This window comes from Bufo bufo, chromosome 5, assembly GCF_905171765.1.
Source record: "Bufo bufo chromosome 5, aBufBuf1.1, whole genome shotgun sequence".
NCBI classification, from domain to species: Eukaryota; Metazoa; Chordata; class Amphibia; order Anura; family Bufonidae; genus Bufo; species Bufo bufo.
Genome location: NC_053393.1, coordinates 230,118,752 through 230,262,930, shown reverse-complemented (window position 1 = coordinate 230,262,930; position 144,179 = coordinate 230,118,752). Strand labels below are relative to the sequence as shown.

Sequence of the window (144,179 nt, the reverse complement as noted above, 5' to 3'; positions counted from 1 at the left end):
ATATGTTGTCCTATGTCCCAGTCTTCATTCTGGTCCTCTGGGGGCGTGAACGATTGGTTGCTGTAGTTACATTGTATGTGTTGTTAATTACTGATTGGGCAGTACTATGTTTTTGGTTTGTGAATAAAAGAGGCTGTACGTGAAGTACAGTCAGTTCCTGTTTCACCTTCAACATAGAGCCTCGTCTCATGTGTGTGGGGATTGCTATACGTGTATACTCCCCTGGCTATAACTACTAGCTCTTTTAAGGGCTGTTCCTGATCTCTGGTTTTAGGAGAGGTCCACCCACTGGAGACTGGAGCCTTGTCGTAGGTCCAGGGTGGGTAGGAGACGGTGAGACCTCAACCAAGCTTCGGCAGTTCGTGGGGTCTGCAGTGCGTACGGTGTCAAGTGGAGTGCTTGGAGTCCTCGGAAAGCACTAGGAGCATTCATTCAACGGAGGTACCCGGTCGGTGTACCAGGTGATCCGTTACAATTGTGTTAGAGTAATTTATTGTGTTACCCTAAACATATAAATTACACTTTTAATTTCATTAGCAGATGAATTCAATAAGTATTATGCATTTTTTGTACTTCCCGCCTATTATGAAAATTAACATAAAAGAGTCATATCTTACTTGTGTGACCAGAGAAGAGTAATATTTTCAAGCTCTGACTCATCTAAGGTTAATTTGCATATGTATCAAATCGTTTTTTTTTACATAATAAAAGCACACAGAGCTATGGGGACTGGGTATTGCGGATGTGCTAGCGGACATCTAGCAACCCATGTCCTCAGCTCTATACCTAAAATACAGGTGACAGGTTCCCTTTAAGAAAAAGCAGTCAATGGATTTCTTAAATGAACTAATATTTTTTTATATTTCTAAACCAGTCACATTAAGCAGGATATTTCAGGATCTCATCAATAGAGAGGTAATGGTTATGAGAATAGGTTTAAGTATTGGCTAGAAATAAGTCTATTGAGGACAGACATATTGGTAATGGTTTTGGCCTGGATAAGGATAATATTTAGTTTTTCCCATTAAAGTTAGCTAAATAAAAGTTCTGATTAATTATAAGACAATGTATGGTATACATAAGTATATACAGAGGAATGTGCTACTTATTGTAAGATCAGCACATTGTAGGATAAACCATGTATTTAGATTATGGTTCCATCCTCTCTTTTCTATTTTTGTACAAGGACATGTAGAGTTTGAGCATGCCTGGTATAGGAGACAGAAGCTATAATTGTAAAAGTAACAGGATCCTATTCTCATATGTCTTGAGTCTAGAGACATTTCTCTCTAAACCATAGGAGGTCAGAGAATAGAAGAATAAGATTTTTGTATATTCTTTATACAGATAATTTTGCTAGGAAATATATTTTCTGTTGTATTTAATATTTTCCATTTTTAGATTTTCTCCAGTAGAAAATTTCTTATGAAGCAGCATTTGACCGAAATGAGTAAAATCTTCCTTCCATAGCAATTTTCTCCACATTACTAAATAAGTTTCATAATTGCATAGACAGAGGCGGCTTTAGACTTTGTGAGGCCTTAGGCAAAACTCGAACATGAGGCCCCTACGAAGATTGCCCCGACTCAGTGATCAAGAAATAAGCTGTGTCAACCACCGCACGGAGCGGTGGTGTGGTCAACACTCCCCCTCCATGTATCTTTATGGAAGACTCGGAGATACACAAATGCTGTATCTGCGGCTCTCCCATAGATACATGGAGGGGGAGTGTTGACCATCGATCCGGGCACAAGGAGATCCGGAGTAACATACAGGAGATCGTGGGGGATCCCAATGGCCAGACCCCCCTGATCAGACACTTATCTCCTATCCTTTGGATAGGAGATTTATTTTCCTATCCCGGAGTACCCCTTTAATATGCAGTGACATCACAGTAAAGGGTTAATATGCACAGTGACAACACAGTACAGGACTTATATTCACAGTGCATATTAACACTTTGCATTAACCCTGGCCCAGTTCTCTAAATCGACCCTCCCCCCACACACCGCATTTTGCTGTATTTGTCATAAAGCAGCACATACCTGTCACATCCAGGGCCTCCAGGTGACGTCTCCTCGGATGTAGATCTTCTCTGTCATCATCTTCTCCATTAAGTCCAGACACTTCCCTCGGTAGGACTATGAGCCGCCTCGTCTCTGCAGAGTGTGAGACACAGATATCTTAGCTTCCTCACATTTCTATCATCATCCCCCAACCTGGAGTCCCCCCAGTGTTATCCTGCTGCTTGCTGTGCTCCCCAATACCCCCAAATACTATCCTGAAGAAATATTAGTGCCCCCCATAGTAATAGTACTCCTCATAGTTCTACCAATAGTAATTCCCTTCTAGAATGCTCTCATTAGTAATACTGCCCTCCACACTGCCCCCCATTAAGTAATTTGCCCCCACACTGCCCCCCATTAAGTAATTTGCCCCCACACTGCCCTCATTAAGTAATTTGTCCGCCACACTGCCCCCATTATTTAATTTGCCCCCACACTGCCCCCATTAAGTAATTTGTCCGCCACACTGCCCCATTAAGTAATTTGTCCGCCACACTGCCCCCATTAAGTAATTTGTCCGCCACACTGCCCCATTAAGTAATTTGTCCGCCACACTGCCCCATTAAGTAATTTGTCTGCCACACTGCCCCATTAAGTAATTTGCCCCCACACTGCCCTCATTAAGTAATTTGTCCGCCACACTGCCCCCATTAAGTAATATATCCGCCACACTGCCCCATTAAGTAATTTGTCCGCCACACTGCCCCAATTAAGTAATTTGTCCGCCACACTGCCCCATTAAGTAATTTGTACACCACACTTCCCTCATTAAGTAATTTGTACACCACACTTCCCTCATTAAGTAATTTGTCCCCCCACACTGCCTCACAAATTTGCCCACACACTGCTTCATATCATGAAATTTCCCCCCCACCTTGTACTTGTCCGCTGATCTGCTAAGCTGCTGCGCGGGCATGAGTTCAACTTCAGTCACTTGAGAGCGCAACCCCATCCTGCGGCGCGTAATCCCGCGAGACCCGTGACCTCCCGCGGGATTACGCACCGCACGACTGGGTTGCGCTCTCAAGTGACTGAATTCATGACCGCGCGGCGCACCACATTACAAAATATACATACGTATGGGTTCTATTACATCATTTTATTAATTTACGTTAATTGGCTATATGAGCATGTGATGATGTAAGAGTGATGTGAGCAGCTGCTGTGTTATGTGAGTAGGTGCATGTGAGTATGCATGAATGCTATTCTATGACTGAACATAAAATATGAGTTAGAAATGAATAAATTATTAGTTAAAAGATGGTCATATTATTTATAATGACTTGTCAGATAAATTGAAGGATTATAAAACATATTTCATTATTTGTGTTGACAATTATATTTTGTCAGCCAACACTCACCCTCTCACTCAGGTACTAGGGTAGGAGTAGGGGTAGACCCCACATCTTCTTACACCTTGTCCTCCTCCATTTTCCAGCAGAAATATACCCCACCATGCAAGCTTTATATATCTATGGTGTACTTGTGGAAGAAGAAAAAAACTGCTTGCCGGCACGCAAGCACGCGCCCTTTCGGCGTGTGATGTAATCAAAGCGCACTCAGCGCTGCGTCCCACATGACGCATTGTGCTGCGTTCCACATGACGCTCTGCGCTTTGCCATCTTGCTACCGTTGCTCAGGCCCCGAAGCTCCAATCCTCCCTACCAAGAATCCTCCGCTCAGCCTTCCACACACGCCGCGTCTATCCCCCAAAGCCCAAGGAGCTCCCTCTGGAGGCTTGCGGCATCTCTGCAGAGGAACCCCCCGGCTCATCAGTGATTCCACCCGCCATCGGCCTGGGGACTGCAGGTATGCCCAAGGGCAAGGGGCCTGGATAAGGGGAGCAAAAATAAAGAAGAGTTCCTTTTCTTGCATGTAGGCTTCCCCTCAGAGACAGGAAACACACTGAAGTGGAGGAGAGTCTCCGCCTTTTTTATTGTGCAGGTCTCCTGTCTTTGGGGGCGGGTCCTCTCTCTCACCGTGCTGTCACGGATGAAAGGGAAAAATGTAATTTTATTTTTTTAGTGAAATAGGAAAAGACCACGGCACTCGTTTAACCCCTGAAGGACTCGGCCCTATTTCACCTTACGGACGTGGCGATTTTTTGCAACTCTGACCAGTGTCATTTTAAGTGCTGATAACTTTAAAACGCTTTGACTTATCCACGCCATTCTGAGATTGTTTTTTCGTCACATATTGCACTTCATGACACTGGTAAAATGAAGTAAAAAAAAAAAACATTTTTATTTATAAAAAAATACCAAATTTACCAAAAATTTGTACAAAATTGCAAATTTCCAAGTTTCAATTTCTCTACTTCTATAATACATAGTAATACCTCCAAAAATAGTTATTACTTTACATTCCCCATATGTCTACCGTATATACTCGAGTATAAGCCGACCCGAGTATAAGCCGAGCCCCTAATTTTACCCCAAAAAAATGGGAAAAATTATTGACTTGAGTATAAGACTAGGGTGGGAAATGCAGCTATAATGCAGAGTGTATGTGTATATAATGCACACACTCTACATTATATACACACATCTGCAAGAGAGTGACTCCCTGTATTTAATGCAGAGTGTGTGCATTATATACACACACACTCTGCATTAAATACAGGGAGCCATCCACAGATCTCCCCCCTAAACAGTGCCATCCACAGATCCCCCCTAAACAGTGCCATCCACAGATCCCCCCTCCCCTAAACAGTGCCATGATGGCACTGTTTAGGGGAGGGGGTATCTGTGGATGGCACTGTAGGGGGATCTGTGGATGGAACTGCCATCCACAGATCCCCCTACAGTGCCATCCACAGATCCCCCTACAGTGCCATCCACAGATCCCGCTACAGTGCCATCCACAGATCCCCCTACAGTGCCATCCACAGATCTCCCTACAGTGCCATCCACAGATCCCCCTACAGTGCCATCCACAGATCCCCCTACAGTGCCATCCACAGATCCCCCTACAGTGCCATCCACAGATCCCCCTACAGTGCCATGCACAGATCTCCCTACAGTGCCATCCACAGATCCCCCTACAGTGCCATCCACAGATCCCCCTACAGTGCCATCCACAGATCCCCCTACAGTGCCATGCACAGATCTCCCTACAGTGCCATCCACAGATCCCCCTCCCCGACACGCACAGCAGAATTCTTACTTTGTCTTTGCTCCGGTAATACAGGCAGTGCGGGGAGCGGCGCTCACTCACTGACGTCACGCGCCTTCTCCCACTAGGCGGCGCAGGCGCGTGACATCAGTGATTGAGCGCCGCCCCCCGCACTGCCTGTATTACCGGAGCTAGACTAGACTCGAGTATAAGACGAGGAGGCTTTTTGAGCACAAAAATATGTGCCAAAAAACTCGTCTTATACTCGAGTATATACGGTACTTCATGTTTGGATCATTTTGGGAATGATATTTTATTTTTTGGGGATGTTACAAGGCTTAGAAGTTTAGAAGCAAATTTTTCTGAAATTTTCAAAAACCCAATTTTTAAGGACCAGTTCAGGTCTGAAGTCACTTTGCAAGGCTTACACAATAGAAACCACCCAAAAATGACCCATTCTATAAACTACCCCCTCAAGGTATTCAAAACTGATTTTACAAACTTTGTTAACCCTTTAGGTGTTCCACAAGAATTAATGGAAAATAGAGATACAATTTCAGAATTTAAATTTTTTGGCAATTTTTCCATTTTAATCCATTTTTCCCAGTAACAAAGCAAGGGTTAACAGCCAAACAAAACTTAATATTTATGGCCCTGATTCTGTCGTTTACATAAACACCCCATAAGTGGTCGTAAACAGCTGTACCGGCACACGGCAGGGCGCAGAAGGAAAGGAATGCCATATGGTTTTTGGAAGGCAGATTTTGCTGGACTGTTTTTTTTTTTACACCATGTCCCATTTGAAGGCCCCCTGATGCACCCCTAGAGTAGAAACTCCAAAAAAGTGGCCACATTTTAGAAACTACGGGATAGAGTGGCAGTATTGTTGGTACTAGTTTAGGGTATATATGATTTTTGGTTGCTCTATATTACACTTTTTGTGAGGCAAGATAACAAATAATAGCTATTTTGGCACCGTTTTTATTTTTTGTTATTTACAACATTCATCTGACAGGTTAGATCACGTGATATTTTTATAGACCAGGTTGTCACGGATGCGGCGATACCTAATATGTATACTTTTTTTTATTTATGTTTCCATAGTCTGAGACCCATAATTTTTTCAGTTTTTGGGCGATTACCTTGGGTAGGGTATGATTTTTGCGGGATGAGATGACGGTTTCATTGGCACTATTTTGGGGTGCGTGTGACTTTTTGATCGCTTGCTATTACACTTTTTGTGATGTAAGGTGACAAAAAATGGTTTATTTAGCACAGTTTTTATTTTTTATTTTTTATGGTGTTCATCCGAGGGGTTAGGTCATGTGATATTTTAATAGATCCGGTCGATACGGACGCGGCGATACCTAATATGTATACTTTTTTTTTTATTTATGTAAGTTTTACACAATGATTTCATTTTTGAAGCAAAGAAAATCATGTTTTAGTGTTTCCATAGTCTGAGAGCCATAATTTTTTCAGTTTTTGGGCGATTACCTTGGGTAGGGTATGATTTTTGCGAGCTGAGATGACTGTTTGGCACTATTTTGGGGTGCGTGTGACTTTTTGATCGCTTGCTATTACACTTTTTGTAATGTAAGGTGACAAAAAATGGTTTATTTAGCACAGTTTTTTTTTTTTTTTTTCATGGTGTTCATCCGAGGGGTTAGGTCATGTGATATTTTAATAGATCCGGTCGATACGGACGCGGCGATACCTAATATGTATACTTTTTTTTATTTATGTAAGTTTTACACAATAATATCATTTTTGAAACAAAAAAAAAATCATGTTTTAGTGTCTCCATATTCTGAGAGCTATAGTTTTTACAGTTTTTGGGCGATTATCTTAGGTAGGGTCTCATTTTTTGCGGGATGAGATGACAGTTTGATTGGCACTATTTTGGGGTGCATATGACTTTTTGATCGCTTGCTATTACACTTTTTGTGATGTAAGGTGACAAAAAATGGTTTATTTAGCACGGTTTTTATTTTTTATTTTTTACGGTGTTCATCTGAGGGGTTAGATCATGTGATATTTTTATAGAGTCGGTCGATACGAACGCGGCGATACCAAATATGTATACTTTTTTTGTAAGTTTTACACAATAACAGCTTTTTTAAAACGAAAAAAATGATGTTTTAGTGTCTCCATATTCTGAGTCATAATTTTTTTTATTTTTGGGGACATTGTCTCAGGTAGGGGCTCATTTTTTGCGGGATGAGGTGACGAGTAGATTGGTACTATTTTGGTGGGCAAACGCCTTTTTGATCGCTTGCTGTTGTACTTTTTGTGATGTAAGGTGACAAAAAAATGGTTTATTTAGCACAGTTTTTATTTTTTATTTTTTACGGTGTTCATCTGAGGGGTTAGGTCATGTGATATGTTTATAGAGCCGGTCGATTCGGACGTGGCGATACCTAATATGTATACTTTTTTTTTCCCCTATTTTTTTTTTTTACTTTATTTGGGGAAAATGACATTTTTGTTTATTTTTACTTAAAACTTTTAATTTTTTGGGGGGAAAACTTTATTTTTTAAACTTTTTTTTTCACTTTATTTTTTGTCCCACTTTGGGACTTGAACTTTTGGGGGTCTAATCCTTTACAATGCATTCCAATACTTCTGTATTGGAATGCATTGGCTGTATGAGTAATACTGTGTGTATTACTCATACAGCTTCCGGCCTCTGAGATCCAGGGGGCTGGATCTCACAGGCTCGTTACCGAAAGGCAGCGCGATGCCTTCCTTAGACATCGCGCTGCCTTCCATGCCATCGGGTCCCCCCCACAGCCGCATGGGGACCCGATGGCACCGCCCGCCGCCGCAACCGCAGGTAAAAGCCGCAAACCGCAGGTCTGAATTGACCTGCGGTTTGCGGCGATCGCCGATACGGGGGGATACATGACCCCCCGGCGCTGTGACAGGATGCCCGCTAAATGATTTCAGCGGGCATCCTGTTCCTATTAACCCCCGCTGCGCCGCAATCTACTTTTAAACTTAGGACGTACCGATACGTCCTGAGTCCTTAAGGACTCGGCAAACATGGCGTACCGGTATGTCCTAAGTCCCTAAGGGGTTAAAGTAATCAGAAATGGTTCATTTATTGTCCTTTCCAAAATTGGATCTTATGACAATGGCCAACGTTTCGGTCCACCAGGACCATGTTCACGGCCTTAGTATTGTAGATCTGGAGGCATAGGGCATACGCCTCCAGATCTACAATACTAAGGCCGTGAACAAGGTCCTGGTGGACCGAAACGTTGGCCATTGTCATAAGATCCAATTTTAGGATGGACAATAAATGAAACATTTCTGATTAATTTAAACGAGTGCCGTGGTCTTTTCCTATTTCATATTGATCACTACCACTGAGCACCGACAGTTATACAAGGAGTGCCATCCACTATAATTATTTTATTTTTTTAGGACGTTAGAAGGCTTAGGATTTTAGAAGCAAAGGAACATTTTAATGGCTGTCAAGACAGGAGTGCACCTGTCTAAACGCCGATAAAAGGGCCTTTCATGGGTTAAAATAAAGAAAATACTCATAGGAAGCAGCAGGAAATGACCTGTACTCCCAGCGTGATGACGTCATCACGCTGGGAGCACAGGTCCTGCTGTCTCCAGTGAAGGGGCACTCACTTTTCACTGTATGTAGCAGGAAAGGTCCTGCGCTCCCAGCGTGACATCATCCCACAAAAAAGCTCTTAAAATTGAAAGGTGGAATATGATTGGTTGCTATGGGCAACTAAGCCAGTTTTCCTTTACAACAGTTTTGATAAATCTCCCTGTTTTTCATGGCGTTTTTATTTTTTTGCTTTACTTTTTTTTACATACTGTAGTGTAGAGATGAGCTACTAGAAAGCCAGTACAGGTGTTTTACCAGTGAAATGGCCATGTTGATTGGTTTAATTTTCCAATCACGTGAACCAGATATCAGCAGTGGCTGAAGCACTGTATGTTGAATCTAGTTTTAAGTTATGATGACCCAGAAAGACCATATATGTTGAAAATATTGTATCATGAGGGCATTGTAAATAAAAATGACAGTCCATCATTAATTTTAGACAAAAAGGTCAATCAGTCCTGAAAATTTCAATAACTTTGAAGGTATCCTCAAGTGCAGTCATAAAACCTTTTAAATGCCATGATGAAACTGGCTCTCATGAGGACCTCTCCAGGAAAGGAAGACCTAGAATTACCTCTGCTGCAGAAGATAAGGTCGTAAGAGTTAGGATGTGACCACACAGGTGTGGTCGTGTTGTGGTTGCAAGCTGCAGCAGGTTCTAATTAAATTAATTAGGACCACACCGTTTAGTCGGTCTGTATTGTTAATGGCTACCACAACACTGCACAGCCATTAACAGTCCAGACCAACTATACGATGCTGTCCTAATTAGCGTCATTGCGATACAACTGTGCCGTGTAGTCATAGCCTTACCACCCTCAGAAACCACAAATTAACATTAGCTCAGGTTAAAGCCTACATTCATGCTTTACAGAGACCAAGTACCAGAACAACAACTGTTCAGAGGAGACTGCAAAAATCAGGCCTTTATGGTCAATTTGCTGCAAAGAATCCACTACTGAGGAACAACAATAAAAAGAAATTGTACTCTGTTGTAGTGGTGGCTCACTCCCTATTACCTATGGTATGGTGCTACCAACCCAATAGAGAGGACATCCTACCTCTCAAAAGAGGAGAAAGCTAAAGTAAAAATGTGTTGGGCGAGCACTCTAACATCAAACACACATTTATTATATAAATATAATGATATCAGACACTATAAAATCAATATAAAATCAATTAAATCAAATAAATCACAATGTCCACAAAGGGGGCAACTAGTGTGCACCACTATGAGAGTCCGTAATAAAAATAAAGATCTCTTTTACCATACAAGTGCATATATTGCTCTTTGTTTCCTTATGGAGCCTGGAAAGTTGATGTTATGTCGACAAAAATAATCGCAAAGGATGCAAGTAGTGTTGTTACTTTCGGGTAAGTTTTGATACAATCCGAAGGGTAATAGTATCAGTAGTGATCATATATGATTTAGTCAGATTGTGACAGATGGTAGTGTCGGCTATTCAGGCGCTTACCTCCTTCCTTCAGGAGTTATTCATGGCGTCTCCACTGGTGTTGCCGAGGGGCGAGCGGTGCGGGAAAGCTCCGGCGTCTCGCGTCGCACTCCTCGAATAGATGTTATCGAGGTCTGTATTGACAAACTCTCGCGGGATCACACTTATGGGATTTCTGTCTCGTCCAGAACTAACGTCTCTAGTATATAGAGTCAAAGCCCAGTTTTTCAAATTCTTTTATAATGATGTCGGCATGGCCATGCGACTGGAAGTATTTCGACAGGTGTGCGGCGTTACCAGACACGTTTCGGGATATGTCACTACCCCTTCCTCAAAAAAGGGAAGGTACTCTGTGTGCATTCCATTTCCGTATTTCCGTTCCGTAAAAAAATAGAACATGTCCAATAATTGTCCGCATTATAGACAAGGATAGTACTGTTCTATGAAGGGCCAGCTGTTCCGTTCCGCAAAATACGAAATGCAAACGGAAGTCATCCGTATTTTTTGCCGACCACAAAATACATACGGTCATATGCAAGAGGCCTAAGACTGGCCGTGCAACTAAATATTATTGCACGAGTAGTTAAAAAAGGGGACTTGTGACCATCTTACGTCTAAAATACTCGTAAGTCCCTTAGTAAATGTGCCCCAATGACCCCAAAACACCTCCAAGTTATGTAGTAAGACTATATCTGTCCGAGAACAAGGGTGATTGAGTGTTGTGTCTGATGACCTATCTTTGACAATTACCTCCCCAATTGATATAATTTGGGATGAGTTGGATCTCAGAGTGAAGGAAAAGCAGAACCTCTGGGAACTTCTTCAAGACTGTTGTAAAACCTTTCCAGTTTACTACTCATGAAACTGATTGGGAGAATGCCAAGAGAGTACAAAGGTGCCATCAAACTGGGCTACTTCTAATAATTCTGGTTTGTTTAACACTTTTTTGTTTACTGTTTAATTCAATGTGTTCTTTCATCATTTTCATGTCTTGAATATGAATGTAGAAAATAAAAAGAAAGAGAAAAACCATGTAATGAAAAGGTGTGACCAAACTTTTGACTTGTACTGTAAAGGCGTCCACCCTCTTTTCCTGTCTTCACAGTGTTTCCCCACAGGGAAGCTCCTTTCCTCCGCCCGCCTAATCTTAGCTTTTTCTGTAGTGAACTCAACAGCCATAGCAATAAATCATTAATTTATGACAGACTTCCTAGGCCGCTCTCTAGCCTGGCTCCACGGAGCTTCTTTCTATGGGTTTACCGTGGTCCACAGAAGCCATATCCTCAAGCCACTGGACCAGGTCTGCTTAGGCTCCTCTGTGATGTACTAGAACCTTCTCTGATGTTGGATTGACTCTGCTACCATAGGAATATTCTCAACAACCCTTCTGGCAGGAACACTTTTTATTGGTTCAAAATTTCTTGTAGTTAGTGTTGTGGCGCACTTACCGCACAGTCTATGTGTAATGTCACAACATATCTCCCCCAACAATGAGGACCCTGCATGACAGCCTCCAGCAACATGGCAGTCAAGGTGACAATTACCTGCCACCATGTGGCCTTTATCGCTAAATAGAGTTGAGCGAACACCTGGATGTTCGGGTTCGAGAAGTTCGGCCGAACTTCCAGGAAATGTTCGGGTTCGGGATCCGAACCCGACCCGAACTTCGTCCCGAACCCGAACCCCATTGAAGTCAATGGGGACCCGAACTTTTCGGCACTAAAAAGGCTGTAAAACAGCCCAGGAAAGGGCTAGAGGGCTGCAAAAGGCAGCAAAATGTAGTTAAATCCCCTGCAAACAAATGTGGATAGGGAAATGAATAAAAATAAAATAAATAAAAATTAACCAATATCAATTGGAGAGAGGTCCCATAGCAGAGAATCAGGCTTCATGTCAGCAGAGAATCAGTATTCATGTCATAGCAGAGAATCAGGCTTCACGTCACCCAAAACTGGAACAGTCCATTGTCATATATTTAGGCCCCGGCACCCAGACAGAGGAGAGAGGTCCCATAACAGAGATTCAGGCTTCATGTCAGCAGAGAATCAGTCTTCATGTCATAGCAGAGAATCAGGCTTCATGTCATAGCAGAGAATCAGGCTTCACGTCACCCACCACTGGAACAGTCCATTGTCAGATATTTAGGCCCAGGCGCCCAGGCAGAGGAGAGAGGTCCCATAGCAGAGAATCTGGCTTCATGTCAGCAGAGAATCAGTCTTCATGTCATAGCAGAGAATCAGGCTTCACGTCACCCACCACTGGAACAGTCCATTGTCAGATATTTAGGCCCAGGCACCCAGGTAGAGGAGAGAGGTCCCATAGCAGAGATTCAGGCTTCATGTCAGCAGAGAATCAGTCTTCATGTCATAGCAGAGAATCATGCTTCACGTCACCCAACATTGGAACAGTCCATTGTCATATAATTTAGGCCCAGGCACCCAGACAGAGGAGAGAGGTCCCATAACATAGAATCTGGCTTCATGTCAGCAGAGAATCAGTCTTCATGTCATAGCAGAGAATCAGGCTTCATGTCACCCACCACTGGAACAGGCCACTGTCAGATATTTTTAGGCCCCGGCACCCAGACAGAGGAGAGGTTCATTCAACTTTGGGTTGCCCCGCAATATACAGGGAGTGCAGAATTATTAGGCAAGTTGTATTTTTGAGGATTAATTTTATTATTGAACAACAACCATGTTCTCAATGAACCCAAAAAACTCATTAATATCAAAGCTGAATATTTTTGGAAGTAGTTTTTAGTTTGTTTTTAGTTTTAGCTATTTTAGGGGGATATCTGTGTGTGCAGGTGACTATTACTGTGCATCATTATTAGGCAACTTAACAAAAAACAAATATATACCCATTTCAATTATTTATTTTTACCAGTGAAACCAATATAACATCTCAACATTCACAAATATACATTTCTGACATTCAAAAACAAAACAAAAACAAATCAGTGACCAATATAGCCACCTTTCTTTGCAAGGACACTCAAAAGCCTGCCATCCATGGATTCTGTCAGTGTTTTGATCTGTTCACCATCAACATTGCGTGCAGCAGCAACCACAGCCTCCCAGACACTGTTCAGAGAGGTGTACTGTTTTCCCTCCTTGTAAATCTCACATTTGATGATGGACCACAGGTTCTCAATGGGGTTCAGATCAGGTGAACAAGGAGGCCATGTCATTAGATTTTCTTCTTTTATACCCTTTCTTGCCAGCCACGCTGTGGAGTACTTGGACGCGTGTGATGGAGCATTGTCCTGCATGAAAATCATGTTTTTCTTGAAGGATGCAGACTTCTTCCTGTACCACTGCTTGAAGAAGGTGTCTTCCAGAAACTGGCAGTAGGACTGGGAGTTGATCTTGACTCCATCCTCAACCCGAAAAGGCCCCACAAGCTCATCTTTGATGATACCAGCCCAAACCAGTACTCCACCTCCACCTTGCTGGCGTCTGAGTCGGACTGGAGCTCTCTTTCCTTTACCAATCCAGCCACGGGCCCATCCATCTGGCCCATCCAGACTCACTCTCATTTCATCAGTCCATAAAACCTTAGAAAAATCAGTCTTGAGATATTTCTTGGCCCAGTCTTGACGTTTCAGCTTGTGTGTCTTGTTCAGTGGTGGTCGTCTTTCAGCCTTTCTTACCTTGGCCATGTCTCTGAGTATTGCACACCTTGTGCTTTTGGGCACTCCAGTGATGTTGCAGCTCTGAAATATGGCCAAACTGGTGGCAAGTGGCATCTTGGCAGCTGCGCGCTTGACTTTTCTCAGTTCATGGGCAGTTATTTTGCGCCTTGGTTTTTCCACACGCTTCTTGCGACCCTGTTGACTATTTTGAATGAAACGCCTGATTGTTCAATGATCACGCTTCAGAAGCTTTGCAATTTTAAGAGTGCTGCATCCCTCTGCAAGATATCTCACTATTTTTGACTTTTCTGAGCCTGTCAAGTCCTTCTTTTGACCCATTTTGCCAAAGGAAAGGAAGTTGCCTAATAATTATGCACACCTAATATAGGGTGTTGATGTCATTAGACCACATCCCTTCTCATTACAGAGATGCACATCACCTAATATGCTTAATTGGTAGTAGGCTTTCGAGCCTATACAGCTTGGAGTAAGACAACATGCATAAAGAGGATGATGTGGTCAAAATACTCATTTGCCTAATAATTCTGCACGCAGTGTAATGGTAAAATGAAAATAAAAATAGGATTGAATGAGGAAGTGCCCTGGAGTACAATAATATATGGTTAAGGGGAGGTAGTTAATGTCTAATCTGCACAAGGGATGGACAGGTCCTGTGGGATCCATGCCTGGTTCATTTTTATGAACGTCAGCTTGTCCACATTGGCTGTAGACAGGCGGCTGCGTTTGTCTGTAATGACGCCCCCTGCCGTGCTGAATACACGTTCAGACAAAACGCTGGCCGCCGGGCAGGCCAGCACCTCCAAGGCATAAAAGGCTAGCTCTGGCCACGTGGACAATTTGGAGACCCAGAAGTTGAATGGGGCCGAACCATCAGTCAGTACGTGGAGGGGTGTGCACAGGTACTGTTCCACCATGTTAGTGAAATGTTGCTACGTTCCGTATCAGGTGGTGGTGCAGTTAGCTGTGGCGTGGTGACAAAGCTTTTCCACATCTCTGCTATGCTAACCCTGCCCTCAGAGGAGCTGACCGTGACACAGCTGCGTTGGCGACCTCTTGCTCCTCCTCTGCCTTCGCCTTGGGCTTCCACTTGTTCCCCTGTGACATTTGGGAATGCTCTCAGTAGCGCGTCTACCAACGTGCGCTTGTACTCGCGCATCTTCCTATCACGCTCCAGTGCAGGAAGTAAGGTGGGCACATTGTCTTTGTACCGTGGATCCAGCAGGGTGGCAACCCAGTAGTCCGCACACTTTAAAATGTGGGCAACTCTGCTGTCGTTGCGCAGGCACTGCAGCATGTAGTCGCTCATGTGTGCCAGGCTGCCCAGAGGTAAAGACAAGCTGTCCTCTGTGGGAGGCGTATCGTCATCGTCCTGCGTTTCCCCCCAGCCACGCACCAGTGATGGGCCCGAGCTGCGTTGGGTGCCAACCCGCTGTGAACATGCTTCATCCTCATCCTCCTCCACCTCCTCCTCATCCTCGTCCTACTGCAGTGGGCCCTGTCTAGCCACATTTGTACCTGGCCTCTGTTGTTGCAAAAAACCTCCCTCTGAGTCACTTCGAAGAGACTGGCCTGAAAGTGCTAAAAATGACCCCTCTTCCTCCTCCTCCTCCTCCTCCTGGGCCACCTCCTCTTCCATCATCGCCCTAAGTGTTTTCTCAAGGAGACATAGAAGTGGTATTGTAACGCTGATAACGGCGTCATCGCCACTGGCCATGTTGGTGGAGTACTCGAAACAGCGCAACAGGGCACACAGGTCTCGCATGGAGGCCCAGTCATTGGTGGTGAAGTGGTGCTGTTCCGCAGTGCGACTGACCCGTGCGTGCTGCAACTGAAACTCCACTATGGCCTGCTGCTGCTGCTCGCACAGTCTGTCCAGCATGTGCAAGGTGGAGTTCCACCTGGTGGGCACGTCGCATATGAGACGGTGAGCGGGAAGGCCGAAGTTACGCTGTAGCGCAGACAGGCGAGCAGCTGCAGGATGTGAACGCGGAAGCCCGAACAGACGGCCCGCACTTTATGCAGCAGCTCTGAGATGTTGGGGTAGTTGCGAATGTACTTCTGCACCACCAAATTCAGCACATGCGCCAGGCAAGAGATGTGCGTCAAATCGGCTAGTCCCAGAGCTGCAACGATTATCGCAAACCACCAGGCCGGGCTTGAGGCTCACCGGCAGCAACCACTCGTCGGTCTGTTGTTCTATACCCCGCCACAACTCCTGTGCGGTGTGGGGCCTGTCTCCCAAACATATGAGTTTCAGAACGGCCTGCTGACGTTTACCCCGGGCTGTGCTGAAGTTGGTGGTGAAGGTGTGTGGCTGACTGGATGAGCAGGTGGAAGAAGAGGAGGAGGAAGCTGAGTAGGAGGAGGAGACAGGAGGCAAAGAATGTTGCCCTGCGATCCTTGGCGGTGGAAGGACGTGCGCCAAACAGCTCTTCGCCTGGGGCCCAGCCGCCACTACATTTACCCAGTGTGCAGTTAGGGAGATATAGCGTCCCTGGCCGTGCTTACTGGTCCACGTATCTGTGGTTAGGTGGACCTTGCCACAGATGGCGTTGCGCAGTGCACACTTGATTTTATCGGATACTTGGTTGTGCAGGGAAGGCACGCCTCTCTTGGAGAAGTAGTGCCGGCTGGGAACAACATACTGTGGGACAGCAAGCGACATGAGCTGTTTGAAGCTGTCTGTGTCCACCAGCCTAAATGACAGCATTTCATAGGCCAGTAGTTTAGAAATGCTGGCATTCAGGGCCAGGGATCGAGGGTGGCTAGGTGGGAATTTACGCTTTCTCTCAAATGTTTGTGAGATGGAGAGCTGAACACTGCCGTGTGACATGGTTGAGATGCTTGGTGACGCAGGTGGTGGTGTTGGTGGTACATCCCATGTTTGCTGGGCGGCAGGTGCCAACGTTCCTCCAGAGGCAGAGGAAGAGGCCGAGGCGGCGGCAGCAGCAGAAGAGGCCGAGGCGGCAGCAGCAGAAGAGGTAGCAGGGGGAGCCTGAGTGACTTCCTTGTTTTTAAGGTGTTTACTCCACTGCAGTTCATGCTTTGCATGCAGGTGCCTGGTCATGCAGGTTGTGCTAAGGTTCAGAACGTTAATGCCTCGCTTCAGGTTCTGATGGAAAAGCGTGCAAACCACTCGGGTCTTGTCGTCAGCACATTGTTTGAAGAAGTGCCATGCCAGGGAACTCCTTGAAGCTGCCTTTGGGGTGCTCGGTCCCAGATGGCGGCGGTCAGTAGCAGGCGGAGTCTCTTGGCGGCGGGTGTTCTGCTTTTGCCCACTGCTCCCTCTTTGTCTTTTGCTACGCTGTTGGCTCGGTCTCACCACTGCCTCTTCCTCCGAACTGTGAAAGTCAGTGGCACGACCTTCATTCCATGTGGGGTCTAGGACCTCATCGTCCGCTGAATCGTCTTCCACCCAGTCTTGATCCCTGATCTCCTGTTCAGTCTGCACACTGCAGAAAGACGCAGCAGTTGGCACCTGTGTTTCGTCATCATCAGAGACGTGCTGAGGTGGTATTCCCATGTCCTCATCATCAGGAAACATAAGTGGTTGTGCGTTAGTGCATTCTATCTCTTCCACCCCTGGGGAAGGGCTAGGTGGATGCCCTTGGGAAACCCTGCCAGCAGAGTCTTCAAACAGCATAAGAGACTTCTGCATAACTTGAGGCTCAGACAGTCTCCCTGATATGCATGGGGGTGATGTGACAGACTGATGGGCTTGGTTTTCATGCGCCATCTGTGCGCTTTCTGCAGAAGACTGGGTGGGAGATAATGTGAACGTGCTGGATGCACTGTCGGCCACCCAATTGACTAATGCCTGTACCTGCTCAGGCCTTACCATCCTTAGAACGGCATTGGGCCCCACCAAATATCCCTGTAAATTCTGGCGGCTACTGGGACCTGAGGTAGTTGGTACACTAGGACGTGTGGCTGTGGCAGAACGGCCACGTCCTCTCCCAGCACCAGAGGGTCCACTAACAGCACCACGACCATGTCCGCGTCCGTGTCCCTTACTAGATGTTTTCCTCATTGTTACCGTTCACCACAATAAGAAAAATATTATACGGGCCAATGTATTGAATTCAAATTCAGGCCTTTTTTTACAGACACCTAACACTATCTGGCTATCTATTTAGGTACCGTATTACACTAATACAGGCACACCAGTAATGACAGATTTAGCTGAATATAAATTTGAGGCCTATTATTTAGGCGCTGGGTGACAGGTATACGTTTACGGACAGAATTAGACTTGGATCTGCACAGTAGCGTGTGTGTGAAGTTATTGAGAATTACCCTATCAGCACCTTGAATCTAATATACCCTTTTAGGGATAGATTTAAAGTAGGCCTGATACAGCAGAAACCACTAATTTAGAGAATTGCAAAATTGGGAATTGTATTTCAACCCAGAACAAAAACTGTGCTTTGACGGACACTAAATAACTTGACCAGCTAAAGCAGTAATGACAGATTTGGATGAATATAAATGTGAGGCCTATTTTTTAGGCGCTGGGTGACAGGTATACGTTTATTCACAGAATTAGACTTGGATCTGCACTGTAGCGTGTGTGTGAAGTTATTGAGAACTACCCTATCAGCACCTTGAATCTAATATACCCGTTTAGGGATAGATTTAAAGTAGGCCTGATACAGCAGAAACCACTAATTTAGAGAATTGCAAAATTGGGAATTGTATTTCAACCCAGAACAAAAACTGTGCTTTGACGGACACTAAATAACTTGACCAGCTAAAGCAGTAATGACAGATTTGGATGAATATAAATGTGAGGCCTATTTTTTAGGCGCTGGGTGACAGGTATACGTTTAATCACAGAATTAGACTTGGATCTGCACTGTAGCGTGTGTGTGAAGTTATTGAGAATAACTTTGTGACAGGCTCAGCTTGACCCTGATGTAGGATATAGCCAAAAAATAACCACACTATTGATGGTTAAATGCACTTGGGTGACAGGCTCAGCTTGCCCCTGATGTAGTATATGGCCAAAAAATAACCACACTATTGATGGTTAAATGCACTTGATGACAGCTTGACCCTGATGTAGGATATAGCAAAAAAGAACCACACTATTGATGGTTAAATGTACTTGGTGGCAGCTTGTGCTGGCGCACCACAAGCCACAAAATGGCCGCCGATCACCCCAGAAAAAAGTGACTGAAAAACGCTCTGGGCAGCCTAAAAACAGTGAGCAATTGAATAGCAGCAGTTCAATGATCCACAGCTGTAGATCGATCACTGAATGAAGTCTTTTGGAGGAGTTAATCACTGCCTAATCTCGCCCTAACGTCGCAGCTGCAACCTCTCCCTACACTTGTATCAGCAGAGTGACGTGCAGCGCTACGTGACCCAAGCTTATATAGAGGCTGGGTCACATGCTGCACTGGCCAATCACAGCCATGCCAATAGTAGGCATGGCTATGATGGCCTCTTGGGGCAAGTAGTATGATGCTTGTTGATTGGCTGCTTTGCAGCCTTTCAAAAAGCGCCAAGAAAGCGCCGAACACCGAACCCGAACCGGGACTTTTACGAAAATGTACAGTTCGGGTTCGCTCATCCCTAGTAATAAACCAAAGTGCTAAAGTACACGCTACCCAAAGAAAAAAAGGAACACAAAGCACAGGGACCAAAGTACAGTGGGTGAACTCTTGGGTAACTCTGACAACCTTGGACAGACTTGGAATAAAAACATTGGTGGTCTCTAAGCACACTCCGTATATATGGAGGCAATTAGGAGCTCTGTACCAGGAAAAAAAAACAACTGCAAAATAGATAAATTCAGGAATTAAAGTATATCTAAACTTTCAAAAAATATTTTTAAATGGTTAGAAACACCCTATTATTTTTTGTAATATACCTTATAGATTTTATAAGTTTACAAGCAAAAGTGGTCCCATAAGTTTGGGCTTTCCCAAAGGACTTTTCACTGCAGTGCATACAGAATGCATACACTATAGCCATATATACAGTACAATATACACTGCAGTGAGTGCTGTACTGGCAGGAACACACCTAGCTGATCCTGCCTGTGCCCTCCGCTGAAATCTCTGTATAGAACAATGGTGTAGGATACTCTGCCCCAATGTGCTGCGGCCAGCTTTAATGGAGCCAAGCCAGCACAGTAAGAGCTCGCATCACTGCTCCTCCCCGTCCTCGCTCAGACAGGCAGGGTTATTATTATTAGGACATTAAAAAAAAACGCACATCTTATGGTGCCTGATGCATTTCGATCGTAACGTCTATGAGTAAGAAACTCATCAGACACAGTGCAAGATGTGTGTTTTTTTTTACTGTGAATAAGTTTCAATAAAGAAGACATTATTTTACGCTCGCTGGAATCACCTCCTTCCTTTTCCAAGTATATACAGGGTGTGGACACACCTCGGGATCCATGCTCAGAGTCAGTGGTTATCTCATGGGAGCTGAACATCCTCTATATGCAAGTTTACACTTTAAATTAGCAGTGAGTTCTATAATTAAAACGAGTGTTAAAAAGTGTTGTACACTTCACATACAGTATCTTGGTATATGGTACCCAAAATGCAACTTCTCTCTCACAAGTGCATGAGAATTTACAGTTTTACAACTTACATTATCAAATGTATTGAGTAATTTTATCTTGTATGGATCCTCCTGAGTTAAAGGGCTATACCCTTTAAGCTGGATTTACACTGTCCAGTGTTTGGTACGATTATCAGGAACAAAACCCCAGTGCCGGTTCCAGGTTCATTTGGGCCCTTGGGCGATAAAGTCTCAGTGGGCGCCCTTGTGACATTTGGTATGACACTTGCAGCAATGAAACTGCATGTATTATAGATGTTGCCAAATCCCTTACACAGAGCATATATATGTGAATCAGTCCTTATGTGCCTACTTTTTGTCAGAGTGGTGCAGGGTGGCCTACAGTCTCTGTAGATGTTATATACACGTGTCACAGTGTTCCTACCTGAATATCCATGGATCCCAGACGTGATGTGGTCCAAAGCAGTGCAAAAAGGGGTAGTTGAACTTGGATGGTGTAGAACATAGTTGAGTCCAGAATTGGTAAACAGTTGCTTTTACTTTGCATAAACGGTATTCCATACAGTTTCCAGACTTTATCTTGGTCATCAATAGGTTTCAGCAGGCAAATGGCAGGTGAATACTTCTCTCTGCAACAAACTTCTCTCTGCTGTATCCTCTCTGGAGCTCTCTCAGTAGTCAGTTTCTTACTGTAGATAATCCTAGGAACTTCTTGTCCTGGCTTAGAATACCTCAAGCTTGCTTATGCTTGGTGTTGCACAACTTCTAGTGATAAGGCTGGCGTAGGACTAACAGAACCTGTCCAGACAGGACCAGGCCTGCTGTCTTCCCCTAGCAGGGGTTAAGTGAGACAAGACTCCTCACACAACCTCTCCCCACGAGGGGGTAGGTTAGACTACTCTCCTTAACACTAAACTCCTCCCTCTCCTTCTCCATCTAGAGGGAGAGAGAGAATGGACAATCCAGTCCATTCCCTGCAACTAGCACTGCCAAGTGTTGCCGCCACCTAGTGATAGACCAGGTAATTACATGAACATAACAGTTTTACATGAATAAATATGCATGGTGAAGATAAATACACTACTGCATTAGATGACACTTTATATTAGCCTAATGGAAGTGGTAGCAAGGAGTGGTAATGGCACTCCGGGACATTACATCTTCAGAACAATTGTATATGGCAGTGTATGGAGAGGTGGCTCAACATGTGTGGCTGCTTCCATTTACTTTTATGGGAGAATGGGACCCATGGTATCGGAATCTATCAGACTCCTGTTGATATTCCATAAAAGTCTTATCCGAGTACAAATAATGTAGTATCTGTCACCTGCAGTCCTATGTAACGCCACAAATAACAGTGATAGCTCTCTGAATACAGATAATGTAGTAGATGGTCATACCTTTCAACTTTTAAGGCCTCTAACCCCATTTTGGGCCCAACAAAATTGAATTCCCCCTCACTGTAGTGCCGGCCCCTAAATTGTTTATAAAATAAAACACACAGAACACACATAACGGCACCACTGCACTCAGCTGTCTCTGCATCCTAAAAATGCAGAGACAGGTAAGATCAAGACATGCCACAGTCCTCCCAGGAAGGCAGGACAGCCACTGAACTCTGAGACTGTCCTGCCAGATCGGGGACAGTACAAGTACAGATACTGTTGTTGATATAATCTGCAGTCCTATGTAAAACCACATATAACACTAGTGCTGATAATGTTTTAGTGTTACCTGCAGTCCCATGCAGGGCCGGCTCAAGGTTCATGTGGGCCCTTGGGCGATAAAGTCTCAATGGACCCCTTTGTGGCATTTTGCACGGCGCTTACAGCAATGAAACTGCATGTATTATAGATTAAATACCTTACACAGAGCATGTGTAATACCCCAGAGTGGCATTACCACCTCTTTTGTTTTCATTGGTGTATCTTGTGTCATCTTACATATATTTATTTCCATTTCCTGCAATATGTGTATGTATTTCCTTGCAAATGTTGTGTTGACATGTAATGTGCCTGGTTCACCAGCAGATGGCGGCAATCTGTGCAGAGCTAGTGTCTCTGGAGAGGAACCTCCTAGTTCCATTCCAGCGCTCTCTAGTGAGGGAAGAGTTAGTTAGTTAGAGGTCACTCTAGTATACCCCTTCCTAAGGGAAGGTTGTGTGTCGGCCAGCAGAGATCTGTCTGCTCTGTTGGGCCTACAGGCCCTGCCTGCAAGTTCTACATGGTTGCATGTCCCCTCCTGGGTTCGCATTGCCTATACCAAGCTAAGTATGCTTGAAGCCAGGAAGAAGTTCCTAGGATTAAAGATAAATATTACATTAAGAGACAGACTACAGACAGCTAAGTAAAGTTCCAGCAGAAGAGGAAAGGTTCCTGTTTAACCCAGCTAACATAGCAGAGCTGAGAAAGCTACAGTATAGTACGGCTGAGATTGTTGCAGAAGTGTTTGCCTGCCAGAAGTTAAGCCAATACCTGCTGATGACCAAGATAAAGTCTGGAAACTGTTTGAATTACTGTTTATGCCAAGTAAAGTTGTGTTCAATGCTAATACAAAGTGTGGACGCCATTTATTCTACTTCCTTCATCATCCAAGTTAATCACCCCTTTTTGCAATTGCTTTGGACCACAACGCCTGGGATCCAAGAATATCCAGGTAGGAGCACCGTGACACGTGTATACAACATCTTCAGATACATTATAGGCCACTCTGGCAATCCTACACCTGGGTACCCCCACTACCATCTACAAAGGGGACTCCATGTCCTCATTGCTTAACTGCAACTGGCGTCACGACTACTTGCTCTATAAGAGGGACATATTTCGTAGAAACCTCTACCTAAGTGGCAAGGGATACCCCAGACGCCTGACAGTGGGGCGCTGCACATGCTACAGAGCGGATATATGTGAATCAGTCCTTATGTGCCTACTTTTATTTTCTACCCAGTGTTTCAGTCCCTCAGGTCTACTCACAGATATGTGCCCACTCACAGTAAATATGCCAAGATATGCCCCCTTCATAGTAGATATGCCAAGATATGTGCCCCCTCACAGTAGACATGCCAAGATTTGTGCCCCCCTCACAGTAGATATGCCAAGATATGTACCCCCTTCACAGTTGATATGCCAAGATATGTGCCCCCTCACAGTACATATGCCAAGATATGTGGCCCCTCACAGTGCATATCCCAAAATATGTGCCCCCTTCACAGTAGATATGCCAAGATTTGTGCCCTCTTATGGTGGATATGCCAAGATATGTGCCCAGTGCCCCCTTCACAGTGGTTATGCCCAGATGTGCCCCCTTCACAGGAAGTGGAAAAAAAAAAAAAAAAAAACAATACATACTCCTCGCCTCAATCACCTGGCTCCCCCCCATGATCTGCGTTTCTCTGCTGTGTAGGAGGAGCAGAGGCAGATTCCCAGCCTGCCAAGCTCTTCCTCCTACACAGATCAACAGGACGATGTGTGAGGACATTGTGCTGCTGCGGAGCGCTGGCACCCTTCCCCCTCCAATACTTAAAAAAAAAAAATTACCCCCTCACAGTAGTATTGCCCTCATTGTACAACCTTCACAGTAGTTTTGTACAGATGTGTGCCCCCTCACAGTAGTTATATCCTCTCTCTGCCCCCTTCACAGTAATAATGCCCACTGTGCCCCTTCATTGTAGTAATGCCCTCTGGCTCTGTGCACCCTCCATAGCAGAAATGCCCATTGTGCCCCCTTCACATTAGTAATGCCCTCTGTGCCCCCTCCAGAGTAGTAATGCCTTCTGCGACCCCTCTGTACTAAAAACAAAATTACACAGTAAGGGTCCATTCACACGTCCGTTGTTTCTTTCCTGATCTGTTCCGTTTTTTGCTGAACAGATCTGGACCCATTAATTTTCAATGGGTCCTGGAAAAAAATGGACAGCTCAATGTCTGATTTTTTTCAGGACCCATTGAAAATGAATGGGTCCAGATCTGTTCAGCAAAAAACGGAACAGATCAGGAAAGAAACAACGGACGTGTGAATGGACCCTAAGGCTCTATTCACACGTCCGTGATGTGTTGCGGACCCGCAAATTGCGGGTCCGCAACACACCAGCCCGTCACCCCCATTGAAATGCCTATTCTTGTCCGCAAGCTGCGGACAAGAATAGGACATGCTCTATCTTTTTGCGGAGCTGCGTACCCAAAATCGGGGGCGCGCTCCGCAATTGCGGCTGCAGACAGCACACTGTGTGCTGTCCGCATCCATTCCGTCCCCATAGAGAATGAATGGGTCCGCACACTTTCCGCAAAATTGCGGAAAGGATGCGGACCCATTTTGCGGACGTGTGAATGGAGCCTAACTCTCACCTTGTCCTGTTCCTGAAGCTCACAAGTCCTCTCTTCCCTGCATGCACAGATAGCTCTGTAGCAGTGTGGGCGGAGCTTATGCAGATTACCAGGCTTCAGGCTCCGCCCACACATGCCAGCAGCGTGATCCGTGTCTGCAGGCTGAATGGTGGAGTGGGGAGAAGTCTTCCTGCTTCACCATTCAGAGCGTGGCTAACCTGAAGGAGGGGAGGAGCCAGGGTAGCTGAGCGGTGAGTGACAGGAACGCAGCTCCCAGCAATGAGCGCTTCCATCTGTATTGATGGAAGCGCTCATTGCTTCTGGCCTCTGTGCTGTAGGTCCCCGGCACTTGCCAGGTGACTATGCTGGCGGCGGTGCCTCCTCTTCCTCCTTTTTTCCCACGCACAGAATGTCCTAATGCAGTTGCATCAAGACATAGGATAGGAATACTGTGGGCATGGTGATGGTGACACACACAGGGACAAATACACACAAGGACAGCCACATACAGCTAGGCCTCAGCACATTCCAGCCAGACTCCTCTCCGTACAGGAACATAGCTCTCTGCTCCCCCCCCCCCTCCTCCCATTGGTCACATGACATCAGGAAGGTCCTTTAGCCCACTAGGAAACACCGTCTACACTGTTCTGAGTCCTGGGGCTGCCCACCCCAGCAGTGCACTCGGCAAAAATTGTCTGCATTGCTGGGGTAAGCAAACCTAGAATTCAGAAAAGCCAGTTTGATAAAGTATAGGAAGCGGCTGCACGGGTGAGCACTGTGGGCACCAGCACTTGACCGGGTATGGCAGGTGATGACGCCGGCCCCGAGTCTTCCCACCTAAAGGTGCTGCAGATCACCTGATGAACAAGCAAAACACTCATTCATCAGCTGAATTCATGGGAGGTGCAGACTCCTCACTCATCGTTCCCAGGCAGCAAATTGTGCGGTCTAACCAGCATTGTGCTGCCCAGGCACAATGATTTTGTATGGGGACGAGCAATAGTAGCAGCTATTGCTTGCTCTCATACTGTGGAGGTGATCGCAAAATGTAAATGCCGGGCTTCACTTCCACTTAATGAGCAGCCGATTGTAGGGAAGGATGGCCTTATGGCAGCTCCATGGTCCATAGACAACGGACAGGAGGGGACCCTAGGCCTGTTTTACACTGGCGTTAATGGTTCCGGTAGGCTGTTCCAGCAGGGGGAACAGCCTGCCGGATCCGTAACTACCAGGTGCAGCCATGCTCTGCTAGAAGTCAGTCTGGCCCCATTCACTATAATGAGGACCGGTGGAAATCCAGCCGCAGCACAGCAAATATGCCAAGCCGGCTGGACAAAAAAAACAAAAAACGGTGTGCAGCAGTATTTGTCTGGCTGCCACTTGGCATATTTGCCGTTCTGCCAACGGATCTCCACCAGTCCCCATTATAGTGAATGGGGCCAGACGGACTTCTGGCAGAGCATGGCTGCACCTGGTAGTTATGAGCCATTAACTCCAGTGTGAAACAGGCCTCACATCCAGTGTTATCAGTGGTATCTTGTTCGAATCTCTAATTAATGCCCTCCTTGCTTGGTCTGTGAGTTTTGGCAAGCAGTCCATTTGTTCCAATTTGTTTTAGTGGATCAATGGTACACCATGGGGTGTTTAACGTCTGGAATATATAGTGTCTCTGGCTCAGTTAAATAGATCCTTGTTCTCCGTGTTGCCTAGTACTGTTGCAGACTCAAGGGACTTTCAGAACCAGTGTATTCAAACACCCGTGACATTTTGCACAGAGGGAGCTCATTTAACAATTATGTGACTTTTGAAGGAACACGCAACTTTTTAGTTTTATTTATATATATTTTTTTAATTAAAGTATCTTATCATTCCACTGTAACAATTTGTAATATTTTGTTAGGTCCAGTAAATAAAATCTAAATTTAAATAAATGTCAATTCCAGGTCGTGTGGGAAGAAAACAGGAAAAACACAGGGGAGAGGGGAGGTGATCAAGTTTAGTAGACGGCCATTTCTCCCAACACTCTCCCCCCTCAAATCACACACATGTACGCTATTTTCTGCTCAATATGCGTTAATAAGGAGAGGGGAATAAACCATTGCCAGACACTTTCTAGAACAAAAGGGTAGGGCTGAAATCCAACAAGCCCATCCCTTCCCTCCCTGAAACGTCTTCCATTGGGGAGAGACAGGACATTCACCTAACATGTATGGCTTGGTCACCTTCAAACACAGAACTTTACTATGGCTGCATAAATAGAAAATTTGTCGAGAACAGAACATATATATGTCGCAATATGAAATTACGTGATATGTTCTCATTTCTCCTTTTGGACTGGAGATGCAGTAAACCTGCTCCGGAAACTACACAACGGACAGAGCAGTCTCCTTCCGGTGCTGTCCGCTATATAGTCCGCTATGTCGTAGGTGGCTGCCTGGAAAAGCTAGCTGTGGGAGTGTCAGACCTCAACCGATCTGATATTGATAACCTATCCAAAAGATAACCTTTAAAATTTAAATGGGGGAAAAAAATAATATAATGTACAAGAGTAAAACTTGTTTAATACATATATACAAAGTTTATTTTGCAATGACAAAATAGTCATAAATCTTTTTACATTTGAAGAGAAAGACACAAAAAGTGAGACAAAAATATACAAAAAACAGACACCACATTGAAATGTGTATGTGCGGGAAGGATTCATAGAAAGGCTGTTAGTGTCCACCCATGCGTTAATACAAAGCAGGATTCTATAAAAATGGTATAAATCTAACATGAATGCAACAATTCAAAAGTACACAAAATAGTGATCAAATATGAACATCCAAACTTTTTCACCAAGACAGTGACAGAGAACATACAGGTTCAATACTTTTTTTTATAATACTAATATACTAAACTTTTTTGGACGTATGGCCTCACTGTTCCTGAAAACTAATTTTTTTAATAGTAACAAAAGTTATGATTTACAGCAGGGATGTCAAACTTGTGGCACTCCCAGCTGTTGCAAAACTACAACTCCCATCATGCCTGGACATCAATCAGCTAGCGGGGCATGCTAGAACAGTGTTTCCCAACCAGTGTGCCTCCAGCTGCTGCAAAACTACACCTCCCAGCATGCCCGCACAGCCAAAGGCTGTCCGGGCATGCTGGGAGTTGTAGTTTTGCAACAGCTGGAGGCACACTGGTTGGGAAACACTGTTCTAGAAATTGTAGTTGTTGTAGCTGGGAGGGCCATGAGTTTGACATCCATGATTTACAGCAAACATTGCTTCAAGTCCAGAAAAATTGTGACATTAAGCTGAGATACTGGCAGTTAGCAATCTCTGGCTAAGCAGCCATGGATAGTGTGACTCGTATGAGCTGAAGTATGTGTGAAATTACATTTTTCTATTCGTTCTCCACGTGAAGTCTAAGGGCCCGGTCACGCTGTCTATTTTTAAGAGGTGAATTCTGGAGTGGACACGGACGCCAAAGTTTTGTCAGCAGCCTGTGGTTTCTGCCTCCCATTCATTTCAATGAGGCAACGCTGAAGATTGTGGTGAAAAGATGGTGCGGCCGCAAACCGCCACTCTGAAATCTGAAACATCGCCAATAGCTAAATTCAGCCACAGGTGTCCGCTCCCAAATTCAGTCTACATAAAATGCCGTATGAACGGGCCCTTAATGACGTCAGCTTGTCCTTTGCTTCTACTGTTGGTAACTTATCTCAGTACATTAACTGCTGTTTAAAACAGCTCTTCGATCTACAAATGTTTCCTAAACACGTATTCCCTATATGAATAAAATATTTAACTAGTAAAGTACGTAGCTGGCAATCCAGCAGCTTTATAAAATCACACGACTAAAATATTGCAGATCCCATTTGTTTCACTTGCTCCCTAAGCTTACAATTACAATACAACTTGTTTAGTCGACAAAGAAAAAAAAACCAAAAAAACCTTAAAATCAACTCTGGCATTTGTTAGCGGATGTCCCCAAGCCCTATAGATGGCAAATAATCCATACAACATATTAGCACAGCACAACACAATCAGTTTGGTTACAATTAGATAGATGCAGATGGAATCAAGTACCACGTATCAGAAAAATATGTTGTAAAGGAAAAAGGCAAGGCTTCCATCTTAAGAAACAAAACGTTGGGTCATAGAGAGCAAGGCGAGTGTTTACAAGGGTTAAAAACCAGCGCAACGTGGCGTGACCCACTTTTATAAAGAGGACAGCAGTTTTGCAATATTGAAAGCAAACATTTATATTAAAACTGTGCTCATCATCGAGGTCCCAACACTGGGTTTTATATTGCACATAATATAGCAGAAAGTTAAAGCTCTCCCAAAAGGCACAATCCCATTACCAACCCAATCCAATAAAAAAAGACTAAAAACAGATCTAAGAACATAAGCTAAAGCAATCGCATTGTATAACCACCCCCTACGCATGGGTTCTCCTATCAAAAAGTGGTCAAGTGTAAATCAATGAGGTCAATGAAAAAGAATAAATACATTTTCTTTGCAGCCAGTGACTTCACATATATATGTGTATAATACGCCTGCAGTAAAGTAGAAGACACGGGAAAAGGAACGTGCTGTACAATGAATGGCACTTTAGTAAACTCCCACCATTTCTAAGCCTTGGTAGCTGGCCTATAACAGGCATCTGGCTGCCACATGCGCAGATCCAAAACAACTTGGTTTACTTTTTGCATCCAAAGGTTCCGCTCATCCTTAGTGTCTGCCGACAGCCAGTTCCTGGACAGAAAGGAGAAAGACATGATGAGCAAGCACTATAAGATGGGAAAGGTGTGCATTCAGTATTAAAGCTACACTATGGAGAAATCTTTTAACTCAGGGGTCAGCAACCTTGGTTGGGAAACGACAACTTCCAGCATGCACACTTGCTCGGCTGTTCTTGGAACTCCCATTGAAGTGAAAGTAGGATTCTGGGAGTTGTAGTCTCAGAAAGGATGGAGTGCTGTAGGTTGTTGATGCCTGGTTTAAATGTTCTGTTGTGTGTGGGAACACGTGACTGCGCTGTGACTCTCCGAAAGATGCAGCATCTTCACTGTGGACCAGAGGCTATTCTATGGATATCCATTCGGTTCTCAGTGAGAATGTAAAAGAAATACTGTTCAGAGTGAAGACACAGAATCGGTCAGTCACAGTGTGGTTACGCGGAATTGACCCGAGGATGATACATTCGGAAAGACAGAACTTGGTAGGGAGATTAAATGCACAGCCATTTACCCAATGCTCTTCACAAATAAGGGGGAAGGGGGGGGGGGGAATAAGAAAAAGATAGAAGATTTTCCTAGAATGGTGTTCCTGGTTCCATGTCTAACCAGTGAGCTATAGCGATAACTTTGTGTCTGCTGTCCCAGTCATATACAATATGAAGGAGATAACGCTACATGCCTACAGGGTCTGTTCACACCTTGCGTCTTGTCTTTATGTGCATACTGGCACATACACTGAATGTATCTATAAGCCCCTTGCACTCAGCGTGTGGTAAAACCGTATACCTATATAGTGGCATGTCGGAGGTATAGGAGGGGGAATAATTCCCACACACTTGAATGGAAAGAGCACCAAATGCTCACCGATCATGCATTTATGACATACTGTGGATATGCCATATATTTCCCAGATGGGAATACCCTTTTAAAATGTAGGTCCACCTTTAATATAAATGACAAAGTATTATATGTAAGCGTTATAAAATTAAAGGACTGGGAGGTGAGCATATTTTCATGAAAGAACCCAGGCCGTGAACATCAGCCTTTTTTTATGAGGTGCTGTAAAAAAGGCACCCTATAATGCAGTCATATAATAGCCAGCAGACACAGACTTTAGTTCCCGGTCTGACTAATTCTGCCCACTCTGACTTTTCCTCTCCATTTTCTTAAACAGGTGAAGTATCTTTTTTAATAACTGTATGTTTCTATGTGCGTCTTTCCTCGGTTATTCCAACTATAAATCTAGGAGTAGATTGACAACTGGGTGTATCCCTGCACAGTCTGCTCCTACCAGCACTGATTGGACATTGGCAGACAATGCAGGGAAACATCGCCAACTAGTAACACCCAGCTGGGTAATATACCAGGGAGATGTAAAAGCAGGCAAGCAGAGTTACTAACAAGGTTCAAGATACATATACAGTATACCATGGAGATTGATGTTACGCAGGGGTAAAACAGGCAAGCCGAGTTACTAACAAGGCTTACAATGCGTATATACCATCCAGAAGTGATGTGGTGCAGGGACAAAGCAGGCAAGCAGAGTTACTAACAAGTTTGAAGATAAATATATACCATGACGATTTTATGTTATGCAGGGATAAATCAGACAAGCACAGTTACTAACATGGTTCAAAATGAAAATTTACTATGGAGATGTTATGCAGGAAAAACGCAGGCAAGCAGAGTTAGTAACAGTTCAGGATACATATATACCATAGAGATGTCATGTTGTGCAGGGATAAAACAGGCAATAAGAGTTACTGACAGCTGTAAATGTATTCCTAAACTTCTACTGTGAATAACAGAGGAACTGGCACCATATAGAGTCAAAAGAAGAGACGCTCCAGAATGGCGATTTCATGCAATACACAATTAATTTAATAAAACCGATAAATCAGGAGTGATTACATTCACAGTCTATATATAAAGATATAGAATTCTTCAGACAATCTCCAGTGCTGCCATGAGGGCTCATTCAGACGACAGTATGCGTTTTGGGGTTCGCAAAACACAGATACTTGCTGTGAGCTTTCCTCATTTTGCGGACTGCACATGGCCGTCCCTATGATAGAAATGCTTATTTTTGTCCACAATTGCGGACAACAATAGGACAAGCTGAAGTAGAACAGAAGTACGGATGCAGACAGCACACGGTGTGCTGTCCGCATCTTTTGTGGCCCCATTGTAATGAATGGGTTCTCATCCGTTCCGCAAAATTGCCGAACGGATGTGGACACACGAATACAGTTCTTTGAATGAGCCCTAAATGTGACAGGACAATGAACACCTAATTTCTACTAATTGGTCTATATGTGCATTAAGGGATACAAAAAGGATGCAGATTTTTATGAACGCCACACGTGATACTTACTTAGTGACACAGAGTGTATCTCTGCATTGGCTGACCAGTGTTTCTCTATCGCCCTCTCTTTGTGGACGGACTGTAATCAATTCAAAAGTATTGGGCCTTGCACAGAACTCCCGATTGGCTGGCTCTATTTTTTTGCTTGTGCAGTTTGCAAGATTTAGTCTTCCAATAGGATTCTAGAAAGCAGTAAAAAGAAAAGTGAACATAACAAGCATATAAAATAATCCCTCTGGGGTCTGACTAACCTTTCTCTGCTGTAAACTAGACCCCCTATTGAAGCTGACGTCTTACAGGCACTTAGTCTGCGTTCACATAGAATTCAGTTATGTGCGGTCAACAGTGGGGGGGAATGTTTCAAAGCTGTACGCCACTTTTATAGAAAAGTGGCTATTTTTTGCGCGAGTGGATTGTGTGCAACAATTTGCAACTTTAAGATTTTCCACCATTCATGCTTCTGGATTTTTTTAAATTTTTTTTTAGAAAATCACGTGGCTTAGTGGAAGGGAACAGCCACCATCATCTATGCTAAAAATCTGGCGCCCCGTGTCTTCTCTAACACTAGAGAGATATTGTAGTACACTCATTGTGATTTAAAGCTTTCAGTATGAAACAAATTCACATGAAATAAGAAAAAAAAAAAGATTTTTTTTAACGTAAATGTCTATTCTTAAAAGGGTTTTCTGAGATTTGAATACTGATGACCTATCCAATGGATAGGTCATCGGTATCTGATCAGTGTGGCTCCGACACCCGGGACCCCTGCCAATCAGCTGTTTGAGAAGGCACCGGCACTCCTGTGCGCTGCACTACCTTCTCTCAGCTTACCAAGCACAGCGCTGTACATTGTATAGCGGCTGTACTTGGCATCACGCTCAGCTCCATTCACTTCTATGGCGCTGAGCTGTGCCTACGTCATTTGACCGATGAACGTTTTGTCACTGGCCTAGGGAAAGCAGAGAGGAGCCTATGGTACTCACAGGACCATCGGTGCCTTCCCAAACAGCGCACACACCAGTGAACTACAGATTTGTAAGCTGTAAAGTGGATTTTGTGTACAAAGTGGATCTGGCTAAATAAATCGCTTAGACACATTATATAAGTCAAACTCTTGGGGGTCTGGTAGATGGCACACACTCCAACCTCAAGGCCACATATGCAATGCCAAATGGACACACACACAAATATGGTATTTCAGAGACTAACCTTTCTTCTTTCATCATCTGGGTATGTCCAGTATGAAATGCAGTAGCCAGACAACACACACCAACGCCGATGCCAGGCCCCAAAGCCACTTACATCTTCAAACATAGTCTGGAACACAAACAAGGTAAGTGCTACCATCTTTTTGCATTTCCAATATGAAATCTCCTGCTCCCTTGGTAAAGTAATGTGAAGCCTTTAGTAAGCTCCTTCTACAAATATACACCATGTATAGCTTTTAAAACTGTATTTGATGCCAATGATAGCAGGAAACACAGTATCCTCCCTGCAGTGGGGTCATGTGTAGAAGACGGCGCTTTAAGCTTTATGTGCTGCTACAAAATCCATCTGTTAAATAAAAATCATTTGCAGAACAGATTTGCTTTTCATCGCCAATGGAGTCAACCTATGCCAATGGAACAGATTTCTGGGGGAATTATTTGAATAGCACAGAAGATAGGTTACACTCATTTTAAGGGATTAGGTGTGATATGAAAATTGCAAACCTCTAACAAGCTGCCAGTATTTGTTTTGGCTTATGGAAAGCACAGCCGGAATTTGCCCTACATTCAATATAAAAAGCTTTATCTCGCCGTGCAGTATTTAGCTGCACAGATAACAGAGCACACGTTAAAGCTCCATTCACACATCCGTAATAATGGGTCCGCATCCTTTCCGCAAATTGCGGACCCATTCATTCTCTATGGGAATGGAATGGATGCGGAGAGCACACTATGTGCTCTCCGCATCCGCATTTCCAGAGTGCGCCGCCAATCTTCTGGTCCGCGGCTGCCGAAAAAAATAGAACCTGTAATATTCTGGTCCGCAATTGCGGACAAGAATAGGCATTTCTATGGGGGTGCCGGCCGGGTGTATTGCGGATCCGCAATGAACTACGGATGTGTAAACTACCTTCTGCTGCCGCCAGCGCTCACTGCCAAAGATCGACTGCAGAATGACGTGGTGTGCACGGAAATTAACTGCTGTGGCTGTAAAGAGGAGGTCAGCGCTACAGGACCGGAAATGGAAGCAGTGGAAAAGACTGGCAAATATTACTTCATTTGGTATTTTATCACAATTACTGCTGCTGGGGACTTATTTATTTAAAGCGAACCTGTCACCATGATTTTGCACACAGAGCTGGGGACATGGGCACTGCAGATGTGCTAGTGGCCATCTAGCAGCCCATGTCCCCAGCTCTATGCGCAAAATCATGGTGACAGGTTCGCTTTAACTTGAAAAACCCTGTACACATATACAACCAAACAACTATAATAAAAAGTCACAGCAAAAACGGTTTAGTATCTAAACAAAATCATGTAGCTCCCATAGGTTTAAAGAGGTAGTCCGGCTGTTAATATTAATGACCTATCCTCAGGACAGGCATCAATATCTGATCAGCAGGGGCCCGACACCAGGCTCCCCCGAGAGACAAGGAGGCGGTGTTCCATGTGTGCGCCACTTCCTGGTCTTCACACTACGTTTCGTCTCCCCTGTAGCGGTGGCGTAGTGTAATTACAAGCACTTGCGCCATTTACTTGAATGGAGCAAGTACGTGTATTACACTGCACTTCTGAGATGAAGTGCAGTGTAATGAACAGGAAGCAGCACTCACATGGAGCCTCCTCTTCAAAAAGCTGATCAGGAGGGTGCTGGGTAACAGACCCCCGCCGATCAGATATTGATGACCTATCCTGAACATACAGTCGTGGCCAAAAGTTTTGAGAATTACATAAATATTGGAAAAGTTGCTACTTAAGTTTTTATAATAGCAATTTGCATATACTCCAGAATGTTATGAAGAGTGATCAGATGAATTGCATAGTCCTTCTTTGCCATGAAAATTAACTTAACCCCAAAAAAAAACCTTTCCACTGCATTTCATTGCTGTCATTAAAGGACCTGCTGAGATCATTTCTGTAATCGTCTTGTTAACTCAGGTGAGAATGTTGACGAGCACAAGGCTGGAGATCATTATGTCAGGCTGATTGGGTTAAAATGGCAGACTTGACATGTTAAAAGGAGGGTGATGCTTGAAATCATTGTTCTTCCATTGTTAACCATGGTGACCTGCAAAGAAACGTGTGCAGCCATCATTGCATTGCATAAAAATGGCTTCACAGGCAAGGATATTGTGGCTACTAAGATTGCACCTCAATCAACAATTTATAGGATCATCAAGAACTTCAAGGAAAGAGGTTCAATTCTTGTTAAGGCTTCAGGGCGTCCAAGAAAGTCCAGCAAGCGCCAGGATCGTCTCCTAAAGAGGATTCAGCTGCGGGATCGGAGTGCCACCAGTGCAGAGCTTGCTCAGGAGTGGCAGCAGGCAGGTGTGAGCGCATCTGCACGCACAGTGAGGCGAAGACTTTTGGAAGATGGCCTGGTGTCAAGAAGGGCAGCAAAGAAGCCACTTCTCTCCAAAAAAAACATCAGGGACAGATTGATCTTCTGCAGAAAGTATGGTGAATGGACTGCTGAGGACTGGGGCAAAGTCATATTCTCCGATGAAGCCTCTTTCCGATTGTTTGGGGCATCTGGAAAAAGGCTTGTCCGGAGAAGAAAAGGTGAGCGCTACCATCAGTCCTGTGTCATGCCAACAGTAAAGCATTCTGAGACCATTCATGTGTGGGGTTGCTTCTCATCCAAGGGAGTGGGCTCACTCACAATTTTGCCCAAAAACACAGCCATGAATAAAGAATGGTACCAAAACACCCTCCAACAGCAACTTCTTCCAACAATGAAACAGTTTGGTGAAGAACAATGCATTTTCCAGCACGATGGAGCACCGTGCCATAAGGCAAAAGTGATAACTAAGTGGCTCGGGGACCAAAACGTTGACATTTTGGGTCCATGGCCTGGAAACTCCCCAGATCTTAATCCCATTGAGAACTTGTGGTCAATCCTCAAGAGGCGGGTGGACAAACAAAAACCCACTAATTCTGACAAAATCCAACAAGTGATTATGAAAGAATGGGTTGCTATCAGTCAGGAATTGGCCCAGAAGTTGATTGAGAGCATGCCCAGTCGAATTGCAGAGGTCCTGAAAAAGAAGGGCCAACACTGCAAATACTGACTCTTTGCATAAATGTCATGTAATTGTCGATAAAAGCCTTTGAAACGTATGAAGTGCGTGTAATTATATTTCACTACATCACAGAAACAGCTGAAACAAAGATCTAAAAGCAGTTTAGCAGCAAACTTTGTGAAAACTAATATTTGTGTCATTCTCAAAACTTTTGGCCACGACTGTAGGTCATTAATATTAACATCTGCAGACCCCCTTTAATGTTGCAGACAAGGTCCCAAGTTTTTTTTGCAAGCACCCACAGATCCAGTGCTGCCGACCCATCCTCTAACAGGCTGCAGCAGGGATGACATGCCGTATAATGCACGTAACCATCGCAGCCAATCACTAACCTCAGAGGTGTACACAACGTGAGACTGCTAAAGCCAGTGATTGGCTGCATAGAGAACAAAGTCCCGGCTGCAGCCCGGAAGAGAGGATGGGGGGCAGCTCTGGATCATAAGGGGCTCAGGGAAGGGAGTTAATCAGTTTGTCCATATAAAAACTGAACTCTGACAACTCTTTTAAATAATAATGAATTACTACTGTATAAATATTAGGATCTTGTGATGAATTTAACATATGTAACATAGAGAACACTCACCAAGAAGCCTCTTTCTTCCACAGATGAATTTACTTGGCATTTAAGTTTTAGACAAATGTGACCTTCTAAAGGAGACAAAAATGGAACCTATATGGGGAAAGAAAGGCGTTATTGTAGTATATGAATGGAACTATGAAACATCACGCTTTAGCCGGCAAACTTTCTGAGGCTGTATTATGCCAAACTGGAACAATCATGATCCCTCTTCCAGGGGACCAGGGCTACAGATACTTCTACCAGGGCTTTCAGGCTCAAGACTCTGCAGCACCACATTGGAAATACGATTCAATGCAGAGGGTTATTTTATCCGTGCAAATCAAGTTCCCTGACCACAAGCAATGCCTCTGATCCAGATGTGTACATGTTGTGAGCCGTATGTAAGTTAATGTAAACCTTACGGATGACAATATGCTTAACTGCAGGTAGACACAGAAAGGGAATATACCACCCAAACAGTAGGAAGGGTATGAACACCTAAAGGGGTTTTCCCCCCACCAAACTTATACTCTTTCCACAGGATTTGGGATAAATGTCCGATTGAGGTCGTCGGACTGCTGGGACCCCCACCAATCATGAGAACAAGTGGTGCTGAGTGTGCCTGTCTGAATGGAGCTGTGGGAGTACTCTGTTATCTCCGGCAGTCCCATAGAGTTGAATGGAGCAGCATTGGACATGGGTGTCTTTGGACATTTGCCACTGACATGCATCTACAATCACAGACATTTAAATATTGAGTTATTACCTTATCTAAAAGAAATTTGTTGCTTCCAACTGAAGCTAAAGAAAGCTTATGGCTCCCAACAAGAACAAAGTTACTGGTACGGACAGCACTTGGCCCTCCTGGGCTAGATAAAGCTGTGAGAAGACAGAGTTAGTTGGTATGCATTAGCCAGACAATATTATATTGGTTTCCACAGTTAGAAGATTTTATACAAGCCGCTCACCTGGTGTATGAATGTTGCTCTTCTACAATAAAAGAAGAAGAATTAGCAATGTAAACATTGTAGTATATACAGCATGAGAATACATATCACATTACACTGAGCAGTGTTAGGACGGATCCGTTTGGCTCAGTTTCGTCAGACGGACACCAAAACGCTGCAAGCAGCATTTTGGTGTCCGCCTCCAAAGCGGAATGGAGACTGAACTGATGCAAACTGATGGATTCTGAGCGGATCCTTATCCATTCAAAACGCATTAAGGGCAAAACTGAACGGATCTCACAAACAGAAACCAAAATGCCAATGTGAAATTAGCCTAAAGACAAAAGAGAGAACTCAGGGCAGAATCTACAGGGAAAGGGGGGAAAATCACCCACATAGACAGCATCAGTCAATGTATACACAGTAAAGGGGAGATTATACAGGGGCATTATAAGAAGGAGTACAGAACTGAAGCAGTGCTAGTACATAAAGGCTAGTGAAGGCAGCAGCATCTCGGACACACAGGCCCCACATCAAGCATATATTACTAAGAGGGGCATGCCCACACAGCCAAAAGTTTAAAACTAGAAGCAGGCTGCAAACTACATATCAGGGGTCAGAGACTGAATAAAAGGATGACAACTGCAGACAGACTTTGTGCAACTTTTAGAAGGTAACTATTTTTGACACAAATGTGTCTATGGCCTTTGAAGGAATGTTATCTGGTCTATCCTGTCCTACCCATAAAGACATTTTGGGACATTTATTAAAGTACCACTTAGGAGAACAGATGTCCTTTGGTGAAAATTGTGCAATACCAGTGACAGACTGCCTACAAAAGCTTTAAAACTGTATTTTACCCATTTACAGACTAATGAGGGCAGCGCCAGACCATTGGAGCATACAGTATCATAGCCTTATGTACTCTATTGCGGGCAGAGTTTAAGTCCTTATGCTCAATGAGATCATTTCCCACCCTACAAACGACTAGCCTCCCTAAGGGTGGTACCCTCAAAAGGAGAGGTGGATTTTGTACATGCCTGTAAGGAACTGTAACTCAGAAGTTATCAGCAAGCTCACGGTAGGCACGTACTGATGAAAGGATCTGCAAGTGCTAATCAGCGTTTGCCTGACAAACTTGATAGAAGAGGTGGAGAATGAGGGGAGGTCACAGAGAGAAAGCTGGGACATCAGTACGCACAAAAAGATGATTTCAACAGGAGTGGCATGACTTGGCGCTTGCTTGAAGCGCGCAAGCTAACTGTGGGAGTACTGTAAATTATGTAACACCGAGGCATGGTGCTGGGTTCCTTTTTTTGGCCCAAAGTAAACCAACCAATAAGTGTCTAACTGCCAGCAAAATGCACTGAATTTATAATACACTGCATGACTACACTGTCTAAATATTAGTAGTAAATCTGCCCATCGTACTCACAGTGATTGAAGTCAAAAGCCTCTTTGGAGTAATTGCCTAAAATCAGAAAGAACAATAAGTAAATACAGTCCATCTGAAGTATGACTACATATGAAATAGTATGCATTGACTAAGATTCCCTTTAATGGAACTTCCTCATTATGCATTTATATTCAGTATTCCCAAATATATCTCCATCACAGAAAAAACACCATAATGTGCCCTTTCAACCACCATGTGGAAAGTGCAAGAAAATCTGTGCAGCCCCAAGAGCTAAAGAATAAGTTGCATCGTGTGCAGCACCCTATACATGCTTTGGTTCAATTGTATTGGTTTAGCTATTCATTACATATTCTCTGAAATCTTTATACACAATGTGGGCAACATTTATTTTCTTTAGATACGGTACTCTGTACATTGTGTAGATATTGGCCTTTCTATATCTTTCTAAACATGTACTTTATATATGATGAAAAGCATGAAAAGAGAATGAAAGAATTTAGACCTAAAATAACACTGCAGGAAAGGCCATCCGACCACCAGGTCCACCACTGATCAGCAGAGAGATGGGGGCCCCTTCGTTGTTTATCCAGGCATATCAATGTACCTACACATTCAACTCAAGTAAACATGGCTGAGCTGCAGTACCAGGCACGGCCACATTATATATATTACAATTCTTGGATACTGATCACGGGGGTCCAAGACGATACATTGATTTTGTATTTTAAGGATTAACCATCAAATCGAAAATCAGAGAAAGCCCCTTTAAGTAATGCCTGGTTAAAGGGGTTCTGCAGTTTGTTTAAACTGATGATCTATCCTCTGGATAAATAATCAGCATCTGATCGGCGGGGGTCCGACACCCGGGACCCCCGCCGTTCAGCTGTTTGAGAAGGCAGCGGTGCTCCAGGAGCGCCGCGGCCTTCTGACTGTTTACCGCAGGACCAGTGACGTCACAACTAGTATCAATGGCCTGGGCGCGGCCAAGTTCCATTCAAGTAAACGGAGCTTAGCCCCACCCAGGCCAGTGATACTACGTGTTCTCAATCAGTGGGGGTCCCAGATGTCTGACCTTGACCGATCAGATGGTTATGCTCTATCCTATGGATAGAGGATAACTTTAGAAATTAAACCCTTTAACCCTAATCTTAGTGAAGAAACAAAAGCACATTTCGTATTTTCATAGCAAGGTGTATTCATTGCTCAGTGTGAAGGTAGGAAAATACTAGAGGCTAATCTGGTAAGAGACCAAACAGGTTTCATTGCATTTCAACAAAAACTAAAAGTGAGGAAAGCCCTGCACTGACTGATGAAAAGGACATCCAGGTCTAAAATCTTTAAATAAAACGTTGGCACAAATGTTATATTACACTAATTGTTAAACACCCTGCACAATATAGAGTACTGTCACACCAACAAAGCAGGCTGTGAACACCAGGAGACATGAAGAATCATACCAAATACAGAAGAAGTGTTTGCATGAGATGAAAAGCAGAACCATGCCGAGTTCTGTGTGGAGCCTGGACAAAGAAGTAGCATTTTATACCACATCATTTAAGGGCAGTACAACTTTTATATGTAATAAAGCTTCATCACTAGAGATGGGAGCAGCATCCTAGAGATATGCCATCAATGGGAATACCCCTTTAACTCGCACAGCATACTCTAGCCTGGGTACAACTGTATCCACTTCTCAGCTCACAGCAGGGTAAGCGATGTACATGTTTGATGCATCTGATTAAGTGCTCTCATTCAACGAAAAGCAAATATTTTTAAGGCTATTGAAACACGCTGATGGAGCAACCCCTTTAATCGCTCTAAGTTAAAATTTTATTATGCTAGCCTGCTGTGGGGCTGGTAAAGTAATACATCTCGCCTTCATCTGCCCCTCCGATCCAGCGCTGCTGCTCCTTTCATCTTCTCCAGATCGCAGCCAGTGAGATATTGCAGTTGTGGCAGTGACGTCCCGTATACTGCTGCATCCAATAAGTGGCCTCAACAGTGTACAGTCCAAGACCTCTGATAGGCTGCAGCGGTAAACAGGACTTCACCACTGTTGCCGCAACAATATCTCATTGTCTGCAGTAGGCGGAAGAGGAAGGAGCAGCAGCAATGGATCAAAGGGGCTGGTGAAGATAAGGTATTTTTATTATTTTACCAGCCCCACAGCAGATCAGTATAATGAAATATTTAAAGAGGACCTCTCACCTCTCCTGACATGACAGTTTTAGTAACTACTTGCATTCCCCATGTAATACCAATTCTGGAGGATCCATTTTTATGACTATGATTTTCCATTCCTGTATCATTCCTGCTAGAAGTTTACAAATAAATTGCCAGCAGTCTGCAGTAAAGGTACTGCTGGGTGTTACCAGTAGCGGGTGTGTCTGACTCTGCCCAATCAGTGCTGCAGGTGTCAGACTGTACAGGGACACACCTTCATCTGTACCTTTACTGGAACGTCATAGAGCAGTTAGGGTACTATCACACTAGCGTTTATCTTTTCAGGTATTGAGTTCCGTCCTAGGGAGAGCAATCCGTTCAGGATGCATCAGTTCAGTCCCTCTTACGTTTTTTCGCCTGAGAAAATACAGCAGCATGCTGTATTTTTCTCTCCGGCCAAAAATCCAGAACACTTGCCTGAATGCTGGATCTGGCATTAATTTCCATTGTAATGTTGCTGCATTCACGGATCCGTTCTTCCAGTCCGCGCATGCGCAGACATTTAAACATGTGAAAATAAAAAATACCGAATTCGTTTTTCCGGATGACAACTGGAAAGACGGATCCAGCATTGCAATGCATTTGTCAGACGGATCCATCTCACAAATGCATCCGTTTGCGTACGGATTGCCGGAATACTCTGCCGCAAGTGTGAAAGTAGCCCTAGAATAGATGCTCCAGAATCATTATTTCATGGGGAATGCAAGTAGATACTAAATAAGACATATCAGGAGAGGCGACAGGTCCTCTGTAACTCTGACAATCCCTTTAAGCAATATCTTCATAAAACTGGAAAACCCCTTTCGATATGCCCAATTATGATGCATGGATGTTACAGATAAAGTGGCCCTCAAACAGTGGTTGCATGCCATAGGAGCCCTCACTTATGGTCATATGCACTGGTAACATTTAAATATCCTAACCCCATAATGGTGTGAACAAACCTTTTAAAGAGATTGTTTTACCATAACAAACTTACCACTGATCCACAGGAAAGGTGATAAGTATCTGATCAGTGGTGGCTGTTTGCTAGTACCCACACCAATAACAAAAACGAGGGTCTGATCATTCGGACCACCATCAACTAGGAGAATAGGGTTTCCAGAGTCAACTCTATGGGACTGATGGAGATAGCCAAGCACTATGCTTGGCTATTTCCCTCAGTCCTGTAGAGATGAATGGAGCGGCAGTGTGAGACCCTAGCTCCATTCAATCATGGACCCTTATTTTCATGATCCTATGGATAGGCGATACGCTATTATGGTGAAACAAATGCTTTAGCCTACCAAGGCTGTTATAGGATGCTTTTTCTTGCTTATGATTAGCAACACTAAACTCTAACCTTAACCAACTCATGTTGATTGTTCAGAGGATTTCACAGCCATTAGGATTCCTGGTAGACATACAGCTATAGAGTATTAATGATAATCACAATAATAAAACCATAATAATAGTAACATTGCCATTATAAGGCAAATGTATAGCATCTACTGACAAGTGGCAGCATTAGAGAGCTATGCGGGAAGCTAATCCATGAGAAAAGTACCAATTCATGGCTCTTAAATGGATTAGCAAATGATCGGAATGAAAACATTTAGAAACTGTGATTAGTTACCTTTGACTTCACTGCCTTTTTCCTCTTATCAGTGGAGGGAACTTCTTTTCTTTGTGCCTAAAATATGCAGTATAAGATAAGCTTCGCTCATAATGAACAGATTTAAATATGTTACTACAAAAATGAGCTCGAGACTGCACACTTACCAAGCTGTAGACATCTATGTAGACTGCAAAGTTATTAGAGACATCTTCACTAAAAAAAACAATTATTCAAAATCAGAAATATCTACCAAAAATCTGACCACACACAACATTAGAGATTGCAAATGGCACCAGTTACTTACAGACTAAATATAGTTGGGAAGGCTAACGCGTCCCCTTTCATTGAACTGGAAATACTAGACAGAGGAGTGGCCACCATGTTTTCTGCTCCTGCTCTGATAATTATGAAAAAGTAGTAATTTGCAGACTCTGTGAAAGGCAAAATGTACAATTTAATTTAGTGTGCAGAGACGAGAAAGTACCATCTTTATATTCAGTTCTTTACCATTAGTCTAGCAGATACTATTACTTGGTCAGAAACGTCTCAAAAGGATCTGATAAGTCAGATTCAGTAAGTCCTTGAGGCTCGCACAGCATGACAATTCAGGAGCACAATTTCTTACAACTCATTGGGCATAACTGCTATTTAAATGTGCCAGAATCTTGACGCAATTTGCCATGTGCCTACTTTAGGCTCCATTCACACGTCCGTGGTGTGTTGCGGATCCGCAACACACCCGCCCGGCACCCCTATAGAAATGCCTATTCTTGTCCGCAAGCTGCGGACAAGAATAGGACATGTTCTATCTTTTGCGGAGCTGAAGATCTGGGCCGCGCTCCGTAAATGAGGATGCTGACAGCACACTGTGTGCGGTCCGCATCCATTCCGTCCCCATAGAAAATGAATGGGTCCGCACCCGTTCCGCAAAATTGCGGAACGGATGCGGACCCATTTGCGGACGTGTGAATGGAGCTGTTTTATTCACTTTTCATTCCAAGAAGGTATGGCTCCGCAGAAAAGTGGGGGCGATTTTACTGCACAGGGGCATGGCTTTAATGCAACATCAAGCGCAAACAATTTGGGGCATAGTAAGCCAACATATGAAAAGACAGACTAGACAGTCTAAAGAGGTACCAGATTAAGCATCCAAAACATTAGCCACTGATAAATCAGGTGCTGCTTAAAGGGGTATTCCTATCTGGGACATTTATGGTCTGATAGGCCCGGATCCAAGCCCTACCTATAGGACTCACTTATCTCAAGAACCAGGCACTTAAAGGGGTTGGCCACTTTATAATACAAGCTGCACATGTGCAGCTAGTAATAATCATTATTAAACTAACGGCCATCAATATAACAGGACCTTCATACCCCTTTAAGAAACATTCATGTGCTTCTATTCCTTTTAGTCTGCACAGTATCTGAACGATTAGGGCATGTTACCATGGAACAGAAATGTCAGCACCAAAATGCAAATCAAACTGAGCCAGAATTCTAGCACTCTGTGTGCCACCTTTCTAAAGGGAATTCATCACCAATTTTATGCTGCCCTACCTGAGCAAAGTGCTAGGTCTTATAATTGTACTGACCCAGCTGTTTTGCTAAAATCTATATTGAATAACTCCAATACCGGATCCGTCTCTCTGGTGTTATCCGGCAAAAATGGATCCGATATATTTTTTTTTCACAGATTTAAAAGGTCTGCGCATGCGCAGACCGGGAAACCGGATCAGTTTTTCCAGAACACTTGGCACCGGATCCGGCATTAATAAATTTCAATGGAAATTAATGCCGATCCGGCAAGTGTTCCAGAATTTTTGCCGGAGAAAATATCGCAGCATGCTGTGGTATGTTCTCCGGCCAAATACCGTAAAAAGGACTGAACTAAAGACATCCTGATGCAAAACTGAAGCGTTTTTTTTCCGGTACTCAATACCGGAAAACTTTAACGCTAGTGTGAAAGTAGCCTAAGTGCGGCTTTTGAGAAAAACAAGATTTTTGTATAACTTACCAGTAAAATCTCTTTCTCGCTCTTTCCTTGGGGGACACAGAAGACCTTGGGTATAGCTCATCTCCATAGGAGGCGTGACACTAAGTGAAAACTGTTAAGCCCCTCCTCCACAGCTATACCCTCAGCCTGGAGAGAGAGACTGCCAGTTGCGTGTCCAAGTAGTGAGAAAAGGCAAAGTCCAACAAGGAACCAACAAGCCAACTACCCAACGGGTAACAAAAAACTCGGAAACCGTGTAGAGAAAAACAAATGAATGGGTGGGTGCTGTGTCCCCCAAGGAAAGAGCGAGAAAGATTTTACTGGTAAGTTATACAAAAATCTCATTTTCTCGCCCCCAGTTTCCTTGGGGGACACAGAAGACCTTAGGACGTTCAAAAGCAGTCCAAAAGGGGAGGGACCACAGCTCCAAGGCGAAGCACCCGAAGGCATCAAGGAACCGCCGCCTGCAGACCCAGGCGGGCCAAGGCAGCATCTGCCAAAGCCAGAGTATGCACCCTGTAGAACTCGGTAAGGCGTGCAAGGAAGACCTGTGGCCGCCTTGCCCAAATGCATGGCCGAAGCCCAATGCCTCCGGCCCAGGAGGCACCGATCGCTCTCGGTGACAGCAAGGCAGAATCCTGCCCTCGGTGCGGTAACCTCAGCAATAGCCAATCTGATAACGCGGAGGAAAAAACACCGCAGAGTCCGTTAACCCTAAGCGCGGGCCTCCAGGAAACCCAAGAGACCGAACGTCGACAAGAGTCGGAGATCTCCAAGTAAAAACGGCCAGGCCCAAACAACGTCCAAATCGGTGACGTGTTGAAGCGAAAGGCAAACACCACCTTCAGAAGGAAGGAAGAAACGGAATGTAGAACAGCCCTGTCCTGGGAAAGACAGAAGGCTCGGACAAAAAAAGGGAGCCATTCAGGCACCCGTCAGAGACACGACTGATACGGAAACACAACCGTACAGGACAGCCGGGGTAGAGAGAACTTCTGTAACGGCTCCAAGGACAAGATTGGAGCGCCGAGAGCTCAGTATGTAGTTCCCAGGGCGGTACCGAAGGACAGTACAGAGGAACCAAAGAGCCACTTCGAATAAGAAGGTCTTGACCAGCCCAGAGGGCCGGGGAACGCTGGAAGAGGAAGAACAGCGCCGACACTTGACACCTCAAGAAAAGGAATCCCAGTCCCAGGCCGGACTGGAAAAAAAAGACAGAACCATGGGGAGAGAAAAGTCAGAGTGGGGAATGCACAGCTTCCCACAGAACCCCAGACAAAAAAAAAACATAAATCTTACGACAGATCCTGGACGAAACACAGCCAGGAGCGGACAGTAGCGAACCCACTGGAGTTGCCTGGCAAGCGGGCGAAAACCCAATGTGATCAGGCGCAGACCAGTAACACGGGCAGAAGGGTCGACAAAACTGGTCCCGTCGGCCCCCGAGCAACGTTGTCCCTATTCACCCGAGTGGGGGAGCAGAAGGACAGACGGAAAGGAACCAAAGGGTCCGCCCAGCATCCGCCAGATGCCAGGACAAGACAGGCTAAAGTCCATGCTGATGTAGCCATGTTCTACAGTCCCGGTGTGGGAGATCAAAGGACAATCTGGACCGAAAGGTAGTCCCCCCAAGTTACCGAGAAGGTAAGTCTACAGTAGGACCATTGACTTAGAATGGACCACGCAATCTGCTCTCAGTGGGAGGACAGAAACGCGGTAGACTCGGAAAATAGGCACAGCTAATACAGCCAGTGTGAACAAGGGAGACAGTACGAGGCCAAAAGGAACACCGGAACCATCCACATGAACAACCATGCTCTCCCCAGAAGGGGAGGACAGTGAAGGAACAGCCTCTGAAGTCTGGCGGGGCAGAAGCCACATCGGAGTGATCTGTACCGAGCGGGAGCCAAACAGAGACGGCAAGATAATGGTAGTCGAGACAGAGGCCGGCATAACACCCTCCAACCGAAAGGAGGAGTGGGCAACAGGGAAGTCATAGGACAGCTCAAAAGCAGAACCCTGCTACACTGTGAGATGCCCGGTTCACCGCCTCGCAGAAGGCGAATACCCTGAAGAACCCAAGGTGGAAGTCCTCCGGACCTGGGTAATCGAGCACCCAAGAGAATTTTGGGTGACCTTCCCGAGAAAAGCGGCCCGCACCTGGTAGCAGATCAGACTGAAGCGTAGAGGCGCCAAGAGGAAGGACTCATACCACACTGCATCCGAAGAGGAGGAAATTGCAGCAGGCAAGGGAACCGCAGTCCTGCCAGAGCCAACGAAGAATTCGAGGGGCGCTGCAGACAACAGCACTCTCGACCATGTGACCACTAGCGCAGGGAAGTAATACCGCGGAAGGACGAATGGGCACGCATCTAGGAACTACGAACACTCCCTGGGATGAAGGGCCAACTAAATGAATAAGTACCACCCAGCTCCGTGCAGCAGAGTGCAAGTAGAGCCTGTCCGGGTCAGGTGGACAGAATGAACTCCTTAGAGACGAGTGCAAGGCTTGCGGCAAGCATCGTATCCCAAGAAAACAAAAGTATGCCGCAGGAAGCAGGTGAGGCATACGTACGAGCAGCCCTGTAAGCAGTGAGAAGGCCAACCCACCTACAGGAGGAGAAGGCATACACAGCCCAAACAACGCACAAGAACGTCCGCTCACTGCAAAAAGGTTACTTCAGCGAAAGAAGGGGGCTCGCCACAGAGTGCCACAGCATGTACGGAATTGCAAGGTGCAACCTGAAAGGGAGTTATGCACAAGCCTAGTATAGCATGCGATGGAACGCAAGCAGTCCGCCCCGAAAAGGGGAATTGTTCAGAGAAGCAGGACATACCGTATAATTCAGCATGAACGCAGGAGGTCTACCTAGTGAAAGGGGAACATGCACAGGGTTATCCTAGCATTAAGTGAGTGTGCAATAATACACCCAACACTGAACTTAGCAAGAGTGCAAGTACTCTGCCAATGAAGGGGGACATGTACAAGTCCAGCACAGCCATACAAGGACAGTCGTGAATCTCATGAGCGTGCCAAAATCTGCCCATGGAATGAGGGGTGGTCACGCACAAGGCCAGCACCGTATCCAATGGGAGTGCAAGCGTTCCACCCATGTTAGAGGGCCATTCTCATGGCCAGCAATGTATCCGGTGAGAGTGTAGCATGCCGCCCAGAAAAAAGGGAGGGTAATGCACATGGCCAGCATCTCATCCAGGGAGAGTGCGAGCACCCCCATGTATGGGAGTCATACACATGGCCAGCAACGTACTGGTGAGAGACAAACACAGTCAGTGAGAATGTGTGTATGTCACCTGAGGAAGGAAGGAAGGCATGCCCATGGCTGGCAGCGAATCCAGCGAGAGTGCGTACACCGCCCACGGAAGAGGGGTCATGCATATGGCCGACAACGGGTCCAGCGAGAGTGCAAGCACCCCGCCATGTATGGGATACATGCACATGGCCAGCAACGTACCTGCGAAAAAACAACCACAGACAGAGGGATGTATGTATGCTGCCTGAGGGAAGGAGGCATACCCAAGGCCGGCAGCGAATCCAATGAGAGTGCAGCCTACCGCCTATGAAAGGGGGTCATGCCTATGGCCGGCAGCGAAACCAGTGAGAGTGCAGCATAGTAACATAGCACATAAGTACATCATAGCACATCAGTGAGAGTGCAGCATTCCGCCTATGGAAGGGGGTCGTGCACAAGCCAGTACCGTATCCGGTGAGAGTGCAGTATTCCGCCTAAAAAGGGGGTCATGCACATGATCGGCAACAGATCCAGTGAGAGTGTAGCGTTCCGCCTAAAGAAGGGGGTCACGCACATGGCCGACAGTGAATCCAGTGAGAGTGCTGCGTTCCGCCCATGGAAGGGGGTCACGCACATGGCCGGCAGTGAATCCAGTGAGTGCAGCGTTCCGCCTAGAGAAGGGGGTCACGCGCATGGCCGGCAGTGAATCCAGTCAGAGTGCTGCGTTCCGCCCATGGAAGGGGGTCACGCACATGGCCGGCAGCAAATCCAGAGAGAGTGCAGCGTTCCGCCTAAGGAAGGGGGTCATGCACATGGCCAGCACCGTATCCGGTGAAGGTGCAGTATTCCGCCTAAAAGGGGGCCATGCACATGGCCAGCCGTCAGCCAGGGAGAGTGCAGTATACCGCCTAGGGGGGGGATGCACATGGCAGGCACCATAACTGGAGAGATGATGAATGCAGCCTACGGAATGGGCGCTTGCACTTGGCCAGCGCCGTATCCTGGAAGAGGGCAAGAAAAACCGCCAAAAAGGGGGAAATGCCCTAACAGCGACGCAGGCTGGGAGCGCAACACCATGCCGCGTGTGGAAAGAGGGTATGCAGACATGCAGCACCTGAGGCTGCAGCGTCCTGCGCAGCCCACAAGAAATCTGTTAATATTATATATATATATAATTTTTTTTTTTTTAAACACAGCCTCTCTGAGGCTAAAGGGGGGCCACCATATAGGGGCACAGATTATCAGGAAAAAGGGGGGCCAACCATACAGGTCCATTGGGAGCCGGCCTTGAGGGCGGCGCTGCGATCCCCTGGGGGCGGAGGAACCTCCCGGCGGGAAGAATTCGCGCCTGGAGAAGTTCCCGCCCCCTCCACCAGAGGCCGGAATTTTGCGGCCTAGCAGGCCGTGACGTCGGGGACTAAATTTGCGACGCCCGGCATGTACCGCCGGGACCTGTGGCGGAGTGGCGCATCAAACCGGCCGCGGGTGCCCACCCCGCGGGCCGGTCGAAATTGCGGCCCAGCAGGCCGAAGCCTGGGCCAAAATTTGCGGAGCCCCACCGACCGGCACTGACGGTCGGCCGGGGCCTGCTGGGGCATATAAGTCAAGCCCAAAGCCGGCCGCGGGAGCCCACCCCGCCGGCCGGAAGAGTCAGGGGCCCGGAATGGCGGCTTGCCGGCCGCGGGAGCCCACCCCGCCGCCGGAAGAGTCAGGGACCCGGAATGGCGGCCTAGCAGGCCGCGGAGCCTGGGATAAGATTTTTGCACCGGAATACCAATGCCGGCCGGAGGCGAGGCCTTACTCCACAGAGTCGTGCAGGGGACCAGAGGCCCAGTATGGGGGTCAGGCACACAGGAGACCAGGGTGGGGAGGTGGGGGACGTAGGGCTGGAGAAGCCAATCTCTCACCATAGCCGTCTTCACCCTCGGTCCATTCCAGCAGGGCGACCCTTGCGCTGGCGGGATGTAGGGGAGCTAGGCTGCCCTGATCCACCTTGCCTTCTGTGGGGAAGGCAGCAGTGCGGGTGACCGGCACTGGCGCAGCTCAACCCCGGGAGAAACAGAGAGGTCTAGTGCGTCTCTGTTGTCCCTGATGATCTGGAACAAAAAGAAAAGAAAAAAGTAAAAATCTAAAATTTAAACAAGGAGAAAACAGCCCTGCAGAGCAGGGAGTGTCTTGCCTCCTTGGACACTAAGCAAAAAACTGGCAGTCTCTCTCTCCAGGCTGAGGGTATAGCTGTGGAGGAGGGCTTAACAGTTTTCACTTAGTGTCACGCCTCCTATGGAGATGAGCTATACCCAAGGTCTTCTGTGTTCCCCAAGGAAACTGGGCGAGAAAAGGTGTGGTTTTGGATGGAAGGAGCTCGGTGACAATGTATGCCAAAATTTTGCCAGATTTGGTACAAAATTTGTGCAAGAAATAAGCCAACTAATGGGTGGTATAAAGGAAGACTAGACAGTCTAGGTATGTCTATTCTACATGTCTAAATTTGCCCACAGTTTATTTATGCACTCTGTGGTATATCTCTATAATAAGAAACTGTTGAATATGAACTGGCTCACTGTCCAGCAGTAACAAACTATAAGGTGACATCGTGAAATGGAATGGCATTTAAAAGAAAAAGAAAATAAAGAAGTCAAATAATCATAAAGATCATGTTTTATACGAGGCAGCTTTTCAGAAATGAACGCGCGTGTTACAGTCTGATGCTGCCATCTACTGGTAACAGTGTTAACCAACAAGCACAAATTTTGATAGTTGTTTTTTTCTCTCATACACAAAGTAAGGTTCCAGAAACAAAAAGCAGTGCAATGGTAATAACTACTTACCTGGTCTTTGAGAGGTGCTGCAGACAAAATCTGTTTTAAGAGGGAGGAATATTTCTGAAACAGATACAAGGCCCCTTGATGGTGTGCTATCATTGACGTGGGAATTGGGTTTCTTCTGAGGTCCCTCACTCTTCAGTCTATTCATCTCAGCAAGCAATGCAGCTCTTTTTTCAGCTGTAAAACAAAAAAGGATTCAATGTGTTATTATATGATAAAAGGTAAAAAAAAAAGAAAACGTACAATATAAAATGTATACGTGTCTGATAATGGAATTATATATAAAAAAATAAAATAATTAAGAATCAAAACAATCTCGTCTCTTACCTCAGCTTATCCTGCTTCTTAAAATGGACTCGTCACCTGGTTTTGGGCCACAAAACCACCAGCATACAGTTATGCAGCTGGGGTTTAGGGTTCCAAACCTGCCCAAAGGAAACCCATCCGTCAACCCATCCGTCCACGCAAAAAATAGTAACTGAAAATCAAACTTACTGGGAGAAAAGTACATAACTCCTCTCTAGCGGGATTGGGTTTAAGCACTGATGTTGAGGACAGTACAAGCTCACTTCATTGCGCATGTGACTGATGGCACTGGAGAAGAGTCCCGGACTCTTCACACAGTAAGTTTAAGGGGCATTCTGGTTATAACAAGTTATCCTCTATGCATAGGATAGGGGACAACCTTCCGGTCAGTTGGGGGTCATACTGCTAAGACCCCATACCCCCATGGAGCCCCCCTGAAATGGAAGGAGTGGCTAGTTGGAAAAGCACACCGCCGCACCATTCATTTCTATGGGGCCCATGTTCTCGTGATTGGTGGGGGTCCCAGCGGTAGGACGCCCACCAATCCCCTATCATTGTTATAACTGAAATACCCCTTTAAATTATCATTTACTATTCTTTGCTGGGAAGGATTAGCTTGCTATGGGCATGTTTGGTACCCTGAACCCCAGCTGCATAATGGCATGCTGTTGGTGGTTTAGTGGCCCCCAACTAGGCGATAGGTTCACTTAAGGAAGTTTGCTAGCAAAGCACAGTACAAGAGGTTGAAGTTTATGATAGATGCCCTAAGAAAAATAAGTGTGTGTGTGTGGGCTGCTAGAAATATCCAAAAACAGAGAGTGAGGCAGTGAGGATGCTGGATGTTGCAATTTGGTAAGAACTCAGCTCAGTTTACGAGCTCCCGGGAGTGTAATAGTAATAATGAAAACAATAAAACGACACATTCAGAGCAGTCAATAGCCTTTCAGCCAGCTTCAAGTGTGGATAATGTAAAATAAACATAATTTAGATCTTTGTTAGAACTATAATTCTGGATAAATGGATGAAAAAAAGCAAACATTAATGTCCACTTCAACATACAAACAAGGGCATATAGCAAATGACACAGTTGGGACACATGACATGAGTAAATTAAATCTTGAACAATCCACACCTACAGTTTTGTAGTACTTACAGCACTACCTACAGTAATTTTGTAAAAAAAAAAACACGTTAATGATAATTTTTGACATTTTGAAAACTGTAAAACATAATACTGCAAAATTTGGGCTCGCAATAAGGGACACTTACTAGCTACCAGCAGCAAACGCTCAGCCTCTGCTTCTGTTTGGGATCCTTTACCATGCTCTTCATCTATGCAGCAATTCAGGGCCTGGCTGGCTTGATGAATCACGGTTTGTTGCAGGCTGATCTCATTATTCAGCATCTACATCAAATTAAACAAGAAATTAAAAAGTCTCAGCCAAACACATACAACACAATACAGGAGTACAGCATGTAGCAGATTATATATATTGTGCGGACTATGTTTTATATATTAATACGTGTTTATATTTTCTGCTTCCCTGGTGGTTTAAGAAAGTGGAGGGATTAAGGTCACTAACTATGGAGTGTAGAAAAGAAGGGGTTAATAGTTTTGCTCAGCCTTTGTTACCCTTAGGCCTCTTTCACACGGGCGCTGCGGGAAAATGTGCGGGTGCGTTACAGGAACACTGGCGATTTTTCCGCGCGAGTGGAAAACATTGTAATGCGTTTTGCACTCGCGTGAGAAAAATCACGCATGTTTGGTACCCAAACCCGAACTTCTTCACAGAAGTTCGGGCTTGGGATCGGTGTTCTGTAGATTGTATTATTTTCCCTTATAACATAGTTATAAGGGAAAATAATAGCATTCTGAATACAGAATGCAAAGTAAAACAGCGCTGGAGGGGTTAAAAATAAATAAATAATAATTTAACTCACCTTAGTCCACTTGATCGCGATGCCGGCATCTCCTTCTGTCTCCTTTGCTGAACAGGACCTGTGGTGAGTGTCCATTACAGGTCAAGGACCTTTGATGACGTCACTCCGGTCATCACATGGTCCATCACCATGGTAAAAGATCATGTGATGGATCATGTGATGACCAGAGTGACGTCAAAGGTCCTTGACCTGTAAAGAATGCTCACCACAGGTCCAAAGGAGACAGAAGAGATGTCGGCTACGTGATCAAGTGGACTAAGGGGAGTTAATTTTTTTTATTATTATTTTTTAACCCCTCCAGCAATGTTTTACTATGCATTCTGTATTCAGAATGCTATTATTTTCCCTTATAACCATGTTATAAAGAAATATAAATTTTTTACTTTTTCTATATACGGACAAAAGAACAATACCTTCATTTTTTGCTTGACGTTAAACGCTCGTGGAGATGCATGTCTTTTATCCTCCGTTCGAGAAGAAACATCTTCTTTACGGACAATCTTTTGAACCACTGGACGATCCGACTCCTTGAATCTTTGTGACCTGTACGCGTCAATGCTGAATGGAAATATTAGATAGATGTTACATTTTTACAGAACATAAACGATAATTGTCAGATGTAACAAATTTCTTTTTAAGTCCTACCTATAAAGAAGATTTTGATTTTCCTCTTCAGACAGAACGTTCTCCTGGGATTCTGCATATTGGAACGTTACAGATTTTGGGCTGTCACACACATTGCTGTCTGCTGTTATGCTGGATTTTGAGAGCAGGGCCTGTTTAATAAATGAAGTGAAATGAAAATAGGCAATGTGCAAATCATCAGGGTGAAGATATCTACTACTTATAAACATACTTCTGGACTTCCAACGCCAACAGTCTCTGCTAAAGGAGTGAGCAAAGACATTGAGGAAATGTTGAGAGCACCTTCTCCATCTTCATAGTCGTCATCTCTTTCTTCATCACTTTCCTTATCACAGACTTTTTCCACTTGCTTTGATGAACTTTCATCAACATTTTCATCATCCTCATCATCAAGGGCATCACTAAATATGTTAGTGATCACTTCCGAACTGTTCATCTCATCTATATTATCAACACTCATTTCAACCTCATCCACGGCTTCAGCTGTTAGGAAGAGAGGCAAAATCATTAAAATAACTATATCAAAAGATTCTAGATTTTAAAGGGCAAGCGTGCAGCCTCTCCATTCATTTCTATGCTGTACTTTAAACGCCATACTCAGCTATCTCCAGAACTCCCATAGAAATGAATGATGCGGCTCCATGCACTCCCGACCAGTCACTTTGATCATTTTTGGGGGCTCCACAGGATATGGGGTTCCATTCTCTGGTGAGGATTTCAGCGGTAGGACCCACAGTGATCTAACATCCTGTGGACAGGGGATAACTTTACATAACCGAATACCCCTTTAAAGTGTAACTGTCATGTTTTCATAAAAAAATAAAAATAAAAAATCTATTTTGCATATGTAACTGCTGCTGCAGCATTATGCGTGAAGCAATCTTTAGTTTTTTCACATACCACTGTTTTCCTTGAGTTTTTCCCCAAGTTACTGCTGTTTTAACCCTACAACATGAGGATCTCATCAAGATAGCTCCTCTGCCAGTTCTCTGAGGCCATTCCCTCAGGTCACATACCAACTTGCTGTAGCCAGCAGCTTCCTGCCAGCCAATCAGATTGGATTACTGATAGACACGCCTCCTCACTCTGAAGCCTAATGCAGGCATGCAGTGTGAAGGACCGTCCCTCTGTCTTCCTAGCCAGAGACAGATGAGCCATAGCAACAACGGTCTTTTAATTTTTAACCCCTTCCCGCCAAGCGCTGTAATAGTACGGCGCAGCGGGATGTGACTTGCCGCCCAGCGCAATACTATTACAGAATGCTGATCAGGTGCGTGCAGGAGCTGTGCCTCCCCGATCATCGGCGGGGTCCGGCAGTCACTGATAGCCGGACCCCTGCATCTGGGAAAGCACAGATGCCAGCGCATTAACCCTTGATGTGCCGCGGTCAGCGCTGACCGCGGCACGTGCGATGTGTGGAGAGAGCTTCCATCGGATCCCCGTGCTGCTGTGATGGGGACCTGATAGCAGCCCGATGTCTTACTTAGGCATCGTGGCTGCCTTCCGTGACAGCCTGTGAGAACCAGCCCCCGGATCTCACAGGAAGCAGGCTGTAAGTGTACTACAGTGTGCAATACACTTACAGCTAATGCATCACAATACAGAAGTAATGTGATGCATTGTAAAGGGCATCAGAACCCCAAAAAAAAAAAAAGTTGAAAAAAAAAAAAAAAGCTAAAAAATAAAGTTTACAAAAAAATATTAAAGTTTCAAGTAAAAAAAATCTAAAAAAATAAATAAAAAATGAATAGTAGAAATATTAGGTATCATCGCGTCCGAATCGACCGGCTCTATAAAAATATCACATGACCTAACCCCTCAGGTGAACACCGTCCAAAACATTTAATAAAAACTGAACAAAAAAAATATAATGTTTTTGTCACCTTACAATCACTAAAAGTGCAACACCAAGCCATCAGAAAGGCATATTGCCCCTCAAAATAGTCACCCCCAAAAAATAAAAACTATGGCGCTCAGACTATGGAGACACTAAAACATGATTTCTTTTTGTTTCAAATATGCTTTGATTGTGTAAAACTTAAATAAAAAATAAAAAAGTATACATATTAGGTATTGCCACGTCCGTAACGACCTGGTCTATAAAAAGATCACATGACCTAACCCCTCGGTGAACACCGTTTAAAAAAAAAAGAAAAAAAAGTGTGTCAAAAAGCCATTTTTTGTCACCTTACATCACAAAGTATAATACCAAGTGATCAAAAAGTCATATGCAGCCTAAAATAGAACCAATCAAGCCGTCATCTCATAAAAAAAAAAAAAAAAAAAAAAAGAGCCCCTACATTAGACAGCCGCCCAAAATGTAGAAAAAAAAAATAAAAAATAAAAATAATGGCTTTCAGAATATGGAGACCCAAAAAAAACAATTTTTTCAGAAATGCTTTATTATGCAAAACAAACAAAAAACCACAAAAAAATTTGGTATTGTCGCGTCCGTAACAAGCTGCTCAATAAAAATACCACATGATCTAACCTGTCAAATGAACACTGTAAATAACAAAAGCTTAAAACAGTGCCAAAACAGCTATTTTTTGTTACCTTGCCTCACAAAAAGTGTAATATAGAGCAACCAAAATCATATGTACCCTAAAATAGTACCAACAAAACTGCCACCTTATCCCGTAGTTTCCAAAATGGGGTAATTTTTTGGGAGTTTCTACTCTAACGGGGGCATCAGGGGGTCTTCAAATGTGACATGGCAGCTTAAAATTATCCCAGTGAAATCTGCCTTCCAAAAACCATATGCCGTTCCTTTCCTTCTCCGCCCTGCCGTGTGCCCGTACAACAGTTTACGACCACATATGGGGTGTTTCTGTAAACTACAGAATCAGGGCACTACATATTGAGTTTTGTTTAGCTTTTAACCCTTGCTTTGTTAGCGGGGGAAAAATGGATTAAAATGGAAAATCTGCCAAAAAGTTGAAATTCAAAAATTTCATCTCGATTTTCCATTAATTCTTGTGGAACACCCAAAAGGTTAAAGTTTGTAAAATCAATTTTGAATACCTTGAGGGGTGTAGTTTTTAAAATGGGCTCATTTTTGGGTGGTTTCTATGATGTAAGCCTCACAAAGTGACTTCAGAGCGGAACTGGTCCTGAATAAGTGGGTTTTAGAAATTTTCTGAAAAATTTTCAAGATTTGCTTCTAAACCTTCTAACGTCCTCAAAACATAAAATGGCATTCACAAAATGATCCAAACATGAAGCAGACATGTGGGAAATGTAAAGTAATAACTATTTTTGGAGGTATTACTATTTATTATAAAAGTTGAGAAATTAAAATTTGCAAATTTTGCAAAATGTTCGGTAAATTTGGTATTTTATTTTATAAATAAAAATGAACATTTTTTGACTCAATTTTACCACTGTCATGAAGTACAATATGTGACGAGAAAATAATCTCAAAATCGCCTGGATAAGTAAGAGTTTTAAAGTTATTACCACATAAAGTGACACGTCGGATTTGCAAAAAATGGTCTGGGCAGGAAGGTGAAAACTGGCCCGGGGTAGAAAGGGTTAAGGGGCCAGTGGAAAGGGACAAGGGACATTAATGAAATCTGTTATTATAAGGTAATTACAGATCTTTTGACAATCATTGACAGACTAACTCAGGTATAAATGCCTAGCTCTAATAAACTAGCAAATAAAAATTTGATTTTTTGTACTCACCGTAAAATCCTTTTCTCGTAGTAGGCATTGGGGGACACAGCACCATGGGTATATGTCCAACTACCACTAGGAGGAGACACTAGACATAAAAAAAGTGTTGGCTCCTCCCCGTTGGGCTATACCCTCTCCACAGACACTAGGCAGCTCAGTTTGTACCAAAAGCAGTAGGAGAGAGAAGAAAGGCAAGGAACCAACAACTCCCGTACCGGGAAAGATCAAGAGACCAGCCCGGAGAAGCGGAAGTAAAACAACATAGGGTGGGATCTGTGTCCCCCCAATGCCTACTACGAGAAAAGGATTTTACGGTGAGTACAAAAAATCCAATTTTCTCGTGCATGGCATTGGGGGACACAGCACCATGGGACGTCCCAAAGCAGTCCCCGAGGGTGGGAAAAAGACAGCCATGCCACCGGTTGGGCATACAGGTGCGGGAGAACCATGTGACCCAACAGGGGGAAAGCACAGAATAGGCAAGAAGCCTCATAATAAGGTAGAAACCCCAATGAAGCAACAGCGAAGACTGCCCGCACCCCAGGAAAAATGCCTGGGAGAAGGACCCAAATGCAAGAAGGCGGCAAAAGGGAAACACCGAGCTCAGCCGAAGGCTGGAGAGAGAAAGAAGGACAGCACCACGTATTGGAGCTACCCAACATTCTAATTGACTCAGGCAAAAGCACTGACAGGCCAGGGGAACAAGGGAAGATGGACTCATTGAAGGCCAAACGAGTGAGGGAAGCCATAGCAAGGCTCACATGAGAAGGGAGCAGGCCTCCCCTCAGCGCAAAACAGGTGATGAAGATAAGCGCCCTATTGAAAGGAAAAAACCCGAAAGACGATAACGGAAACCGACAACCCTTGTAAAGGGAAGGGGTTGTAAGTAAATGCCAGGAAAAGAGAAAAGATGAGGCCGGCATCACAAAATCAGGAGACGAGGAACGAGCCCCTGAAAACAAAATATCGCTGAGAAGCGCAAGACTGGAGAAACTCTGGCCAAAAGAAGTATCAGGGAAAAAAGGGGACCAGATGCAGGCCCCGTAAATCTCAGCAGGGACACCCTGGAGTGATAGAAGCCATAGCAAGGCTCACAATGAAGTGAGCAGGACCCCCCCCCCCCCCACCACCGCAAGGCAGGTGATGAAGTTAAGCGCCCTATTGAAAGGTTGAAACCCCAAAGGCGCCAAGGGAAACCGCCAACCCTTGGAAAGGGAGGGGGGTTGCAAATAAAGGCCAGGAAAAAAAAAAAAAATAAATAAGATAAGACCTGCATCCCACAACCAGGAGACGAGGAACGAGCCTCTGAAAACAAAATATCGCTGAAAAGCGCAAGACCGGAGAAACTCCGGCCAAATGAAGTATCATGGAGATGCAGGCCCAGGAAATCTCAGCAGGGACACACTGGACTGAGAGGCATGGGAGGAGAAGGAGAGTACTCCCAACAATCGAAGGAGGAAGATTCTACAAACAACGATTATCATACAGAATCTGCGTGGTCCATGAACGGGGACAGGGACTCCAGAAGGAGTACCCGGTATGGGCTCACAAGGAACCAGGAACTGAACCACCAGAGGACAACGAAAGGCAGAATAACCAAGAAAAAATTAAAAGAACCGCTACATGGGAAGGGATTGGTCATGGACAACTAACCATTCTAAGAATAGTGGCTAGCAATCTATGTACATTGTCCCGGAGAGGACAAGTACAGCGGCTTGGGTTGTACCACTAAATCGACAAACACCAAAGGAATGGCGAAGTCGTTACAAAAGACAGCCATGCCACTAGAAACCAGCTGCGACCGACACACAGAAGACTCCCAGGGGGAGAAAGTACCTGATAGGCGCAGACAATAGCAAGGTCCAAGGGAACTGCCCTCTGTCATATAGTACAACTAAGCAGAGAATATAAGGGAACACCCGGACCCAGAAGGAACTATGGAACCCTGTCCGATGCCAGAGCAATCAGCAGAAAATTCACCTACCAGGCAGGTGTGTGGCGCTCAGTGTTTCCGTCCCTGACCATTAGGAAGGACGTCCAACGAGGAAAAAACGGTGACCCCAGAAGGATTCAGTGTGGCGGAGGACATCCAGTGATGGCCGAAAACCGCTGCAGCGGCCGGAGCTCACCAAGCTCGTACCCCAACAAGGAAAAAGATCCAGTGGAGATGACTGTACTCCACCAGGAGTGGTCCGCCCTGTAACAGAAAACAACGCGGGTACTCCTTATGATATGGGGTAACGCGGAGTGCCGCAGACAGAAGTACTATAGGGATGGCAAGAGCAACCCTAGCACGAAAGCCAACAACCACCTGGCCATGGTGTAGGGAGCGTGGTTGTATGTGGACCACCCACCAGATTAGAACAGATCAGCCATATACTGGGTACACCAGAAGTAGCAGTAGACCGACAAGGTGGAGGTGGGGGTTGGGCTGGCCCACCCCTGCCAGATATGGTTACCGTGTACATGCTGAACCAGGAAGGCCTGTTGTAGACAGTGCCTTGAGAAAACACAAGAAGACCATAGAGCACGACAGTCGATGTCTCGAGTATAGAATAGAGTCCAGGGAAGGAAGCACCCCGTAATACAGAAACTGTATGGGCCACAGATTGCACCCTAGGGCCCAGCACGTGGGCTAAAATTACACGCCTAAAACCGAGCTAAAGTGGCAGCATGTTGCACACTAAGGAGAGTGGAAACAAAGCCACAGCATCCGGAAATGCAACCGCATTTGGAGGGTACAGGTCTACAACCTGGAAAAGTAGCAATACGGCTGAGTAGTGCAGAGATACAACCAGACAGGTGCAATGGGTACAGCATCTGGAGATGGTAGAGGTACTAGATTTAAAATTAGAGCAATGTGGCCGCATGGTGCCCCCTAGGACCAGAGAAGTCCAGCGGCTACCGCGTTAGCAATGCTACCTATATTCCGCTCGGGAGGGGGAAAATAGGGCCACACGGTACCACAAAGAACGACAGGTGCACACCACAATTAAGTAAGTGCAATGGCAACTGAAGGAGGCCCTCTATTTCACCAGAGGGAAACAGGGCCGCATAGTACTCCATAGAGCCAGACAGGCGTAACGGTTGCAGGAATCTACCTAAGAAGAGAGTAAGATGGCTGTTTGGTGCACACTATGATGAGGTAGGTGCAATGGCCACGGCAATTGGAGGAGGCCTCAATATCTCGTCCGGTAAGGGAGAGAAAATGCCACATGGTAAACCATAAAGCCAGACAGGAGTAACGGCTACAGCATCCGGAGATGGTGCAGGTACTCTACCTATGAAGGGATCAAGGTGGCAACTTGGTGCCCACTAGACCCAGAGAGGGGCAATTCTATGGCAATTGAAAGTGGCCTCTATATCTCGCCCGTAGGGAGAAATGTTGCCGCATGGAACACAATAGAGCCCGCCAGGGGTATTGGCTACAGCATCAGGAGATGGTGTAGGAACTCTACCTATGAAGGGAGCAAGGTGGCTGGAAACAGACAGGGGCAATTGCTACGGCAATTGAAGGCAGCCTGTATATCTCACCCGGCAGGGGGAAATAGTGCCACGTGGAACACCATAGAGCCAACCAGGGGAAAGCCTGGAAAGGGTTCTGAACCCATGAACACTACATGCCAAGCAAGTGTCTTACCACTGAGCATAGCTTTAGACACTAATGGCTACAGCATCTGGAGTAAGTGTAGGAACTAATCCCCACGGCAATAAAAGCCGGCCTGTATTCACTGATACAGGCTACTACAAAAGAACCTTTAGAGGTCGAGGAGGGTTACCAACCCTACAAGAGGCGTTTGCCTGAATTATCAGCTTGCCTGGAACATAGCCCCTGGTGAGGGGAACCAGGAAAGGTCTGTCGTGTATAGCCTACGAGGGCGCACGTACCAGAGACACCACGTAGGTGTCCTAGTTGCTAAGCACGGAGACGGCTGGCTTACCAGTGCGGTAATTACCTGTGCAGGTAGGAGAGCGCCATCCGAAAGTCCACTAAAGGGACACCGAAACCTGGCTAGGGTAGGTTCCTCCGTGCACGTTTGTCTTGACCTCACAGAAGACTTCTGTATGGTGGAAGACCGCCTGATGCTCTGTTCCGAGAGAATCGGTGCAGAGGTGTCCCCAGAGGCAACTGACAGAGAAGGCTTCGTCACCAGCCTCAGGCCTGTCCTGGGGAGACCCAAGGATGCCGAGGAGGGGTGGAAGCTAGTTAAGACCACCAGAGGTTGGTCCGTGGGCTACTCCTTGCGTGACCCTGTATCGACGTGAGCCTAGGGGGGAGAGGAGACCGCAATTCGTAGGTAGCGCTCCAGCGACTCCGCCGGGGATTGGGCGAGTCAGGCCAGGTTCCCATGGTTCGAAAAGGGGGGACCTACACAAAAGGGTGGAAAAGGGGGGGGGGGGGGGTATCCAAGCCGACCACATGGAAACCTCCGTAAGACAACGGACGCACGTGAAATACGTGGCGATCCGATGAGGAGGCTGGGAGAGGAGGCCCTCATAGAGCAGCAGGGCTGACCTAACTGTCCCCGGAGCCACTGTTCCTAAGAGGTGCAGCAGCAGCAATAGATCAGGTGGCAGGGCTGCAGGAGAATGCAGCAATTGAGAGGAAGGAGCGGGAGGGGAAGGGGGGGGGGAGCCTGCAGAGCAAATCAGCCAGAGGCTGCCTACCCGACCCCAGGAGCTGTGTCAGCGCGCCCCATGCAGGAGAAGATGGACCCGGTGAAGAGAAAGAAGCCGGCAGCCGGAGGAAGAACCGCCCCTCTGACAGAGCAGGGCAGCTGGAGCTGAGCAGAGGCCCCTCCCACGGAGGGAGAATGAGAGCCCGGGAAGCCAGGAGTGGGCGGAGAGAAGGCTCCGCCCCACGTGATGCTGGATTGGGCAAGGAGCAGAGGCCCCTCCCAGGTTCCTCCCACGGAGGGAGGGAGAATGAGAGAGCCCGGGAAACCAGGAGAGGGCGGAGAGAAGGCTCCGCCCCACGTGACCTGCGGCCTAGTCGGCCGAAAAGCCGGGGCCTAGATTAGGAAAGTGCAGCCGGAAACGGACGCTTGCGATCGCGGAGGCGTCCTGAAGCCGGGAGGAACACAGGGCCGAGGGGAATTGAGGAAGCCCTCTCAGAAAAAACACCCGAAAATGACCCCCATTAATGCTGCAACCTCCGTGGAAGTGCCGGACCCAGAAGAGACATGGGCCTCTCTGCAGGTATCTTGGCCCCAAAATAACCCCCTTCATGGTGATAGGGGAGATAAAGTGGGTGGACCACCTAGCAAAGTGCCCCAGATCCTAAGAGGCCATGGGAGGGAGCTGGGGAAGGGGAAGGAGGGAGGAAGAAGGGGACTACAGGGCCCCCACAATGGATCCGGATCTCTACTTACCTTCCGATGTCTTCAGGCGCAGCAATGACCACCCCCTCGGCGGACTCAACACGGGAGCCGTGGGTCTACCGGAATTCCACTGCGGAAGCAGTTACAAGTGGGGACTGGGTGGCTGCCAGGTACCTGAGTACGCGCCCGCAGGGGGGCAACTAAAGTGGAACACGATGGAGCCACCCCTGCCGCAGGCCGAAACCTGCAGAGAAAGAAAAAATGATTGAAGAAAAAATAAAATAAAAAAGTAGCAGGATGACCTGCACAAAAAAAGCAGGTCAGGTCTGCCTCCTATGGACACTAGAACAAAACTGAGCTGCCTAGTGTCTGTGGAGAGGGTATAGCCCAACGGGGAGGAGCCAACACTTTTTTTATGTCTAGTGTCTCCTCCTAGTGGTAGTTGGACATATACCCATGGTGCTGTGTCCCCCAATGCCATGCACGAGAAAATAAAATATGACAGTCACACTTTTAGTTCATCGTAAAAGCGCAATGAGGATCCTGCAGCCACAAATAGACCCGGGCCGGATTTGGTAGTCAATTTACTGCCTTTGTGGTTTAAACTGACTACAGCATCATCATTTACCATACTGAAAACTGCTCTATTTCACGTTATTACACTAATTGCTGTGCAAGCATTTCACGTGTTTAATTTGCTTTTCCCTATCAAAATCTGTAAAAACTAACACACAAAGTCAATAGGTTAAGTATTGTGAATATGACCTTCGATCCTTTACAGCCCCCTCTTCTTTTGAGTGACAACTGTAGTGTCCAACCAGGAAACTACTACAGTTGTCATGGCTGGAAGCAGGCGAGTATTGTATTTGATACAGTCCCCTGCTCTATGCCAAATTTTCATAAAAATCTCAGAAAACTCTTCAATCATCCCATGGCAGCCTATCTAGCCACTGAAACAAACTCAATGTACGCTCCGCACAGAGAAGAGCAGCACTTGCAGGTGCCTCCATATCCTGGGATTTGGAGAATTGTTCACTGTTAAATATTTGAGGAAATAACAATATAATACCATATAAAGGCTATTTTTTCAATACACAGATTACAAAGCATTAACTCTGAAATGAACATACATGTTTTTCCATTAACTTGCCCTTCTACATGTTCCGCTTTCTTGGTGGATGCAGGAGATGGCTGTAGAGTTTTGCCATGACTGTAAAGACGCTCAGCCATTTTAGGTTGTACTGTGCCTAAACAGGAGCAGAACTTAAAAATTTAAAATTCCACATTTTTAGCCCATTTTTTTTCACACAACACTTTAGAAACAAGTCACTTTGACATTCATCCTGGATGACAGGGGACAGATGTTTTATATTATAAATACAGCATTGAGGAGCTACACAAGTTCCACCCACAAGACAAAAGTCTGACTTCTCCATCTCAACCGTCAGATTATGTATTGTTACCTGGGAGTCTCCCAACTGAGGGATGGGAAATTACATCTGGCTTGGGTGGTTTGCTAGATGTTGCAGGATGAACCCGAGTTTCCTGTACAAGAGAGAGACCAGAAAACACACACCGTAAACATTTGTATTTTCATATATTTTATATATCATGGAGCTTCAAAAGGGATTTTAATATTGACCTAACCTCAGGATAAGTCATCAATATCGGATCGGAAGGGGTCAGACACACCCACCGATCAGCTGTTTCAAGAGAAGGCACACACCGTGCCAGCGCAGCCTTCCCTTCATTGTTTACCTGCTCGCCATCGACATTGCGGCAGCGGGCAGGTGTAATTACAAGAAGCCATCCCAGTCACTTCTATGGGACGACTCCTTCTTATACACTTGAACGAAATGTCATACACTGAGTATAGGTCATCAATATTAAAATCCCAGAAAACCCTTTTAAATGTAATATTTAATAAATGGTAAATATTTACAGTTAGTAACAAAACTCACTTGTTTGTGACAAAGGTACAATAGTCTTGATTAACAACTACAATGTACATATCCAATATGCCTGCAGAATTTCCACCAAAATGACAATATAGGGTATAAAACAGTTAACCTGGTTTTCGGGGATTTCAAATTTGATGTCCTATTGTTAGGATAGGGCATCAGCATATGATCGATCTGACCCGTGCGTTCAGAAAAATCACTGGAGCGCCACAGCTTCCTCACTGTTCACACAGACCTATCAGCTTGTCCATACAAGCTGCTGCACCCGGTAATATAGCTTTGTCTCATTAAATTTACAGTACTGTACACGACTGTGTGCCAGCCTTGCCGAAACTGCGCACCGACTATGTGGCTGTCGCACTACTTTTTTGCGGTGTGGAGGCACAGACCGAAAATCCATAGAAACACTCCGTAGTGCTTTCTTGGGGTTCTGCACCGCAACTTCCAGATTGTGGACCCAATGGGTCCACATCCGTGATGTGGTGCACAAATGGCCGGTGCCTGTATAATTCGGACCTGCTGTTTGCTGCGTGCATGAGGCCTAAGACACAAAAAAAAATCTTGCTAAAAAGTGCCTGCATCTTATAGTCTGCAGTCCCTGTATTTATGTACTGGCCGGATATTTCATTCATCAGCAGGGAGCCATAGCACCATTTCAGCGCATGAGAGTTTACTGGGGCCAAAGTGCACCAGTGTGCTCACTGTCTGCAGATCTCGGGGGCGGCAGGGCTGCTTTAATCACTCATATCTCCAGACTGGGACCAGCTATAGACATGGCTCTGGTCTTATTTGAAAGTTGACAGTCTAAGCTTTAAAAGATCAAAGAATTAGGGTCAATTCAGACGTCCGTAAATGTTTTGTGGTCCGCAAAACATGGATACCAGCCATTTTGTGGACAGCACATAGCCGGCCATATGATATAAATGACTATTCTTGTCAGCGACTGTGGACAAGCTATATCTTTTTTGCAGAGCCGCGGAATGGAACTACGGATGCGAACAGCACACAGTGTGTCAAAATGAATGGGTCCGCACCCGTTCCATAAAATTGCGGAACGGATGCGGAGCCAGAAATACGGACGTGTGAATGGACCCTTAGGCTGCGTTCACACGAGCGTGTCCGGATTAGTTCCGGATGCGTCCCGGTGTGTTGCGGCAAACCCGCGCGAGTAGGAATGCAATTGCAGTCAGTTTTGACTGCGATTGCGTTCCGATGTTCAGTTTTTATCGCGCGTGTGCAATGTGTTTTGCACGCGCGTGATAAAAAACCGACTGTGGTACCCAGACCCGAACTTCTTCACTGAAGTTCAGGTTTGGGTTCGGTGTTGTGTAGATGTTATTATTTTCCCTTATAACATGGTTATAAGGGAAAATAATAGCATTCTGAATACAGAATGCATAGTAGGTGATCAATTGAGGGTTAAAAAAAAAATAAAAATTAACTCACCTTGTCCTCTTGTTCGCGTAGTTCTCCCGGTCTTTAGTTCTTTAGAAAGATGAACTATGGGCTAAAGGACCTTTGGTGACGTCAGATCACATGCTCCAATCACATGGTACATCACCTACTATGCATTCTGTATTCAGAATGCTATTATTTTCCCTTATAACCATGTTATAAGGGAAAATAATACAGTGAATAGACTGTCACCTAGCAACCGTGCGTGAAAATCGCACCGCATCCGCACTTGCTTGCGGATGCTTGCGATTTTCACGCAACCCCATTCACTTCTATGGGGCCTGCGTTGCGTGAAAAACGCAGAATATAGAGCATGCTGCGATTTTCACGCAACGCATAAGTGATGCGTGAAAATCATCGCTCATCTGAACAGCCCCATTGAAATGAATGGGTCCAGATTCAGTGCGGGTGCAATGCGTTCACCTACCGCATTGCACCCGCGCGGAAATCTCGCCCGTGTGAACGCAGCCTTACAGCTTGATCTCCATCAGGAGATATTGCTGTTAGAAATCAGGTCAGGTGAAAGCAGGTTCGCCCTGCCTTTATTCCAGACCCAATTTCGAACAGCTATATCTCCCCATGTATTGGATCTGATCTCAGCTTTCAAACAAGACCAGAACCATGTAAATTGCTGCTCCCAATTCGGAGATGAGTGGTTGAAGGGGTTATCCAACCTCTACAATGAGCCCCCCCCGCCCCCAATGCATTATACTTACCTGCTCCCCAACACGCAAGTCGCTCCGGATCCCTGCACGGCCTTTACAGCCAATAGCAGGCCGTGACAGGGATGATCCTAGCTAGCGTCACTCGCGGAGATGCAGCGTCAACTATGTGGGCATCCGGAGCAACGTGGGTCCGGGGAGCAGGTAAGTATATTGTATACGAGGGGCTTGGGAATTTTGGTGGGGGGGGGGAGAAGACGGGGGGGGGGGGGGGCATTATAGGGGTTGGATAACCCCTTTAAAAGGGAGCCCTCCCCTCCAGGTGTTTGTGACTTAAGCCAGCTAGAAAGTGGTTAATGCAATCCTGTCCAGAGTTTTACAAGCATGGTTCACATTTTATTGTATTTATATCAATTATAATATCCACCTTTAAAAAGTTTTATTACATTGCGCCTTCTTGAAGGAGCTCAATTATTTCTGACCTGTGACCGAGGGTGAAAAGGGTGTCTCCATGGTGTGTAATATATCTGTGCATGTTTTTATAGCTGTTGCGTAATGCCTGATAAAGGGACCCTCCACTTCATTAAACCACCAGGGAAGGTTGAATAAGAAGAAAAAATTTTTTGAAAGGGTACTTTCACACTAGCGTTTTTCATTTCCGGCATAGAGTTCAGTCACAGGGGCTCAATACCAGAAAAGAACTGATCAGGCATATCCCCATGCATTTTGAATGGAGAGTAATCCGTTTAGGATGCATCAGGATGTCTTCAGTTCAGTCATTTTGACTGATCAGGCAAAAGAGAAAACCGTAGCATGCTATGGTTTTATCTCCGGCGGAAAAAACTGAAGACTTGCCTGAATTCCGGATCCGGCATTTTTCCCCATAGGAATGTATTAGTGCCAGATCCAGCATTCAAAATACCGGAATGCCGGATCCGTCCTTCCGGTCTGCGCATACAGGTAAAAATTTGAAAAAAGATACAAGACGGATCTGTCTGTCCGCATGACAAGCGGAGAGACGGATCCGTTCTTGCAATGCATATGTGAGACGGATCCGCATCCGGATGCGTCTCACAAATGCTTTCAGTCACATCCAGATCAGCATATCCGTCAGGCAGTTCCGACGACGGAACTGCCCACCGGATCACACTGCCGCAAGGGTTAAAATAGCCTTAACTGGTTATGCTCTTTATAGTCTGAAAAATACGGTAAATCTCCAGGTTGAGGGGATGGATGTGCAGTATATTAGGACATGGGGATTACCCGTTGTGTCGCCTGCTGTTTCGTTTTAGTCGTATCTTCCTTGTCTGCATTCCACACTCTGCCTTTATCAAACCTGCTACGAAGAGCTGCAAGTTCTTTCTCACGTTCCTGTTTAATAAAATGTAAGGTTAGTGTATAAAATATAAATGCTTCTGTGACAACTAAACTGTTGCACATGATAAACACCTGTTTCTGCTGCTGTGCTAAGCTGGCAGTACTGGAGACATCAGTTTGCTTCAGCAGTCTTTCTTGGAGGCTCTTTGTATTTGGAGTCAACACAGCAGACTTGGTGGCAAAATTTGTAGGTGCAGGACTACGTTCTTGACACTTCTCACCAAAGCGCTCTAGGAAGGATTTAATTCCGGGCCCTCCTGTAGTGCAAAGTTGTAAAAGCTGGTTACTTAAGATTGCATAGCTGTATATGATGAGGAGAGTAGAGGATTATATTGCCACTATGGCAATTTACAGGTGATAAACTGTAGTGAACAGAATCTGATTAACGCAGGACAAATTACAATTTTTTTTAGGCATGTTGGAAAGTTCTTGGAAACTAGGGGATAAGGTGACAGTTTTATTGGTACTATTTTGGGGTACATATGATTTTTAATTGCTCTATATTACGTTTTTTGTGAGGCAAAGTAACCAAAAAAAAGCTTTTTTGGCACAGTTATTTTTTTTTACAAGATTTATCTGACAGGCTAGATCATGTGCTATTTTTATAGAGCAGGTTGTTACGGACGCAATTATATCAAATATGTCTTTCTTTGTTTCAGTTTTACATGATAAAGTATCTTTGAAAAAAAGTTATGTTTTAGAGTCTCCACGTTTTAAGAGCTATAGTTTTTTTTATTTTTTTGGCTCATTTTTTGCAGGATGAGGGGACTGTTTTATTGGTACCATTTTGTGGGACATACGCCTTTTTGATCACTTGGTGTTGCACTTTTTGTGATGTAAGGTGACAAAAATGGCATTTTTGACAGTTTAAATTTATTTTATTTTTTTATGGTGTTTATCAGACGGGGTGGACCCTAATATGTGTAGTTTATTTTTTTCCTTTTTTATTCTATTATAAATGAGTGGATATGTTAAAAGGCTATTTATTTTCTTTTTCATTTAGGCTACTTTCACACTGGCGTTTTGGCTTTCCATTTGTGAGATCCGTTCAGGGCTCTCACAAGCAGTCCAAAACGGATCAGTTTTGCCCTAATGCATTCTGAATGGAAAAGGATCCGCTCAGAATGCATCAGTTTGCCTCTGATCAGTCTCTATTCCGCTCTGGAAGCGGACACCTAAATGCTGCCCATTGACTTTCAATGGAGTTCATGACAGATCCATCTTGGCTATGTTACAGATAATACAAACGGATCCGTTCATGACGGATGCATGCGGTTGTATTATTGTAACTAATCAGTTTTTGCAGATCCATGACGGATCCACCCAAAACGCGAGTGTGAAAGTAGCCTTACATTTTTATTTACCGTATTTACTTTTATTTTCACACTTTTATTTTTTATTAAGTCCCACTTAGATCTTAAAGATCCAGTGGGGCTGATGGCTGTATTATACTTTGTATTATACATTGCAAAGTATAGTACCATCAGGTTTCCTGGTAGATGGCAACACAGGACGCCTTTGCAAGGCGTCCGGTTGCCATGGCAACCATCGGGCCACTGCCATCGCAGACCGATGGTTGTGAGAGGGAGCCCCCTCCCTGTATTAACCCCATGGATGCCGCTGCTGCAGTGCAGATCAGAGCCTGAAACTGGCATTTTAACACTACCGCACGCCGACTGGTTAGTCTACACAGACTAACCAATCGGAGCGATCGCCGACAAGGGACCACTCTAATTGGTTCCTTGCCGCCATTTCTGGACTGTATGCTGTCGGTGACAGCAGCAGTGCAGGGACAGAAGCTTTAATCCAAGCGTTTTGCAGCGCTTGGATTAAAGAGCTGCCATGACGTTTATATACGTGCTAGCTGCACAGGGTATGGCAGTCGTGAAGGGGTTAAAGAGGCTGTCAGATACAATTAATCTTGGTTAAGCTAAAATTAAAATGAATAAATATGCTTACAACTTTCTCCAGCACCGTTTTCCGCTGTCCTCTTGTCATTGCTTGTTTACAAACTGCAGCAGTGACGCTAAGCACACTGATTGGCTGCAGTGGTCACATGCCGTTATACTGGCGCATCACCGCTGTAGTTTGGAAGCAAGTAACGGCCTGGGGGACATGAGCAGCAGTACAGAGAAGAGCACTGTAGAAATAGGCAAGTATTTTTTTTATTTTATTTAGCCAATTAAAATCTTGGACAAGCTATCTAATTGAATTAAAAAAAAATAATAATATTTTTTTTTTTATAGGTGCACCAAGTTTAGGAAACATCATGTGACATTTGATACATTTGGCCCAAATTTATGGCAATGCAGACCCCTGCAAAACTGAATTTACACATTCCCCTCATGGTAAATTCCTTCCATTGCACTTTAGCTACCTACCTGGTGTAGAGATCTTATCCTTTGGTTGTGCGGGTGCTGCTCTACTGGCCTCCTCTTTGTTGACTGCCGGCTGACTTGAGAATACCCTTGAGGGTGGCCTCTCTATTTTTGGTGGTGTAGATATTTTGGTTGACAATGTTTGTACTGTCTGAGCCGGGAGTAAGTCCTTCGCTTCCAGCTTGGAAGGAATGATGCTTGCTGGCTTATCCTCCAATAAGTTAGATTTTTCTGTGGCCGTTGTGGAAACAACAGTGGAACTCGAGAATTTTGCAGCTGCAGGTTTATTCTCCTGCACATTAAATATTCAAAATTATAAAAGTGAATTGACATATCACAATTGAAATATAAAGTGTTTGGCATTATGAATTTAGCATAATTATTAAACTCTTTAATAGACAAGCACTAGAAGAAAAAAAAAAAAAAGACACACACATCAAATTAAAATATCTTAAAAACCCAGAGTAAGTTAATAGTAAGAAAATATAGTCTGCACTCAACATACCAATGTCCTGGAGACTTTACTCACAGAGCCATTCGGAGCGGCTTCCTGCCTCACACTGGGACTATTGAGGCTGGCAGATGCTGAACTGGCAGTGGACACTTTTGATAAACAAGCAGTACCAGGCTTTTCTTGTGCATTGTTTGGTTTAACACATGGATGACTTAGGTCATCTTCCCAGGAACCAATGGTTGCAGCAAGGTTTGCAAAACGACCTCGTCGGCCTGAAGGAGTCTCAAGATTGGCAGCAGGAGTCTGCGGCTTTGGAGGGGAGGGGATCATTTCTTTTGGTGGATTCAAGGCTGGCGATTCTGGAGGACTATCTAAAAAACAAAAATATAATCATGCAGATTTACTTATCTGTAGGACAACTCACATGCTTCTTTACAACTGATCTACAGAGTACAGAGACTTGCTTCACAGCAGCCACATATACAAAAGACACTGCAGAAAACGACAGCGGTTTCTGAAGAAAAGACTTCTGGGTATGCTGTGAGCTGCACAGACCATTATGACAAGGGCTGCGAAAAGTCGTCCTCATCACCGATGGTTAATGGTCTTATCCAGTGTGATTTTAGGGTTATTTTTTAATTAAATAACATAAAAACGACAAAAGAAAATATGTTTAACTTATACCCTGCTGCATCTGTGCTTGGCAGCTGAAGGCATCTGTGTTGGTCCCATGTTCATATGTGCCCTCATTGCAGACAAAAATTAAGCTTTAATATATGCAAATGAGCCTCTAGGAACAACGGGGGTGTTTCCATTACACCTAGAGGCTTTGATTTCTCTAAAACTGCTGCGCCCTTCCTTTGATTGGCAAGGCCAGGCAGGAGTGATCACTTTTACACCCCCTGGCAGAAGTTGTGGCAGCTGCAGAGACTCTAGGTGTAACAGCAATGCCCCCGTTGCTCTTAGAGGCTCATTTGCATATATTAAAACTTCATTTTTCTCAGCAATGCGGGCACATATGAACATGAGACAAACACAGATGCCTTCAGCTGCCAAGCAACAGGTCAGCCAGTGTCATAGGTACAAAATCTGCTGACAGATGCCCTTTAACCCCTTAAAGACCGGGCTTATTTTCATTTTTACATTGTTGATTTTTCCTCATGTTCCAAAAGCCATAACTTTTTTTATTTTTCCGTTAACATAGCTATATGAGGGCATATTTTTGGCGGAACAACACGCAAAAAAAAAAAAAAACTGAATTCCGCCAAGGTTTTTGGGGTTTTGACATCACAGCGGCAATACCAGTTTTTTTTGTTTTACTACTTGAAAAATTCAAAATTTTCTTTGCATCGCTATATTTTGACAGCCATAACTTTATTATATTTTGGTCTACAGAGCTGTGTAAGGGCTTGTTTTTTGCGTAACAAACTGTAGATTTTATTCAGAACATCTATTTAGTATATACAACGTTTTAATCACCATTAGTAAATTTTTATAGGGGACAAAATGAAACAAATTTTTATCCCATGTTTGTTTGGGTTTTTGTTTGTTGCCGTGTTCACCGCACAGGGATTATTAAAAAAAAATTTAATAGTTCAGACGTTTTCCGACGCGGCGGTACCCAATAGGTTTATTTTTTTTAATTGTTTATGTATTTTTATATGTAAAATTGGGAAGGGGGGGGGGGGTGATTCAGAATTTTCATACATTGGTGTTTTTTCACATTTTTTTTTTTCTATAACTATTAGCCCCTATAGGGGCCTTGAACATGGGATCTTTTGATCCCCTCTCCTATTCATCCTAATAGAGATGTATGGGTGAAAAGAATTTTACTTCCTCCATTCTGAGCTATGCCTCATGCATAGCTCAGCATGGAGAAGGCAATGGCAGGCCTGGATCGCTTCAGAAATGTCCAGGTTGCCATGGAACTGCATCCCTCTGCCTTCACTCACAGGTGCCGCGATCAGGGGTTAAATGTTAGTGCAGCCGGGTGCAGGCTGGAGATCCGTTACAGAGGGGAAACACTGAAACACTGAAGACAAATAAGTCACAGGGGCCTGATGAGATACACCCAAAATTATTAAAAGAGCTTAGTGGTGAGCTGGCAAAACCGTTAACAGATTTATTTAACCAATCATTAGTAACAGGAGTCGTCCCGGAAGATTGGAAATTGGCAAATGTCGTGCCCATTCACAAGAAAGGTAGTAGGGAGGAATCGAGCAACTATAGACCAGTGAGTCTGACATCAATAGTAGGCAAATTAATGGAAACCCTATTAAAGGATAGGATTGTGGAACATCTAAAATCCCATGGATTGCAAGATGAAAAACAACATGGGTTTACTTCAGGGAGATCATGTCAAACAAATCTTATAGATTTTTTTGACTGGGTGAATAAAATAATAGACGGTGGAGGTGCAGTAGACATCGCATATCTAGATTTTAGTAAGGCTTTTGACACTGTCCCACATAGAAGACTTATCAATAAACTGCAGTCATTGAGCATGGACTCCCATATTGTTGAGTGGATTAGGCAGTGGCTGAGTGACAGACAACAGAGGGTTGTAGTCAATGGAGAACATTCAAAACAAGGTCATGTTACCAGTGGGGTTCCACAGGGATCTGTACTGGGACCAATTTTGTTTAATATCTTCATAAGTGATATTGCAAAAGGCCTCGATGGTAAGGTTTGTCTTTTTGCTGATGACACAAAGATATGTAACAGGGTTGATGTTCCTGGAGGGAAACGCCAAATGGAAAAGGATTTAGGAAAACTAGAAGAATGGTCAGAACTCTGGAAACTGAAATTTAATGTGGATAAGTGCAAGATAATGCACCTAGGGCGTAAAAACCCAAGGGCAGAATATAGAATATTTGACACAGTCCTGACCTCAGTATCTGAGGAAAGGGATTTAGGAGTAATTATTTCAGAAGACTTAAAAGGTGGGAAGACAATGTAATAGAGCAGCACGAAATGCCAGCAGAATGCTTGGATGTATAGGGAGAGGTATAAGCAGTAGAAAGAGTGAAGTGCTTATGCCGCTGTACAGAACACTGGTGAGACCTCACTTGGAGTATTGTGCGCAGTACTGGAGGCCATATCTCCAGAAGGATATAGATACTCTAGAGAGAGTTCAGAGAAGAGCTACTAAACTAGTACATGGATTGCAGGATAAAACTTACCAGGAAAGGTTAAAGGACCTTAATATGTATAGCTTGGAAGAAAGAAGAGACAGAGGGGATATGATAGAAACTTTTAAATACATAAAGGGAATCAACTCGGTAAAGGAGGAGAGCATATTTAAAAGAAGAAAAACTACCACAAGAGGACACAGTTTTAAATTAGAGGGGCAAAGGTTTAAAAGTAATATAAGGAAGTATTACTTTACTGAGAGAGTAGTGGATGCATGGAATAGCCTTCCTGCAGAAGTGGTAGCTGCAAATACAGTGAAGGGGTTTAAGCATGCATGGGATAGGCATAAGGCCATCCTTCATATAAGATAAGGGCCGGGGGCTATCCATAGTATTCAGTATATTGGGCAGACTAGATGGGCCAAATGGTTCTTATCTGCCGACACATTCTATGTTTCTATGTATGTTTCTATAACCTCCAAGGTTTTGGGGGTTTTTACATCACAGCGTTCACAATGTACTAAAAATGACCTGACGTCCTTATTCAGCGTCTCAATACGAATGCTGTAATAACAAACTTGAATTTTTTGTTTTTGTTTTACTACTTAAAAAAATAAACCTTTGGGGGAAAAAAAACAAAAACAAAAAAAAAAACTCAATTTTCTTTGCATCGCTAGATTCTGACAACCATAACTTTTTTTTATATTTAAGTCTACAGAGCTATATGAGGGCTTGTTGTGTAACAAACTGTAGTTTTTATTGGTACCATTTTTGTAGAAATACTTTTTGATCACCGTCAATTAGTTTTTTTGGGGGACAAGATGACAAAAATGTCAAATCACGTGTTTTTCTGCAACGGCATTCACTGCACAGGAATTTTTTTATTTTATTAATTATTCAGACATTTTCGGACGCGGCGATACCAAATATGTTTATTTATTTTTTATTGTTTATATGTAAAATTGGGGAGGGGGTGTGATTTAAACTTTTAATATATTGGCGTTTTTAAAACTTTTTTTCATATATAGAAAGGCCTCATTGAGCAGGCCGAAACGTCGCTTTAATAAATTTGGGGTCCTCACCCGTTTACGCTATACTGGAAGTGCTGCCTCTTCATTCATCTGATATACTTCGTGGAGGAAGAGCCGACCTCTGTGGGGATTTGCACCCGGTACACCTCATCTGACTGTGCTGCTGCACTATTTGTGTGTGTGTATGTGTGTGTGTGTGTATATATATATATATATATATATATATATATATATATAGAAAAATGGCGGCACTGGCTCCAGAGAGAGAAGGCGGGTGCGCGTCCCAAAGGGAATGGACTGGTTTCCCTGATGAATTTTTCCGACTATATATATATATAAAACTATTTGCCCCATTAGGGGCCTAGTACATGGGATCTTTTGATCCCCTCTCCTATGGATCTATTAGGATGAATAAGATTTCTACTGTCTCCAAACTGAGCTATGCCTTGTGCATAGCTCAGCATGAAGAACGCCATGGCAGGCCTGGATCGCTTCAGCAGCGTCCAGGCAAACATGACAACTAATAAGAGCCCCGTAATGTCACTGTTGGGGCTCCGATCGGGAAGAAGAGACAGCCGCATCCCTCTGCCTTCACTCACAGGTGCCGCAATCAGCGCTGTCAGTGCGGGCGGATGCCGGCTGTATGATACAGCCAGCACCCACCGTGTATGGAGCGGGCATCTGCAGCATACAAGCGCAGACGCATAACGCCGTATATATAGGGGTTAAAAAAGGGGGGGAAAAAAACGAGATTTTTGTATAACTTACCAGTAAAATCTCTTTCTCGCTCTTTCCTTGGGGGACACAGAAGACCTTGGGTATAGCTCATCTCCCTAGGAGGCGTGACACTAAGTGAAAACTGTTAAGCCCCTCCTCCAGCAGCTATACCCTCAGCCTGGAGAGAGAGACTGCCAGTTGCGTGTCCAAGTAGTGAGAAAAGGCAAAGTCCAAAAGTGGAAACAACAAGCCAACTACCCAACGGGTAAAACAAACTCGGAAACCGTGCAGAGAAGAACAAAGAATGGGTGGGTGCTGTGTCCCCCAAGGAAAGAGCGAGAAAGAGATTTTACTGGTAAGTTATACAAAAATCTCGTTTTCTCGCCGTTTCCTTGGGGGACACAGAAGACGACCTTGGGACGTTCAATAGAGGTCCAAGAGGGGAGGGACCACAGCACCAAGGCGAAGCACCCGAAGGCATCAAGAAACCGCCACCTGCAGACCAGGCGGCTTTAGGCAGCATACGCCGAAGCCCGAGTATGCACCCTGTAGAACTCGGTAAGGTTTGCAAGGAAGACAGTGACCGCCTTGCACAAATGCATGGCCGAAGCCTAATGCCTCCGGCCCAGGAGGAACCGACAGCTCTGGTGAAATGAATGGTGACACCAAAAGCAGAACCCTGCCCTTGGTGCGGCAACCACAGCAATAGCCTCTCTGAGAAAGCGGAGGAAAGCCACCCTGGAGGCCGTCAACCCTTTGCGCGGACCTCCTGGAAACACAAGAGACCGAACGTCGACAAGAGTCGGAGATCTCCAAGTAAAAACTGCAAGGCTCAAACAACGTCCAATCGGTGAAGTGTCCGTTCCCGGGGGTGGGAAGGGGAGGACGACTGCCTCGATGAAATGAAAGACAAACACCACCTTCAGAAGGAAGGAAGAGACGGAATGGAGAACAGCCCTGTCCTGGGAAAAGACAGAAGGCTCGGAACAAGAAGGGCCGCCACTCTGGCACCCGTCAGAGACACGATGGCTACAGAAACACAACCGTACAGGACAGAAGGAGTAGAGAGAACTTCTGTAACGGCTCCAAGAGAAAGATTGGAGCGCCAAGAGCCCAGTATGTAGTTCCCAGGGCGGTACCGGAGGGCAGTACAAAGGAACCCAAGAGCCGCTCCACGGAAAAAGGTCCAGACAGGCCCAGAGGGGCGGGGAACGCTGAAAGAGGAAGGACAGCGCTGACACCTGATACTTCAAGCAACAGAGTCCCAGTCCCAGGTCCAGGCCGGACTGGAGAAAGACAGAACCATGGAGAGAGAAAAGGTAGAGTGGGGAAACGCCCAGCTTCCCACAGAACCCCAGGTAAAAACCTAAGTCCTACAACAGATACTGGACGAAACACGGCCAGGAGCGAACACTAGCGAGCCCACTAGAGTCGCCTGGGCAAGCGGGTGAAAACCCAATGATCAGGCGCAGACCAGTAACACGGGTAGAACGGTCGGTAGAACTGGTCCCGTCGGCCCCCGAGCAAAGTTGTCCCGTATCCACCCGGAGTGGGGGAGCAGAAGGACAAAGGGACAGGAACCGAAGGGTCCACCCAGCAACCGCCAGGACAAGACAGGCTAAAGCCCAAGATGATGTAGCCACCACAGGAAGACGGACTACAGTCCCGGTGTGGAGATCTAAAGACAATCTTGACCAAATGGTAGTCCTTCCAAGTAACCGAGAAGGTAAGTCCAAAGCAGAAACTGACTAGAATGGAAAAACTGCAATCTGCACCCAGCGGGAGGACAGAACGCGGTAGACCCGGTAACTAGGCACACAGCTAGTACAGCCAGTGTGGACAAGGGGGACTCAAAAGGAACACCATAAGCATCCACATGAACAACCATGCTCTCCCCAGAGGGAAGGGCAGTGAAGGAACAGCCTCTGAAGCGTGGCCGGAACAGAAGCCACATCGGAGTGATCTGTACCGAGAGCCAAACAGAGCCGGCGAGAAAAGACAGGCATAACACCCACCAACCGAAAAGGGGAGTGGGCAACAGAGAAGCCATAGGACAGCTCAAAAGCAGAACACCGCTACACTAAGACACCCGGTTCACCGCCTCGCAGAAGGCGAATACCCTGAAGAACCCAAGGTGGAGGTCCTCCGGACCTGGGTAAGCGAGCACCCAAGAGAAGTTGGGTGACCTTCCCAAGAAGAGCGGCCCGAACCTGGTAGCAGATCAGACTGAAGCACCGAGGGCGCCAACCGGAAAGAATCATACCACACTGCACCCGAAGAGGAGGAAATAGTATTAGGCGAGGGGACCGTAGTCCCGCCAGAGCCAACATAAAATGTGAAGGGCGCTGCAGACAGCACTCTCGACCATGTGTGACCACTAGCGCAGGAAAACAATGCCGCGGGAGGACGAATGGGTACGTATCTAGGAACCACGAACACTCCCCGGGCGGAAGGGCCAACGAAATGAATGAGTACCACCCAGCTCGGTGCAGTAGCGAACAGTAGAGCCTGTCTACTTAAATATAAGGTATTCATTTGTTGTTTATTGGACAACACCTTAGGCTTACACAGGTGGACAGAATGATCTCCTTAGAGAATAGTGCAGGCATCCTCAAACTGCGGCCCTCCAGCTGTTGTAAAACTACAACTCCCACAATGCCCTGCTGTAGGCTGATATCTGTAGGCTGTTCGGGCATGCTGGGAGTTGTAGTTTTGCAACAGCTGGAGGGCCGCAGTTTGAGGATGCCTGGAATAGTGCAAGGCTTGCTGCAAACACCGTCTCCTAAGAGAAAAAGTATGTCGCAGGAGGAAAGGAGGCATACGTACGAGTAGCCCCTTAAGCAGTGGGAAGGCCAACCCACCTACGGGACGAGAAGGCATACACGGCCCAAACAACGCACAAGAACGTCCGCTCACTGCAAAAATATCACTCAGCGAAGAGGGCCAGCCACAGAGTGCCACAGTATCTACGGAAGTGCAAACTGAAAAAGAGTTATGCACAAGACTAGTATGGTATGCGATGGAACGCAAACTGACCGCCCCGAAGGGGGGGAAATGTACCTGGCAAACTGCAGTCGGCAAGAGTGCAAAGGCCCGCCTCAAAAAGGGGGTGATGCCCAAGGCCGTACCTACGTCAGAGAAGTAGGGCATACCATACTTCGCCCAGAAGGGCGCCATGCACATGGCCACACAGTATCCAGCAGGAACGCAGGAGGTCCACCTAGTGAAAAGGGGGACATGCACAGGGCTATCCTAGCATTAAGTGAGTGTGCAACAATTCACCCAACACCGAAATTTCGTGAGAGTGTAACTACTCCACCAATGAAGGGGGAACATGTGCAAGTCCAGCACAGCACATACAAGGACAGCCTTGAATCTCGTGAGCGTGCAAAATTCCGCCCATGGAATGAGGGGTGGTCACGCACAAGGCCAGCACCGTATCCAATTGGAGCGCAAGCGTTCCACCCATGTTAGAGGGCCATGCTCAAGGCCAGCAACGTATCCGGTGAGAGTGTAGTATGCCGCCCAGAAAAGGAAGGGGGGGGGGGGGGGGGGGGGGGTCATGCACATGGCCAGCATCGCATCCAGGGAGAGTGCGAGCAGTCGCGAGAATGTGTGTATGTCACCTGAAGGAGGCATGCCCATGGCCGGCAGCGAATCCAGTGACAGTGCGTACACCGCCCACGGAAGAGGGGTCATGCATATGGCCGGCAGCGGATCCAGAGAGAGTGCAAGCACCCCGCCATGTATAGGGTTCATGCACATGGCCAACAACGTACCGGCGAGAGAACAACCACCGACCGAGGGAGTGTATGTATGCCGCAACCAGGGAAGGAGGCATGCCCAAGGCCGGCAGTGAATCCAATGAGAGTGCAGCGTTCCGCCTAAGGAAGGAGTTCGTGCACATGGACAGCACCGTATCCGGTGAGAGTGCAGTATTCCGCCTAAGAAAGGGGGTCGTGCACATGATCGGCAACGAATCCAGTGAGAGTGTAAGTCAATCTCTCACCATAGCCGTCTTCACCCTCGGTCCGTTCCAGCAGGGTCGCCCCTTCAGCTACTGGCACCGTAGTGGCAGGACGCTGGAAGAGGGACTTGGCGTGCGGGCGACCCTTGCACTGGCGGGATGTAGGGGAGCTAGGCTTCCCTGATCCACCTTGCCTTCTGTGGGGGAGGCAGCAGTGCGGGTGACCGGCACTGGCGCAGCTCAACCCCGGGAGAAGCAGAAAGTCTAGTGCGTCTCTGTTGTCCCTGATGGTCTGGAACAAAAAGAAAAGAAAAAAGTAAAAATCAAAAATTTAAACAAAATTTGAACAAGGAGAAAAACAGCCCTGCAGAGCAGGGAGTGTCTTGCCACCTTGGACACTAAGCAAAAACTGGCAGTCTCTCTCTCCAGGCTGAGGGTAAAGCTGCTGGAGGAGGGCTTAACAGTTTTCACTTAGTGTCACGCCTCCTAGGGAGATGAGCTATACCCAAGGTCTTCTGTGTCCCCCAAGGAAACTGGGCGAGAAATAAAAATAAATAAATCCAGGAGTGAATCCTGCACATTGTTAACCCACCTTTAGGCATTTAGGCTGTGAGCAGCAATTCAGTCGTGGTTTGTATGTAAAAAGGGAGAAATTGCAATAATATGTCACTGAATAATATGTCACTGAATGCAAATCCCTAATAAAATCTAAGGGAATCTATCAGCAGGCTTATTCTCTCGTATACAAGGACAGCATAAATTGTGACAAAGTCAAATCACTTTATTCCTTGTAGTAGTTTGTAGAAAGGAAACCCCTTTGCGTTGACTGCGCCCAAGTTACGGAGAGGCACAGGCCTCTATATAACTTTCGGCGTATCCACCGCCGGTCTAAATGTGCTCCCTTGCTGGCATAGATTTAGACAGTTTTCTAAGCCTAAGGCCTCCTGCACACGAACGTGTGCACCCCGTGGCCGTGCTGCGGCCCGCAATGCACGAACACCGTCCGTGGGGCAGCCACAGTGGATCGCGGACCTATTCACTTTAATGGGTCCACGATCCGGCTGTTCCGCAAAAAGATAGAACATGTCCTATCTTCTTGCGGAATGGAAGTACAGGACAAAACCCCACGGAAGCACTCCATAGCATCTCCGGATTTGCGGACCCATTGAAGTGAATGCATTTGTATGTCTAAATAGTGTAAACATAAATTTTAACTTTGAAAAAGATTTTTATTTTTTTTTACAATCACCATATTCTGAACCCCATAACTTTTTTTTATACTTATGTCTACTGAGCTGTACAGAGGCTCAGTTTTTGCAGGAAAATCTTTGAATTTTATTTTTTTTATATTTTAATAATACAGGCATTTTCAGTCGCAGTGATATCCATGATGTTTAAATTTAATTGTTATTTAGGCATTTATTTTTTTATTACACGGAAAGTGGTGTGATTTAAACTTTTGTATTTTTTATATATTTAACATTTTATATTAATTTTTTATTATGATTTTGAATCTCATATATGAGCCTATAAATTCAGTTTTTTTATTTTTTATGTCGTACAATCAGAGATCTTTAAAATGAGTTTATGACTGTCAGTTGCTCATTTCTTATGTTGGCCTGCCATCTGGTGGCCAAAATAAGAATGAGCATGAATACTATCAGCCTCGTCAGCACCGTGAAGTGCTGTCTGCATAAGGGTCCATTCACACGTCCATGTGTGTTTTGCGGATCCACAAAACACAGACATCGGCGATGTGCGCTCTGCATTTTGCGGACCGCACATCGCCGGCACTTAATAGAAAATGCCTATTCTTGTCCGCAATTGCGGACAAGAATAGGACATGGTCTGTATTTTTGGGATCGGAATTGCGGACCCGGAAGTGCGGATACGCAATTCCGGATCCGGGATCGTGCTGCCCCCTAGAAACGAATGGGTCCGCAATTCCATTCCGAAAAATGCGGAACGAAATTGCGGATGTGTGAATGGACCCTTATGCTGCTTCACAGCTCTTCCCATCTGATCTGAGTGACAGCTGTAGTGGTCTCCTGGTTGAGTGCCACAGCTGTCATTGAGAGCAGAGAGGAAGGGCTATGACGCAGCCCAATGCAGAGAGCGCTACACAATGAAGCTCCACCTTCAGTGCTCTTGCAGGAGCAGAATAAAGGTTCATATTCACACTACTTCTCATGATAAACTCTCAACAAAAAGTACATTTGTACTGCTGTCAGCAGTTTACAATTGTCACAACTGTTGATGGACCCCTTTAAAAGAATCACTATCTAATGTGCAGTATAATCAACTTCCAACAAACAAAAGTGAACAATGGTTTAGATATTTTTCATTCATAGTTGTTCTTTACCATCACATTCCCAGTAGCGCCTCTGTTGTGCCAACCTCTGCATACGGGACTTCACTGAAGCTCCACTGTTCGGGTCCTCAGGGATTGAGCTTGGCTCTTCTATTTTCAAGAGAATAGTGGAGCTCGGAGGAGATGTGGTTCTTACTTGCGTGTGTGAGGGAATCTCATTATTGGTTCTTTCTGGGCTTTTGGGCTCTTTATTTTCTACTTCTGATTTTTGCGTTTCAACATTATCAGAACAGCGTCTCTTTGATGGTGATGGCTTGGAGCATGGTTTAGCTGAAAAGAAAAAAAAAAAACAATTGTTGTTTTAGAGGTTTTTTTTTTTTTACATAAAAGAAATGGAATAAAAGTAAAATAAAATTAAAATTATTATGGGCTTAAAGGGAATCTATCACCTCATACCTCAATATTAAGTCAAGTGTACTGTTAAATTTGTTATACTCTCCTGATTAAAACGTTTCTGTTCCTTTCCAGATCTGTGCCTCTGTTCTTGATAAATCCCGTTTTTTTCATAATACCATTGCACCAAAAGCTCCGCTCCTGACCGCGGCCAACCTCACTCCCTCGGCTATGTTTGACAGGACCAGGCAGTAACCTCACCTGGCTGTGATCTCGTGCATGCGTTGTCATTTTGGCAGACTGAGCCCTGATACTGATGCTTGCTCGGCCTGCGCAATCCACACGATTTCAGCCCTGACAAGCATCAGGGCTGTACTATGCAAGGGAAGACTGCCGAAGCAATGGTGCGCGAGAACAGAGGGGTATGTGGTGACAGATTTCCTTTAAGGTCAATTCCAGCAGACCAGCGCCGATATCTCATACATGTAGTGCAACGACAGTCTGAAGTTCTGGTTAGAAAACAGTTTCATACAAGAAAGAAAAATGTGCCAACGTAAGTAAACGCATACATCTATATGCCATACGGTTGTACAAGTCTTTCACTGACCACTACAGTAAAGAAATGTTGACTCTGTGGTACTTATTTTTTTGCGGGATGTTCTTGTATTGGAACTGACCCGTTCCAGCCTCCTCATGGGACTCTGGGCCACTGCTTCTTGGAGCCATTGGCATCACTTAAAGTGGTGCTTGTGGGAGTGAATGTTTTCTGGTCCCCAAGATGCCACAACAAGCGTTCCACCCAGCAGAACAAGGCACGGTTTCAGGGAAACTGCCCTCCTCTAATGGCATTCCCAACATGGCCAGAACAGCTCAATAATGGGAGTTGTGCCGTGGCAAAGGAGAAAGACCTATACAGGCCTGAGGCTACAGGAAACTCCTTGGCTGGGAATCTGCAGCTCAGTCCCATGGGGGAAAGAAATGGCCCTTACCCTCAAAATACATTTGGTGTATGCGATAAATGCGAACAGAGTATTTTAAATTCTGTATAATAACCCCTCCATTTAAACTATGACTACAGAGATTTTAACCATTTCTAATCTGGCGTGTGTATGTAATATTGTAAGCTGCCTCTAACACTTCCAAGGACACGACCACCTTCACTTACCTTCTTCAGCCACTGCTGGGGGCTGACGATTTGTCTCTGCAAGCGGTTCTCTTGTTCTTTTGGTTACAGCTACAGGCCGTCCACCAGCTGTTGGCCTATCGGCCATTTTCTTCTGAAGATTCTCTCTTCTGGCTCTCGTTCTTTCAAGTAATTTCTGTTGAAACATAAAAGAATATTACTATACCTGAAGACAAGAAAACTAAAAATTGTTAACATTTCCACAGATCAATAGGAGGAGTTTTCTGGGTTATAGATCACAGCAGCCACTGGTACAGACAGGAATGGAGCCAGAAGCAGAGCTCCTCACCCTGGGTAATGGCTGAATGCAGCTCAGTTCCCAATCACTGGAACAGGAGCTGAGCCAACGTTCCCCAGAAGAGGTTCAAAAGGGGCAGCACTGAAGCGAAGAGGATACGGAACGATGAGTAGAACTTTTGGTTTTTTCTAACTATTTTATTGCCGTCTCACTCCTTTGCCATTCATTTTTTACCTTGAACAACCCCGTTCATTACTACACATTGAGAAATTTTACTTAGTGCCACATTCTTTCATTTGGAGTCACATTTTGTATACCAGAAGCAGAACACCCCTTTAAGACAGTCATGTTCACATAATACAGCTGAAAACCAAGCACTTGCCTCTATATAATTGGGGTGTGATGATAAACAGAATGTACATACAGGTCAATGGTTGAGTGATATGTTTTTTTATGCAATGCAAATACATTATATGGACAAACAAATTGGGACACCTCCACATTACACCTACAGGAGCTTAGATAGCCTAGTCTTAAGGCTACTTTCACACTGCCGTTTCTGGGTCCGCCTGTGAGATCCGTTTCAAGGCTCTCACAAGCGGCCCAAAACGGATCAGTTCAGCCCCAATGCATTCTGAATGGATAAGGATCCGTTCAGAATGCATCAGTTTGCCTCCATTCCGCTCTGGAGGCGGACACCAAAACGCAGATTGCGGTGCGGAGCCAAACGGATCCGTCCTGACTTACAATGTAAGTCAATGGGGACGGATCAGTTTACATTGACACAATATTGGTGCAATTGTAAACGGATCCGTCCCCCATTGACTTTCAATGTAAAGTCAGGACGGATCCGTTTGACTTACACTTAGGCCTCTTTCACACGGGCGTTGCGGGAGCGTTGCGGAAACATGCACAATTTTTCCACGCGAGTGCAAAACATTGTAATGCGGTTTTGCACTCACGTGAGAAAAATCGCGCATGTTTGGTACCCAAACCCGAACTTCTTCACAGAAGTTCAGGCTTGGGATCGGTGTTCTGTAGATTGTATTATTTTCCCTTATAACATGGTTATAAGGGAAAATAATAGCATTCTGAATACAGAATGCATAGTACAATAGCGCTGGAGGGGTTAAAAAAAAAAAAATAATAATTTAACTCACCTCAATCCACTTGCTCGCGCAGCCGGCATCTCTTCTGTCTTCTTTTTTGCTGTGCGCAGGAAAAGGACCTGTGGTGACGTCACCACAGGTCCTTTTCCTGCACACCGCAAAAAAGAAGACAGAAGAGATGCCGGGCTGCGCAAGCAAGTGGATTAAGGAGAGTTAAATTATTATTATTTTTTTAACCCCTCCAGCGCTATTTTACTATGCATTCTGTATTCAGAATGCTATTATTTTCCCTTATAACCATGTTATAAGGGGAAATAATAATGATCGGGTCTCCATCCCGATCGTCTCCTAGCAACCATGCGTGAAAATCGCACCGCATCCGCACTTGCTTGCGATTTTCACGCAACCCCATTCATTTCTATGGGGCCTGCGTTACGTGAAAAACGCACAAAGAGGAGCATGCTGCGATTTTCATGCAACGCACAAGTGATGCGTGAAAATCACTGCTCGTGTGCACAGCCCCATAGAAATGAATGAGTCCGGATTCAGTGCGGGTGCAATGCGTTCAACTCACGTGTGAAAGGGACCTTAGACTTTTTTTGACTAAGTTATGCAGACGGATCCGTACTGAACAGATACCATTGTTTGCATTTATAGGTGCGGATCCGTCTGTGCAGATACCAGACGGATCCGCACCTAACGCAGGTGTGAAAGTAGCCTTAATCCATATGTAATAACAATCACCTGATGAACGCACAAACGCTTGTTCATTGGGTGATCCTGTCGAGGTCAGCACCAAAAATTATCATTTCTATGCAGCTGATCATGCCTGGAAACAATGATTTCCTATGGGGGATGGGCAATTGCTGTAGTGGTCGCTCATCCGCATACAAGAGATGATTGCTATATGTAAATGCGTCTCTCACCTCCTCTGATGAGCAGGCAAGGCTTGTTCCTAATAAATGACTGCACCATTAGTCTATCACTATAAAAAGGACCATAGGCCAGCAGCCTAATTAAAGGCTAGTAAGGCTACGTCTACACGACGACAATAAGTCACACGACAGATAGGGCACAACTACACTGCAACATTTTGTTGCACTAATGTCGCACGACAATTTTTATAATGGCAGTCTATGGTGTCGCACTGCAACATGCTGGGACTGCGACGCAACAGTCACAGAAAAATCCATCTGGATTTTTCTGCGACTTTTGCGTCGCAGTCGCAGCATGTTGCAGTGCGACACCATAGACTGCCATTATAAAAATTGTCGCGCGACATTGGTGCAACAAAATGTCGCACGACAAATGTCGTCGTGTAGACCTAGCCTAATTCTGATGGTCAATATCAGATCGGTGGGGGTTAACAGCATGCACCCCTCCACCTGCAGCCGAAACTACCACCGAGAATGGTAGTGGCCATGGAGGGTTACTGCATCTCGGCTTCCGTTCACTTCAAGGGGAGCGGATCTGCAATGGCTAGTGCCGAGCGAACTTCCTTTTTCAAGTTCGGCGTACAAGGTTCGGGTTATCTAAGAATTCTGATACCACGGGCCATAACTTATGGAAGTTTGCTCAACACTAACCATGGCCACTAGATTGTGAACGGAGCGGTGGAAGATCCAGTGCTGGTATCTGCAGTGAGGATGCTGGGGGTTATTGTTAGTGCAGAACACTATGATCTGCCCTAACCGGCTCCACTAATGGACTGGTTAATGCATGCTTGCTGCTGGATTGGAGAGAATGATTTCCCACAAGGTTACAGTATGGCACATCTGGTGAAATCGCCTTCAGCCATCCAGACGCAGCGCCTTCCCTTTCCCCAGCAGACCAGCTCTTCTGTACGACTGCACAGCTTAGTAAACACGACACTAAAAGAAAATGTAGTCACTGCAGAAAAATGTCAGGAGACGCCGCACCCATTTTCATTCAAACAGTCCAATGGTGACATTACTGCTGGATATGTCAGCGAGATGTGCTGCAGCTTGCTGAAGTGAGGCCGTTCCTCCCAAGTATTTGCTGGAAGCCTGCCCATAACCCACCACAGCTTTTCTGCAGACAAATCTACATCCTTCCAATTATGGAAAAAACAGATGATGAGAGTGTGTCACCCGGCTCACCAGATGGCTTTTACAGGTTTGAAAAAGTAGGAGCAACGGTCTGCAGCACAGAGGAAAAACGTACCCGGAGCAAAGCAACCCACTGCACGTGAACATCACAGCATACACCACTGTGTGCAGGACTGTGCTCACACAGCTGCACTATATGGACATGAGCATGCCTGTTAACATACGAATGGCCAAACTGGACAGCGTCAGATAATTATTCCCGGTAATACCAGGTCTTAAAGGGGTTCCATCATGAAACATATGCTGCATTTGTCAAACCAGCACCCGGATCCAAATACTACTGTAATTGCGTGTAATTAAGCATTCTGTATAGCCACTGAGGTATTCAATAAAATGTATCTGTATAGTGCCACCTGCTGTTTGTTCTTTCCCTTATTTTCTGTCCATCTCACTCAGCTGGTCGAGCGTGCTCAGTTTAAATCTTCACCTGCCACCAGCCATATGTTCTGTTAGAAGCTGTGACAGTGACAGGGAGAGCTGCAGCAGAAAGGACACACTCCCTGAGCTGCCAGGCTGAAAATAATCCAGCAGAGCAATTGTGGTAGTTTTTTTTTTTTACATCAATCATGGCATAACCCCCTTAAGTCTTCTCTATATTTTGTGCACACATGAAAACTATTGTTCCCTGTTATCAGCCTTCCCAGATTTGGGGGGGGGGGGGGGGGGGGGAGCAGACTATAATGGCCCCCATACAATAGTGTATTGTTGGCGGAACCCACCAAGACAGCAGCTTTCTCCGATTTTCACCAAGCCTTTTGTTATCCCAGGAGATAAGGTGACACTAGAAGCTCTCTCCCATCGTCCCACTGACAACACATATCAAACGTGTATGGAGGGGCAGGGAGACAGAGCTGTCCGTCCAATAATTATTCGGAAGCCAGCTATTGAATCTGCATGCCCAACTTAAAGGGGGTTTTTCAAGATTTTTTGAGCGTGGGGGTCCAATACCTAGGACGCCATCGATCAGCTGCTTTAGAAGGGACTGGTGCTTGCAGCATAGCCTAGGCCAGGGATGCTCAACCGGAGGCCCTCCAGCTGTTGCAAAACTACAACTCCCAGCATGCCCTAATATCTGGAGGGCCACAGGTTAGGCATTCCTGGCCTAGGCCATGTCAGGTCACATTCATCGGTCACGTGGCCTGGGCACAGCTTAGTCCCAATTGAAGGGAATGGGGCTGAGCTGTGATACCAAGCACAGCCCTTATACAATGTACAGCATTGTGGTTGGTGAACAGGAGCGCTGATGTCTTCTCAAAAAGCTGATCGGTGATGGTCCCGTGTGTCGGACCACCATCAGTCAGATACTGATTCAGTAGAGTACCTCTTAATAAGGCTACTTTCACACTGGCGTTTTGGCTTTCCGTTTGTGAGATCCGTTCAGGCCTCTCACAAGCGGTCCAAAACGGATCAGTTTGCATTCTAATGCATTCTGAATGGAAAAGGATCCGCTCAGAATGTATCAGTTTAGTCTCCAGTCAGTTCAGTGTCGCTTTGGAGACGGACACCAAAACGCTGCTAGCCGTCTTGGCTATGTCACAGATAGTTCAAACGGATCCGTTCATGACTGATACAGACGGTTGTATTATCTGAACGGATCCGTCCATGACGGATGCGCACAAAACGCGAGTGTGAAAGTAGCCTAAGGCTCCATTAACACAAATTGCGGAACGGGTGCGGACCCATTCATTATCTATGGTGACGGAATGGATGCGGAGAGCACACTGTGTGCTCTCCGCATCTCCAGAGGGCGCCCCCGATCTTCCTGGTGTGCAGCTCTCAAAAAAAAAAAAAAAAAAATAGAACACGCAATTGTGGACAAGAATAGGCATTTCTATAGGGGTTTCGGCCGGGTGTATTGCGGATCCACAATGCACTATGGATGTGTGGATGGACCCTAAGAGATCGTTGACTGCTAGACATGCCTCAATGACGCACTCAAAGACATTGTGCCCGAATTTGAGAGGGGTGCATAAATGGACACACAGGTGTTGGGAGCAGTAGTTATGGAAGGGCACCCACACACAGCAGGCTCTGGGTGGCCAAGACGGACCAACTGTAGAGAGGATTGTTTGATGCGCCAACAAGCACAAGCAGTTCCCAGTCTTGTTGTTCACCATCCAGATACAGGTGGCACCTTCATGACATACCCCTGTTTCTGCCCTGATGATTTCCAGGCACTTAGCAGTAGAGAATTTGGCGTTACGGTGCCACAGGATGCCATACAGAACATGTATGCCCCCTATGCCGGGCCACATCTCATCTTGTATAAAGGCTAGAGGTAGCCCAATGGGGTACTACAGCCTCTGGTCCCTTCAGTTGTACAGTTTTCCCAATATCCTTTCACTGGGGTACTTCTATGCCACAGTCGCTATTGTTTGTAGCATCACAGCTGGGATCAGTGGGTGCCCAGCTGTATATGGAGTGGGCGCAGCTTATGTGGGGGGGGGGGGGGGGGGGGAGATTGAAAACTATAACTGTGCATCAATTCACAATAAAGCACTGCTGAAATAGACATACAGCTACATCCCAAGTGCATTTTAGTATTAAGCCTCATGCACATGGCAGTATTTTAGGAACAGGTTCTATCCACATTTTTTGCAGATCACATGGGTACCCATTCCTTTCTTTTGGGCCCCAACAATGAGGACAGCACATGGATGTCATCTGTGTGCATCTGGCGGCCAGATATCTGTTCATCAAAGGGAGGGGGGGAAACACGTCCTATTCACAGAGCAGACCCCCGGGTAACCTGAACCAGACCGACAGTGCTAGCAATTCTACATTTTATTGGTTGGGGTAAATTGAGCAAATAGGCTTAAATGGGGTGTTCAACCCTTTACAAGTGATACCCCACTGACCCTGAGGATAGGCTGTCAGACGTAACAGATAGTGATGGCCTACCCTGAGGATGGCTGGACAACCCCTTTAATTCCTTGGCAATTCCATGCGAACCAGAAAAACTTTAAATATCCAGATCCACTATCCCTCCCCAAAGTAGCAGCGACACTTCACAAGAATCTCACTTACTCCCCAGTTTCGGGGTATAATGATGTTTGTATTCCAATGACAGATGGGCGCACATCTTTGTCACTATGCCTGGCATTAGCTGCTGGGGTATCTATAAATTATGAAGGCTAACCTGCTCCAAGCCTGACCTCGAGAAGATACGACTAGTTGAAATACGGATGCCATATGACGGACTGAGAGGATAAGGCTAACAGGTTTTTCCATTAAAAGAGAACCTGTCACCAATGTCTTTACGATGTAAGGGTACTTTCACACTAGCGTTATTCTTTTCCAGTATTAAAATCCGGTAAAGGGTCTCAATACCGGAAAAAAAACGCATCACTTTTGTCATAATGCAATCTGAATGGAAAGCAATCCATTAGGATGTCTTTCGTTCCGTCCCTTGTACGGTATTTGACGGGACAAAATCCCGGAACAATACTACACTTGCCGGATCCGGCATTAATTTCCATAGAGATGTGTTAATGCCGGATCCGGTACCAAATGTTCACGAAATTGCCACGTCGCCGGTTCCGGTTTTCCGGTCTGTGCATGCGCCGGGATATAGGAGGAGCTGGTTTCGCTTTTGATCTTTGAAAAAATTTAAATATCGGATCCGTTAATCCAGAAAAAAAAAAAACTATCAGTTTGCATATGGATTTCCAAATCGGGCAGGCAGTTCCGGCAGCCTAAGGCCTCATACACACGACCGTTGTATGTTTTGCGGTCCGCAAAACATGGATGGCGTCCGTGTGCGTTCCACAAATTTGCGGAACGGCACGGACAGCCTTTAATATAACTGCCTATTCTTGTCCGCAAAGCGCGGACAAGAATAGGACATGTTATATTGTTTTGGCGGACCACCGGAGTGCTGTCCACATCTTTCGCGACCTCATTGAAGTGAATGGAAGTTACAGAATCAGCATAGCCCGGGAGCAACTAAAACTGCAGAGCATTTCTTCCCATGAAGATAATCTGCTCATTCTTCCCTTTCAGGACATATGCATGCTTGGTTGAGCCAGACTAGTAAGGGGCTCTCTGAGAGCGGGAACCAATGGCCAGGGGGCCCAGCATGGTCAGACCCAAGCTGCTGTGTCCGCGGCTTCCAGTTCCTGTTGGACTGGTAGTATGACTTGTCCATCGACATGCTGGCCCACCAATGGCCTCAGTGATGACTTGTGCATGACCGGCACCCCGACTGAGATCCCTAAAGAGGCTGCCCCATCAAGCTAAGCAGGGTATATAGATGTCAGAGGGTACGGCATGTGGTGGGTCGCTATTTGGGACCCCATTTCAGGAGCCTGGGCTGCTTCTCATGCTGTAGTCAAAGCCAGAGGTCCTTAAGGAGTCAAAGCCAGAGGTCTGGGATGAGACAACCCCTTTAATTCACATGGACTGCTACAAATGTAACCTAGACAATCTCTGGAAGCTGAACCGTCTGCACTCCAGGATGATACATTTTATCTACATTGTGGTCAACTTTCATTATGTCTGCATAACATTTCAGTTCCTGGATGTCTACAATATTTCTTTCTATTCACTGACAACAAGCAGAACTCTAGACACTGGCAAGAAGCGGAAACACAGCGTAATCCTATTAGGATGTATGAATGTCATGGAGCAGGGATCAGCAACCTCCGACACTGCAGCTGTTCAGACACTACAACTCCCAGAATGCTTCATTCACTTCTGTGAATGACGAACAGCCGAGCATGTTTGCATGCTGGGAGTTGTAGTTTCACAGCAAATGCAATGCTGAAGGTTGATGATCCCTGTCAGAGGGTGGGCTCTCTGCTAAGGACCCCCATCAGAGTGGAGAGCCAGTACAAGGAGCAGCCCTCACAGTGACCAGGCATTACAGAGTCCCATTCATGAAAATGGGCGCATGTGATGTGCTGCAGGCAGCGGCTGACTGCCAGGGGTCCAGCTACGGTAACCGCAGATGATCCGCCATGACACGGTCAGAACTCTGCTGGAGAGCAGCATGACCGCCAGGGGTCCAGCTACGGTAACTGCAGATGATCCGCCATGACACGGTCAGAACTCTGCTGGAGAGCAGCATGACCGCCAGGGGTCCAGCTACGGTAACCGCAGATGATCCGCCATGACACGGTCAGAACTCTGCTGGAGAGCAGCATGACCGCCAGGGGTCCAGCTACGGTAACCGCAGATGATCCGCCATGACACGGTCAGAACTCTGCTGGAGAGCAGCATGACCGCCAGGGGTCCAGCTACGGTAACCGCAGATGATCCGCCATGACACGGTCAGAACTCTGCTGGAGAGCAGCGTGACCGCCAGGGGTCCAGCTACAGTAACCGCAGATGATCCGCCATGACACGGTCAGAACTCTGCTGGAGAGCAGCATGACCGCCAGGGGTCCAGCTACGGTAACCGCAGATGATCCGCCATGACACGGTCAGAACTCTGCTGGAGAGCAGCATGACCGCCAGGGATCCAGCTACGGTAACCGCAGATGATCCGCCATGACACGGTCAGAACTCTGCTGGAGAGCAGCATGACCGCCAGGGGTCCAGCTACGGTAACCGCAGATGATCCGCCATGACACGGTCAGAACTCTGCTGGAGAGCAGCATTTTCATGGCTCACCCCTCATGGACATTTATCTTGTGGTATCAGGAATGCCCAAATCTCGGGGGCCACCCCTCCATGTAAGATCAGGGGCCACCCCTCCATGTAAGAGAAGCAGCTGCCAGGACCCCATCTTATACAGGATAAAGCTCCTGTTTGTAAGGGCATGCTGGGACTTGTAGTTTCACAAGAGCCTCAGAACGAAGGACGTCAAGGAAAGGGACTGACAAAGCCATAGCAGAATAAACCAGGAGGTGTAAATATTACATATATACTGTATGATAGACAATGTCTCCATGGAGAGTCACCACAGCTCTGCCTCACTGGGACATTACTGTACTGAGGGTGACAATGACTCCCCGGTCACTACACAGCACTCACCTCAGTGAACGGGTCCATGTCTGCCGGAGGGAACAGCGCCGGGTGTATCTGTCACTATCTTCTCTCAGTCACTAACAACCTATGCAAACGGCTTCAAAATTTTGAATTTCGCCCGCCGTGCCTCCCCTGCCGATCACGTGACCCAGGGATAGGTGGAGTTGCCTCCGATTGGTCGGTTTCTGGAATGTACTGCGGGGGGCTTCCGCCTAACTCTGCTGCGGTCACGTGGTGTGCTGGGTGGGCGGGAACGCCGCGGGGGCTTGTGGGGGATTCATGGAAGGGCTGTGTAGGAGAGATAGGGAGCCCCTGACCGCCTGTGTGATATATTACCCTGGTGGTCGGGTGTCTTCCTCTAGTGAGCGCCACTAATAATACTGACAGTCTGTGTGTGACAATACACGGAGCAACCTGTAATGGAAATGGAGGGTCACAGTACTGGAAGATATGTGGGGACGGCCATTTTAGGCTGCTATGGTCTGTGCAGGCTGGTTCTTGGCAGGGTTAGTTGGATTTATGGATACCACAGACATGTTCACATGTGGCAGATGTTACTGCGTGCGATTCCGCACCGTAGAATGGGGCTAATCCTGGTTAGATCTGCGGCAGAAAACCAGGGCCAGCCATTCACGTGTCGGAAAATCAGCTGCTGATCTTCACATGAGGACATCCCTGCTGTGTGGTCACAATAGGCACCCCCTGTATAAGATTGGGAACCTCTCCCAGTTCTCTTTTATTGCACTGCACAGGTTAGCTTTCCGTCCTAATAGAAGTCTATGGGAATCATAACGGATCCGCCTGGTTCCCGTTATGCAAGACGGAAAACAAAGCTCTGTCGACAGGACTTTTTTGTCCGTTCTGCATAATGGAAACGGGACGGATCCGTTATGATTCCTATAGACTTCTGTTATGACGGAAAGCCTTTTAAAGGCTTCCATTTTGATCCGTCATAATACAAGTCTATTGGCAGCAAAACTGATCCGTCTTGGTTTCTGTTATGCAGGCCTGGACTCCTGCATAATGGAAACCAGGACGGATCCGTTCTGCTGCCCATAGACTTGTATTCTGACGGATCAAAAAGGACTGCCTCTTAAAGGCTTCCATTATAACCATGGTATAACGGAATTCATAACGCTGATGTGAACCCACCCTTAACGGCAGCAAATATGCTGTGTGTGAATGTGGCTCAGTGTTGAAGTCCATAGGCAGCTTGTGCGTCAGTGTAACCTGCCGGGTGTGAATTTAGCCTTAGGGCTCATGCACACGACCGTATGTATTTTGTGGACCGCAAAAAACTGATCCACAAAAAATACGGATAACGTCCGTGTGCATTTCTTATTTAACGGAACAGCTGGCCCCTAATAGAACAGTCCTATCCTCCGTAATGCAGATAATAATAGGACATGTTCTATTTTTTTGCGGAACTGAAATAAGGACATAGGGAAACAGAATGCACACGGAGTAACTTCAGTTCTTTTGCGGACCCATTGAAATGAATGGTTCCGCATACAGTCTGCAAAAAAAAACGGACACGGAAAGAAAATCCATTTGTGTGCATGAGGCCTTAGGTGTAGCACATATATCCCAGGTCTCTGCAGACGTACTTGTGTCTGTCACATATTTATAACTCCTTCAGTCGGTTACAAGATTTGGCGCTATGGTCGGAACTCAAATTCAGCTTCTTTTACATAATTGTAGGATGAGTTTTTCAGTTTAGGTTTTTGTTTTTTTGAGGCTACTTTCACACTAGCGTTTTTCTTTTCCGGCATAGAGTTCCGTCCTAGGGGCTCTATACCGGAAAAGAACTGATCAGTTTTATCCCCATGCATTCTGAATGGAGAGCAATCCGTTCAGGATGTCTTCAGTTCAGTCATTTTGACTGATCAGGCAAAAGAGAAAACCGTAGCATGCTACGGTTTTATCTCCGGCGAAAAAAACTGAAGACATGCCATAGGAATTAGTCGGAATGCCAGATCCGTCCTTCCGCAGACCTTTAAAAATAAATAAATACCGGATCCGTTTTGCCTGATAACACCGGAAAAAACGGATCCGGTATTGCAATGCATTTTTCTGACTGATCAGGCATTTTTCAGACTGATCAGGATCCTGATCAGTCTGAAAAATGCCTGATCAGTCTTAAAAATGACATGCGTTTGCATACAGTTTGCGTGATCAGGCAGGCAGTTTAGGCAACGGAACTACCTGCCGGAATCAAACAACGCAAGTGTGAAAGTACCATTTTTGTGCAGTATTTTTAGTCAAAAACTAGCAGCTCAAGATGTACTGAAATATTAAATGCAGGACAGATGGGCATTTTTCAAGCTAGATGTGTGTGCTTTGGTTTATTTTTCTCTTTTAAATCGCTGCATGCCCTCGGTCTTGCATTTTTTTCCCTTTCTCGTATGTGCAGTGCGTGCTGCCGTCTTAACGCTGTTTTGCGTGGAGTTTTGGTTACAGTGTATACTGAGAGCCATTATAGAGGTGTACACACTTTCCTTTGAAAAAAACAGCATGTGCTAAAAGACGCTGAGTAAGGGCTCATGCACACGACCGTTGTTGTTTTGCGGTCCGTTTTTCACGGATCCGTTCAGTATCTGAGTTTTTTTCCCCTCTGATTTAAGTCCTTATCCGTTCTGTTATTGCACAAAACATATCCATATGGTTTCCGTATTTGATCTGTTTTTTGCAGATCGTATACAGAAACAGTAACTTATTAATCACCAAATACATGAGCAATATGGGCTGGGCATAGCATTTCTACAGTATGGATCCGCAAAATACGGATGAAATACAGATGTGTTCCGTGTGCGTTCCGTTTTTTATGCGGACCCATTGACTTGAATGGGGCCTCGGACCGTGATTTGCGGACAATAATAGGACATGCACTACTTTTTTGCGGAAAAATGGAAACTGAATGCGCATGGAGAAAGGGCTCGTTCACACGAACGTAACTTGCGTTCCGTATACGGGCCGTTCTCTGCGTTCCGCATACGGTCCGTATACGGTCCGTATACGGAACTATTCATTTTAATGTGTCCGCAAAAGATGCGGACAGCACTCTGTGTGCTGTCCAAATCGGTTGCTCCGTTTCATGGCCCCGCAAAAATTTTGAGTCCTGCCTTATTCCATTTTGCGGACAAGAATAGGCATTTATATAATGGGCCTCCTGTTCCGTTCCGCAAATTGCGGAAGGCACACGGGCAGCATCCGTTTTTTTCGGACCGCAAATAACGGCACGGTCGTTTGAACGAGCCCTAACTTCTGTATTTTCTACAGCCCCATTGAAGTGAATGGTTCCGCATACGGTCCACAAAAAAGAACGGAAGTGGAAAGAAAATACAGTCGTGTGCATGAGGCCTAAGTCGGGTATTTTTTTCTGTCGAAATAACACAACACAAAGCTGTGTATCAGCGCCCTAGGGCTTGGTTCACACGTGACTGATTAGCTGTGGATTTGCTGTCGCAGGTTTTCTTGCGGCTTATCGGCAGCGTTGTACGGCACGTGGCAGAAAAAATCCTCAGCAGAAACTGACCTGTGGTGCGGATTTTAAATCCAATTCAAACTGACCTGTGGTGCGGATTTTAAATCCAATTCATAATGCAGATTTCATCACGAATTTAACCTTTTCCAGCGCAAAGAATAAAACTGCGTCTAATCTGCAGCTTTTCTGCAACAAAATACGTGTGTGAGAACACCCATTGGTACGTTTTTTTTTCTGCTGCAAAACAAATCCACGGCTAATCAGTCACCATGCCTAGGGCCTCGTTCACATTTCCATTTTTCACTGACATGTACTGTCTGCATTTTCCACTGCAGCACATGTACCCATTTATTTTAATTTGTCAGTACACACATCAGTATTTTTTTACTCGCCATTGGTCAGCGAAAAAAATCGCGGAGACTGGCACAACTTTGGTCCGTAGCGTGGACAAAATACGTCCATTAAAGTCCATGGTTCTGTGATAATCATGGATAGGTATGAGCGAATTTCATATTTTAAAGTTTGTGTGCGGGTTCGTGTTGTGGTATTTACTGAATTGCGTTATGGATATTTTTTACCACGGACCATAATGCATTTCCATGCTTCATGGAAGTATAATCGAAACTCCAGCAAAACGGAAACAGGATGGATCCGTTATGCCATAGACTTCTATTATGACAGAATGAATAACGGAATGCCTCTAAAGGCATTCAATTATGCATTCCGTCACAGAATTGCGTTATGGTCCGTGGTAACGGAATCCATAACGCAATTCAGTAAATATCACAACTTGAACGCGCACACGAACTTCAAAATATGAAAATCGCTCATCCCTAATCACGGACACAACACGGATGGCACCTATGTTTGGTCAGTTTTTCACTGACCACCGATAGGAGATGCTTTGGAAATGGATTTTCCGCTGAGCAGTATCCGTGGATTATCGATGACACACGGACCAAACACAGATCTTCACGGATGAAGCACAGACATTTTTTCACTGACTTCAAATGGACATGGAAATGTGAACGAGGCTTAAAGGGGTTATCCAGACCCTAAAATCCCCCCAAAATGCCCAGGCACCTCAGAAACATCCTGGGGGGGGGGGGGGCGATCAGCCATGACTGGGACAAGCCACCCCCCTCCCATCGACAGATGTTTTGATCCGCACAACGGGGAGATGCAGCGGCGGGCATTAGGAGTGACGTGGGTAATTTGAATCAGGGTAAGTATAACCTGTATGAGGGTGCCCAGGCATTTTGGGGGGCATTATAGGGGTTGAATCCCTTTAAAGCTACCTGCACACGGGTGTGGGTTTACAAACAGGAAATCAGTATAGATTTTAGTGCAAATTTCTATGTTTTTCTGCACCAAAAATCAAGTTTTGGCACAGATCTCACCCTTGCATTGCGAAGGCTGAAAAACGCACCAAAAAAACATCCGCATAGCAGGGCATTTTCTACACCTAAGAAAAAAAGCAAAGTGTGCATGTGTTACTTGCAGCGTTTAATGTGGTTTTCCCTGAAAATCGGTTCAATTGTTCTTAATAGTTGCTTTGGCAGAAGTAAATTGATTTTCGGTCAGAAGTTTTCTTCAACAAAATCTTGTGTGTGAAGTCTATAATTTGGCCATTTCTATGAATCAACTTTGTACATCTACTGGTGTACAAAAGTAACGGGTTATTTACCAAGGGACTTGCAACTGCTTTATACATGAAGAGTGACAAGTCCCCTTTTCTGTCCTGCTGTGTGACAGTATTTTGTCGCATGGCTGGTTTTGCGCCGCGTCTGCCAGTTGGGCGTGCTAGGGCTGGCATAAGGAAATATAGCCAAGCCAGATATCCATGGTGCCAGTCTTAGTACAGTCCCCTGTTTGCTCCTAGAGCCTCCTTTAACAGGTATTCTGATTTTATGGCTGATATACAGTTAGGTCCATATATATTTGGACACTGACACAAATTTTGTTTTTATTACCTGTTTACTAAAACATATTCACGTTATAGTTATATAATGGACATGAAGTCCAGACTTTTAGCTTTCATTTGAGGGTATCTACATTAAAATTGGATGAAGGGTTTAGGATTTGCAGCTCCTTTACATGTGGCACCCTGTTTTTAAAGGGACCAAAAGTAATTGGACAATTGACTCAAAGGCCGTTTCATGGGCAGGTGTGGGCAATTCCTTCATTATTTCATTCTCAATTAAGCACATAAAAGGCCTGGAGTTAATTTGAGGTGTGGTACTTGCATTTTGAAGATTTTGCGGAGAAATAAACATGTGGTCAACGGAGTTCTCCATGCAGAAAAAACACATCCGAGAAATTGCTACACTATTAGGAGAGGCAAAACCTACAGTTTAGTACATCCTGAGAAAGAAAGAAAGCACTGGTGACCTCAACAATGCAAAAAGACCTGGACGCCCACGGAAGACAACAGTGGTGGATGATCGCAGAATGATTACCATGGTGAAGAGAAACCGTGAACAACACTCTCCAGGATATAGGTATATCAATATCCAAATCTACCATAAAGAGAAGACTGCATGAAAGTACACTGAACAAAAATATAAACGCAACATGAGTCGGTTTTGCTCCCATTTTGCATGAGTCAGTCAGTATCTGGTGTGGCCACCATTTGCCTCACGCAGAACAACACATCTCCGACGCATAGAATTGATCAGGTTGTTGATTGTGGCCTGTGGAATGTTGGTCCACTCCTCTTCAATAGCTGTGCGAAGTTGCAGAATATTGGCAGGAACTGGAACACACTGCTGTATACACCAATCCAGAGGATCCCAAGCATGCTCAATGGGTGACATGTCCGGCGAGTATGCTGGCCATGCAAGACCTGGGATGTTTTCAGCTTCCAGGAATTGTGTACAGATCCTTGCAATAGGGGGCTGTGCATTATCATGCTGCAACATGAGGTGATGGTCGTGGATGAATGGTACAACAATGGGCCTCAGGATTTCATCATGGTATCTCTTCATTCTATTTAGTTGTGTTACTGTTTTATTAGGCTGATTGTCTCCATGACACCTGCCCCCCCCCCCCCATATCCTGTCCTATATCACCCTTATGGAGCCCCTTCTGTCTCCTTTCCTCCCTCATGTATCCAGGGCTCCTGTCCCACCCTCCTATCTCCTATTGCTGCCCTGCACAGACCTCCTGCCACTACTTGTATGAATCCCCCTCAGAGCCCCTTCAACCTACTTGCTGTGTCCACCCCTCCTGTCCATCCAGGGCCCCGGGCCCCTGTCTCACTCCTCTGCTTCTCATTATGGTGGCATCTGAACCGCATTCACCATAAGGACCTTCTAACATCACAGGGTCATGTGACTGTGCCCCCCACCCCGTACTGTGCCCCTTTATACCCTGCATTGTGCCCTCTTACCACACTCTGTGCAGTGCCCATAGTCATTCCCTGTACTATGCCCTCTTATACCCTTTTATCCGGTCACTGTATGGTGGTTTTATCCTTGTATGGCGGTGTTATCACTATATGGCGGTGTTATTACTATATGGCGGTGTTATCACTATATGGCGGTGGTATCCAATAACTGGATGGCCATAACTGTATCCCTTTCTGCCCACACCACTTTTTTTAGACCTGGCATGAGCGGGAAAAGATACAGATTGCGGTGTTAAGGACCTTTGCGCCACATCTGTGTCAGAAATACGCCTAATATAGACGTATTTCTATATAATAAATGACCCCCTAATCGTATGATTATTCGGGGGGTGGGGCTAATATCTTTATATTATATAGATTCTAGTGTATTATACTGTGCCCTGTATTTTCCAGTAGAAAATGATCCTTGGGAAGCACAGTCCTCATCCCTGACCACCAGGACCAGGTAGCGCTCTGTCAGTACATGGCAGCCTCCCCTCTCCTCCATGCTGCTCCGCTGTGTACTGGGGCTTATTATGACACTAGGGCTGGGTTCACATCACATTTTTGACATCCATTTAATGCATACTGAAAATGTATGCATTGACAGATGCCTCAGACTGATGCCGTACAGTGGCGCCCGTTCACCATACAGTTCCATGGTAAAAAAACATATACGTTAACGTATGCATTTTTTACTTGACTCTGCAGGATACAAAAACGTGGAGTGCTGCACATGTGTATACATCAAACCGATAGGAAAAACGTAATGTGAACACACATTGGGGGGGAGGGGGGCGTACTAAATTTCGCTGTGGGGCCCAGTCAGTTCTAGCTCCATCACTGCACATCTCCTTCTCTCCTCCAGGCCTGGCTCACTGCTGCAGCGGGCCGGAGGAGAGAAGGAGCGCAGGGAGCTGCGGTTAGTGAATGACAGGACCACCAGCTCCCCTGCAATGATAGGTATGTGAGGGGGCCACTGGGGGGTCATTCATCACACTGTGAGGGTCCCTTACACAGTATAATGACTCCCAGTGCCCCCCATTTAGTATAATGATCCCCATTGACCCTCCATTTAGCATAATGACCACCAGATCCCCCATTAAATATAATAACCCCTCGTGCCCCCTCCATACAGTATAACCCCCAGTGTGGGGGCGACTGGGGGTCATTATTCTGAATGGAGGGTCACTGTGGGGTCATTATACTGTGAGGGCCCTTTACATAGTATAATGACCCCCAGTGTCCCCCATTTAGTATAATGATCACCAATGACCCTCCATTCAGTATAATGACCCCCAGAGCCCCCTCCATACAGTATTCCCCCCGTGTGGGGGCTACTGGGGGTCATTCAGGGCCGGCTCCAGGTTCATGTGGGGAGCTGGGAGCTGCGGTTAGTGAATGACAGGACCACCAGCTCCCCTGCAATGATAGGTATGTGAGGGGGCCACTGGGGGGTCATTCATCACACTGTGAGGGTCCCTTACACAGTATAATGACTCCCAGTGCCCCCCATTTAGTATAATGATCCCCATTGACCCTCCATTTAGCATAATGACCACCAGAGCCCCCATTAAATATAATAACCCCTCGTGCCCCCTCTATACAGTATAACCCCCAGTGTGGGGGCGACTGGGGGTCATTATTCTGAATGGAGGGCCACTGTGGGGTCATTATACTGTGAGGGCCCTTTACATAGTATAATGACCCCCAGTGTCCCCCATTTAGTAATGATCACCAATGACCCTCCATTCAGTATAAATACCCCCAGAGCCCCCTCCATACAGTATTCCCCCAGTGTGGGGGCTACTGGCGGTCATTATTCTAAATGGGGACGACTGGGGGTTATTATTCTGAATGCAGGGCCACAGGTGGTCATTATACAGTGGGGGGGGGAATTGGGGGTTCATTATACTGTGTGAAGGGCCACTAGTAGTCATTATACTGTATAGGGGCCACTGGGGGTCATTATACCGTGTAGGAGCCACAGGGGGACATGTCAATGTAAAAAAATGCCTCATGGGGGCCCACTGGGATTTATCGCCCAAGGGCCCACATGAACCTGGAGCCGGCCCTGGGTGGGATGGATTATCTCGGCAAAGGAGAACTGCTCACTAACACCGATTTAGACAGATTTGTGAACAATATTTGAGAGTAATGGGTCTTTTGTGTATGTAGAAAATGTTCCAGATCTTGGAGTTCAGCTCATGCAAAATGGGAGCAAAACCAAAAGTGTTGCGTTTATGTTTTTTTTCCAATGTAAATACAGATGGTTCACTGCACAGTCTAAGCCACTCATAAGCCTCAAGAATAAGAAGACTAGATTGGAATTTGCTTAAAAACATCTTAAAAAACCAGCACACTTCTGGAGGAACATTCTTTGGACAGATGAAACCAAGATCAACCCTCTACCAGAATGACGGAAAGAAAAAAGTAAGGCAAAGGCATGGTACAGCTCATGATCCAAAGCATACCACATCCTCTGTAAGGCTACTTTCACATTGGCTTTTTGGCTTTCCGTTTGTGAGATCCGTTCAGGCCTCTCACAAGCGGTCCAAAACGGATCAGTTTTACCCTAATGCATTCTGAATAGAGAAGGATCAGCTCAGAATGCATCAGTTTGCCTCTGTTCCGTCTCCATTCCGTTTTGATGTCCGTCTGACGAAACTGAGCCAAACGGATCCGTACTGGCACACAATGTAAGTCAATGGAGACAGATCTGTTTTCACTGACACAATATGGCACAATAGAAAACGGATCCATCCTCCATTGACTTTCAATGGTCAAGACAGATCCGTCTTGGCTATGTTAAAGATAATACAAACGGATCTGCTCTGAACGGATGCAGACAGTTGTATTATCTGAATGGATCCGTCTGTGCAGATCCATGACTGATCCGAACCAAACGCGAGTATGAAAGTAGTCTAAAACACGGCGGAGGCAGTGTGATGGCTTGGGCATGCATGGCTGCCAGTGGCACTGGGCCCCTAGTGTTTATTGATGATGTTTCACAGGACAGAAGCAGCCGGATGAATTCTGGGGTTTTCAGAGACATACTGTGTGCTCAAATGCAGCCAAACTGATTGGTCGCGTTTCATAATACAGATGGACAATGACCCAAAACATGAAGCCAAAGCAACCCAGGAGTTTATTAAAGCAAAGAAATGGAATATTCCTGAATGGCCAAGTCAGTGACCTGATCTGAACCCAATAGAGCATTTCACTTGTTAAAGACTAAACTTCAGACAGAAAGGCCGACAAACAAACAGCAACTGAAAACCGCAGCAGTAAAGGCCTGGCGAAGCATTAAAAAGGAGGAAACACAGCGTCTGGTGATCTCCATGAGTTCAAGACTTCAGGCAGTCATTGCCAACAAAGGGTTTTCAACCAAGTATTAGAAATTAACATTTTATTTACAATTATTTAATTTGTCCGATTACTTTTGAGCCCCTGATATGAAAGGATTAAGTTTAAAAAATGCTGTAGTTCCTCACATTTTTATGCAATCATTTTGTTCAACCCACTGAATTAAAGCTGAAAGTCTGAACTTCAACTGCATCTGAATTGTTTTGTTCAAAATCCATTGTGGTAATGTACAGAACAAAAATTAGAAAAATGTTGTCTCTGTCCAAATATTTATGGACCTAACTGTATGCCATCTCTGGGTCAGCCCACTGCAATAATCACATTGATGCGGCCTCTGAAACCGAATGACTGGATTTTCCGCTATTCTGTGAAGGTCTTCAGGTATACAGTCGTGGCCAAAAGTTTTGAGAATTACATAAATATTGGAAATTGGAAAAGTTATACTCCAGAATGTTATGAAGAGTGATCAGATGAATTGCATAGTCCTTCTTTGCCATGAAAATGAACTTAATCCCAAAAAAACCTTTCCACTGCTTTCATTGCTGTCATTAAAGGACCTGCTGAGATCATTTCAGTAATCGTCTTGTTAACTCAGGTGAGAATGTTGACGAGCACAAGGCTGGAGATCATTATATCAGGCTGATTGGGTTAAAATGGCAGACTTGACATGTTAAAAGGAGGGTGATGCTTGAAATCATTGTTCTTCCATTGTTAACCATGGTGACCTGCAAAGAAACGCGTGCAGCCATCATTGCGTTGCATAAAAATGGCTTCACAGGCAAGGATATTGTGGCTACTAAGATTGCACCTCAATCAACAATTTATAGGATCATCAAGAACTTCAAGGAAAGAGGTTCAATTCTTATTAAGAAGGCTTCAGGGCGTCTAAGAAAGTCCAGCAAGCGCCAGGATCGTCTCCTAAAGAGGATTCAGCTGCGGGATCGGAGTGCCACCAGTGCAGAGATTGCTCAGGAATGGCAGCAGGCAGGTGTGAGCGCATCTGCACGCACAGTGAGGCGAAGACTTTTGGAAGATGGCCTGGTGTCAAGAAGGGCAGCAAAGAAGCCACTTCTCTAAAAAAAAATAAACATCAGGGACAGATTGATCTTCTGCCGAAAGTTTGTTGAATGGACTGCTGAGGACTGGGGCAAAGTCATATTCTCCGATGAAGCCTCTTTCCGATTGTTTGGGACATCTGGATAAAGGCTTGTCCGGAGAAGAAAAGATGAGCGCTACCATCAGTCCTGTGTCATGCCAACAGTAAAGCATCCCGAGACCATTCATGTGTGGGTTTGCTTCTCATCCAAGGCAGTGGGCTCACTCACAATTTTGCCCCAAAACACAGCCATGAATGAAGAATGGTACCAAAACACCCTCCAACAGCAACTTCTTCCAACAATCCAACAACAGTTTGGTGAAGAACAATGCATTTTTCAGCACGATGGAGCACTGTGCCATAAGGCAAAAGTGATAACTAAGTGGCTCGGGGACCAAAACATTGACATTTTGGGTCCACGGCCTGGAAACTCCCCAGATCTTAATCCCATTGAGAACTTGTGGTCAATCCTCAAGAGGCGGGTGGACAAACAAAAACCCACTAATTCTGACAAACTCCAAGAAGTGATTATGAAATAATGGGTTGCTATCAGTCAGGAATTGGCCCAGAAGTTGATTGAGAGCATGCCCAGTCGAATTGCAGAGGTCCTGAAAAAGAAGGGCCAACACTGCAAATACTGACTCTTTGCATAAATGTCATGTAATTGTCGATAAAAGTCTTTGAAATGTATGAAGTGCGTGTAATTATATTTCACTACATCACAGAAACAACTGAAACAAAGATCTAAAAGCAGTTTAGCAGCAAACTTTGTGAAAACGAATATTTGTGTCATTCTCAAAACTTTTGGCCACGACTGTAAGCTGCAGAACAGCAATTCCATGTTTATTCATCTCTGGAATGCATTTATGATGCCATATAGTGCTTTTATATGTACTGCAGGATAGTAACACGTGCTGGTTGTGCAGCCAGCTTTCTGCATTCCAGTACAGATATATCATCCCGCCAGGAACTAGAGGGCAGCGCCAAGACAACATCCTGTTATTGTCTGCAGCATCTTACTGGTATACAAGAGATCCTAGCTACAGCGCTCCAGAGACGCAGCCTGGCCTACTTTTCCAGCAACTGCATGCTCTATTATTTTTAGAAATCCTATAGAAGTGAATGGAGAAATCTGAGCATACTTGGCCTCCTCGCCAGTCACATGGCTGGGTGGCACCATTTATGAGATCCTGAAGTTGGGACCTGCATCTTTCGGACATATTCTGTGGATAATAGCTATCAAATATTCAGAGATAGGAATACCCCTTTAAGGCCAAGGCTACATGGTGACTTTGGTCGTGTAACAGATCCGCATCTAATGATCAGTGATGAGCGTCATATATTTGAGAATTCACTATTTTCTGGAGAAAATGGTTGGCACGGCAGAACATTACAATAGCTTTATATACAGATAGAGTGCTCCAATATATTTGCGATTGCGATAATCGGCAATTAATGATGCGCATATTTTGGCGCAATACGTGAAACTTCACATTTTAGCAGGTCTGACTACATATTACTGATTGGTGCACTAAGTATTGTTGTGACATCACAGCACTATGTCTGTAGCATGTATGTATGTATGGACAGCAGAATCAGCTACACTATATCACTAGCTAACCTACACTGACTATCTCCCACTAACTATCTGTATTATATATATAAACTAACTAACTAATGTAGTGTGGAAAGCACAGAGCACAGCGATTACACTGCAGTCTCTCTCAGAACTTTAAAAAACTGTAGAGAATGGCTGCTGGGGAGTTTCTTATATAGTAAGGGGTAGGCAACTTTCCTATTGGTTGCTAGGGATGTTGCTAAGCTCAAAGACATTGCAGCCTTCTCATTGGCCCTCAAGCAAGAAGCAGGGAGGGATAATGGGTTCAGATGAAAGAAAATCTAGAATATTCGAAAATACTAATATATATCACTATATTCTGAATATTTGCGAACTCTCGAAGTGCCGATATTTGCGATAAAAATTCGCTATTTGAATATTCGCGCCCAACACTACTAATGATTATTAAAGGCGTTATCTGGGATTTTAATAATGATGGACTGTCTTCAGGATAGGTCAGCAATATCAGATCGGTGGGAGTCCGACTGCCAGCACCCATGTCAGTCAGGTGTTTGAAGAGGCTGCTATGCTCACATGAGCGCTGTGGTCTCTTCACAGCGCCGTACATTGTATAGAGGCCATGCTTGGTACTGCAGCTCAGCCCCATTCACTTTGATAGGACTGAGCAGCGCCTAGGCCAGGTGACCAGTGTGCCATTCAAATGAATGTCAGTCCATGTAATGCATGGGTCCACCAAAGGGGGAGCCTCTCAGTCTCTTCATTCTGGCACATAGATGGGGGATCCAAATCAAAGAATGGCGGGACAACCCCTTTAAGTAGGATCTCCTAAAGGATTTGCATAAGTTTAAAAATAACGGTCTGCATTTTTTTATTTGAAAAATGGCACCACTTATGTCTACAGGCTAGATATGGCACTGAGATGGGAATACCCCTTTAAGGCCAGGGCTACTTGGTGACTTATGTTGTGTAACAGGATCGCATCTAATGATTGTTAAAGGGGTTTTCCAGGAATTTGATATTGATGGCCTATCAGGATAGGTCATTAATATCAGATCAGTGGGGGTCCGACTGCTGCCAGCTGTTTGAATAGGCTGCTGCGCTCAACTGAGCTCCAGAGAGCTCTGCACTCTCTTCACAGCATACCAAGCACAGCGCCGTGCCTTGTATAGTGGCTGTGCTTGGTATTGCAGCTCAGCCCCATTCACTTACATGAATGAGGCTAGGTTGCAGTGCCTGGCATTATGGACCAGGGTGGCACTGTTTCTGATGGAAAGAAAAGCAAACGATTTCCTTCCTAATCTGAAGATCACATCTTTTAAACAGCATAAAATCATGCTGGCAGTGCCCCTACCTGTTCTTACGTATCCAATCACACATTATTATTATTTTTTTTCAAAGGCTTGCAACAGTTGAAATGAAGAGATAGGCATTTGATAAATGTCAGCCACTGCCACCTATTTTGGTTTATAGGGAGCCCCCAGCTGTCCCCCACTGTGTAGATGTCAGAAAAGCGGGTAAAGGGTACATGGAATACAGGCCATTGCCAGATGCTTGTCTCCCGAAACAAGAAGGGATTGAGCATAGTGATAAAAGTATGATAAAGGGTTAATGCTGCACTCAATATCTGACATCTGTCCGGCTGCTTTTATACACTGCTCAAAAAAATAAAGGGAACACAAAAATAACACATCCTAGATCTGAATTAATTAAATATTCTTCTGAAATACTTTGTTCTTTACATAGTTGAATGTGCTGACAACAAAATCACACAAAAATAAAAAAATTAAAATCAAATTTTTTAACCCATGGAGGTCTGGATTTGGAGTCACACTCAAAATTAAAGTGGAAAAACACACTACAGGCTGATCCAACTTTGATGTAATGTCCTTAAAACAAGTCAAAATGAGGCTCAGTAGTGTGTGTGGCCTCCACGTGCCTGTATGACCTCCCTACAACGCCTGTGCATGCTCCTGATGAGGTGGCGGACGGTCTCCTGAGGGATCTCCTCCCAGACCTGGACTAAATCATCTGCCAACTCCTGGACAGTCTGTGGTGCAACGTGACGTTGGTGGATAGAGCGAGACATGATGTCCCAGATGTGCTCAATTGGATTCAGGTCTGGGGAACGGGCGGGCCAGTCCATAGCATCAATGCCTTCGTCTTGCAGGAACTGCTGACACACTCCAGCCACATGAGGTCTAGCATTGTCTTGCATTAGGAGGAACCCAGGGCCAACCGCACCAGCATATGGTCTCACAAGGGGTCTGAGGATCTCATCTCGGTACCTAATGGCAGTCAGGCTATCTCTGGCGAGCACATGGAGGTCTGTGCGGCGCTCCAAAGAAATGCCACCCCACACCATTACTGACCCAATGCCAAACCGGTCATGCTGGAGGATGTTGCAGGCAGCAGAACGTTCTCCATGGCGTCTCCAGACTCTGTCACATCTGTCACGTGCTCAGTGTGAACCTGCTTTCATCTGTGAAGAGCACAGGGCGCCAGTGGGGAATTTGCCAATCTTGGTGTTCTCTGGCAAATGCCAAACGTCCTGCACGGTGTTGGGCTGTAAGCACAACCCCCACCTGTGGACGTCGGGCCCTCATATCACCCTCATGGAGTCTGTTTCTGACCGTTTGAGCTGACACATGCACATTTGTGGCCTGCTGGAGGTCATTTTGCAGGGCTCTGGCAGTGCTCCTCCTGTTCCTCCTTGCACAAAGGTGGAGGTAGCGGTCGTACTGCTGGGTTGTTGCCCTCCTACGGCCTCCTCCACCTCTCCTGATGTACTGGCCTGTCTCCTGGTAGCGCCTCCATGCTCTGGACACTACGCTGACAGACACAGCAAACCTTCTTGCCACAGCTCACATTGATGTGCCATCCTGGATAAGCTGCACTACCTGAGCCACTTGTGTGGGTTGTAGACTCCGTCTCATGCTACCACTAGAGTGAAAGCACCACCAGCATTCAAAAGTGACCAAAACATCAGCCAGGAAGCATAGGAACTGAGAAGTGGTCTGTGGTTACCACCTGCAGAACCACTCCTTTATTGGGGGTGTCTTGCTAATTGCCTATAATTTCCACCTGTTGTCTATCCCATTTGCACAACAGCATGTGAAATTGATTGTCACTCAGTGTTGCTTCCTAAGTGGACAGTTTGATTTCACAGAAGTGTGATTGACTTGGAGTTACATTGTGTTGTTTAAGTGTTCCCTTTATTTTTTTGAGCAGTGTATTTTATCCTTAGGCTTGAGCACAGTAGTGAATTCTCCCTATTTTCCATGGGATCAGGTCATAGAAGTGCTACATTCCTCAATGCTGGGGCTTTTTTCTTCCAGCCCTCTCAATGCTGACACTGTTCTAGTCTTCAACGGCTGAAAATTCCAGACTTTCCAGTCATTTCAACTGCAAGCGCTGTGACTCAGCTTCCCATGTTCAGATCTGCCATCACAGGACTGCAGGGTGGAGCGCATTTACAGTCTCCATTCAGTTCCCCATCAGACATGCAGAGAGGGCCTATTTCAATGTATATAGAAGGATCGTATAGAATACTGGTGTGCTATTGTGTCATTACAAAATGACCTATTGTTTAAATCATGTTTTTATGTTGAGTATGTTTTTTTCAAATTTTGGTGTTTTTTTTATTTTTTATATCCATGTCTCTGTATTTTTAAATAATATATATTCTCTTGCAGTTTTTAGGGCTGTATTACACCACAGATTATCTGACAAATCATTGGTCAGATGGCCGTTTACATGCTGCGGTTTTATCCCCAGCCAAAAAAACTGAACATTTGCCTGAATGCCGGCATTTTTTCCCATAGGAATGCTGCATCCGTCCTTGCAGACCGAAAAAAAAAAAAAAACAGATCCGTTTTTCCGAATGACACCGGAAAGACGGATCCGGCATTTCAATGCATTTGTAAGACAGATCAGGATCCTGATCAGTCTTACAAATGCCATCAGTTGCCATAAGTTTTGACGGATCCGGCAGGCAGTTCCGGCGACGGAACTGCTTGCCGGTTCACTCTGCCGCAAGTGTGAAAGTACCCTAAGGCTATTTTTACACTAGCGGCACGGACCTCCGGCAGGCTGTTCCGTCGGGTGAACAGCCTGCTGGATCCGTCCTGCCGCTAGTGACCGTGTGCCCCCGGACTGCCGCTCCGTCCCCATTGACTATAATGGGGGCTGTGCGGAGGCACAGCTAGAGGCTGCCGGAATAAATGTCGGACATGTCGTAGTTTTATTCCGGCAGCCTCTCGCCGTGCACTACCGTGCCTCCGCCGGAACTCCGCCCCCACCACCCACATTATAGTCAATAGGGACGGAGTGGCAGTCCAGGGGCACGCGGTCACTAGCGGCAGGACGGATCCGACAGGCTGTTCACCCGACAGAACAGCCTGCCGGAGGTCCGTGCCGCTAGTGTGAAAGTAGCCTAATACAACCTTATTCTGGCCACTAGGCCTAATAATAGGTCATGATTTCCTGTTCTGTACAGGTAACTTTTAAGTAGCCATTATTGCTATAGGCAGAATTACAATGACGAGTAACACCATTGTATGGATAACACAGGATGCACCATTTACAATAGGTGATATGGCTTATTAGCACCTTCCTGGCTTCTGCACAGGTCACAGAGCATCCCTAAAACATGTCAGCTCCTGTCCATTGTGTCTGTGGCTGCTCTCAAAGAACAGGAAGTTCTGACATAATTAAAATTTATAAGGAAAGTGTTATAGAGGCTAACCCACCTGTAGGTGTGGATAGGTGCTCTTGTCGCGTTTGACCCACCCAGTCAAAAGGTATATAAATTGGAATAGAAATAAAATATAGCGACAGGCACTCAACTTATGGTACCATTCAATCAATGAGGGGTATTAAAACTCTAATTTAATAAAAAAAAATTGTAGAACAAGTCAGTTACAAATAATCAATAAAAGGATGTATATATACCACTCTGTATAATTGCACACAAAGTAAAATGACACAATCAGCAGACAAGTCCAGGGGTTAATATCTCATGTCGCGTTTCGAAGTGTATACTCACTCCTTCATCAGTGGTTACCCTCACCACTGATGGAGTAAGTATACACTCCGAAACGCGTATGGTTTGATTCTCATATCCCAGGACCCACTCTAGACATCCATGGACATGAAAAAGTGCCCCGGCACCTAATAGAAAGAAGCGCTTCTCTCTTTGTGAATTTCTGCATCGCCTTCGATACTTAAGACCCGACCGAATAGCCGGAAACCGACATACCTGAACACGTGGGACGCCATACTGCCATCTCCAGGATCACGCGAGGTATCATAGTTGGAGATCTACATCCAGTGTAACTGGATGGTGAAGTACTACGGCCGGAGTCATCTACAGGAAGGAGGTAACAGTAAGTCAGGTACCGACCACTCCGTGGGACGCTACGTAGTAGCTGTGGTACGGACTGAAAACGAATGCCAACTCACAAGGTATTTATTATACAGTTGCCAGTTCATGTTTGAATGGACATATGCACTTACAATCCATTGATATGAGACCTAATTCATCCAAAAGGAGATACAAGCCATTTACTAACAACAGATAATCTGCAACACTAACCGTTATTTATATCAGTGCACTGATGGGATCATCTTATATAGGAACAAACTATTATCAATGAAACAAAGATAGCCCTAGAGTCAACCTGCGGCCCTCCAGCTGTTGTAAAAGTACATCTCCCACGATGCCCTTCTGTTGGATGATAGCTGTAGGCTGTCAGGGAATGATGGGAGTTGTATTTTTGCAACAGCTGGAGGGCCGCAGGTTGAGCATGCCTGCCCTAGACAATACTAACAAGTGCAAGCATACACCTCTACCGAACTGAGAAATATCTTTTCTGTTATCTCAATCAGATATAACCTCTGAGGAATACCCCAGGCAATATATTGTATACAAAACCAAGGAAGCTATAGACTGAGAGGCCATACTACACACCAGCCCTTATCTATGTGTAAACCTCAACCTTAAAAATCAGAGGGGGACATTTGGATAAGATATTAACCCCTGGACTTGTCTGCTGATTGTGTCATTTTACTTTGTGTGCAATTTTACAGAGTGGTATATATACATCCTTTTATTGATTATTTGTAACTGTCTTGTTCTACTCATTTTTATTAAATTAGAGTTTTAATACCCCTCATTGATTGAATGGTACCATAAGTTGAGTGCCTGTCGCTATATTTAATTTTTATTATAATTTAAGTTTAGTGGCCAGTGGGAAAACTGCAGGATTTTAGGATTAGTAATTAAAGGGTTGTCAGGATCACAACTTATACTAAGGCCTCTTTCACACTGGCGTGTGCGCCCCCTTGCCGTATTGCAGACCGCATTTGCGGATCCGCAATACACGGGTGGTGTTCCGTGGGCATTCCGCATCATGGATGCGGACACATTCACTTGAATGGGTTCGCAAATCCGGAGATGCGGAATGGTGCGGAACGGAACCACGGAACGGAACCCTACGGAAGCACTACGGAGTGCTTCCGTGGGGTTTCGTCCCATACTTCCGTTCCGCAAAAAGATAGGACATGTCCTATCTTTTTGCGGAACGGCCGGATCGCTGACCCATTCAAAGTGAATGGGTCCGCGATCCGCTGCGGCTGCCCCATGGACTGTGCTCGTGTATTGCGGCCCGCATTTTGCGGGCCGCAATACGGCAACGGGGGGCACACGCCAGTGTGAAAGAGGCCTAAGGATGTGAGCTTAAAGGGACACCCAGATTTTAACTCTTTGAGCTACAGGGTTACACTAAATTTTCCCTCTTTAGCTATCGGATGCCCACTTCTAAGGGATATTAGCTGCCACCACTTGTCTTATTAGGTGGACAAAACACCTTAAACTAGGTTACTCTCAATTACCCATTCAAACCTACGATGCTCTCTAGCATTCACCAGAAAGTTACTCCCTGTGCATTTCGTGTCCGCATTTCCGTTCCGCAAAAGAATTGAACATGTCCTATTATTATCTGCATTACAGACAAGGATAGCACTGTTCTATGAAGGGCCAGCTGTGCCGTTCCGCAAAATGCGGAATACACACGGATGTCATCCGTATTTTTTGCAGACCACAAAATACATACGTTTGTGTGCATGAGCCCTTATACGTAATGCTTCTTCTTAGGTCGTGGAACGCTCTTATTAAAGTGCACCTTTCATCCGTTTTTACTTGCTAATATCACTACCTCACACAGAAGCCCAAGATTAGGAGTTGTCATCACTTTATTCAGTATTTTTTACTGATCCGCTCCTCACTGTGCCCCGTTCAGCTTTTGCACCCTGTATGCTAATCTATAGCATCAGTACAGGGAGAAGGAGACGGCAGCTTTTCTCAGAGGGTGTCTCCTTCTCCCTGGCTGAGGGCTGTCCATTCGCAGCGGTCCACGTCACAGCCAGGGAGAAGGCAAGCTTTTTTTCTTCCTGGCTGTGATTAGACAGCTCACAGCCAGGGAGAAGGAGATTTCCCCATGGAAAAGCTGCCGTCTCCTCCTCCTCTCCTGGCCGACTTTCATGCTTGGGGGTAGAAAGTCGGCCAGATCATCAAATGGGTTGTCCTTCAAAGAAATGACAATTTGCTATAGGGACGCACATTTTAAGAAGGTATGCGGATTCCACCACTAGCCCCCCCTTCCTCTGATGTCATGGAGAGGCTAGTGCAGGGATGGCCAACCTGCGGCTCTCCAGCTGTTGTAAAACTACAATTCCCACCATGCCCTGCTGTAGGCTGATAGCTGTAGGCAGTCTGGGCATGCTGGGAGTTGTAGTTTTGCAACAGCTGAAGAGCAGCAGGGTGGCCATCCCTGGACTAGTGTGTATGCTAATGGACTTTTACGACTGTGTTTTATGAGGTCAGTTTTTTTTAAAATAAATAATCTTTATTATTTTTCACATAAATTATCCTTTACATTACAAACCCATTTACAATATTTTTCAATCAAACATTTTATTTTTCCCATCCCCACCCAACCTCCCTTACCCTCATCAGAAAGGAATAGAGGGAGAATGCAGAGAGAAAAAAAAAACTAAATGGTACCTTCCTCTCCTCCTCCCCCAGCCCCCCCTTTTCCCCCGGCCCCACCCCACCCCCCCAACGCCAATCACTCGATCCACTTCTTCCATTGCCTATCAAATATCTCTTTTTTGCTGCGGGAACCAATGCTGTATTGTTCACACTAAGGCCTCATACACACGACCGTATTTTGTTTCCGTGCCTGATCCGTTTTTTTTGCGGATATGATGCGGACCCATTCATTTCAATGGGTCCGCAAAAAACGCGGACAGCACACCATGTGCTGTCCGCATCAGTATGTCCGTTCCGTTGCTCCGCAAAAAAAATAGTGCATGTCCTATTTTTTTCTAGTTTGCGGACAAGGATAGGCATTATGGATCCGCAAAAAAAAAAACGGATCCGCAAAAAAAACGGATGCCATGCGGACCGCAAAACACATACGGTCGTGTGCATGTAGCCTTAACCATACATTTTACTTGATTTTACCATTCTTTTAATGAAGGGACTCTTAATTACCCAGTATTTAATTATGGAGCGTCTGGTCTGGAATAGTAATTTAGCAACAATCTCCTGAGTGAAGCTGTCTCCCTGTTCTCCTATCTCTCCCAAGATACATGCTGGCTGCTATATTTCTAGGGATTTTAACCGGATAGTCTTCCTCTATCCGTAAAATCACTTTCTCCCAAAATACCTGTATCCGTGTACACTGCCATAAGATATGTACATCATCTACTCCAGTTTTACCACATTTTTGACATTTAAATTCTTTATTTTTATAAAACCTCATAAGCTTATGGGGCGAGTAGTATAATCGATGGAACACAAAAAATTGGGTCGTTCTGTGGGATGGGTTTCTTGAGGTTCTTCTTCTGTCCCCTATTATATGCTCCCATTTTTCTTCGGTCATCTGGGCCACTGTTGTCTCCCAATTACGCTTTATATTTAAAATCCCTATTTCTTTCGATCTTTGGGCTATTAATATGTTATATACTTTTGAGATCTGCTTCTTCTCTATTGTTAAATTTATGTTTGGGGTGACCTTTTAATTTCCCCCATCCCTCTTAATTTATTCAGAGCGTGTCTCAGCTGGAAATAATAAATAACTTCCCTATCCAGAAATCCATACTTTTCTTTAAACTTCTGGTAATTTATCATCTGCCCATTTTTCCAGATCTGACCTAATCTAAAAACACCTAGTTTCATCCAGATATTTTCATCTATTAATTCCAGTTCTTCCAATCTTGAGTTGTACCATAATAGTGTATCTTCGTGTACCTCACTCTCTTCCCATAGGGATTTTATCTCTTGCCAGCTTTTTACCATTACTTTTGTTGTTAAAACTTCTGAGAACTGTTGCTTCTGTAATACCCCTGCCTCCAATATCAAGCACATTTTACAATCTAATAGATTTTCATTTATCTTTATCATATTTGATTTGTAAATCTGAAGAGTATTGAGGGTCTGGATCTTTTTTATCTGTGCTGCTAAATAATACAGTCTTAGATCTGGAACTGACATACCCCCTTTCCCCTCTGGACACTGCAATATCTGTCTCTTAATTCTAGGTTTCCGTCCCCTCCATATTAGTTCGCTCAGCAATTCCTCTATTATCTTAAAGACACTTCTTGGAATTTCTATTGGGGAGTTCCAGAGGACATCATTTATCATCGGTAATAAACACATTTTAATCAGAGAGATCCTCCTGGCCATGGAGAGAGAGATTTCTTTCCATACCTTAATCTTGCTTTTGACTTTCGCTATTAGAGGGATAACATTTAGTCGAGTATAATCCCGTATTTTAGCGGAGATATTTATACCCAGATATTTTATACTTCCACCTTCTTCCTTTATTTCTAATGGTCCAGGTATAAAACTACCCAGAGGGTCCAGTGGGATACACGCAGATTTTTCCCAGTTAATCTTCAGACCTGCTAACTTACCATATTTTTCAAACTGGGCCAGTATATGGATGATAGAGTCATGTGAACCTACAAACAGCATTATATCATCCGCATACATTGAGATTTTTTCCTCATGGTTCCCATATCCAAATCCTTTAATGCCATCATGCTGCCTTATTATTGCAGCAAGGGGTTCCAGTGCTATCGCAAACAATAGAGGGGAAAGGGGACAACCCTGTCTGACCCCTTTACCTATCTGAAATGACTCTGTCATGTCATCGTTTACTATTATTCTAGCGCTTATTTGAGTGTACAAGAGTTCGATCCAGGAGACAAAATAGTCTCCGAACCTCATTCTCCTCAGGGTAGCAAACAGGAAGGGCCACTCTACAGTGTCAAACGCTTTGGATGCATCAATTGAGACTTTTATCTGTTCCCCCCTGTTATTAGGTATTACCTGCATGTTCATAAAACATCTCAGAATGTTCTCAGACGTCGTTTTACCTGGAATAAATCCTGTTTGATCCTCATGTATGATTGTACTAATTATATTTCTTAGTCTAACGGCTAACACTTTGGCAAGAATTTTATTGTCTGTATTTATTAATGATATTGGACGGTATGAGTCCATCATCTTAGGGTCTTTCCCTGGTTTTAAGATGAGCGTGATCAGGGCTTCCCGCAATCCGGTAATATTTTACTTATCCTTGCAGCGTTCCACATATTTAGGAGTTTTGGAGTGTATATCTCTTTGTATTCTTTATATACCTCAAAGGGAATTCCGTCCAATCCTGGAGATTTATTTTTTCCTACATTTTGCAATGTCTTATTTATTTAATCTATCTTTTTTTCAAGGTAATCTTTCTTTGCTTTCATCAGAGCATTCACTTTTATGTTATCCAAAAACTCCTCTATTTCCTTTACATCGGCCTCTAATCTACTCCTATATATACCTTTGAAATATTCTCTGATTGCATCCTTTTTTTCTAATTGTTTTTCCACTGTTTGCCCTGCACTGTTTACCAATCTTCGAATAAAGTTACGTTTACGTTGGGCTGCAACAATAGCTGCCAATTTCTTTCCTGGTGTATGCCCCTGGGTATAGTGGTCATAAATATAGTTTACTCTTTGTTGCTCTGCTAATAGAAACATTATGTCTGAATATTCATTTTGTTTGTCTCTCCATGTCTGGAAGTTTCCCTCATTTGGGTTAGCAATGTACTCTTTTTCAGTTATGTCTAACTCCTGTTGTAATTTCCGTATCTGTTGCCTTTTTCCTTTTTTGCAAATAGCTATATGTTTCATAAATATCCCTCTCATATATGCTTTCCTCCCATACAATTTTGGTGTCTGCCGTTCCTTCATTAGTGTCAAAATATTCTCTAAGTTCATTTTTTATTTTTTCGTGATTTCCGTTTATATCTATCCAACCTAATTTAATTCTAATCCTATTTTCTTTCTTTTCCCCGGAGTCCCTTATATTTACTACCATTGGACTCTGATCTGACACTCCTCGCTGTGTGTGTGTAACCTTAGTGATTTCGTGAATTGTACTGTAATCTATAAGTGCTATGTCAATCCGAGACAGGCAATTATATGTTTTAGAAAAACATGAATATCTTTTCCCCGTAGGGTTGTGCAACCTCCATATGTCCACCAAATTCATTTCTTCTGTGATCTTTTTAAATCCGGTTATCAAATTACTTCCCATTTTTTCCCCTAATCTACACCTATCCATTGTTTCATCCATTACCATATTAAAATCACCCACTATTAACAATGCCCTATCAGCTCAATTTAGTGAAAATTCATAAATTTTTAATAAGACATCAATTTTGAATGGGGGGGGGGGGGCCCTGATGAAAGCAAAGAAAGATATGTTTGTTGGCAATTATACAGTCCAATACTACATAACGTCCTTCAGATTCTACCAACTCCTCCTTAACCTGGAGACCAATATCCCTATGCCATAGTATGCTCACCCCTCTTGAATAAGAAGAGAAGACCGAGTGATATGCTTTATGGATCCATGTTTTCCTTACATACCCGCAATTTTCCTTTGTCAAATGGGTCTCCTGTAAACATACTATGGCAGGTAAGAATTTATTAATCACATCAAACACAGCTATTCTTTTAGGCCCTTTTCCCAGTCCTCTAACATCCCATGAAACTACACGCATCTGTTCTTGTAATTTTTTCTATTCCTCATGTCTACGAGGAGTGAGTGCGTCGGGATGGGGGGGGGGGCACATTCTTCCCTCCTTCCCTTTCTTAGAGGTAATTTCTCGCCCTCCCACCACCCCCCAGACCCCATTACAACTTGACCCAGAAGGCCGAGCTGGCCTCTGACTCCCTAACTCGCATACCCTCCACTCCTTCTGGGAATCCCAGACACCTCAAATTGGTCCTCCTGGACCTATTTTCCATGTCCAATAATTTTTCTTTAATTTCTTTATTGTCCTGCCTTATCTTATCCTGTGCCCCGGATATTAACGGTAGCTGATCTTCCACATCGGACAACCTTTTCTCTGCCTCCTCCAATTTGTTTTTAAATTTCTGCATGTCAGCCCGGAGGAGGCCCAATGACTCTTTTACATTTCCCACCTGGAGAGAGAGATCTGTTATTGCTAGATTAAATTTTTTTATTTCCAGAAATATATCTTGTAAACTGGGGTATTGATTCCCCTCTGGTTCTTTTATTTCTTTTATAATTGAGTGCATCTGTTTTTGGTCTTTCTCTCCAGGAGGGGGATCCTCCCGCAGAACTGCCCCTTCAATTTCCCCTAATTCCCCCGCCTCTTGCAATATCTGCTCCCCCCTATCTTCTTGGATTTTATCCTGTTTTTTACTACTGCCTTGCGGGGATAGGGACTGTCTCGTCATGGTTGTAATTAATTGTTGCCTAGACCTATCGATCTTACGATTGCCGGGGGAGATAGATATATCCAGGGTAGTGGGTGTCTTTCCCCGTTTTCCCCCCATATATTTGGCCATTATGCCTTATATTCTTCAGTCTATTTCTACGGTATGGCCGAGGGAGTTCCAATTTGCTTTGACCTGCAGTTTATTTTACCTGCAATACCCTTGGTGTTTCAGCACAGCGTATAATAAAAACCCAGAGAAAAAAAAAGGGAACCACCACTCTTCTGAGAGCTGGGAGGGTTTAGGGTGTGCTTTATACCTTATTATTGTGCCCTATTCAAGTTCCGTTCGTTTCTAATCTCAGCAATAACTATTCAGATTAGTACTATATAATTCTTCCTCCATGCAGGGTCTGACAGACCCTCAATAATTCCAGCTTCAATAACCTCTTATGCTATCACTAGTACGCCGGAGGGCACAACCCCAACAGTTAATACACTCCACTATATTCCGTTAATACATAGAGCCAAATTTTCCTATTCCCACTATGAGAGTCGCTGTCCCTCCAGTTGCTGCTCAGTGGCCCCTACACGGTGGCCCCTGCACCGCAACTGGTACCAAAGCGGGCGAGACCCAATCACTGTGTTTCCACATAATCATTACAATTCCTACCCCATGTGCTCTATCTTACATACATTTCATATATCTTGTTCCCATTGGTACACAGGGCGTGATATTACTATTTCACTGCGTATGAATCTCTACCCCCAGCCCCCCTTCTTGACAGCCTTAGCCTCAGTTCACGCATTTTCCTTAATCCCTATATAATACCACTATCAGCGTCCCAGAAGGCGGGCTGTAGATTTAATCGGCGTCTTTCGGCACTCCATGTTATTTATTCATACACCACCATCAGGGTCAGTGCCTCAGGTTAGTTGGTTATTTCTATAGGTAAAGCTGGGTCTCATATATATCCGTGTAGAACGTACACTATCAATCTCTTAGGCGGTTCGTGCCTCAGGTTAGTTGGTTATTTCTATAGGTAAAGCAGGGTCTAATATATACTGGTGTACAAAGTACACTATCAATCTCTTAATCAGTTCGTGCCTCAGGTTAGTTGGTTATTTCTATAGGTAAAGCAGGGTCTCATATATACCCGTGTACAACGTACACTATCAATCTCTTAAGCAGTTTGTCAATGCGTAAGTAAGGTACTATCTCGTATTCAACTGCAATTCCCATCGTTCAGTCATAATCCACAATTTATCTATGTGGCAGTGTTTCACTATACAGGATCAAGGTTAGTGCCCTCCCCGATGACCATCCACGGCCCCCGTCCTTTTCAAATAAACTGCCGAACTGGGAAGTCTGTTAATACAAGATACAAGTTTTTGGAGGTTAGAAGTTATGAATTTGGTAGATATCTCACGTGACCCTTCATGGCCGATCCCGGGGACCCGATTCCGTTAGTGCCGTCATCTAGGGACTGGCTGCTGGTGGGTGCTGGCGAGTCTTTATTTCCCTCTAGTGGGGTGTTCTCTTGTTCTTCTGCCCGGTAGTCTGGCTGAGGCTCGGCCCTGCCTCCGATGCCCGACCCCCGTCTCCGGACTTCTACGAACAAGCCGACTTCAGAGCCGTTCTTTATGCCATCGCCGCTTCCCTTCATCAATCGCCAGAATCGCGCTCCCAAGGTCTGGAGCTCACTTGCTGGATCCCCTGCACGCCGGCCCTGGGTCACTTCCGCATACTTCCTAAGCGCCGGCGGAGGTTCTCAGTCTAGGAAGGAGGCGGTGCACGTCACGTCAGACGTCCACACCCATGCATCACACGTCCACACACCCCCAGGGCATTTTCGAGGTCAGTTAATAAAGGTTTTGTCTCAAAATCTGTCCACTAAGATATATTTTCTTCTGGGCTTCATAGCGACTTGATACTAAAACTCACTGAAAAAAGTGGCCTAAACTGGTGGAAATGCTCCAAACCCAGACACTGTAGCGCGTCTATAACCGGGTCAGCAATTCCTCCGCATGCGGTCCGCAGACAACAGCAATCCCCAGCAAAAAATGCGTACAATGGAGGATGCCGGTGCGGACCGCATGCACCGCAAGGACATCTTACACAAAATGATGCATTGTGCAAATGAAAAAATATATATACACACAAATCACTGCAGAAAATGCACCAAAATGATACGCAACTGACAATACTAGCTAATTCCTCAAGCCGATGTTAAAAGCTGAGAACTTTGCCAGTATCTTCCAGTCAGGAACATATCGGAGCCCCTCATGCACCACCAGTGGCGTCTCTAGCTTTCATATTTTGGGGGGGCACACTGGGGGCCAGGACAAAAGTAGGGGGGGCAGCTATAACAACGATACATTTACACAAGTATGCTTAGAAATGCTGCAATACTTTACCCAATACCTAAAACCGCAACAGGGAAGAAAAGTCCAGCTGTCTGTGGATGACACTTTTATAGAGAGGGGGATCTGTGGATGACACTGCTATGGGGGGGATCTGTGGATGCCACATACCGTATATAGCATCTTATGCTATATGTGTCATCCACAGATCCACCCCATGACAGTGTCATCCCCATTTCCCCCTCCATAACAGCGTCATCCACAGATCTCCCTCCCTATAACAGTGTCATCCACAGATCTCCCTCCCCGCCTCTCACAGGAGTGTACATATATAAAATAAACATATTTCACATGAACACTTACAGTTACTTGGCTTGGTCCTTGGGGATCTCGGACGCCACTTCCACACTTTGGCCGGGGGCTCGGCGGAGCTGATGTTGTGTTTTATCTTAATGAGAAAGATTTCATAATAAGGATTTGGAGAAGGGGCAGAGGGATAGCAGGGCAGGGAGAGGCTGGTGCTGCTACTAGGGGGTCATACCATGGGGGTGTAATAAAACCCACCATAATGCCCCCCAGTAGAAATAATTCTCCTTATAATGTGCAAAACATACCCCCTTATGCCCCCAGTTGAGCTAATGTCCCCCATAATGTGCCAGTATAAAAAAAAACTATATAGTGCCCCAGTAAATGCCTCCATAGTGCTCCTCTCCCCCCTTCCTGCTAGTGCCCCCCATAATGTACCAGTATAAAATGCCCCATATATCGTGCCCCAGTAGATGCCCTCAGTGTCCCCCATAATTTGCAAGTATAAAATACCCTTTCTTACTGCCCCCCCGTAGATGACTCCAGAGTACTCCTGTCTCCCCTTCTCCATAGTACCCACCATAATGTGTCCCAGTATAAAATGCTACTGTACAGAGCCCCCCATATAAAACACCCCTTCTTTGTGGCCTCAATAGATGCCGCTATAGTGCCCACCAATAATGTGCCAGTAATAAGTGCCCTCAATAACGTGCCACTGCCAGTAACAAGAGCCCCCCAATGTGCCAATAATAAGCCCCCATCACGTGCCAGTAACAAGAGCCCCCATCACGTGCCAGTAATAAGCCCCCAATCACGTGCCAGTAATAAGCCCCCCATCACGTGCCAGTAATAAGCCCCCATCACGTGCCAATAATAAGCCCCCCATCACGTGCCAGTAATAAGCCCCCCAATGTGCCAGTAATAAGCCCCCCATTACGTGCTAGTAATAAGCCCCCCCATTACGTGCCAGTAATAAGCCCCCCCATTACGTGCCAGTATTAAGCCCCCCATCATGTGCCAGTATTAAGCCCCCCCATCATGTGCCAGTATTAAGCCCCCCATCGTGCCGGTATTAAGCCCCCCCCCCCCATCATGTGCCAGTATTAAGTCCCTCCCATCATGTGCCAGTATTAAGTCCCCCCCATCATCATGTGCCAGTATTAAGTCCCCCCCATCATCATGTGCCAGTATTAAGTCCCCCCATCATCATGTGCCAGTATTAAGTCCCCCCATCATCATGTGCCAGTATTAAGTCCCCCCCATCATCATGTGCCAGTATTAAGTCCCCCCCATCATGTGCCAGTATTAAGTCCCCCCCCATCATCATGTGCCAGTATTAAGTCCCCCCCATCATGTGCCAGTATTAAGTCACCATCATCATGTGCCAGTATTAAGTCCCCCCATCATCATGTGCCAGTATTAAGTCCCCCCCATCATCATGTGCCAGTATTAAGTCCCCCCCATCATCATGTGCCAGTATTAAGTCCCCCCCCATCATGTGCCAGTATTAAGTCCCCCCCCATTGTAATAAGCCCCTATAATGTGCCAGTAACACTATTGTAAAAAAACAAACAAAAAAAAACCACTTATACTTACCTCAGTGTCAGCGATGCGATGCAGACTCTTTCTGTGTCCTGCGCTGTAAGGCCCAGGCGGCGCGATGACGTAATCGCGCCGCCTGCGCCGGCCTCTGATAGGCTGCAGGCACTAGGCCGGCAGCCTATCAGAGGAAGGGGAAGGGACACGCCTCTCCCTCCCCCAGTGGCGTAGCGTGGGTTGCCAGTACCCGGGGCAAGCCAAAAATTGCGCCCCCCCTACCCCAGGCACGCCCCTTTTAACAGATACTGTAGTAGATCACCTGCAGTCCTATGTAACACCACAGATAACACAGTGATAACTCTGAGTACAGATAATGTAGTAGATGGGTGTAAGCCCCCAGAATTCAGAACACACACAGTGTGACCTGAAGTCTGGGGCCAGGATGCGGCAGGGTGGGCCATATTCTCAATCTCCTCCCCCAACCCTACTGTGAAACAGATATGTGCATGGACATTATTATTACAGTATAATACCGCCCCATACCTGTTACATCCAGTGACATCTCCTGTGATGTAGACTCTCCTCGACGTCTTCATTCAGAGATAAGACTGCCATGATACTTTCTTTCAGCCGCTTCTCGTCTATGCAGAGTTTTACAGAATTTTTTTTAGGTTCCTCACTTTACTATCAACCTCTCCTTCCTGGTGTCTCAACACTGTCATCCTGCTGCCCCCCAATACTGTGCTAGAGCCAGATAGTCCCCCATTCCTCATAATATTATTTCCCCTGTATATTATAATGTCCCCCTCTTTGTTAATAATACAATAGCCCCCTCTTTGTTATTAATATAATGTCCCCCTCTTTGTTAATAATACAATAGCCCCCTCTTTGTTATTAATATAATGTCCCCCTCTTTGTTATTAATATAATGTCCCCGCTTTATTATTAATATAATGTCCCCTCTTTGTTATTAATATAATGGCCCCTCTTTGTTATTAATATAATGGCCCCTCTTTATTATTAATATAATAGCCCCCTCTTTATTATTAATATAATGGCCCCCTCTTTGTTATTTAAGAGGGGGCCATTACATTAATAATAAAGAGGGGGTCATTACATTAATAATAAAGAGGGGGCCATTATATTAATAATAAAGAGGGGGCCATTATATTAACCACCTCAGGCCCCATAGCTTAAACACCCTGAAAGACCAGGCCACTTTTTACACTTCTGACCTACACTACTTTCACCGTTTATTGCTCGGTCATGCAACTTACCACCCAAATGAATTTTACCTCCTTTTCTTCTCACTAATAGAGCTTTCATTTGGTGGTATTTCATTGCTGCTGACATTTTTACTTTTTTTGTTATTAATCGAAATTTAACGATTTTTCTGCAAAAAAATGACATTTTTCACTTTCAGTTGTAAAATTTTGCAAAAAAAACGACATCCATATATAAATTTTGCTCTAAATTTATTGTTCAACATGTCTTTGATAAAAAAAAAAAGTTTGGGTAAAAAAAAAAATGGTTCGGGTAAAAGTTATAGCGTTTACAAACTATGGTACAAAAATGTGAATTTCCGCTTTTTGAAGCAGCTCTGACTTTCTGAGCACCTGTCATGTTTCCTGAGGTTCTACAATGGCCAGACAGTACAAACACCCCACAAATGACCCCATTTCGGAAAGTAGACACCCTAAGGTATTCGCTGATGGGCATAGTGAGTTCATAGAACTTTTTATTTTTTGTCACAAGTTAGCGGAAAATGATGATGATTTTTTTTTTTTTTTTTTTTCTTACAAAGTCTCATATTCCACTAACTTGTGACAAAAAATAAAAGCTTCCATGAACTCACTATGCCCATAAGCGAATACCTTGGGGTGTCTTCTTTCCAAAATGGGGTCACTTGTGGGGTAGTTATACTGCCCTGGCATTCTAGGACCCCAAATGTGTGGTAAGGAGTTTGAAATCAAATTCTGTAAAAAATGGCCGGTGAAATCCGAAAGGTGCTCTTTGGAATATGGGCCCCTTTGCCCACCTAGGCTGCAAAAAAGTGTCACACATGTGGTATCTCCGTATTCAGGAGAAGTTGGGGAATGTGTTTTGGGGTGTCATTTTACATATACCCATGCTGGGTGAGAGAAATATCTCGGCAAAAGACAACTTTTCCCATTTTTTTTATACAAAGTTGTCTTTTGCCAAGATATTTCTCTCAGCCAGCATGGGTATATGTAAAATGACACCCCAAAACACATTCCCCAACTTCTCCTGAATACGGAGATACCACATGTGTGACACTTTTTTGCAGCCTAGGTGGGCAAAGGGGCCCATATTCCAAAGAGCACCTTTCGGATTTCACTGGTCATTTTTTACAGAATTTGATTTCAAACTCCTTACCACACATTTGGGCCCCTAGAATGCCAGGGCAGTATAACTACCCCACAAGTGACCCCATTTTGGAAAGAAGACACCCCAAGGTATTCGCTGATGGGCATAGTGAGTTCATGGAAGTTTTTATTTTTTGTGACAAGTTAGTGGAATATGAGACTTTGTAAGGAAAAAAATAAATAAAAAATAAATCATCATTTTCCGCTAACTTGTGACAAAAAATATAAAATTCTAGGAACTCGCCATGCCCCTCACGGAATACCTTGGGGTGTCTTCTTTCCAAAATGGGGTCACTTGTGGGGTAGTTATACTGCCCTGGCATTTTCCAGGGGCCCTAATGTGTGGTAAGTAGGTAAATGACCTGTGAAATCCTAAAGGTGCTCTTTGGAATGTGGGCCCCTTTGCCCACCTAGGCTGCAAAAAAGTGTCACACATGTGGTATCGCCGTATTCAGGAGAAGTTGGGCAATGTGTTTTGGGGTGTCTTTTTACATATACTCATGTTGGGTGAGAGAAATATCTCGGCAAAAGACAACTTTTCCCATTTTTTTATACAAAGTTGGCATTTGACCAAGATATTTATCTCACCCAGCATGGGTATATGTAAAATGACACCCCAAAACACATTCCCCAACTTCTCCTGAATACGGAGATACCACATGTGTGACACTTTTTTGCAGCCTAGGTGGGCAAAGGGGCCCATATTCCAAAGAGCACCTTTCGGATTTCACTGGTCATTTTTTACAGAATTTGATTTCAAACTCCTTACCACACATTTGGGCCCCTAGAATGCCAGGGCAGTATAACTACCCCACAAGTGACCCCATTTTGGAAAGAAGACACCCCAAGGTATTCGCTGATGGGCATAGTGAGTTCATGGAAGTTTTTATTTTTTGTGACAAGTTAGTGGAATATGAGACTTTGTAAGGAAAAAAATAAATAAAAAATAAATCATCATTTTCCGCTAACTTGTGACAAAAAATATAAAATTCTAGGAACTCGCCATGCCCCTCACGGAATACCTTGGGGTGTCTTCTTTCCAAAATGGGGTCACTTGTGGGGTAGTTATACTGCCCTGGCATTTTCCAGGGGCCCTAATGTGTGGTAAGTAGGTAAATGACCTGTGAAATCCTAAAGGTTCTCTTTGGAATGTGGGCCCCTTTGCCCACCTAGGCTGCAAAAAAGTGTCACACATGTGGTATCGCCGTATTCAGGAGAAGTTGGGCAATGTGTTTTGGGGTGTCTTTTTACATATACTCATGCTGGGTGAGAGAAATATCTCGGCAAAAGAGAACTTTTCCCATTTTTTTATACAAAGTTGGCATTTGACCAAGATATTTATCTCACCCAGCATGGGTATATGTAAAATGACACCCCAAAACACATTGCCCAACTTCTCCTGAGTACGGCGATACCTGATGTGTGACACTTTTTTGCAGCCTAGATGCGCAAAGGGGCCCACATTCCTTTTATGAGGGCATTTTTAGACATTTGGATCCCAGACTTCTTCTCACGCTTTAGGGCCCCTAAAATGCCAGGGCAGTATAAATACCCCACATGTGACCCCATTTTGGAAAGAAGACACCCCAAGGTATTCAATGAGGGGCATGGCGAGTTCATAGAAATTATTTTTTTTTGGCACAAGTTAGCAGAAATTGATTTTATTTATTTTTTTCTCACAAAGTCTTCCTTTCCGCTAACTTGGGACAAAAATTTCAATCTTTCATGGACTCAATATTCCCCTCACGGAATACCAGGGGGGTGTCTTCTTTCCGAAATGGGGTCACATGTGGGGTATTTATACTGCCCTGGCATTCTAGGGGCCCTAAAGCGTGAGAAGAAGTCTGGAATATAAATGTCTAAAAAATTTTACACATTTGGATTCCATGAGGGGTATGGTGAGTTCATGTGAGATTTAATTTTTTGACACAAGTTAGTGGAATATGAGACTTTGTAAGAAAAAAAAAATAATTTCCGCTAACTTGGGCCAAAAAAATGTCTGAATGGAGCCTTACAGAGGGGTGATCAATGACAGGGGGGTGATCAATGACAGGGGGGTGATCAATGACAGGGGGGTGATCAGGGAGTCTATATGGGGTGATCACCCCCCTGTCATTGATCACCCCCCTATAAGGGTCCATTCAGATGTCCGTATGTGTTTTGCGGATCCGATCCATGTATCCGTAAAAATCATACAGACATCTGAATGCAGCCTGACAGGGGGGGTGATCAATGACAGGGGGGTGATCAAGGAGTCTATATGGGGTGATCACCCCCCCTGGAAGGCTCCAGGGAGACGCCTGTATGTGTTTTGCGGATCCGATCCATCTATCAGTGGATCCGTAAAAATCATGCGGACGTCTGAATGGAGCTTTACAGGGGGGTGATCAAAGACAGGGGGGTAATCAATGACAGGGGGGTGATCAGGGAGTCTATATGGGGTGATCACCACAGTCATTGATCACGCCCCTGTAAGGCTCCATTCAGACGTCCGTATGCGTTTTGCGGATCCGATCCATCTATCAGTGGATCCGTAAAAATCATGCGGACATCTGAATGGAGCTTTACAGGGGGGTGATCAATGACAGGGGGGTAATCAATGACAGGGGGGTGATCAGGGAGTCTATATGGGGTGATCACCACAGTCATTGATCACGCCCCTGTAAGGCTCCATTCAGACGTCCGTATGCGTTTTGCGGATCCAATCCATCTATCAGTGGATCCGTAAAAATCATGTGGACATCTGAATGGAGCTTTGCAGGGGGGTGATCAATGACAGGGGGGTAATCAATGACAGGGGGGTGATCAGGGAGTCTATATGGGGTGATCACCACAGTCATTGATCACGCCCCTGTAAGGCTCCATTCAGACGTCCGTATGCGTTTTGCGGATCCGATCCATCTATCAGTGGATCCGTAAAAATCATGCGGACATCTGAATAGAGCTTTACAGGGGGGTGATCAATGACAGGGGGGTAATCAATGACAGGGGGGGTGATCAGGGAGTCTATATGGGGTGATCACCACAGTCATTGATCACGCCCCCTGTAAGGCTCCATTCAGACGTCCGTATGCGTTTTGCGGATCCGATCCATCTATCAGTGGATCCGTAAAAATCATGCGGACATCTGAATGGAGCTTTACAGGGGGGTGATCAATGACAGGGGGGTAATAAATGACAGGGGGGTGATCAGGGAGTCTATACACTGCGTGCAGAATTATTAGGCAAATGAGTATTTTGACCACATCATCCTCTTTATGCATGTTGTCTTACTCCAAGCTGTATAGGCTCGAAAGCCTACTACCAATTAAGCATATTAGGTGATGTGCATCTCTGCAATGAGAAGGGGTGTGGTCTAATGACATCAACACCCTATATCAGGTGTACATAATTATTAGGCAACTTCCTTTCCTTTGGCAAAATGGGTCAAAAGAAGGACTTGACAGGCTCAGAAAAGTCAAAAATAGTGAGATATCTTGCAGAGGGATGCAGCACTCTTAAAATTGCAAAGCTTCTGAAGCGTGATCATCGAACAATCAAGCGTTTCATTCAAAATAGTCAACAGGGTCGCAAGAAGCGTGTGGAAAAACCAAGGCGCAAAATAACTGCCCATGAACTGAGAAAAGTCAAGCGTGCAGCTGCCAAGATGCCACTTGCCACCAGTTTGGCCATATTTCAGAGCTGCAACATCACTGGAGTGCCCAAAAGCACAAGGTGTGCAATACTCAGAGACATGGCCAAGGTAAGAAAGGCTGAAAGACGACCACCACTGAACAAGACACACAAGATGAAACGTCAAGACTGATTTTTCTAAGGTTTTATGGACTGATGAAATGAGAGTGAGTCTTGATGGGCCAGATGGATGGGCCCGTGGCTGGATTGGTAAAGGGCAGAGAGCTCCAGTCCGACTCAGACGCCAGCAAGGTGGAGGTGGAGTACTGGTTTGGGTTGGTATCATCAAAGATGAGCTTGTGGGGCCTTTTCGGGTTGAGGATGGAGTCAAGCTCAACTCCCAGTCCTACTGCCAGTTTCTGGAAGACACCTTTTTCAAGCAGTGGTACAGGAAGAAGTCTGCATCCTTCAAGAAAAACATGATTTTCATGCAGGACAATGCTCCATCACACGCGTCCAAGTACTCCACAGCGTGGCTGGCAAGAAAGGGTATAAAAGAAGAAAATCTAATGACATGGCCTCCTTGTTCACCTGATCTGAACCCCATTGAGAACCTGTGGTCCATCATCAAATGTGAGATTTACAAGGAGGGAAAACAGTACACCTCTCTGAACAGTGTCTGGGAGGCTGTGGTTGCTGCTGCACGCAATGTTGATGGTGAACAGATCAAAACACTGACAGAATCCATGGATGGCAGGCTTTTGAGTGTCCTTGCAAAGAAAGGTGGCTATATTGGTCACTGATTTGTTTTTGTTTTGTTTTTGAATGTCAGAAATGTATATTTGTGAATGTTGAGATGTTATATTGGTTTCACTGGTAAAAATAAATAATTGAAATGGGTATATATTTGTTTTTTGTTAAGTTGCCTAATAATCATGCACAGTAATAGTCACCTGCACACACAGATATTCCCCTAAAATAGCTAAAACTAAAAACAAACTAAAATCTACTTCCAAAAATATTCAGCTTTGATATTAATGAGTTTTTTGGGTTCATTGAGAACATGGTTGTTGTTCAATAATAAAATTAATCCTCAAAAATACAACTTGCCTAATAATTCTGCACTCCCTGTATGGGGATGATCAGGGGTGATCAGGGGTGATCAAGGGTGAATAAGGGGTTAATAAGTGACAGGGGGGGGTGTAGTGTAGTGGTGCTTGGTGCAACATATTACTGAGCTGCCTGTGTCCTCTGGTGGTCGATCCAAACAACGGGGACCACCAGAGGACTAGGTAGCAGGTATATTAGACGCTGTTATCAAAACAGCGTCTAATATACCTGTTAGGGGTTAAAAAAATCACATCTCCAGCCTGCCAGCGAACGATCGCCGCTGGCAGGCTGGAGATCCACTCTCTTACCTTCCGTTCCTGTGAGAGGGGGCCATTATATTAATAATAAAGAGGGGGCCATTATATTAATAACAAAGAGGGGGTCATTACATTAATTACATTACATTATTAAAATGTCCCCCTCTTTGTTATTAATATAATGGCCGCCTCTCCCCTCCTCTCACCTAATTACACAGGGTGGGACTCTGCACTCAGGGACAGTCACTGACTCAGACTGTCACTCACTCTGGGTCGCTTGAATCACTGCCTGGCCTGGAGTCTGGACTTCAGTTCTGCATCTTCAGTTCATTCTTGCTCCGGCTACTGGCTCTGCACTGCCTTTCCAGCCTGGGAGGTGGGCGGAGCCTATCGGGAACTGACGTGCATGCCCCGCCCCCTCTCCCCTCCTCACTCTGCTCTGCAGCCGGACGCTGTGTGAAGATGCTGGCGGCTCACTTAGGGGGGCATTTTAGTTGGGGGGGCACATGGGGGGGCACAGCATGATGTAGGGGGGGCCGTGGCCCCCTCTGACCCCCCCTGGCGACGCCACTGTGCACCACGTCACGGTGTCTCAGCACGCATGGGGTCCTACCACTAAAACACCTGTGGTGTGTGAACAGGGTCTGAGCAATGCTAGAAATTAACTCACAGCCAGACTCTCACATGCCTCCATAGTGGTATCACCAATGCACTGTGAGGTAAAATAAAACTGTGACCTGCACCCACAACCGACCATGTGACACAGAAGCTACCAGGTGCAAAAGAATGTTACCAACAAAATGAAGTGGCACATTCCATACACATAAAGACAAAAACTAACTGAAAAAAGTGGCCTAAACGGGTGGAAATGCTCCAAACCCAGACACTGTAGCGCATCTATAACCGGGTGAGCAATTCTATGGAGGCATGTGAGAGCCTGGCTGTGAGTTAATTTCTAGCATTGTTCAGACCCTGTTCACACACCACAGGTGTTTTAGTGGTAGGACACCATGCGTGCTGAGTCACCGTGACGTGGCGCATAGGGGCTCCGATATGTTCCTGACTGGAAGATATTGGCAAAGTTTTCAGCTTTTAACATCGGCTTGAGGAATCAGCTAGTATTGTCAGTTGCGACTTCATACTACCTTCATCCAACCCATCATGAGGAGTTTCCTAATTACTACATCTTAGGCTACTTTCACACTAGCGTTCGGAGCGGATCCGTCTGATGTTTCATCAGACGGATCCGCTCCTATAATGCAAACGCTTGCATCCGTTCAGAACGGATCCGTTTGCATAACAGTTTGTTTCAGATCTGATTTTTCACTTCGGAAAACTCAGATCCGACAGTATATTCTAAACACAGAAGCGTTCCCATGGTGATGGGGACGCTTCAAGTTAGAATATACTGAGAACTGTGTACATGACTGCCCCCTGCTGCCTGGCAGGTGCTGCCAGGCAGCAGGGGGCAGACCCCCCCCCCCCTCCTGTATTTAACTTATTGGTGGCCAGTGCGGCCCCCCCTCCCTCCCCAGTATTAATTGTAACCAGTGCGGCCCCCCTCCCTCTATATTCATCGGTGGCCAGTGCAGATATTAAATATGAGCAGTGCGGTCTCCCCCTCCCTCCCTCCCCAGTATTAAATATGAGCAGTGCGGTCTCCCCCTCCCTCCCTCCCCAGTATTAAATATGAGCAGTGCGGCCTCCCCCTCCCTCTATTCATTGGTGGCCAGTGCGGATTCAAAGTATTGTGATCAGTGCGGCCTTTCCTCTCCTCCCCCCCCCCCATCATTGGTGGCAGCGGAGAGTACCGATCGGAGTCCCAGTTTAAATCGCTGGGGCTCCGATCGGTTACCATGGCAGCCAAGACGCTATTGCAGTCTTGGCTGCCATGGTTACTTAGCAACAAATAGAATCATTATACTTACCTGAAGAGCTGCGATCTATGTGACCGGCCGGGAGCTCCTCCTACTGGTAAAGTGACAGGTCTGTGCGGCGCATTGCCTATAGACCTGTCACTTACCAGTAGGAGGAGCTCCCGGCCGGTCACATAGATCGCAGCTCTTCAGGTAAGTATAATGCTGCTATTTGTTGCTAAGTAACCATGGCAGCCAAGACTGCAATAGCGTCTTGGCTGCCATGGTAACCGATCGGAGCCCCAGCGATTTAAACTGGGACTCCGATCGGTACTCTCCGCTGCCACCAATGATGGGGGGGGGGGGGGAGAGGAGAGGAGAGGCCGCACTGATCACAATACTTTGAATCCGCACTGGCCACCAATGAATAGAGGGAGGGGGAGGCCGCACTGCTCATATTTAATACTGGGGAGGGAGGGAGGGAGGGGGAGACTGCACTGCTCATATTTAATACTGGGGAGGGAGGGAGGGGGAGACCGCACTGCTCATATTTAATACTGGGGAGGGAGGGAGGGGGAGACCGCACTGCTCATATTTAATATCCGCACTGGCCACAGATGAATATAGAGGGAGGGGGGCCGCACTGGTTACAATTAATACTGGGGAGGGAGGGGGGGCCGCACTGGCCACCAATAAGTTAAATACAGGGGGGGGGGGGGGTCTGCCCCCTGCTGCCTGGCAGCACCTGCCAGGCAGCAGGGGGCAGTCATGTACACAGTTCTCAGTATATTCTAACTTGAAGCGTCCCCATCACCATGGGAACGCCTCTGTGTTAGAATATACTGTCGGATTTGAGTTTCACGATGTAACTCAAATCCGATAGTATATTCTAACATAGAGGCGTTCCCATGGTGATGGGGACGCTTCAAGTAAAAATATACCATCGGATTGGAGAAAACTCCGATCTGATGGTATAATCCTGACTTTACATTGAAAGTCAATGGGGGACGGATCCGTTTGAAATTCCACCATATTGTGTCAATGTCAAACGGATCCGTCCCCATTGACTTGCATTGTAAGTCTGGACGGATCCGTTTGGCTCCGCACGGCTAGGCGGACACGAAAACGCTGCAAGCTGCGTTCGGGTGTCCGCCTGCTGAGCGGAGCGGAGGCCAAACGGTGCCAAACTGATGCATTCTGAGCGGATCCGCATCCACTCAGAATGCATTGGGGCAGTACGGATCCGTTCGGGGCCGCTTGTGAGAGCCTTCAAACGGAACTCACAAGCGGAGCCCCGAACGCTAGTGTGAAAGTAGCCTTACAGAGCCCTGATTGAGGTGACGTTAACACAGGTGATGCCGGTAAATGGCAGGAGCAGCACACTGCCAAGTTATGGATTAGATCTAGTATTTCTTTGATATATGGGTTTTTATACATGACCCCTTCTTCAGGTTTAAGGAGTTGTCCGGGTTCAGAGTTGAACTGGCACATATACTCCCCTTCACTCATTTACTATGTATGAGTGGAGCATCGTAGCATATCTAGCTGTTTGTTTACTGCCGGTGATATACCTGGCTTTTTCTCAGTCTTCTAGGCGGAGTCTTCCGCCTATTAGTTATCCCGGTGACGTCACTGGCACTAATGGACAGTCTTTAACGCTGCCCTAGCTTCAAGTGTATAGGAATGAGCCGTCCCATTGAAGTGAATGGGATGGCCTTTTGTAATTATACCTGAGATGTTGACGGCGAGCAGGTAAACAATAAAGGGAAGGTTGCGTTGGCGTGGGCCTTCTCTTCAGCCAACTGATCAGCGGGGGTGCTGGGTGTCAGACCCCCCACTGATCTGATATTGATGACCTATCCTGAGGATAGGTCATCAATATTAAAATCCTGGAAACCCCCTTTAACTATAACCTGTAATATTACACTCCAGAGATGCAGGCCCCTCTTGAACTCTTTTAGTGAATTCCCCATCACCACCTCCTCGGACAGAGAGTTCCATAGTCTCACTGCCTCTTACCGTAAAGAATCCTCTTCTATTTTTGTGTACAAACCTTCTTTCCTCCAGACGCAGAGGATGTCCCCTCGTTACAGTCACAGTCCTGGGGATAAATAGATGATGGGATAGATCTCTGTACTGACCCCTGATATATTTATACATAGTAATTAGATCTCCCCTCAGTCGTCTTTTTTCTAAAGTAAATAACCCTAATGTTGATAATCTTTCAGGGTACTGTCCCCCCCATTCCAGTTATTACTTTAGTTGCCCTCCTCTGGACCCTCTACAGCTCTGCTATGTCTGCCTTGTTCACAGGAGCCCAGAACTGTACACAGTACTCCATATGTGGTCTGACTAGTGATTTGTAAAGTGTTAGGACTATGTTCTCATCACGGGCATCTATGCCCCTTTTGATGCAACCCATTATCTTATTGGCCTTGGCAGCAGCTGCCTGACACTGTTTTTTACAGCTTAGTTTGCTGTTCACTAAAATTCCTAGGTCCTTTTCCATGTCAGTGCTACCCAGTGTTTTACATTTAGTATGTACGGGTGACATGTCACGAGAAGGGAGGTCCGGTTCCCTTGTTCTGATGGAGCGGCAGGTCATGTATGCACACTGCTGCTCCATTCATTTTCTATGGGAGCGCCAGAGATAGCCGAGCAGTGTACTCAACTACATCCAACGCTCTCATAGAGAATGAATGTAGCAGCAGTGTGCGCCATGTGGATTTCACCTGCAGAAATTCTACAGATTTAAAATCCGTGCCACATGTCCATTTCCACATAGATTTCTTTCTGCAGCATGTGTATGGAATTCGTGAAAAATCACTTCTTACTGCTACAGTAATACGTTGCAGATTTTCTGCCCACAACCATATTCGAACATATTGTGAACATACCCTAATGTTTAAATAGTTTTTGCTTTCAAATGAAGCAGTTGCGTTCTAGTAACAATATATTTGCTAAATAATTATCACCATAAGGGCTCATTCAGACGGCCGTATGCTGTCCGCAAAAATACTGAATGCTATCCGTTTTTTTGCGGATCCGCAAAAAAACGGATCTGCAAAAAAACGGATAGCATTCAGTATTTTTGCGGACCCATAGACTTCAATGGGGCCATGTCCTGATTTTCACGGACAAGTATAGGACATGTTTCATTTTTTTTGCGGATCCGCAAAAAAAACGGATAGCATTCAGTATTTTTGCGGACAGCATACGGCCGTCTGAATGAGCCCTAAGTAAAATGAATTAGAAATTAAATAAGAAATATCTTCACACACAATGATATAACAATGATCCAAATAATATATCTTTATTTTTTCCCATCATACATCACAATTCTTAAAAGGCATTTTTGTCAAACTATGAATAAAACCTTTAATACAAAGATTACAAAAAAATGTAATGCAATAAAACAAAATGTCAAGTTCAGCATGTTCATTGTGCATTTTATTAAATTGCTGGCAAAATATCTTCTTTTCTGGAGTAGACGCCATCTTGATCTCTCATTGATTTAACCAATCAGCATTCTCAGGTCTTCATCTGTTATATCATTCACCTGCATGATTTTCTCCAGATATTCCATGTATCGACCTCTGTCTTGGAGAAATTGAGGAACTCTGGCATTTTGGAGAACACTAAGGTCTTTCAAGCGCTCTATATCTTCAAAGGAAACCTTCAAGAAAATGAATGATGAGTTATAACTGGGTGTAAGTGGGCCATATGAAAAAAGGTTGTAACCCTAATAACCCCTGCTTTCTATATTACGTGGTCTCATCTGGATGTCAGACTGTTAAATTCTTTACATTTCCTCTAAATCAAATGTTATTTTAGAAGTTTTTCCTTTTTTTTCCCACCAGATTGATTTTAAATTTGCGAACATAGAAGGGTATCCAAATAAAAAGAATTAATTGTTTCTAACGTTCTGACTAGGGATGAGCAAATCGACTTCGGATGAAACATCCTAAGTGGATTTGCATAATACTTCGTTAGAATACTGTACGGAGCGAGCGCTCGTACTGTATTACTTCTGGTAATAACTTCAGAAATTAATTTCTACTGTAAAAAACTTTTTACCGAACTTGGGTTCGGCTCCAAGGTACCACTTGCAACCAAAACCGAGATCGGTAAAAGGAGCCAATACATTCTAATACTGTACGGAGCGCTCGCTCCGTACAGTATTCTAACAAAATTTTATGCAAATCGACTTTGAATGTTTCATCCGAAGTCAATTCGCTCATCCCTAGTTCTGACCTTGAGTCACAACCTGAGTTATATGCTTTGAGTTTGAGCTGTTGGTTTCTGTTTGAAACAGTCAACAAGCTTGTTGTCAGACACACCCCTAACAGCAAGTATAATAGTTATAAGATTTACCTTTCCCATAGCTGTGAGAAGGTGGAAATCTATGGTCTCTCTATGCCTTAGAATTCGTAAAATCCCATCAAGGTAGACTTGATCTTTATTGAAGCAACCTGTGAGTTAGGAGAAAATCATGATAACCATCCAGAACATGATACCGTTCTCAATAACTACTATTTATAACAGCATCTGTATTTTTGTGGCATTTGTTTCTGCCTTTATTTTTTAGACACAGTGGGGATCATTTATCAAACTGGTGTCAAGTAGAACTGGTTTAGTTGCCCATAGCAACCAATCAGATTCCTCCTTTCATTTTCCAAAGGAACTGTCAAAAAATGAAAGGTGGAATCTGGTTACTATGGGCAACTAAGCCAGTTCTACTTTACTCCAGTTTGATAAATGACCCCTAGTGTGTCTTACCACTAGTGTTTTCTTCATGGCATTTTTCCTCTATAGTGAGGGAGATGTCAAAACACCAAGAGCTCCAGCCAGGGCCGCACCGCCAATTAGGTGAGGTGAGGCGATCAAGTAGGGGGGCGGCAGGGCAGCAGAGATGAGCACTTCCATTGTGGAAGTGCTCCTCTCTATATTCATCTGTATCACTGTTCTCAGGACAGCAATACAGATGCATGTGCTGCAGGGCAGGGGAGAGGCGTCTGCCTTCCCCGTTCCTCTGATAGGCTGCAGGCCTAGCGCCTGTAGCCTATCAGAGGCTGGTGCAGGCGTCACAATGACGTCATCACGCTGCCTGAGCCGTACAGCGCGGAACACAGGCCCGGAAGAGGCCTGCATTGCATCGCTAATAGCTACATGGAGGTAAGTATATGTGTTTATTTTTTATATGGCACACAATGCAGGAGAGGAGCGTTATGGGGGCATCTTGGGGCACTTCTTACTGGCACATTATTGGGGGGCATCTACTGGGGGCACAAAGAAGGGGTATTTTATATGGGAGGCACTATGGGGAAGGGGGGCATCTACTGAAAGCACAAAGAAGGGGTATTTTATATGGGGGGCTCTGTATAGGGGCATTTTATAATGGGACACATTATGGGGGCATCTACTGGGGCACGAAGAAGGGGTATTTTTTTTACTGGCAAATGATGGGGTACACTGAGAGTATCTACTGGGGCACTATGAGGAAAGGGGCAGAGGAGCACTATGGGGCAATTACCGGGGGTACTATATAGAAGCATTTTAAACTGGCACATTATGGGGGCATTATATAGGGGTATTTTATACTAGCACACATTATAAGGGGGCATTTTCTGTACTGGTGCTCATTTTAAGGGGGCATTTTTCACATTATAAGGAGAATTATTACTACTGGGGGCATTATGTTGAGCTTTATTACTACTGGGGGACTATGGGGAACATAATTACTAGTATGGGCACTATGAAAGCATTATTACTTCTGGGGCAGAGTGGGGACATAATGGGGGCCCTGTAGGAGCACTGTTACTACTAAGTGCGCTCTGGAAGACTGGAAGAGAATTGGTGGGACTTTTGGGAGCACTATTACTGTGGGGGGGGCACCCTGGCACAGTATTAGCTTAGCATAATTATTTTTGGGGGAAATTATGTTTACACTGTTAGTATCAGGGACACTATTTGTTGGACACAGTTATTTTAGGACACTGCATGCCAATAATTATTGAGGTGCACTATCTGCATGATACCAGTATCATCAGGGGGTTTATCTATTTCTGTGGGGGAGGGGGGGTGATGTTTCAATTTTCCCCTCAGGCAGCAGAAAATCTATGTGCACCCCTGGCTCCAGCATGCCACAAGTTTGAAAAGAAGCCAGAAAGACAAAAAATGTATTTAAGGGAAACCACTCCTTGGGATTGAGCATATAGTGATTGGTAAATGCATTCAAACCACGCTACGAAAAAAAGTAAAAAGAACACCTAGAAGTATTTAAGATAAAAGGCCAATTGTACCATATAGCAATGCTGGAGTATGTTATTTAGAGTGATCAAAGTTCCGAGATTCCATATTTTACATAAAGAAGTTTTGCAGACTCCGAAAAGTGAACTCGGCTTTGGTTCCGAGGTACCAGTCTGAACTGAAGCCGAGTCCAGTTTCAAGTTTTAAAGTGGTTTTCCACTTTAGAAATCAACTACCGAAGTTATTCAACAAAGTCACGTGCAACTTTGCGTATAACTTACTTTGGCTCATTGGAGCCCATACATTCTAATACTGTACTGAGATGAATCTCCGTACAGTATTAATCCGAAGTTTTGAACAAAGCGACTTCGAATGTAGCATCCGAAGCTTCCTTTACTCATCACTAGAGGGAACATTGACCAACCTTCGTTATGTCCAGGACATTTCGGAACCATTCCTACTGCCATTTTTGAGTCAGGAAACTTGGTGTTCCAATGCCTGCCCGCACACTACCTGCATTACAAAATGTGGCCTTTATGGTATACAGCAACTACATTTGGCCAGCTCGATCACCAGACCTCTCCTCCATTGAGAATGTCCAGGACTGGATGGAGAGACGGATCTCCCATGCAGAAGGGCATATACCTGCGTCATCGTCAGTACGATTACGATACCACATGTGTAGGTTTTAATACAAAAAAAAAAAAAAACTTTGACATTTTTTTTATTTTTTTTTAACATCACCATATTCTGATCCCCATAACTTTTTTTTATACTTATGCATACCTCCCAACCGTCCCGGATCCGGCAGGACAGTCCTGGATTACAGTGGCTGTCCCGGTATGGGGAGATATGTCCTGCTTTCTGGCAGCTGTCCCTGCGTCCATAGGAAGCAGAGACAGTTGCCATAATGTAGCAGAGAGCCATCGCCAGCATCGGCTCCCTGCTTTATCTTCCCTCCCCCCTGCCGGCTCTCCACACCTCTGGTCTGTGCGGGGGGCAGGGCTGGCAGTTGGCCTCAGCCCGCCTCCTTCACAGACCAGAGCAGTCAATGTCCTGCTGCTGCTGCTAGGAAGAAGGTAAGTATGTGGTGTTAATTTTTTTTTACTTTCTGTGAGGGGCACAATGTGGGCATATTGCTGGAGGGCACAATGTGGGCATATTACTGGCAGAAAAATTTGGGCATATTACTGGGGAGCACAATGTGTGCATATTACTGGGCGCACAATGTGGGTATATTACTGGGGGGGCACAATGTAGGCATATTACTGGGAGGGGCACAATGTGGGCATATTACTGGGGGGCACAATGTAGGCATATTACTGGAGGGCACAATGTGGACATATTACTGGGGGGCACAATGTGGACATATTACTGGGGGGCACAATGTGGACATATTACTGGGGGGCACAATGTGGACATATTACTGGGGGGCACAATGTGGGCATATTACTGGGGGGCACAATGTGGACATATTACTGGGGGGCACAATGTGGGCATATTACTGGGGGGCACAATGTGGGCATATTACTGGGGGGCACAATGTGGGCATATTACTGAGGGGCACAATGTGGGCATATTACTGGGGGCACAATGCGGGCATATTATTGGGGGAAGAATGTGGCATATTACTGGGGCAAAGCTGGGGATATTACTGGTGGCACAGCTGGGCATAATTTTGTGAAGATACAATGTGGGCATAAATACTGTGCGGTGGCATGAAGGGGGAATAATTACTATGTAAGGGCATTAAAGGGACTGGGTAGGATTAGGTTTTTAGGACAGGTCACATTTTTTTCACGGACTGGAAAAACGGATCACGGACGCGGAAGCCAAACGGTGCATTTTCGGATTTTTCCACGGATCCATTGAAAGTCAATGGGTCCGCGGAAAAAAACGGAAAACGGAACAAAGGCCGCGGATGCACACAACGGTCATGTGCATGAGGCCTAAGCTGAATTTGCTATTATCCTATGTTGGCCTGCCACCAGCTGGCCAAAATAGGAACTAAAACTGTAATACGCTGGGTCTCTTTGGAGAGCGCTATTAAGATGCCGTGGTTGCGCTTGATCACGGCATCTAAAGTGTTAAATGCCTGTGATCTGCATTATTGCCAGTCACAGCTGCAGGCCTCTGCTGTTTGAAACAGCAGAGACTTGCTGGCTATGGAACCCATACGACATGTTTAAAGACCCTCCCAGGGTGAATCAAAAGTTATAATAAAAATAATCTACATAGCAAAAGAAAGGGTATTTAAAGTCTATGTACACCTTTGGGGAATTTTTTTTTTATTATTATTATTGCATTGTAATCATTTTGAGCTAAAAATACTGTATTTTTTTTCAATTGGTCTTTATTAAAAATTTTGAACAACAGTCTCTGTGCAGCCTTGAGTTTCTCTAGTAGCAGGATCTGAATTTGCACTCTGTTCCATCAGGCAGCTCAGATGATGGGCTCCTTATTGCTGACCTTATAAACCATCAATTCTTACTTTGTTAGGCCTCATGCACACGACCATATGTATTTTGCGTTCCACAAAAAACGGATCCTTGTCCGTAATGCGGACAATAATAGGACATGTTCTATTTTTTGGCGAAACGGAAATACGGACATACGGAAACGGAATGCACACGAAGTACCTTTCATTTTTTTTGCGGACCCGTTGAAATTAATGGTTCCGCATATGGTCCTTTAAAAAAAAAAATGAACGGACAAGGAAAGAAAATACGTTCGTGTGCATGAGCTCTTACTGTTACAATTCTTACTGATAAGAATGTGGCTTAAGTGTTTACGACCTTTTAGTACTTTAGATAAAAGGTGTGACGAAGTGAAAATACTATACACAAAGCTAGACAAACAGTTAACCCTTTGTGACAGAATGGCTCAATATTTTTTATAAAATTGAAAAAAATATACCGGTATTTGTAGTCCAAAATGAGTAAATTGCAATCATTAAAGAAAAATTGCCCCCGAAGTACATACAGTAGCCTTTAAAATGCTGCCACTGGAGGTGATGTCATATTGCATGGTACTTTTTTTTTCTGGGATGTTTACTGTGCCTCATTAAAAATATGTAAACAATTTTAAAAATGATAAATTAGCAATGGGAATTCTAAGGAGAGTGAACCAAGTAGCTAATATTAAGTAGGTTGTTCAACCTAGGATCCTAACGTGGACACTCATCTGTCTGCGGTCCCATGATGCTGCATCTTCTCTAACTGCTTCTGTTCTCTGCAGGACTAGAAAGTAGCTTGGAGACCATTGGGACTAGAAGCAACAGAGAATGGGGCAATGGCATGGGCACAGACCACGGACCGTTGAGTGTACTTTTTTTTTTTTTAAGAGCCACATTAGGACCTCTGGGCATAGTCTGGACAACCCCTTCAGTGATTTATTTAGCACCCAGAACTAGGTGACCATTCCCTGGTGCCCATTATTTCAAGCAGTAATAAAATCTGGCTCCGGTCCTGTACCTTTTCACCATATCGTTATCCATGCCAAGTGATGTAGTATGCTCTTTCTGGACTGAAAAGTTAATATTTTATATTTACCTGGCTGGGACGTATCAGTGCATCCCCTCTTTGCTCGCACACAGTAGTCCCATCTTGTATTTGGGTCCTTAACAAACCGGCCCACGTCTTGGAACAGTTCACTGAAGGACATATGGCTGGCTTGGTAAACAGTATAGTACAGGAGTGCAGCTCTCCACAAAAAGGGGTCTTTGCGATATAAGACGCTGTGAATGCTTGCAAGGCCTTCTTCTGTCGGATTGACAGGCCTAAGTCCATATTTTTTTCGGCCAGCGCTGTTATTCCAAGGTTGTTGATTATTATTCATGCCACGAAAATAATGAGTTCCTGCATTTAGATAATGTATACTGTTTTTATGTCATCATTAACATTAAAGCATCTCTGCTACCAGATCACCCCTATTAAACCAGGCACATGGGTGATCCTGCAGTTTAAATGATACCTTCTTCTTCACTGTCGGCGCCTCAGTTGTTGATTAAATCATACTTTTATTTACGAAAGGTATTATTTCAAACTGCAGGATCACCCCTACCAGGCTACGTGCCTGGTTTAATAGGGTTGAGCCGCTTTAAACTGTAAAAAAACATAATGACAGACACCTAATGTAGAAATCTGTATGTACGTGTTCTTTTCACTAAGCTAAGAGTTGGTAATAGGAATAAAGCTAACCTCCAGGAATACTGGGCCAGATTTACTAAGCCTGTCTACTATTACACATTCTACAGACTTAGGCCCCTTGCAGACGAGCCTGTCCGGATTAAGTCCGGATGCATTGCGTCTGCGATCAGGGAAAATTTGTGCGAGTAGGTACGCAATTGCGGTCAGTTTTGACTGCGATTGCCTTCCGATGTTCAGTTTATATCGCATTTTGCGCGCGTGATAAAAAACTGGCTGTGGTACCCAGACCCGAACTCGGACTTCTTCACTGAAGTTTGGGATAGGTGTTCTGTATATTTTATTATTTTAACTTATTTTCCCGCTAAGCCTCCTGTCCTTGACAGAATAGGTGCAGTGGTGCAGCTAGGCACAGTGAATTACTCTTTTTGGCCTATTTAAAAACTCAATCTTACATTTTGCATCAGAATTACACCACACTGTAGTCACAATTACATTAGTAAATTAGACCATGGTTTACTAAATATTAGGAATTTTTTTTCATAGAAATTTTGTAATATACTAGGTATGCAGATAGCGCTATTTTTGAAGTAGACAGATACAGACTGCCTATTGGCACAACCAAAGACCAACAGGTTCTGGTCAGCTAATGGGGCTTAGCTTTGAGATAGTTTCTTTGCTGAAACCAAACACATATGCTATGAAAGCATATTGTAGCTCCAAAGTTGAGCTATGTCACTGTAAACTCTGCACAATTCTGTAATGTTTATAGAGGCACGCTTCTCGAGTTATACCCGTCTGTGGTCACACCATTTGTGTCTGTTTCTATTGTCTTTTGACTCCAAAAGAAGATGGGAAACAAATGTCAAAATGTAACCCATACTGCACTAGTATAGCACAAAATATTAGCCTGGCAAATATTTTACCTATTTCATGTCGAAGCATGCCCTCAAGCCACTGTTCTCTGGCAGTGGAAATGTTGATAGTCAGTGTTGGCCGACCATTCACAACTGTCATAGAAGCCCGAGAAAGCAAATCTTCTGTAAGGTGAACAACAATCTGGAACGAATAGATCAATGTTGTCACTGCAGGTTCCAGTAGTAACAGAATATACATTTTGACACAAAGCAGGAGATATTAGGTGTCAATTGGCAATTTTTGTAAGCCATAAATCCTTAAAGAGGTTTTCCAGGATTTTACTATAATACAATATCTGGATGGCGGGGGTTCAACACCCTGTACCCTCTGCGATCCGCTGTTTCAGTGAAGCTCCAGAACTACACAGCTCCACCCACTGTGTAG

General features: G+C 45.1%; 2 protein-coding genes and 1 long non-coding RNA gene across 3 annotated transcripts in view; 1 reads left to right on the top strand and 2 right to left on the bottom strand.

Annotated features, from left to right (window-relative positions):
* Positions 1-28,721: 28,721 nt before the first annotated feature.
* ANLN (anillin actin binding protein) lies at positions 28,722-93,463 on the bottom strand. Its single transcript, XM_040433268.1, has 24 exons — positions 93,346-93,463; positions 83,876-84,029; positions 82,369-82,647; positions 71,212-71,531; positions 70,710-70,998; positions 68,401-68,585; positions 68,215-68,322; positions 64,337-64,418; positions 64,004-64,120; positions 54,086-54,357; positions 53,875-54,005; positions 53,643-53,787; positions 52,558-52,693; positions 50,986-51,159; positions 43,218-43,344; positions 43,078-43,126; positions 42,932-42,988; positions 39,112-39,147; positions 37,698-37,719; positions 37,496-37,608; positions 36,754-36,840; positions 33,089-33,196; positions 31,889-32,061; positions 28,722-29,530 (listed from the first exon to the last, which is right to left on the bottom strand). Exons 1-24 carry the CDS (start codon positions 93,361-93,363, stop codon positions 29,407-29,409), a joined length of 3,306 nt encoding a protein of 1,101 aa, XP_040289202.1. The 5' UTR covers positions 93,364-93,463; the 3' UTR covers positions 28,722-29,406.
* LOC121001981 lies at positions 45,333-76,661 on the top strand. The gene is made up of 3 exons (XR_005779192.1): positions 45,333-45,441; positions 48,932-48,934; positions 76,616-76,661. It is a non-coding gene; the product is annotated as an uncharacterized LOC121001981 (long non-coding RNA).
* Positions 93,464-135,791: 42,328 nt separating the features above from the next.
* KIAA0895 (KIAA0895 ortholog) overlaps positions 135,792-144,179 on the bottom strand; it is a 27,471-nt gene continuing 19,083 nt past the window's right edge. The window contains exons 4-7 of the mRNA XM_040432128.1: positions 143,804-143,936; positions 142,284-142,589; positions 136,858-136,955; positions 135,792-136,159 (exon numbers count right to left, since the gene is read on the bottom strand). Coding sequence (XP_040288062.1) covers positions 135,998-136,159; positions 136,858-136,955; positions 142,284-142,589; positions 143,804-143,936 — 699 coding nt within the window. The 3' untranslated portion in view covers positions 135,792-135,997. The remainder of the gene's footprint in view (positions 136,160-136,857; positions 136,956-142,283; positions 142,590-143,803; positions 143,937-144,179) is intronic.

Excerpts from the sequence above, each read along its gene's own strand:
- ANLN (XM_040433268.1), bottom strand. Across the intron at positions 37,720-39,111 it reads GGCTTTTGACTTCAATCACT|AAGAGCAACATTCATACACC; the intron begins GTGAGTACGATG and ends CTTTTATTGTAG. Across the intron at positions 29,531-31,888 it reads GATACACTCTGTGTCACTAA|GAACTGGCTGTCGGCAGACA; the intron begins GTAAGTATCACG and ends CTTTCTGTCCAG.